Genomic DNA, 125,594 nt, shown 5'->3' on the forward strand with positions numbered 1-125,594 from the left:
TACATAGGGTTGAAAAAAGACCAGAGTCCATCAAGTTCAACCCTTCCAAGTAAACCCAGCACACACATAAAACCTGTTCTGTCATATCTATACACTCACATCCATGTATGTATGTATTGTAAAATTGTACAGCTTTGTGTACCCTTGTAGCGCTTTATAAAAATACGTATGTATGTATTACTTTATTTATTTATATAATATACACAATTACACACAGGGAGGACAAGTGTCATAATAAATACAGTAAATAAGTATAAATACAGAGAGATTAAGTGCCATGTGATATAAGACACAGTAGAAAGGAGGTTCCTGCCCCGTAGAGCTTACAGTCTATGTAAATACATAAACCATATATACCAACATCAATACTAAGTAGTAGATTTTAGTATCACAATAGAGATGTAGAGCAGGGCTATGGTATTGCAGATACTAACCCTTTGCCTACAGCTCATTTAATGATTGTAAAACATGGCAAACACCTTTTAGTTGCCAAAAGAGAATAAACATAAATGTGACTAACTGTAACTGAAATTGAATACATTTTTTATTTTTATGCTATACTTTCAAAAATAAAATTTAAAAAAGTGAAATATTTGATGTGGTACTGCTGCTTTTTATTGATTGAGGAGTTAAATAAGCATGTTGATGTTAGAAAACAACATCCAAAAAGTCCAGAATTCACCCAAACTGTACATGCCATACTGAGTTGAAGACAGTTCTAATAAAAGCATCAAGCATAATAAATAAATAATAACACACAGCAATGTGCATTTTTTGCAATAGGTACTCTACTTCTCTCAGTCAGAGAGCAGTAGCACAAAGACCAATGTAAACAGTGAAATTGACAAAAGGGCTTCTACCACTTGCATTGCAATTTTGCATAGCTCGAATCTTTGGAATTCCTCTTGATAGTGGTAACTTAAGCTAACTAATGATAACTATAGTAAGCTAGTAACACTCATCAGAAAGTACATACCTGGCAAGTTCATCAAAACATAATTAAGTAGTCAAGTGAATTATAGCAATAATTGCAGCACTAGCAGGCACAGTAGTCTATGTCTAAAAAATTGGACATTTGGTTTCAGGAAAATAAGCCGTTCAGATTTTTAAAGAGAAAGTCTAGAACGACTATGAGAACAAACATCCCCAGAAGTACTAAATAGCTTCTTGCTTTGAAGTGATGTAGGTTGGAAGCAGAGATATATCTGGGCAGTTTTTGCTAAATTTGGGAAGATAATTCTATTTCTTTTCCACGATTGAACAGGTTCTTTTGACCGATCAATATTTGGATCTAGATAGAAAGCATTTATTTCCTTTTCACCAGTATTAGTGGGCATCGGTTTTTATTTCCAAACAGTTCCTTCTAAGTATTCCAAATGCCTTTGCACTTTTTTTTGAAGCGATGAACCTTTTTCTCTACCTGATGATTTACCCTGCTAAAGGTGGCCATACATGCTAAGATCTGCTCGGTTCAATAAGCAGATGCGGTCCCCAATGCGGTACACTGAGGGCCTGATTCACTAAAGTGCGATAAAAATGATCGCATGCTTTTTTACGTTAAATAAGTCGCGATAATTAGCGCGCGATTCACCATAGTATTATCGCGTGCGATAAGTCGCCATTTTCGCATGCGGTATTTTACGCGCTAGTTTTAGCGCATGCGTTAATTTCCGCACTGAAAAGAATACGATCGCATGATTCACTATAACTTTTGCGCACTAAATATCTCATGACATGTGTGACTTGGGGCCATTTTGTGTCATTGAGCCTGCAGCCACCAAACTGAGAGGACCATGCCTGGGGTTTCTGATCTGCTTCCAGGGGAGAGGCGCTACATTATCAGCGTGCTCCTGCGTGCAGGATATAATGACCCGCCGCTGGGGGACTTAGGGGTCCACGAGAGGAAGAGGGCAATCCTGGGCGAGCTAAGAGAGGGTTTGCTCGCCGGGTTTGCCCTTGATGTGGACCCCTGCCAGCTCCAGCGTCTGTGGTTCCGACCTGAAGCGCAGGAGCCCAGAACTGGTAGCTGAAATTGCGGAAGGTAATTATTGTACTTTATTATGCTTTTACGGTATACGTTCAGTAAAAGATTTAGCAAGTAATTTGAACTAAAGGTACAAATGTAAGAAATGTCAGGGATGATGAAAGTTACATAGTAACATAGTAAGTTGGGTTGAAAAAAGACATACGTCCATCACGTTCAACCATAATGCCAGTGAGGAACTGAAACGTTGGGCACAATAAACCTCTGAATATTATTTCACATCTTTGTGACTCCTTGTGAAAATCCTGTGTGTGCCGTCACCCCATGCCTGTCTAGATTTTGTTTTGCCACAGGCACCCAGGTATTATTGTTCCTTATGGTGTGCAGCTTCCCAGCACTTCCTATTGTATATATATATATATATATATATATACAGTGGCTTGCAAAAGTATTCGGCCCCCTTGAACTTTTCCACATTTTGTCACATTACAGCCACAAACATGAATCAATTTTATTGGAATTCCACATGAAAGACCAATACAAAGTGGTGTACACGTGAGAAGTGGAACGAAAATCATACATGATTCCAAACATTTTTTACAAATAAATAACTGCAAAGTGGGGTGTGCGTAATTATTCAGCCCCCTTTGGTCTGAGTGCAGTCAGTTGCCCATAGACATTGCCTGATGAGTGCTAATGACTAAATAGAGTGCACCTGTGTGTAATCTAATGTCAGTACAAATACAGCTGCTCTGTGACGGCCTCAGAGGTTGTCTAAGAGAATATTGGGAGCAACAACACCATGAAGTCCAAAGAACGACCAGACAGGTCAGGGATAAGGTTATTGAGAAATTTAAAGCAGGCTTGGGCTACAAAAAGATTTCCAAAGCCTTGAACATCCCACGGAGCACTGTTCCACCGATCATTCAGAAATGGAAGGAGTATGGCACAACTGTAACCCTACCGAGACAAGGCCGTCCACCTAAACTCACAGGCCGAACAAGGAGAGCGCTGATCAGAAATGCAGCCAAGAGGCCCATGGTGACTCCGGGGGAGCTGCAGAGATCTACAGCTCAGGTGGGGGAATCTGTCCAAAGGACAACTATTAGTCGTGCACTGCACAAAGTTGGCCTTTATGGAAGAGTGGCAAGAAGAAAGCCATTGTTAACAGAAAACCATAAGAAGTCCCGTTTGCAGTTTGCCACAAGCCATGTGGGGGACACAGCAAACATGTGGAAGAAGGTGCTCTGGTCAGATGAGACCAAAATGGAACTTTTTGGCCAAAATGCAAAACGCTATGTGTGGCGGAAAACTAACACTGCACATCACTCTGAACACACCATCCCCACTGTCAAATATGGTGGTGGCAGCATTATGCTCTGGGGGGGCTTCTCTTCAGCAGGGACAGGGAAGCTGGTCAGAGTTGATGGGAAGATGGATGGAGCCAAATACAGGGCAATCTTGGAAGAAAACCTCTTGGAGTCTGCAGAAGACTTGAGACTGGGGCGGAGGTTCACCTTCCAGCAGGACAACGACCCTAAACATAAAGCCAGGGCAACAATGGAATGGTTTAAAACAAAACATATCCATGTGTTAGAATGGCCCAGTGAAAGTCCAGATCTAAATCCAATGGAGAATCTGTGGCAAGATCTGAAAACTGCTGTTCACAAAACGCTGTCCATCTAATCTGACTGAGCTGGAGCTGTTTTGCAAAGAAGAATGGGCAAGGATTTCAGTCTGTAGATGTGCAAAGCTGGTAGAGACATACCCTAAAAGCCAGGCAGCTGTAATTGCAGCAAAAGGTGCTTCTACAAAGTATTGACTCAGGGGGCTGAATAATTACACACACCCCACTTTGCAGTTATTTATTTGTAAAAAATGTTTGGAATCATGTATGATTTTCGTTCCACTTCTCACATGTACACCACTTTGTATTGGTCTTTCACGTGGAATTCCAATAAAATTGATTCATGTTTGTGGCTGTAATGTGACAAAATGTGGAAAAGTTCAAGGGGGCCGAATACTTTTGCAAGCCACTGTATATATACACATCTATTTTCAAATACATATGCATAAATAATTTTAAAGCAGGGGGGAAGCAGCAGGGAGCGGCCCATAGTGTGAGTCATTTGGGGAAGGGCCACAAATGTTTTAGGGGGCCCTGGCTAACAATGTCTGTGTGTCCTTTGTATTGATGTGAGGGTTCACAGGGGGAGGGGCCATTGGGGGCGTGGGAGGAGGGGGGCCCAAAAAATGTTGTTGTGAGGGGCCCCGTTATTTATGATGGTGTATGAATGTATATAAATATATATATAATATATTACACAAAATAACATCTTGCAATACTATTTCACAGAACTTCAGCTGGCGCCTCCTCCCCAGGCTCTACCAGCCCAGCAGGCTCTACCGGCCCCCACGGCCCGACCTCCTCCGGCCCCAGAGGCCCGACCTCCTCCGGCCCCAGAGGCCCAGGAACTGGCCCCAGAGGCCCCAGGACCATGAGGCCGAATATGCCCCCGAGGCCCCAGACACCCCCCCTTTTTTCCTCCCCCAGTTTCCCCCCAGGCCCTTGAGTTCTCCCCCCAGGCCCCGGACTCCCCCCAGGCCAAGCGATGGGCGCCAGGTTCTCCTGCGGGACCATACATGCAGGAGGACCTGGCCAACATGAAGGCCGAGCTGGCCCAGCTCCGGGGGGAGATGGATCAACTCCAGAGGGACATGCGAGAACTCAAGGGCAGCAAGCCCTAAGTTTTTTTACCCCCCTTTTTTCTTTTAATAGTAAAATTTTATATTTTTATACTTTGGAACTGAGTAATGTCTCATTATTTTTCCTTCATTGATATGGTATTCTATACTTTCATGTAGTTTCCCCTACACTCTTACATTTATCAGTAACAGCATCAATATGCTATATGGGTTAAATGTTTGCAAATATTCTGCCAACAATTTTGTCTGTAGCCCATTTTGCTGAATAGTAAAACTTGCGTTAATTAGTACGTAGCGTATTTTCTGGCGAGTGTGATAACTGCCAATCCAATGTTTTGTTGCCAGAATAATTGCAATATTATATTTGTCCCCGTTTAATAAAGTGCCCATAACATATTTGCCATTTATTCTGTGTCTAAAATCTCTAACTTAATTTAAGCCACTTTAGCAAACAGACCCCTAAGTATTTGGCTAAATATTCTTAAATGCCCCCCCCCCCCCCATTTTATTATCTCTAGCACTTTTTTTTTTCTTACTTATATTTTTATTGTTTTTTTGGGGTTTTTTTTGCAAATAAACATTTATACAACAACTCTCTAGCACTCTGTGCTCTCCCAGGGCAAAATGTTGCCATTTTTATGCTGCCGATTGTCGCGTGCGTAATGTCGCGACAATTAGCGCATGCGATAAATAGCGTGCATGCGGAAAATACCACGCACGCTATTTATCGCGACAAGGATATCGCATGAAATACCGCAAGTATACTAATAGTGAATCGTGCGAAAAGTCGCCAAAATTAAGAAGCGGTAAAATTTTTAGTGCACGTTATTTCGCACTTAAGTGAATCGGGCCCTGAGTTTACTAATATGGATACTTCTCCAATGTAAGTTGCTCATATGGCAGCTATCAGCACAGGGAGTTAGAAACTTGGAACAACTCTGACACTGTCTGGAGTTTGGACTAGTAGTACCATGAAGTCGGACACAAACAAGTCAAACACAACGTTTAAATAATCATAGCTCAGATGGATGCAAAAGCAGCATTAAAAGCAATGCCACGTATACAAGTAATATGATCATCACTTTGTTTGCAACTTTTTAATTATTATTATACTTAATAATAAAAAAAAGTGCCCAAGATGGCAATGCTGGTGTAACAAACAAAAGCGATGATCATATTACTAGTATTAGTGGCATTGGATTGGGTTACAATTTTGCTTGCATATAATTTTTTATGATCTGTATTAGTTACATATTAAGTTAAGATACGGCAAATACAGATTGTGAACTGCTGAAACCAAAATCTGGTGAGCAGAGAAGTTCCAGCAAGGGCAAGGTAGTATAACTGTAGTTTCAGTAAATGTTCTCATGCTCATGCATTCCTAATTGTATTGGTAAAAATAAAAGCAATTTATGTCAGCATATTTTTTCTACTGACCTTTTCAAAACTTATACCTTGTTTTGTCCTGGCTTTATGTTAATTATATTTGACAAGTCATGCTCATCTGCTGCTCTTATAGGTTTGAGGTGAGATTGGCTTCACTGTTTCGGGTTTCTCTTGAATAGGGCTAATATTGGCCCTAGGGCCAAACGATTGAATTAAACTGGCGGGTATTGGTGCCATCAGACCGAGGGCCGCATCAATGAGCCAATGCGGTTCCCAGTCCAACAGAAAATCAAACCTGCCCAATCGAGATCTGGTCAATTTTAGACCAGATATAGTTCGGATAGGCCCATCGGGGATGGCCATCCACAGGCAGATGACCTGCCAAATCTTAACATTTACATCAGCAAACTAGCATTTCAACATGGATATTCAGCTTTCGTTGTCCAAGCACCCTGTGGCATATTAAAATTGTGTATTATGGAATCACGCGTGTCATGTAGGGCTTCACTAAACTCCAGTTAGTGATAGACTTAGGTATTCTTGCTCTCCTAGATACCCCGGAAGCCTAGCTGGAATGTTGAATTTAGCATGACAAGCTATTTCTGAAACTACTGTGCTATGAGTTACATAGCCAAGGTCAAATGCTGGGTTAGAAAATGTAAGTAATAAAGAGCATAATACTGCACAGTATTCACAGGACAACAGGTATGTCTGAACGTGAGCACATTGGGCTTTTTTATGCAAAATCAGTCTGAAATGCTTGTGTGTTAAAGGATGCACAGTGGGCTCTGCTCAGTTAGCATTTGCACCTATCTTAAGTGCAGTGCAAAAGGCCCTTCTTCCCCTGGCATAGGGTGCACCTTGATTAGGAGATTTAGTGCAAGGCTCCACTCATTTGTCTATACTGTGCAATGGAAGGAGACAATTTTATGTCAAATGCTATGTCAAAATGTCTCTTCAAATTGGTTTTGGTCAAGGTTTGGTTGATTTACTTTTTCTGCAGTTTTACATCCCCCCCTTTATATACCTTATATATGTGTGACTCTAATATTTCTGCATATTACAAAAATTGTACACCTCCAAAACTGATAGATTCTTGCATCTCATTTGAGCTTTAATCAAGAGAATACAATCAAAATGCTGGCGAACCACTCAGTTTCATCTTAGAGGGAAAGAGGAAGTATCACTTTTTTTTGTCATGTAATCAGTAAAGGCTTATAAATCTTGCCTCAGAAACAGCCCCTTCAGTTACAACCACTGAAAAGAAAGCCTGGCTGTACGTATTTGCTTGCACGCTCTATTTGGACATTTTTTGTGTGTAATTCATTTCTAACTGATCCCAACTGAAAAGCTATATTGGCCTAAAACAAGCAGGTAAGAAATATTGTGCTACTTATTTTTAATACTTTGATACTGCTATGTAATTTGTCTATATGATGTGCACTGTGATTTTATCTAATGTTGACTTGCATTTCATCTAATAGGTCACTGTTACTGTTTATCCAATTGGACACAACTACTGGGGGAATTAAAACACGTGATTTTACACAAAAGTGGATCAAAATGTCTATTTGCACCAAAAAATAATCACACCAAATTCACATATTTCTGACACTTAAGTTTCAGAAATTATTTCACCGCCCTCTGCCAAAATGTACGTTTTTGATGTTAACAACTGTTTTTGCCATTTTAACCCCATCTCCTCAAATTTTATATAAGATAAGAAAAAAGTAGGTAAACCCACAATTTTTTGTTTAATGTTGTTCTGACAATTTTTTGTGATTTTAGATGTTTCTGTACATGATAGCAGGCTGGATTTTTACCAAGATATAAGTTGACAGTTTAACCAGATATAAGTTAAATGGTGGATTTATATACAAAAAATAGGGCTCACTGTCTTACATATAAAATAATTTACCACAGGAAGCTAACAGATGGAAGCCTTGTGCATTTTGTGCTAAAAGCAATTTGTAATAGGATCTAAGTACCTTAAGCAGGATATGGGTTAGCTTGTATCCAACATGTTCCTGTAATAAATGCATGGCATTCAATAATATGTAATTTTGCACCTGCATTATATTGTGTACACTTGTCAGCAGGTTTGTGATACTTTGTTTATATAGGGGGAAAAATGATGAATTGCACAGATAAACTACCTTTACCAACATCAGTAAATAGGCCTTACATGTTGCCAGTGTGCCAGTAATTGCTAGGAATTGTAACTCAGAAGGAACCGGAGAGCCAAAAGGTGAAGATGATAAAAAAATGTAATCAAATTTTACAATGTATTCACAGCTTGAATTAATTGAGAACCTGATAAAAAAAATAATATATCTTTACAGTGCAAGGAAAGGGTAACACACTGGGAGTGCCAAAAGTTAGGCACTGGCCCAATGTATTAGGTTAGGAACTGTCTGGTCTAGAACAGATACATTGCACTAACTGGCTACTGATCCTGGCTGAGCCACAGGAAGCTTTGTAGGTTGGGTTCAGCAGTCTGTTTCCTTTGCTGACATCTGAAAATTATCTGGCACCAGCTACAGGTTATCCCCATATTACTGAGCTATTTAAGCCTCTAGTCCTATTTCCTTGTGACTATCTACATTTCAACATGCAGAGTATAGTGAAATTGCACATTTTTACTATTGTATGTATGCCCAACTTAACAGGTCTGCAGAATCCACAAGGGAGCCTTGGAAAATACTAAAAGGATGATGGGTTGGAAGACCAATGCAATTTTATTTTCAAACAGGAGCAGCAGTTCAGGGAAAAACATATTGGCATCCCAGTATAATACCCTATCCTTGCTCTTCAATTTTTATATATTTTTAAGATTAACATAAAAATAGCATTTTTAAGAAAAAAAATGCCATTGTCAATTATCCAGGTTTATTATTAAATGTCACTTTTAACTCACACCCGTTTTTACACGTTATTTTGATGTTAAAAATGTGTTATAATTTATTATAATATGCCCATAGCTCCTTAACAACAACTAAACTTATCCTGTTCCATAGAGAAAAGCTGCTTGTAGCAAAGGTATTGAAACACATTGAAACATGGTGTGTTCTCTACTGTTAGATCAGTGGACCATAGTAAAAATTGCCCCATTGTTTACCATTTTAGATAATGTGAATCTTTATTGCATAGTATTTCTAAAAAGAGCTTAATAAAGCTGTTTCCCTTTTTTTTTTTTCAAAACAAGCAGGTGCCCAAAAAATACACATTTTCTTTTCTGCAGAACCGAAACTACATGGTGGCCATGAGCATAAAAAAGTGATATTTTTAAAACAAGCCTGAAACCATTATGTTTCATCTTCAAACGATTGCTTCTAAGGACACTGTAAAACAAGAATTAAAGACTATTTGAAAGAAATCTCTGGTGCGACTTATAAGCAAAGGGAATTTTTACTGTATGCTGGCATACATTCCTGGTATCCCTCTGTGTAGGCTAGTACATCAAGGGTGGCACCTGTAATTGTTAAAGGAATATTGTCATGAGAAAATAAACCAAATAAAACCACATCAGTTAATAGAGCTTCTTCATCAGAATCCTGCATTGAAATCCATTTTTTAAAAGTGCAAACAGATTTTTTAATATTTAATTTTAATATTTCACATGGGCTTGACATAATCTTCATTTCCCAGGGCGCTAGAGCCATGTGACCTGTGCTCTGATAAACTTCAGTCACACTTTGCTTCTGGGCTGCAAGTTGGAGAGATATCAGCACCCTCAGCAGCCGATCAGCAGAACAATGGGAAGGCAGCAAGATAGCAGCTCCCAGTAGATATCACAATAACACTCAATAGTATGAAATCCGGCTTGGGACTCCTCCAGTTACATGGGAGTAGGAGAAACAATAGGTTATCGGAAAGCAGTTCTAATGTGTAGCGCTGGCTCTTTCTGAAAGCTCAGACTCAGGCCCAATGCACTGAGATGGCTGCCTACACACCAATATTACAGCTACAAAAATACATTTGTTGGTTCAAGAATAAAATTTAAAATGGTAGAGTGAATTATTTGCTATGTAAACAGTGTAATTTAGAAATAAAAGAGCATGCTTCATGAACACTAGGCCACAGTACCCGCACAGTAGGGATTCTAAGGTGATAAAGGTTGCAACAGTGTTTTTTTTATACCTTCACCAAAGCTAAAAGTAGAAATTAAAGGAAAAACTTGTATGTATTTACCTCATTTTTTGCACGCAAAAATATGAAAGCAAAATAAAGAATAATGCGTGACAGCCCTTTACATAAACTCTCTAGCTACTCTTCAACGAACAGATGGGGGCTGATTTACTAACCCACGAATCCGACCCGAATTGGAAAAGTTCCGACTTGAAAACGAACATTTTGCGACTTTTTCGTATGTTTTGCGATTTTTTCGGATTCTGTACGAATTTTTCGTTACCAATACGATTTTTGCGTAAAAACGCGAGTTTTTCGTATCCATTACGAAAGTTGTGTAAAAAGTTGCGCATTTTTCGTAGCGTTAAAACTTACGCGAAAAATGCGCAACTTTTCGCGTAAGTTTTAACGCTACGCAAAATGCGCAACTTTTTACGCAACTTTCGTAATGGATAGGAAAACTCGCGTTTTTACGCAAAAATCGTATTGGTAACGAAAAATTCGTAAAGAATCCGAAAAAATCGCAAAACATACGAAAAAATCGCAAAGTACCGATCATTACGAAAAAAACGCAATCGGACTCCATTCGACCCGTTCGTGGGTAAGTATATCAGCCCCATGGACTGTGAATTGATGTTGCTGAACTTATTTTGTGTTATAACAGGTATGCTCTCAGAGGGATATCTTTATGGAATCCAGCAGTGGTATGAAGATGACACATATCTATTCAGTCATAACAGGACAGCAGATGCATCAAAAGAACTGAGTGCTGTATGCAATATAACTTACTCTTCCACATGTGAGACAAGAAGCAGGAGATTTTTCAGCAAGTTTGCATTCAAAGAAAGGCGTAATCCTACTGTCCACTCAAGGAGAATTACAACAAATACAGAACAGACAAGTGAATTACAGCGAGGAACTGACAACCTGATGCTTGAAAGGGATACATCACCCTCCTTAGCAATAACTGGCTATGAAAACTCAAGCAAAGAAACATATTTGGTTCCATCTTCCTGCAAAGATATGTGTATAGACTATAATGATCTTCACATTGCAGGCGATCAAGTGATGGCTATGAACTCTGAACTCACTGACTTGACTTGCACGCACAGCTTTGATTTTTGTGAAGGTCCATTTTTAGAGTCATCCCAAATACCACCAACTATGGAATCTATAAATGCCACAGCTAATGACATGAAGAAGAAGCCAAGCAAAGGTGACTTTTCTTGCTGGAAAGGAGGCAGCATTAAGGATAAAAGTATTATGCAACATCAACAGCCACTCTCTAACTCTGTGCTTAATGAGTACTTGGAACGCAAAGTTATTGAACTTTACAAGCAATACATAATGGATATGAGCTGCAGCACATCAGCAACTGATATTATGGCTTCAGAACTTATTATGAACAATGTACAGCAGATTAGCATGCAGATTTCGCGGGAGCAAAATATGGAAACCAATAAGGCCAAAGACATGGTCATTAGTTTCTTGATTAGAATAGCAAGTGAGAAGCACTCCAATATTGTCAGCACCCCAAATCTACAAATCTCTTCAGATGAAGCATGAACTTATTAAGCTTATGGGGTTGTACAGTAAATGGATAGAAAACTCAATATAGGGTTATAATTGTAAAAATTACCAGAATGTACAAACCAAAGGGCAAGTAACACAAAAAATGAAAGGGTTCGGTATGTAAACAATGATTAATAAGAATAAAAACATTTAAATACATCAGTTCTCTTTCTCTGCAGTAATATAAAAAGCTGTTTAGCTATGGGGCTGACAATTTCAAGTAGAGATGATATTTGCATAGTAGATAAGTGATAAGCTTCAAGATCAAGACATTGTTTTCTTGTAAAATCCAATATAACCAATAGTGTCTGAAAATAAATACTGAACATAGAGACTTTTAAATACAAAAAAAGATTTACAAGCACCAAAAAGTGTGATATATCCAGCAGCTTTTTAACATCATGGAAAGCCCAATAGGGCAGGAGAAGCATTTGAGAAGACTAATGTGTTACTTACAAAGTAACCGCTTTGGGCAAGAGTTCAGAAAGTACAAGTTACCCAGTATTAAGTGTAAAAAAAAAAAAACTTACATTGAGCGCTCATTACTCTGTTTATGCAATAAAAGTGACATCATAGACCAGAACATAAAACTGTTGCATAATATAGCTTGGTCTGTCTTTGGTGTGTATCTAAAATGCTGTATTGAGGGTTGTCTGAACAGACTACAATTGCCATCATCCTGTCCTGGACTTTTCAACCTTGAAAAAGGTCCCAAAAGGGACCGAAACGTCGGTTGTACATGCAATTATAATACACTAATATTTGTTTGAACCACAAGACCCTTGGTGCTGGTTGTGTTTGATTTGGTATATATATATATATATATATATATACATTAATTACAGTGAGAGACAGCGGGAACATTACCCCATATATACAATGATGCAGTGGGTTTTGACATACTAGACTTCCCCCATGCTCTTGTAAACAGAAGGTTACCTGAAGGCTGGAGAACATTTCAGGCTCAGAATTAAATAGATCAATATACACTCAGAAATCATAATCATTGTTAAAAATGCTCACATGCCTAGTAATAGATATGAGAATAGCAACCAAGCAGAAAAAATAGAGGCAAAAGCTGAGTGGTTCACTATTGGGAAATATGGATTGAATAGGTGAAGTAACACCTATCTGAAAAGACTTGCATTGTGCTGTTCTGGCTATTTTTGAAAGTGCAGGATCATGTCTAATAAACAAAAAAAATACATTTATTGGATTGAGAATAACATTTTAAATGGTAGAATGAATTATTTGCAATGCACACAGTGTAGTATAGTATTAAAACTGCATTATAAAGAACATGACAGTGGTTTTTAATGGGTTTGTGGCTGAGTGAGATAGATATGCAGCTACCTCCAATGAAAAGCAGCTCTGAACATTATATTTTTCATCTTGCTTCAGGACACTGTGCTTTAGCCTACATAGGAAATCTAAGAAAGCTGTGCTGTGCTCGAGTGTGGTGGGCTTTTTCTCTCAGATTCTAAGGCAAGCCCCAAAGTAAGTGAACCAACAAAGATTTTTCAGTGCAGCTTCCTATCAGAGAAGTAAACTCCTAGGTCAAATGGAAAAATTGTGTGCAGCAAAACATAAATCCTGCTAAATGTTGCAGTCACCTTGAATAGTTTTTGCAGGTAGGGTAGGGAATTTTAAATCTTGGAGTAACACCCAGTATCATAAGTGACACAGTAAAGCAGCTGGAGAATGTTGGTAATTTCAGTATTCATAACATGCAATAAATATATCCATTCTATATATACAGTATATACTGATATATTTTTTGTGAATACCTGGATACACATATGTACACCCGTGTATATATACCGGTACATGTATTAGGTTTCTGAATTTCTATTTAAAGTTGGATACAAACTTTAGTATATACACAAGTAATGAATCAATATTATACATAATTTTGAAATACCTCCTGAAGCAACTTTCCAAGCCCAACTAAATATTGAAGTCTATGTTCTCTTTGATACTCAACCCTCTCTTCCCACTTTCCCTAAAAATCTTGATGTTTTCAACATGCTTGCAGTTTTTTCTTCCCATGCTGTCCTCTCAAAACTCTCCAACATGCAGGTTATTTTCTTTTTACACAAATGGAAAGTATGCTGCCATCTGCAACTGGTGTCATCCCTGTAAGACAGCAATATATGTCTAATTATATTGCATTCTGCATAAGATCAAAAGCAAGGATAAGCAAGCAAATAAATAAAGTGTTTAAAATATAAATGCTTATCTATTGTATCTGTTGATAACATAAAATGACAGCAAGCTCAAGAGATTTAAGCATAGCATAGTAAGACAATGTGCAAATACAACGTAAAGAAATAAAAGTGTAGAACCTTATAATGGCCACACAGGGTCAGTATAACAGCATCATACAAGGATAAGACACTTTAAATCACAACATCCCACAGCACACTTAGGGACTGGACCAGGCACATTTGCACCATCCCCTTTATGCATATGTAGTACAGTTACTATAAGAAGGGAAGTAGTGTTCTGCTTTATTGTTGTTGTAGCTCCATTAAACCCCCTCTAAGTTACAGCTAGCCCAGCTGGTTTCATTACTATGGATCAGGCGTGTGACAATCTGATCCCACTCTCTTTTGACTCTTGTTTGAAAGAGTGGTTTAGGGATTCTGATCAATGAATATGAACACACTTGAGTGCTTTCAGGTTCAGCTTCACGTGTTTGCTATTTCACAAATAACCTGTATTTGCTCAGTTACTGGCTTTTCCTGACACTTGGTAGAATCTTCACTTCTGGTCAGGAGCTACATTGCCTAATGTGTTTTTATGGCCCAAGGCTGCAGAAGACCTTAGCTACCAAATGTGCTTTAATAGTAAACAGAAGCCGAACTCACTGTGATGAATTACTCTTTGTGTGCCCATAATGGATAACCTATCCCAAGCCGCACTGCATACAGATAGTACCAGGGGACCCAATGGCATACTGATTTGCACCTTTGAGCACTATGATGTCCGCCGTGGGGGCAGTACATTTTTAATATTGCAACTACCACAAGGGTCTAGAGGGCATTAGCTCTGCTCTAGCACTGGCACAAGCACTATTTATACTGTGCATAGGCTTCCTACCTAACTGAACAATGACTACAGTAGAGTACACTGGTCAGTACATTTCCCCCTCTCTGACCATAATCTAAAGGTGGCCATACACGGGCCGACTATAGCTGCCGATATCGGTCCCTTGGACCGATTCGGCAGCTAATCGGCCCGTATATGGGGAGAGCAGAGCGGCCTGGCCGACCAATATCTGGCCTGAAATTGGCCAGATCTCGATCGGCCAGGTTAGAAAATCTGGTCGGATCGGGGACCGCATCGGCTCGTTGATGCGGTCCCCGATCCGACTGCCCCATTGCCGCCCACATAATCCGATCGTCTGGCCCCAGGGCCAAACGATCGGATTATTATTTTTTTTACCTAAATGGTCCCCGATATCGCCCACCCGTAGGTGGGGATATTGGGGGAAGATACGCTCGCTTGGCAACATCGCCAAGCGAGCGGATCTGCTCGTGTATGGCCACCTTAACTCCCTCTACAAACTCTGCAGCAGGCCTGGACTGGCAATCTGTGGGTTCTGGCAAATGCCAGAGGGGCTGCTGTAAGATGCCGTAGAAAATCACTGTTTAGTGGGTTGATCTCTTTGGGCCTCTGTGTACATAGAATGCCAGGGCCTATTTTGACTCCCAGTCCAATGAGGTCCTCATAGATTCACATACCATGACCTGTAAGCACTAAACATGTCAACTCTATCTTTTTTTACTCAATATTTCTACCATCCCTTGTCCTAATCTGGCTACCTCTATTATAACATGTTCACTTACTGCCCTTAATGAGTTTATCCTGCCAAGACAAAATGCAGCCTAGGGCCACAGAGAACAAAGAAGCTGGATGGATGGTGACAGTAATCCCACAGAAGTACCCTGGGTTGGAGTAGTTTTCAGTGAACCAGAGCACTGCCGTGTGTCGAACATTTAGCACCCATTCCCTCCCTCTCCCCCTCAATGATTGTACTGTAACCCTTATTTTTGCACCAAAGACTAGCTCCCACTTCAGTCATCAGCCTCAGCTGGGCCCTAGTATACATGGATGGAGAGGTGTTGCAGAACTATATCGTTCTGCTTCAGAGCCATAGGAAAGGTAACATCGGTGGTTCAGCAGCTTGATATCACTTCTGCAGTTTACTTGCTACCAGCGATTGCGCGACATATATACCAAATATGTAGAAGGCATTTCCAGCCGCTGAGCCACCCATGGTGCTTAGCTCTTCCTGTCTGCCCCTGTTCCTGTTGGTGGGGAGAACGGGCGGAACGACAGAGAACTGTAGTCCACCGATACTAATAAAAAGGTAACAATATTTATGTAAAAAATAATATATAAGGTTAACATTTTAGGGGACGGTCGAAAGCTGTTACATTATCACCGAGGTTATCCATGTTTCAACTCAATAAAGATTTCACATATTGAACAGTTGTAGTCACTTTACCGAGGTGGGTGACGGGAAATGTAGTTCTCAGTGTAACTTCTCCTCCCAGTGGTGAATGTGTTTAGGATTCATTTCTAATGGGCTGAGCAGCGGTAACACCGAGAGGAATAGGAGTCTCCTCCCGGAGCAGCGTTGAGACCCGCTAGCTGGGCAGCACGGAGCCCCTCCAGGTACAATAAGGCCAACCCTTTTCTGCTCTTATTTACTATATGTAGCGAAAGGTGCAGGTTAAGCTCTACTTACATGATTTGTACCCTATTCCTGGCTCAATGTATACACGGTCATTCCTAGCGTTCGGCATTGTTAGGCTTTCCTTTTATTATACTTTTTGCTATAGCAAAGATTCGTTCTCCTACCAGTTCATTCGTATTTGCCCTGATCAGCCTATATTGCTTTGTATTCCATTGTGACTGGTGGCATTTGTATGGATTTGCAACATCAAACTTTATCTGCTGATGCTCTTATCCTATACAGGGTAGGGGGCTATAGAAATATAACTAGCCACACTGCTTTTCCCTTTATCCACATATACACAGACATACATTTGTGTAATAAACAGTCCAGATCTAAGTCTATATTGCTAAGCAAATGTGGGCCCTATGCCCCCCAACCCTCTAAAAATTGTCAATACTTCTTTACATTAAATGCATCTTTCCACTGACCAGTTAAATGCAATCTGCAGTCAAAAACAATTTTGCACAATAAAAGTGTAATTTTAAGCAACTTTACAATGTCTTTTTAATTACTATATAATGGATAGTTGATCAGAATTCCATTTTCTTTCATTGTACGTAAATGTCTTCTAAGGTAGCTATGCCCTTTTAGAGGATATCAGAGTCCTGTAACAGCCAAGTTCCGTTACTGCCCCAGCCAGCAAAAACTATACATCATAGAGGCATTTTTATTAAGAAGAAGAAAAAATATGTGAAGAATCTGGCGTATTTTTCCACAGCAGAAAGCAACACAATCATCAGCTTGGCATTGGCTTTTATGCCTTATAATTTTTTTCTTAGGTTACATATTTTATATTTCACTCATTTTATTTTTTAGAGGTGTTGTGCTTGGTGGGAATTGTAGTGCCGCAACTGCTGGTTTATCAATAAAGATTTTTTTTCAAGTCATTAGGTAATAACATTCACAATTAACAACCTAATAGTGAATAATGAATTCAATACTTTATCTTTCCTTTATTTTCATTTAAAGCCAAGTGTAGGCTGATGTATAGTTTTTGCCATTAGTGAGAATGTTCTTTGTCTTAAGAACTGGTTAAAACGTTAGAATTTTTTGTTCTTAGAACATGAGTTCAGTGAAACTCATTTAGCTTGGGTACAAGTGTGCTTCTCCCAAATGCATTTAAAATGTTTTCTATTGTCCCTTTTCCACCTTGCTAAAAATTGATTATGTGGCGCTTCTGATGACAGATCTGGTTGGATGCGGTGCATGAGTAGATGCTGGACATAACTGTCCAACTAAATTCTCAGCATGGATTTATCCGACTCCTAATGACTTGCATCCTAGCTGGTTTTACCAGAGCTTAGGATTGTGTTTAAAGACTGCTAGTAATTCTCTAGGAGGAAGATTAGCCCATTACATGCTTAATATCAATATATGCTGGAAATATACATAAGCACTTGAGAGATAGCAACTGCATGCCTGCTATAAACAGTCAATTTGAGAACTTGTATTCATTCAGGGTAACAGAACAAATTAGTTCAGGGTAAATTGGCACAGACACACAAAACATTCAGGCTTTAGAAGGGGGACTTGCAATTCCTATCAGCTGACTTATTGTCATTTTTGCCAAAAGCTGGCAGTTGGCACGTGTTATTAGTAATGACTTGCAGAGTTACAAGCGCATCAGAATGCAAGGGCTGCATTGATAAAATGGTTCCTGGTGATCCCTGCTTTGTGTGTTTTTATGACAGGTATGTGTTCTAGTTTTTAGAAGATCTGCTAACTAATGACAGGACAGAATGTACCATATTGTAGAAGCTGTAGGTATATGTGCCCTGTGTGGTATTAATTTGTTGTGCTTAGTCTTGGGGGCACATTTATCAAAGTACAATTGAGTCCACATACAAAAATTTGTATTTTTTCTAAGTTATAGAATTGTGCGTATTTTCTACAGTTTTTTTTTTGTTAATATGTGTGACTTTTTCCTACTTTGCGACAAAACTTATGTGACAAAATCGTATTTGTCGCAACAAGTACAAAAGGTTCGGATTCATTCAAGCATCGGTATCGTGACTTTTCTTGGGCCAGGTTGGAGCTGCCATTGAGTCCTATAGGAGGCTTCCAAAAACATGCGCAGAAGGATCAAAGTCAGAAAGGTTTTCCCACCGTTTACCATCATTCGGATCGTCAATACGATATTGTGACTATTACGATTTTTTCATAAGCATTTTCGTGACATTTCCGATCATCAGAAATTATTGTATCTGATCTGAATTTTACCCATTTTTGGGATTTGAACTCATACTTTGATGAACCTGCCCCTTGATGTTGTGGTATATATTGGCAGCAATTGTAATTCTGTGCACTGCTCATGGTATTAAGCACAGGGCTTTATTGTACAGGTATGGGACCCATTATCCAGAATGCTTGGGACCTGGGGGTTTCCGGATAAGGGGTCTTTCCGTAATTTAGATCTCTTACCTTAAGTCTACTAAAAAATTATATAAACAGCAATTAAATCCAATAGGATTGTTTTCGCTCCAATAAGGATTCATTATATCTTATTTGGGATCAAGTACAAGGTACTGTTTTATTATTACAGAGAAAAAGGAAACCATTTTTAAAAATGTGAATTATTTGATTACAATGGAGTCTATGGGAGATGGCCTTTCCGTAATTCGGAAATTTCTGGATAATGGGTCCGATACCTGTACACCGAATTCTACACCTCATGCCATATGGATAAGATACAACCAGCACAAATACACTGGGCGCAAGCACTATACAGTGGTGTGAAAAACTATTTGCCCCTTCCTGATTTCTTATTCTTTTGCATGTTTGTCACACAAAATGTTTCTGATCATCAAACACATTTAACTATTAGTCAAAGATAACATAATTGAACACAAAATGCAGTTTTTAAATGAAGGTTTACGGTATTAAGGGAGAAAAAAAACTCCAAATCTACATGGCCCTGTGTGAAAAAGTGATTGCCCCCCTTTTTAAAAAATAACTTAACTGTGGTTTATCACACCTGAGTTCAATTTCTGTAGTCACCCCCAGGCCTGATTACTGCCACACCTGTTTCAATCAAGAAATCACTTAAATAGGAGCTACCTGACACAGAGAAGTAGACCAAAAGCACCTCAAAAGCTAGACATCATGCCAAGATCCAAAGAAATTGAGGAACAAATGAGAACAAAAGTAATTGAGATCTATCAGTCTGGTAAAGGTTATAAAGCCATTTCTAAAGCTTTGGGACTCCAGCGAACCACAGTGAGAGCCATTATCCACAAATGGCAAAAACATGGAACAGTGGTGAACCTTCCCAGGAGTGGCCGGCCGACCAAAATTACCCCAAGAGCGCAGAGACAACTCATCCGAGAGGCCACAAAAGACCCCAGGACAACATCTAAAGAACTGCAGGCCTCACTTGCCTCAATTAAGGTCAGTGTTCACGACTCCACAATAAGAAAGAGACTGGGCAAAAACGGCCTGCATGGCAGATTTCCAAGGCGCAAACCACTTTTAAGCAAAAAGAACATTAAGGCTCGTCTCAATTTTGCTAAAAAACATCTCAATGATTGCCAAGACTTTTGGGAAAATACCTTGTGGACCGACGAGACAAAAGTTGAACTTTTTGGAAGGTGCGTGTCCCATTACATCTGGCGTAAAAGTAACACAGCATTTCAGAAAAAGAACATCATACCAACAGTAAAATATGGTGGTGGTAGTGTGATGGTCTGGGGTTGTTTTGCTGCTTCAGGACCTGGAAGGATTGCTGTGATAGATGGAACCATGAATTCTACTGTCTACCAAAAAATCCTGAAGGAGAATGTCCGGCCATCTGTTCGTCAACTCAAGCTGAAGTGATCTTGGGTGCTGCAGCAGGACAATGACCCAAAACCCACCAGCAAATCCACCTCTGAATGGCTGAAGAAAAACAAAATGAAGACTTTGGAGTGGCCTAGTCAAAGTCCTGACCTGAATCCTATTGAGATGTTGTGGCATGACCTTAAAAAGGCGGTTCATGCTAGAAAACCCTCAAATAAAGCTGAATTACAACAATTCTGCAAAGATGAGTGGGCCAAAATTCCTCCAGAGCGCTGTAAAAGACTTGTTGCAAGTTATCGCAAACGCTTGATTGCAGTTATTGCTGCTAAGGGTGGCCCAACCAGTTATTAGGTTCAGGGGGCAATTACTTTTTCACACAGGGCCATGTAGGTTTGGATTTTTTTTCTCCCTAAATAATAAAAACCCTCATTTAAAAACTGCATTTTGTGTTTACTTGTGTTATCTTTGACTAATAGTTAAATGTGTTTGATCATCAGAAACATTTTGTGTGACAAACATGCAAAAGAATAAGAAATCAGGAAGGGGGCAAATAGTTTTTCACACCACTGTATGTATTGCATCCAATACATTTAAAATTTGTTCTCAGAAACTCTGAGGCTGTGCTTGTCATGGTTACTGTAAAGTTAAAAAGTATGTATATCCGACTGAGACAAATTCACCTTATCTGTTGCTGTGCAGTAGGCTGGAACAAGTATATTTGTTCTGCTACAACATAGCGAGAATCTTGGTAGATCATTATGTGGATGAATCATTATGACAGATCCCTTTGCGTTACTGATCCATTTACTTTTGCTGCCATGAGGCAGGGCTTTAGGGGTCCTTTGGGAACACCACTGTTATAGTCTCCACTACTGAGTAGCTGTAATAAAAACACAGGAAGCACATGTTTAGGTGACTGTTGTGGGCTTGGGTTGTAGCTTTTCTCATTGCTCTGTGTGGAAAGTGACCTGTGGACATTCTAGTCTATATCGGTTCTAAAAACTTCTAAAGAAAATATGTACAAGGAGGTTTATAGGTGTCATTGTGACTTGTCAAATGTCAACTTCTTTAGGTGTGTTTAGTCACTTATACTACATACTTATATTTGAAGATTACACAGATATCAACGGGGATAAAACAATTTCTTGCTGCAGCCCCTAAGACAGATTTTGCTCAGGCGCCCTCTATGGCGCCCGATCAAAATCTTTAAACTGGCCCGATCGGCGAGTCGACCGATATCAGCAGCCTCCTTCGATATCGGTCGACTCACCGACTTGCCATACACGCACCGAATATCATACGAAACAAGGTTTCGTACGATATTGTTTGTGCGTGTATGGCCAGCTTTAGAGTCATAGCTGTGCTCTAATATGATATTCACTTTTAGAGATTCTATCACACTTCTTAGGACAAACCACTTGTGTTTAATCCAAATAGCCAGCATTGTTTTATAGCATAATAGGGATGGTGTGTAGATGTCATCAGCTCTTTTCTACTAGTGCAAAGTACACATTTTGTAGATAACAAGACTCCATAAATATTTATTCTTGATAATGAGATAAATTGATCATGTGGTGCCTCTGATGACAGATCTGCTTACATTTTTTAGAATCTGAAAGTGCTAAATGCTATGAAATGTGTTTGGAGAAGTAGGCTCCATGCAGTAACTACTAGGGACAATTTTTGCAATAAGTTACTGAGACCTCTCTTAGGTAATTGGTCTTATATGATGGTGTACAAAATAGGTTCCAGCAGGGTTACATAAACCCGTTCTTTGCTGTGTCAAGAAATAGAGCAGTAGATGTGTTTCACAATTGTCGCTTTTAATGTTTTCTGTTGCTTTTCCGCTCAGCTGCACTTGACCCTTCCTTAGGGAAAGGTCCTTTTCTTCCAGTAAGGTTGCAACATGGCTGTAGAATAGAGCGTCGTACTTATAAAAAGAGAGTTTCCCTTTTTGTGGGCACTCATTGGCCGATGTGTGCTTGCTCATGCCACTATATCTCTTTCATTTGCAATCAAGTTACAGTTCTTGAATTAATTGCTCTAAATACACATGGATTGTTTTGATACCTGTTTGATCTGCAGTGTAATGTGTAGCTGTCATTGCAATTCTTATTCCTTGAAACATGAGTCTGTTGCACCACTAACCAGGTATCATGAATATGCCTGCTATTACATATCCTAAAAAGTGACTGCAGTAAGCTGTAATCCTGCTGAGGCAAGAGGGTTAGCAGAAGATTTTAAAATTCAGTATATTAGAGCTACAGTTAGAAAAACAACAATTCTGCAATTTCCTAGTATTTACTGGAAGTGTTATTATCCTCCTCTTATTAATGTAGAATGCCATTTTGTAACTTTTTGGCGAGAATTTATTTACAGTGAACAAAGGAGCATGATAGAAACATTGCTTTGCTTATCAGCCAATCTTAACCATAGGGGCATATTTATGAAAAGGTGAAAATACATTTCACAGCTCCCTATTAATTTAAATGGTGATTTTAGTGCCATTATTGCCAAACAATGAAAACAAAGCTAACTCTTTTTTCACCTGCTGATAATTATGCTGTGAAAATTCTATACAAATGTTAAGAGAGTTGAGGTCTTTACCTTCATTAAATCTTTACAATCTATACAAAACAGACCTGACTAACGGATCTAAATAAATATGGAGCTTTCCAGGAGAAGCAGAAAGAAACAAATGATTGTACATTGCAGATATGCTTTTATAAACCATGAGAAGTGATACCTGCCTTTAAAGTACAAAAATCCATTTTTTAAATATTTATGTATGGTTTTACATTGTTTTTATGTATGTGTTGCAGGCTCTTTATCTTGCTTCCTGCTTGAATTAGCAGAAAACATGGGCAGTGGTAAGTAGTGTAATATTTTTACTGTATGTTACTTAAATTGTCAAAATTGATACAGTTGCATTGTTGGCTTGTAAGCAGAGGCAGGTAGCCATGTAAGTAACAAATGATGGTTAAACATTATATATACAAAACCCAGAGAGCACACACCATACATACATACATACATACATACACAAGACTTGTATAACTTAAAATGCTATCCTTATAAATAAATAAATAAAGGATGCTTTGGTCAGCATTCTGGCAAAACTGCACTGTTTTTTTTTGTTTTGTTTTTTTTTTTAAACCCGAGGATATTAGTAGTGGTCTTGGAGCTCCAAAGCACTTGGACCTCAGCCTCATGCCGCCTTGTAGTTATTAGTATATTTTACATTGAGTACATGTATCCCTGTAATCATTTTGAATTAAGCAGTTAAGGTCTGTAAATGAAAACAAGTTTTGTAATGTTTGGAATCAGCTGATTTCTTTTAAGGAGAAGGAAAGGTAAAAACTAAGTAAGCTTTATCAGAAAGGTCTATGTAAATACAGCCATAAGCACTCACAGAAACGCTGCACTGACTTCTCTGTAAAAAGATTAGTTGTGTCTGTTTTCCTGTGACACGCAGCTTTCTGCTTCCTGCTCTCTCCTGCTCCCCCCTCCCTCAAGAATGCTAAGAGCTCATTTAACCCCCTTAGGAATGTGGATCTGAACCAATCAGCAGGAAGCTGACTCATATTCTAACTAACTGAGGATGTTCACTTGGTCCTGGTGTCTGTGCAGGAGCGAGGCATTATGGGAACTTTCTTTACACAGCTCAGCATTTTTTCTTCCTGTTTGGCTTTAGATCTTCTGAACAGGAGAAATATGGGGAGACTTAAGGGCACTATTGAGACAACTGAAGGTATGCCTGCAGCTTGAGATTAACTCTTTACTAGCCTTTCCTTCTCCTTTAAGCTTCAGATCAGTTTGGCTCACCTTATTCTTTGCGGTGCTTCAAAAGTAATAGTGTTTTAAACTGAAATGTATATCTAAGGGAAGCCCAGCATCTTCCTTGTTTATTTCAAGGGGAAGATGAATAATACATGAGGCTGACCTTGCATGTCTCTGCTTTTACTAAGCCTCTTTCGTCAAGGGAGAGCTATATTTCTTATTAAATCGCACACCAACATTTCTCTCCTGTTTTGCTGGCTTAAAATATCCCACACGTGATGTAGATAAATTCTCAATGTGTGTAAAGGTATAACTTTTGTTTGTAACTGAGATAATGGCTACATATTGGTAGATTTTGTTATAGCCTTTAGGGAAAGCTTTCATGTGGGTTACATGTGGCAGGGATGGTGCTGATACTGCCCTATCTAAGAAACATGTTTAATAGGAACAGGTCTGGGCTGGGATTCAGAATAGGCCCTGCCTTTTGAAGTACCCAGAGGCCCAAACAGCTCCATACCAGCCAACTAAATAATGACTGTCTATGGCATCTTACAGCAGTCTCTCTGGCATTTGCCAGAATCCACAGATTGCCAGTCCGGGCCTGAATGGTAATAAAATAAAAGAATAAATATATAACATTTCTGCAGAGCAATTTGATACATTGAAGTGAAAGTATAGCAGGCATGTAGACACTAGGTTTTATGAGCAGAAAGAATGTTGAGTTCATAGTTTCTCTTTCAAGTACCATACTCTGGGTACATGTGAATCTGTGAAACAATATCACTATTATCTCCATAAAGCCTTTAGTTTCAGCTACTCGGAAAGAACCATATTAAATTACCATATTTTTATTGCTGTCCTTGGTAACTTCGGTCCTACCTTGGGAACCCTAATATTTTATTAAACTACTGTTTTTGCAGGCTTTACATGTAATGTTTTTATTCAGCCCTGTTTCAATAACACATAAATATAAACTCAAAAGTGAGTCATAATAACATAACTAAATGAGAAAGTCAAAAATATTTTGTGCCTGCTTCTTATCTAGCCAGTTAACTCATCATAGGGATTTTTTGTTAGTGTATCTGCACTAAACAGATCATAGATAGTAGCAACTGAATTGTACAACGAAATGTGTTAACACAAAAATTGTTGATTTGGTAGATCAGGCATCTGGGGTGATCAAAGCAAAATTGATGGGCTGAAATGAAAAGCTGGTTTGATTTTGCAGGTATATCATGACATCATCCAAGCTGAAAATCCTGGTTACAACTCTGTAGTACGATTCATTTCAGCCCAATGGTTGGTAGCTTTGCTGCGCTGGGCTCTTAGTGCCCTGGCTGGAATCAACTCTATCTTCAAGAAGATTATATGTTATACCCATGTCTTTGTAGGTTTCCTCTTTGTATTGTATGGATTCCTCCCACACTTCAAAAACATACTAGCAGGTCAATCCTGACTAAACTGACCATTGTGTGTATGAATGTGTTAGGGACAGTGAGCTCATCTGGAGCAGGGTCTGATGTATAATCTCTATAAAGCGCCACAAACAATATCTGTCTTATATAAATGAAAAATAATAATAATCCAACCAGTTGGATTGGTTAGATTTAGCCATCCTCGTTGCTTGTTCTAATGACTAGCAGATATCTGCCCATTTGTTTTTTGCTTCAATATGAAGTGTAATGATTCTCCCTTTTACTGTTTACTGACCAAAAACAAAAACTGGCAAATTTATCCATGATGACCATGCCACTTCCTTTAAGTTGTAGCTATCAAAATGAGTTAGGCAGGTATTAGGGCTCTGGCACACGGGGAGATTAGTCACCCGCGACAAATCTCCCATGTCTCGGGCGACTAATCTCCCCGGATTGCCATCCCACCAGTGAAAATGTAAATCACCGGTGGGATGGCATACGCGGCGGCGCGATTTGACTGAAATCGCGCAAGTTGCCTCGAGAGGAAACGTATGCCACAGGCAGTCGCGGGCGACTATCTCCCCGTGTGCCGGAGCCCTTAAAGGGACCAGGGGCTACATGAGGTACAAAGTGACTAGGCTATCTTAATCACCATCGCCAGATTTCACCTCTTAATCACCTCCATTTGTTTTATTGCTAATGAATACAGTTTTCTGGGTTCTCTTAAAATGCCTCATGACATGTGAAATACCATTCCCCGTAGAGATGTGTGGATAATGTGAATTTTACAAAACCCACAACTGAAAAATCTTTTCCAATTTAAATAATTATTAAAAGAATAGAGAATTAAAGGGCAGAACGGGGTAGCACTGTGACCACATTAACCCTAATATAGGCTCAGTGGTACAGTTGAATTTAGAAGCTTACATGATATGCATGCAGTGTACTAAAGCTTGCTGTGTGGTTTCTGACATAAACTGTGCTTTAAAATGATAATTAGTCACACAACATAGCCTTAATTGCTTTCTGCCAGTGTTTATGACCCTTTTACAGTCCAGGCAGCATGTTTAGTTATCTAAATGGGATCAGATTTTAATCACTGTGTTTAAACCAAGATTGTATGTTTTAATGAGTGAGAGTACATGACACGTCTTTGGATATCAGTATCACATTTTAATCCAATGATCTAATACTAACATTAAGATTGAAATTGTAGGATTAAAGTCCTAAAAAAAAAAAATCTGAAGACAACAGTCGTACGAAGATTATGTAAAACATTTGTAGGGCACCCATGGATATGCATACACATGTACCAATATTATCGTTATCTGAGTGAAATGTTTTATTTGTCGGGCTATCGACTAAATGGGCGATCGCCATGGTACAGAAATTGTCAGAACTATAATTCGGAGCCCACATACAGTATGAAAAATGAACAAAATTTGTTCGTAAACAATGCCACACCAAAGTCTCAGTTAGTTTGTTCAAGTCTTACAGCCTGTTTAATTAAAGGAACAGTTCAAAGTAAAAATGAAACTGGGTAAAATGGATAGATGGTGCAAAATAAAAAATATTTCTAATTAGTTAGTCAAAAATGTAATCTGTAAAGGCTGGAGTGGGCAGATGTCAAACATAATAGCCAGAACATTACTTCCTGCTTTCAGTTCTCTAACCTCTTAGTTAGTCAGTGACTTTAGGAGGGGCCACATGGGACATAACTGTTCAATTAGTTTGTGAGCACACAGGTCAGATTCAAATAAAAACTAACTGAACAGTTAGGGCTCTGGCACACGGGGAGATTAGTCGCCCGCGACAAAACTCCCTGTTCGCGGGCGACTAATCTCCCCGAGTTGCCTTCACCTGCCATCCCACCGGCAAACATGTAAGTCGCCGGTGGGATGGCACACGCGGCGGCGCGATTTCGGCAAATCGACGAAAAAGCCTCGCGAGGCAACTTCGCCGGTTTGCCGAAATCTCGCCGCCGCATGTGCCATCCCACTGGCGACTTACATGTTCGCCAGTGGGATGGCAGGTGATGGCAACTCGGGGAGATTAGTCGCCTGCGAATAGGGAGATTTGTCGCGGGCGACTAATCTCCCCATTTGCCAGAGCCCTTATGTCCCATATGTTCCCTGCTCAAGTCACTGATTGCTTACTGACTCCTAACAGCTTAGAGCTCTTAAGGAGGAAGTAGTTTTCTTGCTATTATGTTAGATATCTGCCCACTCCAGCCTTTACAGATTACATTTTTTGCCTAACTAACTCTACTGAAAACATTTTTTTATTTTGCACAGTCTGTTTATTTTACCCAGTTTCATATTTACACTGAACTGTTCCTTAAGGGCAAGCAGTCCACCATTTTTTTATGACAACTTGACAGGCAAAATATAGGATACCAACCAAGAGCTCCATTACCTTATAAAGGAACAAAGTCACAGGTTTAGTGCTTTTGTACCACACAACAAATACAACACACAGACAAGAACCATAAAGGTGACTTCTGATTAGGGATGCACTGAATCCAGTATTTGGTTCAAGAATTGAAGAAGCCACTCGTATAAGTGTTTAAATGTTTTCAAGAAAACTCAAAGTCCGGTTTCTTTAGACTTAAAGGACACATTAACCCCAAAAATAATTGTTTGCCTAATAAAAGAAAATATAATTCTACTCAACTTTCCTATATCAATTTATTACAAATTATTAGTGCTTTAAAAGTTATTTGTAAATGTAATTGCTATAGAAAGCAGCATTTGCTGAACTCCTGGATGTATATTGCAAAGTTGCTTACGACTACCTTTTCTTTTATTAGGCAAAAAATTATTTTTGGGGTTGACATGTCTTTTGAGAACTGGGTGCAACATTTTTTTTTTTTTTAGTTTAGTTAGCAAATACAATGCATCCTATTGTCAGTTAACTTACTAAAAGACAATGCTCTTGGTCAATGAAGAGATATCGTCAGCTTGCCTTCATGATATGTCCTAGCTATAGGCCTGCTGGTGAGATCAAGCATGTGCAACTTACTGTCCAATGCTTGTTACTGGACTACAGCACCCACCATCCTAAAAACCACCAAGTCTTTCCAGGGGTGCTATAACTGGAAAACATCTAGAGTATCACATTTTGCTCATCATTGACTTATGTATTCTGGTTACCTCCTTTATTGTAGTTAAGTTGTCAGAGATGGAATCTGATGTTAAGATCTCCTCGTTTGGCGAGGTCGCCAAGCAAGCAGATCTTCTCCCGATATCCCCATCTATGGGTGAGCGATATCGGCTGAACTTAGGCTAATTTGGTTGTTTGGCCCTGGCCAGATGTCGATTGGGTAGGCCCATTGTTTGTGCCCCTTCACGGGCCTATAAGCTGCCGAATTGGTCTAAGGGACCGATATCGGCAGCTCCAATCGGCCCGTGTATGGCCACCTTTAGGGTAATGACAGACAGGATGTTTTGTCTACTGTACATTATTTGTATCTTTATGCAGCTAATACCAGGTTTTTGGCTCAACTAAGAGTCTGCAACCCAAAGGTTAACTGAACACAGATGTGCATACAATTCGAACCTTTAAAAAAACATGCCTAAAACAAATTAATCATCACTGTGCATATGCGGTATGTATCTAAACTTATGAAACCAGTTGCTTTCCAGCCTTTGTTGAACCACATCCCTCAATACCCATGGGAACATTTGCAGTCCTCTTTTCATTGCAAGTGCAAAATGGGAAACTCTCTTTACCTCGCAACCTTTTGTGGTGCTGAAATAACTTATATACATTCTTCAATACATTCAAAATGCAGAAGAGCAATTAAAAAAGGGTAGTGGAAAATGCAGTTTTGTGGCCAGTTTGTGCATGAAGCCGACATGTCTGGCTTGTTAAACAGGTGAACAGGTTTTTCTGAGGAAAGGGAATTGCCTGCTTTTACAGAATAAAACATCTAAAAGCATATCATTTATATAAACAGTGCTGATTTTCTGCCTTGTAAAATATGCACCTTGGATTTTACTAAACATGATTCTGGTGGGTAATTGTTATACCGGCCAAAGGATGCAGGCTGTTAGAGACAGCACAGTTCTCTGGGACTGAAGAATGCTGGCACGCAAATGACTGTATCGGTCACAGCAGATGTCATCTGATAGACCCTGGAGACCTGTCTACCTGAGAAAATGTGATTCACAGGCTAGAGATCTAGAGATCTGGAAAGAAAAGCACGTGCAAGCTCTGAATAGTGGTGTTATACTGAGCTTTTGTAAAGCTTCTAGCGTGTGGCAGGAAAATAGGGACTTAAAGCACACCTAAACACTACAACTCCCAGATAGCTGACCCAAACAGATTTGCTGACTTTCCTGGATCCTGCTAGCCAGATCTGCTCAGTGGCGATATGTGAGTGTTTTGCTCCCAGAGCACACCTTTTGTATTTTTCTTACTCTATTAAGGATTTAGTATTGCAATAGATTGCATATGAAACAATTCCTGACAGTAACTGCTTTCTGGAGGTGCCACGGTGAATCAGGTAGGGCTACGACCAGGTTTAGGGGAAAAGCATTTCATTTAAAAACTATACCTTCAAAATGCATAATTAACTAACAGTTTCTATTATATATTAATTTGCCTATTAAAAAATCTTACCAAACTGAAATAAACTGATTGGCTGATGTGACCTAATATGTATGTGTGCCGTTTGTTTGTATCCATCATGAATTGTATGATCCCAGGGGTCAACGCTTAGTACTTAAAAAGGCAATTTTCTTTTAAAGGGAAAAACCCTAATTTTGTAGGCAATTATGAATAATTTACAGTTCTGGTTTCCCTTTGGGCTAAGCATTAATCCTATCTGTAACAATGGCCCCTTTATTGGAGCTCCCTATAGACCATTTCACTTCTCTGTCTGAGTTGAAATGAAGAGTGGGCCTAACGGTCCCTGACAGTAGGAGGGGGTGAGCCAATCACAGCCCTGCAGTCACACAAGCACAGGCTTCAGTTCCCTATCAGGTCAGCCTAGCTGCTGATTGGTTCCTATCCTACAGTGCAGTGTATTGAGGGCTGCCGGCTCCCCAGCTCATCCAGAGAATTCAGCCAGCAGCAAGTGAAACGGATGGGCGGGGCTAGTGGGTTTTGGGGCGAATTTCTCAATAAATCAGTCCAAAACACAACTTTTTTAGCATAATCCTTCTATATCTAGAGGAGTATAATTCCCTGGGACATTGTTAATTTTTATAGGATATGTCTCCTTTAAGGATTACCCTGTGGAAATGGTTTTAGATGTATGGTTTTACATATGGGCTATTTGTGACAAATATTTATAGATACCTTCATTGTTCAGGGTTATAGTTTTCCTTTACCCTTGCCTTCTCAGGCGGTGGAATGCATAAAAAAGCCACTTCCATGTCACCACTTCCTTGTTCACCTTCAATGTCCAAATCTTTTTAAACCACCAACAGTGCTCTCAGTGTGTTAGAAAATCCATTTTCCATGAAAAAACTAAAAAAGCCACAGTAAAAGCTACTTTTAATACCTGTTAAATCAGTCCTCCTTCTGTCTCTCTGATCAGTTTTCTGAAGGGATGGGAGTGGCCTATTTTGAACCTGACACACTGAGAACTTCTGATGCTTACATCATGTCCAGTTTTTACTTTTTTACTATTGGACCAATTCATTGGTTGCTTGTGCAGTCTAAAGGTCCCCATACACGGTAAGATCCGCTCGCTTGGCGAGATCGCCAAGCGAGCGGATCTTCCCCCAATATCCACACCTACGGGTGGGCGATATCGGGGAGCTTGAAGTAAAAAAAAATAAATAATCCGATCGTTTGGGACCGATATCGGCAGCTTCTATCGGCTTAACCGGTTGCATAAATTGAAAGGCCATTGGTTAATTTCTCTCTGGAAATGACATAGGCAAACAGACTTAGCATATCACAAATCTAACATACAGTTATGTTAGATTTGCAGCACTGTCACAGGCACAGGAAGCAATGTCAGAGTGACCGGTGACACATCCAATAGGTGTTAAGACTGCTGCTAGTACTATGGGTGACATCATATAAAGAAGTAGAAAAGCAACTGTAGTGTTTATAGGGGTCAATGACTTCCCAGCACAGGGTCTGAGCAGAAGTGAAGAATCAGCAGGGGGATGATTCTGTGTGAATATCTCTTCAGCTACACATTTTTTGTTAACTATGTGCATGGGAAAGATTGCTCTATTAAAACTGTTAGATTTGTGAACATACAAAAGTGAACAACCCCTTTAACCACTGAACATAGATAAAGATGGCCATACACACACCAATATAATCTTTGTTCGATTTTTGGACAGTGTGCAGGCTTCTTATTACAGGTATCGGACCCCTTATCCGGAAACCCATTATCCAGAAAGCTCCGAATTACGGAAAGCCTTGTTTCCCATAGACTCCATTATAATCAAATAATTAGGATTTTTAAAATTGAATTCCTTTTTCTCTGTAATAATAAAACAGTACCTTGTATTTGATCCTAACTAAGATATATTAATCCTTATTGGATGCAAAACAATCCTATAGGATATAATTAATGTTTTATTGTTTTTTTAGTAGACTTAAGGTATGAAGATCCAGATTACGGAAAGACCCCTTATCCGGAATACCCTTGGTCCCGAGCATTCTGGATAACGGGTCCTATACCTGTATTGTCCCGATTTTCATACCATGGCGATCAGCCATTTAGTCAATGAGACAGTTTAGAACATTTTGGTTGGATATAATCTGTGCATGTATTGTGTATCTGACAGTGTCCTTGGGAGAGCTACAATGCAATTCCAGTGCAAGTCATTTTTGTGCGATTGGTGTCTGCCAACTATTTCATGTTAAGAACATCCTCCAACTTGTTATTTTCAGGGCTTTATCCTACAGTTTCAGTCTGAATGTTAATGTTAGATCATTGCATTTAAAGGCATGATCGATATCTGAGCATTCATTGGAAGAAGACTAAAATATGAACGTATGTGGACACCTTAGGACGCTGCATGTTGTACTTCGCCATTTCAACATCATGGAAATATCTGTGTAGGGCAGAACAGGCCCTATTAACATTCATGCCACTGAAGCATAGCAGGGGTAGGTAAAATATCTACTGTCATTTTAGTAGCACCTTTAGCTTATGGTTTTAGTGCTCCCAGTGCAATCAGCCATGTAAGGCTACATGTATGCGCGTAATGAGTGTGTGCCCCAGCAAAAATGCCTCTGCCGTTAAACTTTCTGTATAAACACATTTTCTGGTATCAATGTGATAGCTTGGTGTGAATGTGTTATAATCTCTGTAAACCAGAACCCCTGTATTTTGGTGCACTGCAAAACATATGCATGGCATATGGTTGGGTGAATTGATACACCTGGTGCAGATTTTGCTGATAGATTACATGATATGGAGCCTGTTAGGGATCAGGTATGTTTTATAATGGTGTTATTAATGAAAAATCTGGAAAGCTATTGTTATATTCCTTCCTACATTACTTTTCTAAAAATCTGTTTATAAACTGTATTATTCTGCCTTGGATTTGGATTTGGAAGCACAGAGGAATCTCTATAAAGGAACTGACAAACTGACATGGATGTGGAGAGCAGGTTTGTCCTCCAAATGTGTCCTTAGTATTTCCTGAATTAGCAGATGCGTAATGTGATGCTATCTGAAACAGCCCAGCTCAAGAAATGGAAAATAACACTTCTAGAAACCACAATATCAAGGGCATTAGCTCACAGATGGGAATACACAAATCTTTCCTAAACAAAGAATCCGAAGCGAAATGCAGTAAAGGAAACCTAATGCTAAAATGTTGGTAACGGCTTTTCCCAAGATGTACATGTTTTGTTTACTCTGGTTTTCCCATTTAAATAGTAGAGGATAGGTTATGTAGAAAGGGGTTGTCCTAAAATAAACATTTTTGAAAGAGAGCAGTTCTAGTTATAGTCCTATATTCTTCTCTTTAAAAAGAAATCATGGTCTGGATGTTGGAGGCATGAAACATTTTCTTTTAGAATCATATTCTGAAGAAAATAAATGACTGTTTCAAATGGTATCTATAGTTCTTCATTTTGGTGATGATTTTTACTATGATTTTGCTTTAGGACAACGTTATCCAAGTCTGTTGTTAGCCCTTATTTGTGTAAAGCTAGCCATACATTTAAAGCTCAGCTTATTTGGTGAGGTATTTTTCCCCAATACGACCACCAATGGAATTTGGTTGGGTGGGCCCATCACATCACTCAATACATGAGCCAGTAAGATCCCAACTTTGTTCAGAAGGACCGGGTCAGCAGTTTTGTTGACCAGTGTATAGCCACCCTTTAGTTATAAGATTTTTTACATTATTTAATTTTAAGTAGTAAGCAATAGTAATGTCAAATCTTAAATGGCTAAATGCGTCTTTCTGCTCCAAAATATAAAGTTAAAGAAATTCTGGAAACAAGGCCCAGGATTGATCCTAAGATTTCCATTCATATGAAGTACGGTTGGTCTACCACTGGCAAGGCCCTATGCTGTGATGGGCCCCAGCATATATGAATGTACATAAATAGTCCCAACCCTTACTTCCAAAAACAGTAGAATGTTGTTGCTTTTTCCACTCAGTAGCTCTTAAAGAGCAAGGAAAGGCTTCTACTATAGCACCTAATATGTTGTAGAGCCCCCTTTCCTGTAGCAGATCGCCAACTTTTATTTTTTAAAATAATACTTATTTCTCCCCAAAATTTCCTTTTAACTTCCTTGTAACTTCACAGTATCACGCCCACCATCTTGGATTTCTAAACACCCGCGCTCGCACCCCCCCCTGCACCAAACACTGGCAATATCCCCCCCACACACCTGTGCTCGCACTCCCCCTAGCCTGCCCGCTCGCTTGCTACCCGGTACCCACTCGCCTGTTCTGCTTGCCTGCTTCTGAATGAATGAAAATCAGCAGCGCATGGGCCGCCTACATTGTCCCGGTCACACAGTCCCTGCAGGAGCGATGCATTATGGGAATCCTCTTTACCCAGCTCAGGGTTTTTTCTGCCTGTTTGGCTTTAGGTCTTCTGAAGAGGTGAAATATGGGGACTATTGAGACAGCTGAAGGTATGCCTGCATTTTGAGATTAACTCTTTACTAGCCTTTCCTTCTCCTTTAAACAAGCTGTGTCTCAGACATCTGGTGAACAAGGGTATCATACAAACTTGTTGTAAAATCTTTAGTTTGCCAGTATAATGCTCTAAGGGGCTGGAATTTCAAAGTGGGCTTTTTTTTTTTTAAAAATGGGAAGCAGTGCTGTGCTTAAATGCATACCATTGCCTTAGCAGCCCAGCTACAGGAAGGTAAAAACAACTAACTCAGATGTCACTTAAAATAGTGTTTGGCATTTTATGAAGAACAATAATGTTTTCACATCGTGCCATCGTGCCTGGCAGTACTTGGGGGGAAAAAAGGTCCCTTTAACCATCTGTTGCCTGCCAATTATGCTGCAGAATGTTGCACCAGCTCATTTGCTTCTGATTTTGTTGCCTGTTAGTCTTCTAAACCTGTCACAGAGATGTTCCTGTTTCTCTAATGGATGCTGCTGTGCAGTGCTATTAATGTGACTGACACCCCCAATTATGAGAATTGAAAACACATGACCTTTAGAAGTCACATTTCCTGTAAATGTTCTGTTCTGCTATATTTTTTTGGACTGATCTGAGTACCTGTAGCTATTGTGTGAAAATGCTATAGCTTATAGTTAAGCAACAGTTGGAGGACTCGTGGAAAGCTCTGGGACTCATTTACAAACACAGTGCAGTAACTCAAAAAACAGGACCAAAACATCGGATTCTTTTAAAACAATATGTCTAAAATAAACTTATGACGATTTTAACCCTTTAAGTGCCAAGGGACGTAGATTCTACGTCCCAGGTACCAAGGGACCAAAGTGCCATGGGACGTAGAATCTACGTCCAATGGCACTGTCGGGTTTACAAGCGCTGCGCTCGCTTTTAAAGCAGCGCAGCGCTTGTAAACCCCTCAGATCCCCCTAGGCAACGAGCAGAGTAAGACATACTCACCGATCCGGTCCCCCAGCCGCACCGATCGGTCGCTCCAGCCAATGACAGCAGTGGGCACGCGTTGATGACGTGTCCACTGCTGTCCCTTTAAATAGCGCCGCCTACTGTCGGCTCCCTCACTCCTGCTGCGCACGTTGGACAAGATGGAGCTCCCCTGCTGCCTTCCTGCTGGATTGATCGCCCCTGATCGCCTCTGATCGCCTGCCTGCCTTGGGTAAGCTGAACTACAACTCTCTACCACTGTTTATTTTGCTTATTTCTATCTCAACTGTCTAAAAATTTTTTTTTTTTTTTTTTCAATTTTTTCTTCTATCTTTGTCATTATTACACTTTTGTACACATACACACTTATTTACAACTTTCCCAAGCACACACAGACACTTACACACACACTTACACTTACACTTTTTTTTTTTTTTTTCTTTCTTTCTTTTCTTTTCTTTCTTTCTTTGCTTTCTCTGGCAGTCTTTTTTTTTTTACTAAAACTTTATTTCTGATCTTGCTCTATAATTATCTGATTTATTTGGTTGCATTTTAGTGTTTTTTTGGCATTTTCATAATTGATTTCTGTTTTTGAATTATTCTATTGCACTGTAACTTTTTTATTGCTATTGGGTGCTGAATTTGCAGTGACGTTGGTGGATCCAGGGCTCTGACCACCGATTTCATTGCAATTATTGTTCTTCTGTTGGTTTAGGTGGTTTTATTGGATTTTACTGATTTTATGGTGTTTTATCTTTGCATTGTTCTTTGTGTGTTTAGTGCCCCCAAAAAGGTTGCTTTTGCAGTGACATTGGTGGATCCAGGGCTCTTACCGATTTCATTGCAACTATTGTTCTTTGATTGCTTTTAGTGGTTTTATTCCATTTTAACTTCATTTGATTTCAGTTGTTCTAGAAAGGTCCAGAGGTGCTAAGATTGTTCTGGTAGTTTCTATTGCCAAGGGTTAGGCTGATGCCACACATGGCGTAGGGCTGATTTTTTCAGCAAGTGGAAAAACGCTTGCCAAAAATTCAGCCCTACGCTTGCTACTTGTGCCTGCACCCGAATGAATGGGATACGCTCGGGTGCAGGCACATGTAGCCGATATACGCATGAAAACGCGAGACTTTGCATTCTCACGCGTTTTCATGCGTATATCGGCTACATGTGCCTGCACCCGAGCGTATCCCATTCATTCGGGTGCAGGCAAAAAAAAAGGGGTGCATAGAGTGCAGCCCCAATATTATGCATTTTCAGGTTTGGTGGCCATGTACTTATGCGCAACCAGACATAGGTATCGTTTTATTCAGGGGAACTTGCAGATTGATGGTTAGTAAGTTTTTGGTAGTTGCCATGGAGATTTTGGGGAGAAATCTAGGTTTTTTTATCTGGTTTTTCCTTGATTTCTGACCAAAATCTAGGGTTGTATCTGGTTTTTCCTTGATTTCTGACCAAAGCGCTGACTTCTGCAAGGGACTGCGGCCACAATTTTCCATGTAGAAAGAGAAGAATGGTGTCTCTGAATAGCTGAAGGTGTGCACTTTTCGTAAATATATAGATTGTGGGGGTTATCTCACAGGTAGGGGGGGTTAACACTGAAAAACTGCAGGTAGTGCACATAGAGCGCAGCCTCCAAAATTTCAACTGAAATTGCCCTTATGCATTGCCCCTGTTTTGGGGCATTTGGTGGCCACGTCTTTACGTGCACCCATACATATGGGGTATCGTTTTATTCAGGGGAACTTGCAAATTGAGGTTTAGTAAGTTTTTGGTAGTTGCCATGGAGATTTTGGGGAGAAATCTAGGTTTTTTATCTGGTTTTTCCTTGATTTCTGACCAAAGCGCTGACTTCTGCAAGGGACTGCGGCCACAATTTTTCATGTAGAAAGAGAAGAATGGTGTCTCTGAATAGCTGAAGGTGTGCACTTTTCAGAAATATATAGTTTGCGGGGGTTATTTCACAGGTATGGGGGTGTTTAGACTAAATAACTGCAGGTAGAGCACATAGAGCACAGCCCCCCCTTATGCATTGCCCCGGTTTGGGGGCATTTGGTGGCCACGTCTTTATGTGTACCCATACATATGGGGTATCGTTTTATTCAGGGGAACTTGCAGATTGAGGTTTAGTAAGTTTTTGGTAGTTGCCATGGAGATTTTGGGGAGAAATCTAGGTTTGTATCTGGTTTTTCCTTGATTTCTGACCAAAATCTAGGGTTGTATCTGGTTTTTCCTTGATTTCTGACCAAAGCGCTGACTTCTGCAAGGCACTGCGGCCACAATTTTCCATGTAGAAAGAGGAGAGTGGCGTCTCTGAATAGCTGAAGGTGTGCACTTTTCAGAAATATATAGTTTGCAGGGGTTATTTCACAGGTATGGGGGTGTTTAGACTAAATAACTGCAGGTAGAGCACAGCCCCCCCCTTATGCATTGCCCCTGTTTGGGGGCATTTGGTGGCCACGTCTTTATGTGTACCCATACATATGGGGTATCGTTTTATTCAGGGGAACTTGCAGATTGAGGTTTAGTAAGTTTTTGGTAGTTGCCATGGAGATTTTGGGGAGAAATCTAGGTTTTTATCTGGTTTTTCCTTGATTTCTGACCAAAATCTAGGGTTGTATCTGGTTTTTCCTTGATTTCTGACCAAAGCGCTGACTTCTGCAAGGCACTGCGGCCACAATTTTCCATGTAGAAAGAGGAGAGTGGCGTCTCTGAATAGCTGAAGGTGTGCACTTTTCAGAAATATATAGTTTGCAGGGGTTATTTCACAGGTATGGGGGTGTTTAGACTAAATAACTGCAGGTAGAGCACAGCCCCCCCCTTATGCATTGCCCCTGTTTGGGGGCATTTGGTGGCCACGTCTTTATGTGTACCCATACATATGGGGTATCGTTTTATTCAGGGGAACTTGCAGATTGAGGTTTAGTAAGTTTTTGGTAGTTGCCATGGAGATTTTGGGGAGAAATCTAGGTTTTTATCTGGTTTTTCCTTGATTTCTGACCAAAATCTAGGGTTGTATCTGGTTTTTCCTTGATTTCTGACCAAAGCGCTGACTTCTGCAAGGCACTGCGGCCACAATTTTCCATGTAGAAAGAGGAGAGTGGCGTCTCTGAATAGCTGAAGGTGTGCACTTTTCAGAAATATATAGTTTGCGGGGGTTATTTCACAGGTATGGGGGTGTTTAGACTAAATAACTGCAGATAGAGCACAGCCCCCCCTTATGCATTGCCCCTGTTTCGGGGCATTTGGTGGCCACGTCTTTATGTGTACCCATACATATGGGGTATCGTTTTATTCAGGGGAACTTGCAGATTGAGGTTTAGTAAGTTTTTGGTAGTTGCCATGGAGATTTGGGGGAGAAATCTAGGTTTTTATCTGGTTTTTCCTTGATTTCTAACCAAAGCGCTGACTTCTGCAAGGGACTGCGGCCACAATTTTCCATGTAGAAAGAGAAGAATGGTGTCTCTGAATAGCTGAAGGTGTGCACTTTTCGTAAATATATAGATTGTGGGGGTTATCTCACAGGTAGGGGGGGTTATCACTGAAAAACTGCAGGTAGTGCACATAGAGCGCAGCCTCCAAAATTTCAACTGAAATTGCCCTTATGCATTGCCCCTGTTTTGGGGCATTTGGTGGCCACGTCTTTATGTGCACCCATACATATAGGGTATCGTTTTATTCAGTGGAACTTGCAGATTGATGGTTAGTAAGTTTTTGGTAGTTGCCATGGAGATTTTGGGGAGAAATCTAGGTTTGTGTCTAGTTTTTCCTTGATTTCTGACCAAAGCGCTAACTTCTGCAAGGGACTGCGGCCACAATTTTCCATGTAGAAAGAGAAGAGTGGTGTCTCTGAATAGCTGAAGGTGTGCACTTTTCGGAAATATATAGATTGTGGGGGTTTTCTCACAGGTAGGGGGGGTTATCAATGAAAAACTGCAGGTAGTGCACATAGAGCGCAGCCCCCAAAATTTCAACTGAAATTGCCCTTATGCATTGCCCCTGTTTTGGGGCATTTGGTGGCCACGTCTTTATGTGCACCCATACATATGGGGTATCGTTTTATTCAGGGGAACTTGCAGATCGATGTTTAGTAAGTTTTTGGTAGTTGCCATGGAGATTTTGGGGAGAAATCTAGGTTTTTTATCTGGTTTTTCCTTGATTTCTGACCAAAGCGCTTACTTCTGCAAGGGACTGCGGCCACAATTTTCCATGTAGAAAGAGAAGAGTGGTGTCTCTGAATAGCTGAAGGTGTGCACTTTTCAGAAATATATAGTTTGTGGGGGTTATTTCACAGGTAGGGGGGGTTAACACTGAAAAACTGCAGGAAGTGCACATAGAGCGCAGCCCCCACATTTTTAGCTGTAATTGCCCTTGTGCATTGCCCCTGCTTTGGAGTGTTTGGTGCCCATGTCTTTATGTGCACCCATACATATGGGGCATCATTTTATTCAGGAGGAGTTTGTCTTTCAAATATGCCTTTGTTAGAAAATTTTTATGAGATTTTTTTTTGTCAAATCCACATTTGATCATGCGTCCAAGTTTACGTTTTAGAAAAAAAAAAAAATGTCATAAAAAGTTCCAAATTTCACAATGCACTGACAAAAGGTATTTGGCTTTTGAGTGAAAACTACATTGCACCTAGAAACCTGAAGGTCTGTAGTTTCTAAAGATACCAAACATGAGGGGATATTTTAGATTTACATATAAGTTATGCTGCATTAACTGTTACAAGCGCTTTTCTGCTTTGTTCTGGTGTGATATTGTACTAAGTATTGCTTTAGTTTGGGGGTTACTTCTGGACAGGAACTGTGGGGTACCACCACATATTTGGTATCGTTGGAATTGGGAGTATTAGGGCTTTTACAAACAATAAAAAAAAGTGAGTAAAATTAACTTTTCTATGGAAAAAAACCTCAAAATATACAGAAATTTTTCATAATTTTATTTTTTTTTTACATATTTCACCCAAAATACACATCATATCTCCAGAAAAGTTATAAAATTTGGTATGTATGTCGAAGCCCAATTAGTGACGAAAAAAACGATATATAATTTCCCTAGTTTCGTGGAGGTTTTCCTACCAAAAAACATTGTTAAAGTGAATGAGTACAAAATGCTTAAAAAACGTCTGGCACTGGGGGGAACCGAAATGACGAATTCGGCTGGCACTTAAAGTGTTAAAGGGTGTGTCGGTCACAGAATATTTATTGCTGAATACTTAAAATTTGGCTGTGCACCCCGCAAGGTTACAAGCTTTGGAGTGCAGACACTATGGGGCTGATTTACTAACCCACGAATCCGACCCGAATTGGAAAAGTTCCGACTTGAAAACGAATATTTTGCGACTTTTTCGTATGTTTTGCGATTTTTTCGGATTCTGTACGAATTTTTCGGATCCAATACGATTTTTGCGTAAAAACGCGAGTTTTTCGTATCCATTACGAAAGTTGCGTAAAAAGTTGCGCATTTTGCGTAGCGTTAAAACTTACGCGAAAAGTTGCGCATTTTTCGTAGCGTTAAAACTTAACGCTACGAAAAATGCGCAACTTTTCGCGTAAGTTTTAACGCTACGCAAAATGCGCAACTTTTTACGCAACTTTCGTAATGGATAGGAAAACTCGCGTTTTTACGCAAAAATCGTATTGGATCCGAAAAATTCGTAAAGAATCCGAAAAAATGGCAAAACATACGAAAAAATCGCAAAGTACCGATCATTACGAAAAAAACGCAATCGGACTCCATTCGACCCGTTCGTGGGTAAGTAAATCAGCCCCTATGAGTTTGCACCATTTCATTTACAGAACATGCCTACAACTTTAAAGATGTATTTCTTTTATTGTGAAGCAAACAACAAATAGGACAAAATAATGGAAAACTTCAGTGTGCATAACTGTTCACCCCCCCCCTAAAGTCAGTACTTTATAGAGCCACCTTTTGTGGCAATTACAGCTGCAAGTCGCTTTAGATATGTCTCTATGAGCTTGCCACATCTTGCCACTGGGATTTTTGCCCATTCCTCAAGGCAAAGCTGCTCCAGCTCCTTCATGGTTTTCGCTTGTGAACAGCAATCTTCAAGTCTGACCCAGATTCTCAATTAGATGGAGGTCTGGACTTTGACTAGGTCATTCAAACACATTTATATGTTTCCCCTTAAACCACTCAAGTGTTACTTTAACAGTATGCTTTGGGTCATGCTGGAAGGTGAACCTCCATCCCAGTCTCAAATCACAGGCAGACGGACACAGGTTTTGCTCAAGAATATCCCTGTATTTAGCACCATCCATCTTTCCTTCGACTTGGGCCAGTTTCCCAGCCTGTCTCTTTGTTTTCCTGTGCCGGTGTCTGTGTAGCTCTCTCCTCTCTCCCGTCTCCTGCTCCCCCCTCCCTCAAGAATGCTAAGAACTCCCTCCCCCCTTCCCCCTTAGGAATGTGTGTTCTGAGCCAATCAGCAGGAAGCTTCCTCATAGTCTTACAAACTGAGCATGTACACGGGTCTTGGTCGCGGTGCAGGAGCGAGGCACTATGGGAATTTTCTTTACAAAGCTCAGGTTTTTTTTTCCTATGAGGCTTCTGATCATCTGAACGGGAGAAATATGGGGACACTTAAGGGCACTATTGAGAGAACTGAAGGTATGCCTGCAGCTTGAGATTAATTCTTTATTAGCCTTTCCTTCTCCTTTAACAACTTTCATGTTATTAAAGACCTGCTTAAAGTGCACCTAGCACCCTCTAATTGTTTCAATTATCAATGATCTAAGCGCGCGAGTGATACAGGAAGGAGGAAGCGCTGCAGGTACCCCGGGCTGGTGCTGTTCTCTCTGAACAGGGGCACCAGCCCAGGGTAAAAGGTAGGCGATTCAAGTCACTTGGGGGTGCCTAACATTTTGGCACCCGCAAGTGACTTTGCCTTTCCTTCTCCTTTAAGGCAGTGCTGTCCAACGTCTATGGTACCGTGAGCCGGAATTTTTCTGGCCTACATGGTGGAGGCTGATAATGGAAGACAGTTTTGACAACTCTCCCTTTTAAATGTATCCACTTTAAACCATACTATCACAAGAGCTTTGAGACCATACCCACATTAATGGTGGTAGCGCAGCAAAAACCCGAATGCTTGGTGCTCACTGCAGGGATATCACCCTTTCTTTCATATGTGAAAGAGCTTGTGTTATATTAAGTCATACCCCCAGCAAATAATTACAGTGGCTAACAAACTCCCACCACAAACCCCCCATTCACTTGCCACAGGCAGCATAGGGCAGAAAAGGGCAAGGGCATTATGCCAGTTGAACAGCATTGGTTTAAGCTCCATGGTCCATAAAACCCCTGGTCCCAAGCTTTTCAAATAATAGATCTTATGCCTGTATTTTTATCATTGATGTGTCCACACCAGTTAAACCAATCTGTATCCTGGCTGCAGTTCTCTCCCCAACCGAAATTCATCACTTGTCCCACTGTATAATGGGAAATCTAAAAAATTTTTTAAGATGCGTTTTATCTACAGATAAAACTTTTGAATGTGAATTCATTGTTCACAAAGGCAAGAGAATGGATTGTTGTGTGAGCTCCTGTCAAAGGGAATATTGTCCCTAGTGGTGTGTGCGCGCATATCTAATTGTTTGTCTATTTGACCACTGAAAGGAAACAATGAGTCTTTTAAATATGACTTTTGCCCCCCTTATTCTATTTGTTGTGTAGGGCCAAGTGTTTTATTAGGACACCAGTTCTGTTTCCATCTTCATATTTTATCAGCCTGGAGCAAGATCTGATGTGCAGGCTTATGACCTGTTTCTTTATGCTGTTTATGTGTGGCAGATGCTACAAAGTCAGGAAACGGCTGACTCTGCAGCTTTTCCCTTCTTTGTCTCCAGCTGAACTCTCTGTGTCATATAAACCAATGTTTACTACAGAAACGGACCATTGTTTTTACGCAGGAATAGCCTAGGGCTGTGTTGTTTTACTCACCCAAATTCCAGTACCAGTTTTTTAAAACTGTAATAAATGTGAGGCACCCCTTTACAATTCTAGTTTAAATGCTGGAGTGTAGGCAGCAGCAATGAAAAAAAGATGTGCTTTGGTCAGAATGCTGTAGCCAGTGACTGCTACATGCTCTACACTTATTTATAACAATACCTTCCCTAGGAGACAGTACCAAAGAATGTCATATTGATATATTGTCTCATGGGGGCAGATTTACTAAAATTCTAACTTTACTCATTTTTTATTTTAATATTTGAATAAACTCCTTTTCACAAACGTCTTGTATTTCCTAAAAATTCTGAACTGAAAAAGTCTACGTGGAAATAGTTGCACAAATTGCCACATGAACACTGCGACTTTTTTGAATTGTTGCACTTAAAACAGCGTAAAAAAATCTAAAACATCTAAAGTTTTGACACAAAATAAGGATCCTCCAAGGAATGGAAGGGACATCTGCCAGCGTCTTGTACATACATCTGCCAGCGTCTTGTACATACATCTGCCAGCGTCTTGACATCGACATGATCTCTGCAAGCGACATGATCTCTGCAAGTTTTAGCTGGCAAATTATCAAATTCGGATTTTTAGCCATTTTGACGTAAAGTAAATCTCAGAAAAGTTGCAATTTTTTCTCCCTGTGAATTTTTGTGCTTAAAAAATCTGTTGGTTAGTAAATAGCCCCCTTAGTGTAATAAAACTAAGAAAGGGACATGTCCCTTAAACATTGTATATGACTTAATAAATGCATTGCTTTGCACTACCTTGTTGTGTTGGACATCTGTTTTTTACACTGTGTTTAAAGGGGTGTAGATCCCCGCAACAGAACACCAAGCTTCGTAAATCAGTAACCTGGATGTGCTGTGACCTGACCTTTTATGAACTATTATGCCTATTGTCTTATAGGACAATGGGACACAGAGTGCTTCTGGTTGTTTTTTGCCTAATCGTTTAATAGTTCCACAGGATGGGAAGAAAATGTCCGAAATTTGTTTCATTGGCAATCATGTGACCCACAAGTGCAACTTTGTTTCCAGGTGATTGCCACTGGAATTATAGGAGTTTTTGGGTGGCCTGTGGATCTTTTAAACACACGTGTGACAACATGCCCAGAATTATGCTGCATTACACTGCAGTTAAAGGGAATGTTCGCCGTTATTTACAATTATAAAAAAATAAAGAGATGGTCTAAATATTATTTGCAATTTGGCTTCATTTTAAAAAAAATGGATCACTTTGTATATATCTAGCTGCAAAGGTAGTGCTGTATCAATTCTCTTCACTCTGCCAGCCGAGGCACTTACACCACTGGCAACACTTGCTATTTCACACGCCCCTTCTCTTGCCGTTTCTGCTTGTCATTGATCCAGTTGGCTGAATTGCGTCAGCCAGTCATATCAAGGAAATTCAAATGAATGGCGCATGTGCTGTAGCATTCAGTGTTGCACTTCCTCCGTTCTACTGGTTATGACTGGACCTTACTTAGCCGGGGTGTTGGCATTCCTCTCATCCGGGCAGAGACCTAATGATCTAGGCAGCAGGTACATATTTTGAAAACAAACCATTTTTCAAAAAAATATCATTTATACCATATCTCTTAATTTTTTAAAACTGTAGTAAATGTGAGCCACCCCTTAACAATTCTAATTTAAATGCTGGAGTGTAGGCAGCAGCAATGAAGAAAGATGTGCTTCGGTCAGCATTCTGTAGCCAGTGACTGCTACATGCTCTACTCTGATTTATAACAATACCTTCCCTAGGAGACAGTAGGATATTTGCCCCTGAATGGTGGGTATCTCTTCCTTGGGGTACTCCATGGCAGTGGATTAAAGAGGTAGTTTACCTTTAAGCTAACGTTTAGAATTCTATTCTCGGAAACTTTAGGGCACGGCTAATTTCCTGCTAACAAAATAGTCACAACAAAGGGGGATTGGTAATCTAATGATCTACTTCACAAGGAACAGTCACAGAGTGCCTTAGTTTGCCCTGTTAAGCTCAAAAAGAGATTAGAGAGGAAGATTTTTTTTGTGATTAAGCAATAGGAAAAAAGTATGTTTATCATAAGCCCTATTCATTATTCCCCTTTAAATAAACATACAACATAGCAGACAAGGTTAAAAAACCTGCATAGATATAGATAAATGACTCTTGTGCTAACCCACATAATGACATAATGCTGGGCAAAATGCCTGGCAACACTAAAAGACTCCATGGCAAAGGCAGTGAAAGCTAAGATCTAATCGGCAAATTCCCTAGCTGCATTTTAACACTTTAGGTAGAATTTGTAGTACTGACATAATATTAATTTGCAGACAGTGAATTCTACATCTGTCACCTTTTCATCTATGCTGCTGACTACAGTTGGCCTGGATAGAATAAAAGGCATTGGCATTTAAAATACTGAAACCCAGTATTAAGCATCAGTTTACAGGTTATTCCATAATAGAAATGAATGTGTTTTGTGTCCCTTCCAGATTTGCTACAATAGGGGTGAAGTCACTTTCTTCTTATGACAGGAAGCTATAATTGTTGTATGGTTATACATGTACAGGCTGGTTATCATGGAGACAAAAAGGACAGTAAAGTGCACAAATATATAAATAGAAGGGAGGGGGGTGAGAAAAGCAAAAGTGTTTATTGTATTCCAGGTACCATGCATTACACAAGGAGCTAAGCTAACAATGAGATAGTAACAAAGGTGTTAGGTATTAGGTATTATTTTGTCTGACACTTTATCCTCAGCTCTCTCTTTTTTTTTTAATTTTCTGGCAATATTTTTCTGGTTTCCTATCTGTCGTTAAGTTATTTTTAGCCATGGAATTTCCTCTGTTGAGCTCATAGGGCCTCATCGCGTGGGAGTAGCTTCTCCGTAATGGAATGCTCAAACTGACCCATGCAAGAAGGCCTTTGAGCCATTGTCCAATACAGTTAGTGTCAGCTTTTGTACGGATATAGCATGCTGTTATTGCAGTCTGCTCTTCACTAAACATGTTTTATTATTAGCGAAATAGAATGTTGGCAGAGGGGATGCCACTGTTAACAGTAACCCATATTATAGTACCTTATGCTGTCTATATTTATATGCTTCAGTTTCCTGGACCAAGAGACTAGAAATGGTTGTTCAACAGATTCATTTCTTTTTCATTTTAAACAGTTCTTATTTTTGTTTTTTGTATTTTCCCCTCTGCACTCTCTCCTGGCGAATATAATGTGCTGGTGCAAATTTATACTCAGACTTGCATAGTCCTTGGGGCACCGATGCATGCTTAAAATATTTCACAATGCATGTCCATAGTAACCTAAAAAAGTCTGGTAAAACATTGTATTCTTTTGTGCCTATATTATAACCCAGTAAAAGGAGAAATATGTTCTGTTTGCTCCCCCTAGTGGCTGAGCCGAGACACCAAAATGCAGTCTAGATACCAGCAAAGAACAGAGAGCAGCCTGCTAGGTTTTTTCAATATTACCGGATTATATGAAAAATCAGAAACACTTTCAGGAAATCTAGCCAACAGGCCTTTCCCTGAGGTGGGCCTTTGTCTAGACTAGAGGAAATAGGCTCAGCATGTTATAGAAAAATACGAAGTTGATATGCTTGGTATCATCTCCAGATTATTGTCAACTTGTCTACATATAGAAGGGCAAATGATCACTGATGCAGATTATTTGTTGCTGTATATATGTGCTTGTGTATAAATGGAGAATCAGCCAAAATAAATACGATTAACATATGCCTGCACAAAAATAACAGTCAACGGCATCAAAAAAACATAACATTCTATAAATATTTTGTTGTGGTAGCAATGCATGTGTGACCTTTCCCAACGGGTCTGCAATGTGCCTCAATTTATCGGTTATCTTTTATGAAACCTTTCCGTGAAAAATGACTAAAATAGAAATTCTTAATATTTATAATATTAATATATTCTTAAAATTGTAATAAGTTGTATTTATACCACACTAGTAAATTTGTGTTTTTGATTTGCTTCCAGTTTTCCTGACAGAAGATAAAGCCAACTCAGTCTTAAAACGATCTCCTAGAGCAAACAGTTTTTTCGAGGAGATTAAACAAGGGAACATTGAGCGAGAATGCAAAGAAGAATTGTGCACTTATGAAGAAGCAAGAGAAGCCTTTGAAAATGATGAGAAAACTGTAAGTATACAAGTATCTGTAAAGTGTGCTAGCATAATTATGTTGGAGCTATAAAAATACCATGAAATAAATAGTATTACAGTGCTGCAGCTTATTCTACATTCCGAAGGGCTAACTAATCAATCATACTTTTTGTTGAGTGCATATAGCTATTACAAACCTGGATATACTAAGACTAAGAAAATTAAATATTAATTGCAAATGCAGCCATTTTTAACTTTTTAAAGGACAAGGTAAGATAAAAGTTAATGTACTGAAATGAGTGAAAGGCCATTAGTAGTTATAGTAATTGTGCTCGCCTGCAATCATATTCAGCCCTTTCCAGCTTGCTCCAGGAAATGCTGGTCTTTTAAATAAATTAATGTCTCCAGACCTCTATTCCCCCACCCTTCCCCCATTTTACTACTTCCCAGAACTGCTTTCATAGTTTAGTGAAGCTGGGCATCAAAATCCTCTAGGGCAACCTCTAAAGGGCCACCATTCAAATCAACTTGGTTAACCTAGATATAGTTAGAAGCCATTTCATGAGACCCATTAGCTTTAAGGGCAAAGAATGTGAGCTGTAAACTCTTATTCCGTCATTTTTTCTTTTAGTTACTATGTAGTTTAGATGGAAGATACTATTGGCTACTATTTGTTAAACTAAAAGGCTGCACCCTTGCCTTTACTTTGACCGTAGCTTTGACCGTACTTAGTGTTGCTATCTGAATCCTTGCTCTCTAATGCAGATTTCAAGTGGGGCAAAAGAATTCAGACAATTATTTTTCATGTTGGAAAAATCTGTAAACTGCACAAGGATCTACCAATGAATTGATATTGTAGTAGGATTAAGCCATAATTGGAAGCTATACTCAGAACTGCCAGACTCCTGAAGGAAACTAGAAGAATGGAAAAGTGTTTTGGAAGGAGAAGGGTATATTGAGAAGGGATGTACACAGAATGAGAACTAGAGGAGGGTAGAGAACAGACAATGCATTGTATATTCAGTACATGGGAACCATTGTGTTGCTGAACACTGACACCATACATTAAACTAGCAAGTTCCTTTCCCTTGTAGTAACGTGTTCAGTACCAGTCCAGTTGTTTTCTGACTTAAACCAGCACCACAGGCAGAAGAAGTTATAAAAGAAGGTACATGTATTGTAACATTGCAATGAATGGTAAAACCATTGTTTCAGAATCTGTTTGAAAAATAACATACTGGTACAGAAACAGACTGACAATACACTGGATATAAAAAGTCTAATAAAAAAAAAAAGATACATCCTGCCACAATGGCAAAGGCTTAGTTATAGATTTAGACCCAGACTTGAACAGTATCCTCATTCATATTAGCAGTGTTAGGCTTGGATGGCCAGTACGGTAGTGCATCAGCTTCCTAGCCAGTAGTTCTTTGGTCTGCTCCCAAAAGCAGACACCATCTTCATATAGTTTAAAATTGCTTATCTTCGGCAGTTTTGAAATGGCTTGTATGTTGTGTCCTTTCAATCAACATGGAAAATACATTAGTATGTTAAAAACAGAGGTGTCGGAGGTACCATAAACTGAGGAGTCAGTCAAAGGATTTATGTACAGACTCCACAGCCCTGGATTAAAGGATAAGGAAAGGCTAATGAAGAGTTAATTCTCAAGCTGCAGGCATACCATCAGTTCTCTCAATAGTGCCCTTAAGTCTCCCCATATTTCTTCTGTTCAGATGGTCAGAAGCCTCATAGGAAAAAAAACCCTGAGCTCTGTAAAGAAAGTTCCCATAATGCCTTGCTCCTGCACCGAGACCAAGACCCGTGTACATGTTCACTGTGTAAGACTATGAGTCAGCTTCCTGCTGATTGGCTCAGATCCACATTCCTAAGGGGGGGTTGAGTTCTTAGCATTCTTGAGGGAGGGGGAGCAGGAGAGAGCTGCGCGTCTCTGGCACAGGAAAACAGAGACAACAAATCTTTTGACAGAGGACTCATTGCAGCATTTCTGTGAGTGCTCATTGCTGTATTTTCATAGACCTTTCTGATAAAGCTTACTTAGTTTTTACCTTTCCTTCTCCTTTAAGGTCTGGGCTCTGGCTGGGCCATTGCAGAACATCCTCCTTTGGTGAAGCCATTGCTCTGCTGCTTTAGATGTATGCTTTGGGTTGTTGTAATGCTGAAAAAGTGAAGTTCAGCTTCAGTTTCCTAGAAGTTGCTTGAAGGTTTTGTGACAAAACAGACTGATACTATTCATGATTCCATCCACCTTGACTAAAGCACACCAGTTTCAGCTGATGAAAAGTAGCCCTAAAGATTGATGTCTTCACCATTCTTCACTGTGGGTATGGTGTTCTTGTGATGATGTGCTGTTATTTTTGTGCCAAACATACCTTTTTGTGAGTTAAGGCTTGCTACCCCGCCTCAAAGTCTTGACATATGAAGAATAAGACTGTTGTTACATGTAGGGAGCAACCGTGTTTGCCAAGAAAACCTGCAGCTCCTTTAATGTTGCCGTAGACCTCGGGGTATTTTCCCTGACCTGTTTTCTCTTTGTCTTCTCATCAGTCTTGGAGGGATAGCCTCCTTTGGTAAGGTCACTGTTGAGCCATATTTTTTTTTTGTTCCCCTGTCCTGATTGATACCTTTGAATGATGAGACCAAGAGAAATAATTCTACAGGAACAGCCAAACTTTATATGAGCTCAATCAGGGCCACTTTATTTGATGTTAGGTGTATACTAACTACTATTTGAGATGAGGCTGAATGTGATTGGTTGATTCTGAATGCAGCCACATCCTTGATTATTATAGGGTGTGCACAGTAATGCAACCAGGTTTTTACCTTTTTGCAGTCTCCTTGAAAGTTATAACATTTCTTCCTTAAAAAAATAATGAATTACACATTTCCTTGAAATTAGCACATTGAGTTTATTTACTAAAAAATGAAAGTAAATACTAAACAAGTTGGGTGTATATTTTACTACACATCTTGTTTGCATTTCAGTTATGTAAATGCACCTATGTTCAAATCTGGTTTAGAGACAGGTCATACCATGAGTCACTTATCCTACTGATAAGATCCTACTCTCTCCAGCTCATTAATATCCTTCTTAAGGAGTGCAGTTTTGGGCTCCAGTCCTTAAGAAGGATATTAAAGGCACAGTAACACCAAAAAATGAAAGTGTATAAAAGTAATTACTATATAATGTAATGCTGCCCTGTACTGGTACAACTGGTGTGTTTTCCTTAGAAAGACTACTATAGTTTATATAATAAAGCTTCTGTGTAGCCACGGGGGCAGCCATTTATAGGAGAAAAGGCACAGGTTACTTAAGGATGCTGCCGCTTTGCTGCCGCTGCCGCTTTGCAGAGCGATTTGCCAAATTGGAAAACTGGGCAGCAAACTGGAAAATGAGGTTCAATGTTGATAAGTGCAAAGTTATGCACTTTGGTAGAAATAATATAAAAGCGAACTATCTACTGAATGGTAGTGTGTTGGGGGTTTCCTTAATGGAGAAGGATCTAGGGGTTTTTGTTGATAACAAGTTGTCTAATTCCAGGCAGTGTCATTCTGTGGCTCCTAAAGCAAATAAAGTGCTGTCTTGTATAAAAAAGGGCATTGACTCAAGGGATGAGAACATAATTTTGCCTCTTTATAGGTCCCTGGTAAGGCCTCACCTTGAGTATGCAGTGCAGTTTTGGGCTCCAGTCCTTAAGAAGGATATTAATGAGCTGGAGAGAGTGCAGAGACGTGCAACTAAACTGGAAAAGGGGATGGAAGATTTAAGCTATGAGGTTAGACTGTCGAGGTTGGGGTGTTTTCTCTGGAAAAGAGGCGCTTGCGAGGGGACATGATTACTCTGTACAAGTACATTAGAGGGGATTATAGGCAGTTGGGGGATGTTCTTTTTTCCCATAAAAACCCCTTTAGATTAGAGGGACAGAGCTTTCATTTGAAGCAGCGTAGGTGGTTTTTCACGGTGAGGGCAGTGAGGTTGTGGAATGCCCTTCCTAGTGATGTGGTAATGGCAGATTCTGTTAATGCCTTTAAGAGGGGCATGGATGAGTTCTTGATCAATCAGAATATCCAAGGCTATTGTGATACTAATATCTACAGTTAGTATTACTGGTTGTATATATAGTTTATGTATGTGAGTGTATAGATTGGTAGGCGTGGGTTGTGTGTGCTGGGTTTACTTGGATGGGTTGAACTTGATGGACTCTGGTCTTTTTTCAACCCTATGTAACTATGTAAGAGTTTACCACAGACTTGAGCACAGACACTCACCTGTCAACGCATCATTTTTGGTAGAATAAACCATTTGTAGCACACTGCTGTATTCAAACCATCTGATGCATACATTTAGTAAAACTAACATTCTAACATTAATGGCAATATTTGTATATTCTTATTATATTCAGATAATTTCCAGGTGTGTTAATAAGCTGGATTCTGTTACGTTGTTTCAGGATCTGTGAGTGCCTGCCATATGTATTTGACTTTGTTTTAGGAGTCAAAAGCAGCAGACCAAGAATTAATTTAATATTGTAAAATTGCTGAGAATTACATTTTCTTCTATTTTTCAGAAAAGGTTTCTGGGTACAGAGAAAAAAGGCCCAAATATTAAAAAAATATGAGAGTGAACTCTAGGACTCCAGAGTGTGTACTTGAATATGGATTGGATTGTGTGGCACACTAGGCTTTTTGTCCAAAAACAAAAAAAAAGAACATGGAAAGAAGTCCTTTCCATGTGTGCACTGCCAATGCCAATAACAGTAAGTGGATTGGAAAATGTCTAGTGTGCCAGTAGTCTTAGAAAGAAGCAATGGGCTGCCAGTTGTAGTCTTACATTTTTTGGAAGATTTGAAATCATGGTGTGTCAGTTCCCCAATTTGAAATGTACTTTTAATAGCTGTATCTTTTATAATATGAAGACTGAACTATGTATGATATATTTTTTTAATGTTCCTGAAGTCACATGTTTGAATCTTGATCTCTGTGCTGAAAGGCAGCTAAGAAACCAAAAGAGCCGTCCGAATGGCTTTTTGTAAACCTGCTGCCAACTCTGAATGAACTTTCTTCCACGACCTTGTCAGGGCAGAGACTGAATTACTGTTAGATCACAGGAATTGTTTGGCTTACAGTGCAGCATTAATATCTATAGAAATCACAAGGACACAGCAATGCTTTATTACAGTCAAAATGGCTTTTATCAGACATTAAGATGCTTTTACAATGCTTTGATAGCAAATGGGCAAACGTACCAACAAGATCTGCCAGTATAAAATAGATTATTGCATATCTTCTCAAGACATGTTCATGGGCCAACAAGCTGAGGTTTCCATTACAAAATGTGGCACAAACTAGACATGTATACTACAATACTTTGCATTGTTGCTTTGTGATAAACCTTCATTGTTCTTAGCTGGGTTGACAGCTACCTCAGTAGTCTGCCCAACAATAACCTGCCTTGGTACCATTGGGGTCATTTGTAAACACTGCGCAAATTTGCAGCCAGGCAAGAAGATAAGCTCACTTATTGGTTGCTATGAGTTACTGCCCAGGTGCAAATTTGCCCAGTGTTTATAAATAAGCCCCCATGACTTCTTATGTATGTATTTTGTATTTGTTTCCTCTAATTGTGTTTTAATTTTCCTGTCTAGAATGAATTCTGGAAAGAATACACTCAAGGACAACAAGGAGATCTGAATGCAGGAAACAACTGGTACCCGTTTTACCTTGCTTTTCCTCTGATCATCGTGTTTTTCATCATCCTTTTAGTCATTTTACTTGTGTGGAAATGCGTATTCAAAAAGAAGGCACGCAGACAGACTGCTTATGCTCCTCGCGGGATTCGAGAAAATGCTACAGAAGTGGCGATTGACCCCGATGGATTTGGTATTTCACCTCAACATGGCACTGTTCTATACCCCATGGAAGTTGCATTTGATAGGGGCAGGCTCCACAGTGGATACGAATATGATGTGCATTCTGACACACTTTCAGCTGGGCTATCGAACTGCGATCCTCCCCCCTCTTACGAGGAAGCCACAGGGGAGCGAGGTGTCCGAGTAAATGAACCCCCACCAAATCCCACAGATCCGCCGCCTGAGTATGATGAAATAGTCACCTCAGCTGCAGCTAACACAGTACCTCACGGAGCTACCAGCACTAAATAACACAAACTGAAGGATTGCTATGTATATTGTTTTGTAATTCTTTTTATTGCAGATGAAATATTTTAAGCACAACGTTGAAGCTGCATAGCCTTTGCCTTTGGACAACTTTCACCTCTTGACTTTTCCACCTTCTTTACAGTAACACTCCCACTTTCATGACTATAACTGAATTGTGAATTCTTTGCACAAGAAAACTATTAGCTCTGTCTGGGCTTTATGGAATTGTATTATAAGGAGACATTTATCTATACATACTTACCTGAGGCTGAGAAAACTTAGCTTAGTTACACCAGCAAATTTACTGGGTAACTTTCCCTTGATTCTTTGCAATAACTCTACCATTTTTAGATGGTGCTGACATGCTGACATAACACTATAACCACTATTAACCAGTGTGCATTTTGAATGAAGACGTAATAAAGTATGTATTTTTTTTCTTAATTGTAATATGTGCCTAATTTCTCATATCATCTAAGAATGTCAACAATGCCATGAAATTGAAATGAGTAATAAGCAATACACTGTTTTCTCTATGATTGAACTGAATAAAGACATACTTGAAATGTTCTATCTTATTTAAGATTCAGCTGGTTGCCTGCTCTTGCCTTCATGCATATAAATACATGGTTGTGCTCCTGTAATCATTTGTATCTAGCATGTACTAAAGAACATTTCTCCACTTCTCCAACCTTCTCATGCAATCCGTATGCGTATCTGTTCATTAAGGTACTATAGCAGTGCTATAATTTAATAAGCTGTGCTGAGCTAATCAGTTCCATTTAAACTAGTACCGGTAACTGATTAGATTTTAGGCGTATTTGCATTAAGGGTGATGACAGACAGGGAAATTTCTCACCTTAGGTTCAGTCTGTGCTACCGATAGAGTTTATATTTTGTTAAGTGACCTATTAAAGAATGTTGCCAAACTGGAAGATATGTATCAGTAAATATTGCCCTTTTACATCCTTTCCCTAGAGTAACAGGAAGTAGTGGGGAAGCAAAAGGCAGAATTCTGTCCATTAAGTGGCTGATGGGGCCTAGCATGTATGTGTGCCTTGGCTTGTTTGTGTGCACTGTTATCCTATAATCCCAGAGGCGGCACTTAATTCTTAAAATGGCAATTGTGAAAATGAAAATATGCATTTCATCCCATGGAAATACAGAACTTTTTGTACTTGTTATAATAACCAAACGCACTCCTGCATGAAGAGAGAAAGACCCCTTAAGGGGTGTGGCACACGGGGAGATTAGTCACCCGCGACAAATCTCCCTTGTCGCGGGCAACTAATCTCCCCGAAATGCAATGATTTACATTTTAGCCGGTGGGATGGCATTTCTGGGGAGATTAGTCGCCCGTGACAAGGGAGATTTGTCTCGGGCGACTATGAATAAGCAAAATACACACATTACACAATTATAGTACTTAAGGCTGAAAATATATCCTAAATCAAACATGTTATGATGAACTGAAATATATAAAATGGAGAAAATTTAAAAAACATAATTCTTTTTATTATTTGTGAAATAGCATAATGTGATGAATACTTATTTTGTGTTTTAAAATTCACACATACATTCATCCATACAGTAAAAATAAAGAATGGGAGGACATTAATAATAATATTTTACTTTTTTTAGTAGGGTTATTTATATAATTCTTTATAGAAAGGTCCCAAAATGAAGGAGAAATCAAGGTCTTGAGGTAGCACAGGACTGAGGACATTGTTCCCAAAAGCAGGACTGTCCTTCCTAAAGCAGGATATCTGGCCACCCTATTCCTCTGCTCCCTTATCACCTTCTGCTATTCAGGTTGCTGATCACCCAGTATTTAAGGTCAATAAGACTGATCAGCTCAGAGGCTCCAAAAGGACATCAGACATTACCACTACCTGCAGTGCTTATTAGCTTTGCCTTAGGAGCCAGTGTGACATCTCACATCCAGGAAGGGTTTATATAAATCCTCTTAACATGGCATGCAACATTCCTTTTTCCTATTTGGCTGCTTTGAGTATTAGCTTAAGCAAATAGTTTGTTTTCCAAGGACCTAGAGGACCAGTCACCGAAATGTATGAACTTATATTTATACACTTGCAACATTGACCTAAATAATATATTTTTCTAGCTTCGCTTAGGCTCAATTAGATCATAAAAATAATGTTTGTCCAGATTTGCTTTTTTAAGCTGCTGTTTTTTAAAAAACGCCAGCTTCACGGTTTGTTAGTATTTACTGTAGCATCTATAATGGGAATTTGTGTCTTTTGTTACAGATCTGAAGAATATCTGCACTTAACAGCACAGACATCAGTAAATCAAGCTAAAACGGCTTTGCTTGTAATTATCTACTCTGAACACTAGATGGGATGTTTTAGTCTCACCTAGATGTCAGTGTCAGCACTATAAAGTAAATAATAAATTACTCAAGGGAATATCCTAAATAGTCCTGTCCATTGTTATTTATATAGCACAAGTAGCACAGGGCTAATGCCCACAATAATAGAAATGAAAACTTGTAAATTGTATATTAATAATGCTTTATTTGTTACTTTCATTTAATTGTACCGCTCCCAATGAAAAATGCAGAAAGTAGCAAGCAATAAATCAGCTGTGCATTGAAGAAAGCAAAAACAACTCTACTAATCTAATTTTACATACATAAATTCAGTAAAGGATTAGACATATACCCTGCAAATACAAACAATTATACATGTTTAGGAGATTTCCATTAACAATAGCACTAGTAACTATTGGTATGGTTGCAAACAAGTAAAATTGTCTCAAGAATAGGAGCGGTTATGTCCCTTCCTGGGAAGGTTGATGAGGTGGAACTCTTTATAAATTCATTTTGCATATACAGCCTTAAAGGGGAACGCCATAAGTAAACATAATTTCAAGCAACTTTGCAATATACATGCGTGGTTTATAATGTATATATATATACTATTTTGCTGGTTCACTATGGATAAATAGAACATGGGGTTGGTTAGCATGGTTGCCTTGAGAAAGGTCCCAATGTGGACCGAAACGTAATGTTGGCTGTTCATGTGTTTTTAATACACGATCCAAATCCCATAATTCCCTGCACGCATGATGTCAACAAGGAAGAAACAAAACCTTTACCGGGGCCAATATTTACTAAATTCTATTTCTCATAGAATGATCTGTGTTCTCCTAATGTGTATACTCTAATTGAAAAAATTATAAGGTGCTATACAGTGATTCCCAAACAGTGGCTTGCGAGCAACATGCTTACCAACCAGTCCATGGGATGTTGCTCCGAGTGGCCTCAAAGCAGGTGCTTATTTTTTAATTTTTGGCTTGAGGGCAAGTCACACATGCGTATACTGTCACCTATTGGTGAGAGAGAGGGAAATCACATTGACAAATATGCAAATTATGCAAACTGGAATTTCTTAATTTTTTTGTATTACTTAAGTTTGTATTTTTCACTGTCCTTGATAAAAGTCCCAGGAGGGACCGAAACGTTGGAACGCGCGGTGAATGAATAAATAGAAGAATTGTGAAATGGTGTGCTGGTCCTGTTTATAGGTATTTACATATTTTGACTTCAGCACCCATCTGTTAAACTGGTTTAGAATGCAGACATGTAATATAATATATATTATCTTGAAGTTAGCTAGCACTCATGTTAAACAGTAAAACTGTGCACAATGCACACTTTGGGGCACATTTACTAACCCACGAACGGGCCGAATGCGTCTGATTGCGTTTTTTTCGCAATGATCGGTATTTTGCGATTTTTTCGGAAATTATCGCGACTTTTTCGTTACCAATACGATTTGCGTGAAAAAACGCGAGTTTTTCGTAGCCATTCCGAAAGTTGCGCAAAATCTTGCGATTTTTTCGTAGCGTTAAAACTTGCGCGAAACGTCGCACCTTTTTCGTAGCATTAAAACTTAAAAGGCGCGACTTTTTGCGCAAGTTTTAACGCTACGAAAAAATCGCCAGATTTTGCGCAACTTTCGGAATGGCTACGAAAAACTCGCGTTTTTTCGCGCAAGTCGTAATGGCTACGAAAAACTCGCGTTTTTTCTCGCAAATCGTATTGGTAACGAAAAATTTGCAAAAAATACGAAAAAGTCGCAAAATGTCGGAATTTTTCCAATTCGAATTCGTGTCTTAGTAAATCAGCCCCTTTGTGTGCGTGTTAGTAACGATTCTTTGTTGTGTTGTATCAACTGATTTTGTAGTTACTTTGTAAAAGTAACTTTGTCTATTTTGACATGACTGAGATTTTATGCAGTATGAATCATACATGTAGTTACTGTGTTTCTATTCTATGTGGTATTGATTGTTCCTTTTTATTTTATAGTTCTTTAGTTCTCTTTGCGTTTCTTCTTTCTTTACTGTGAACACACTCCCTCCACTTTCCAACTACACAGGGTTTATCTGTTAATGTTTGTTGTAGATTTGTCACTTTGAGAAGGGCTAGATTGCTAACCAAAATGTTAGTCCATTTTCAATAAACACCTTTTGATCTTCATAAGACCTGTGAGCGCTATCCCATTTTTACTTATGGGAGGGTAGACACTCATGTAAAAGAAAAATACTTCACCTGGGTGCAGTCTGGAAATATGTATACACCAGGGGTCCCCAACCTTTCTTACTCGTGAGCCACAGTGAAATGTAAAAAGACTTGGAGAGCAACACAAGCACCATAAAAGTTCATGGAGGTGCCAAATAAGGGCTAAGATTGGCTATTAGGTAGCCTCTATGCACACTATCAGCTTACAGGAGGCTTTATTTGGTAGTAAATCTTGTTTCTATTCAACCAAAACTTGCCATCAATTCAGGAATTCAAAAATAACTACCTGGTTTGGGGCACTGAGAGCAACATCCAAGGGGTTGGTGAGCAACATGTTGCCCACGAGCCACTGGTTGCGGATCACTGGTATAACCATCGGAAAAGTCTTGCACTCCTCAGGACTTATAATATCCACAGCAAATTTTATTGAAGGAGACTGACATTTCGGCCCCACCAGTCTCCTTCAAGAAAATTTGCTGTGAATATTATAAGTCCTTAAGAAAGGTCCTGTTGATGACCGAAACGTTGGATTGTTTTTGTACAATGTGTTTACAATAAACTTGTGATAATTCTTACAGGGTGTGCCAGCCGTGAAGTATTTTCCATGAATAATTAAATTTGGCTGTGCACCCCGCGATATACATACTTTTTGCATGAGAGTGCAGACACTCCAAGGACTAATATATATATTATATATATATACACAACAACAAGAGATGACATTAAGACATTCTGTGCAAGCTACCAAAAAATGTCCTCCCCTTTAAGCAAAACAGGAATCTGTCATCCCCGCTGGGCAGTCCTACACTTACTTTTATCTGATATACATTTAACAAAGGGACTAACAACCCCAAATGGTTGCCCTTTTATTGGCCTATTGGGATCACCTGACTGTAGCTGGGAAGGGTGTGGGCTACAACATGGAGCTGGCCACTGCTCCTGTATAAACTATAGTAAAACAGGGAAAGTTGTGCTCAACCACTAAATTTTAAACCATTAGGTGGGGGTGCAATGAGGTTATGACCACAAAATACATATAGCTAACAACAAGAAATCCTCTGCACTCACCCATTAACAATATACAGTGGCTTGCAAAAGTATTCGGCCCCCTTGAACTTTTCCACATTTTGTCACATTACAGCCACAAACATGAATCAATTTTATTGGAATTCCACGCGAAAGACCAATACAAAGTGGTGTACACGTGAGCAGTGGAACGAAAATCATACATGATTCCAAACATTTTTTACAAATAAATAACTGCAAAGTGGGGTGTGCGTAATTATTCAGCCCCCTTTGGTCTGAGTGCAGTCAGTTGCCCATAGACATTGCCTGATGAGTGCTAATGACTAAATAGAGTGCACCTGTGTGTAATCTAATGTCAGTACAAATACAGCTGCTCTGTGACGGCCTCAGAGGTTGTCTAAGAGAATATTGGGAGCAACAACACCATGAAGTCCAAAGAACACACCAGACAGGTCAGGGATAAAGTTATTGAGAAATTTAAACAGGCTTAGGCTACAAAAAGATTTCCAAAGCCTTGAACATCCCACGGAGCACTGTTCAAGCGATCATTCAGAAATGGAAGGAGTATGGCACAACTGTAAACCTACCAAGACAAGGCCGTCCACCTAAACTCACAGGCCGAACAAGGAGAGCGGTGACCAGAAATGCAGCCAAGAGGCCCATGGTGACTCTGGGGGAGCTGCAGAGATCTACAGCTCAGGTGGGGGAATCTGTCCATAGGACAACTATTAGTCGTGCACTGCACAAAGTTGGCCTTTATGGAAGAGTGGCAAGAAGAAAGCCATTGTTAACAGAAAACCATAAGAAGTCCCGTTTGCAGTTTGCCACAAGCCATGTGGGGGACACAGCAAACATGTGGAAGAAGGTGCTCTGGTCAGATGAGAACAAAATGGAACTTTTTGGCCAAATTCAAAACGCTATGTGTGGCGGAAAACTAACACTGCACATCACTCTAAACACACCATCCCCACTGTCAAATATGGTGGTGGCAGCATCATGCTCTGGGGGTGCTTCTCTTCAGCAGGGACAGGGAAGCTGGTCAGAGTTGATGGGAAGATGGATGGAGCCAAATACAGGGCAATCTTGGAAGAAAACCTCTTGGAGTCTGCAAAAGACTTGAGACTGGGGCGGAGGTTCACCTTCCAGCAGGACAATGACCCTAAACATAAAGCCAGGGCAACAATGGAATGGTTTAAAACAAAACATATCCATGTGTTAGAATGGCCCAGTCAAAGTCCAGATCTAAATCCAATCGAGAATCTGTGGCAAGATCTGAAAACTGCTGTTCACAAACGCTGTCCATCTAATCTGACTGAGCTGGAGCTGTTTTGCAAAGAAGAATGGCAAGGATTTCAGTCTGTAGATGGGCAAAGCTGGTAGAGACATACCCTAAAAGACTGGCAGCTGTAATTGCAGCAAAAGGTGGTTCTACAAAGTATTGACTCAGGGGGCTGAATAATTACGCACACCCCACTTTGCAGTTATTTATTTGTAAAAAATGTTTGGAATCATGTATGATTTTCGTTCCACTTCTCACGTGTACAGCACTTTGTATTGGTCTTTCACGTGGAATTCCAATAAAATTGATTCATGTTTGTGGCTGTAATGTGACAAAATGTGAAAAAGTTCAAGGGGGCCGAATACTTTTGCAAGCCACTGTATATAGGAAATTAAGACATTCTGTGCATTAAGCTACCAAGAAATGCCCTCCCCTTTAAGCAAAACAGGGATTGTTTATCCATATATTGCAATATACTTCAAGCTGGCAAGTCATCCCCTTTGGCCAGTTCTACACTTACTTATTTCATTCATTAAGAATTCTACTGCTTCATAATACATTTAACAAAGGGACTGAGTTTTACCTGCAACTTACTTGCTTTCAAGGTTAACACCCCCAAATGGTTGCTCTTTTATTGGCTCCACTGGGATCACCTGACTGTAGCTGGAAAGGGTGGGAGCTTCAACATGGAGCTGGCCACTGCTCCTGTATAAACTATAGCCAAAAAGGGAAAGTTGTGCTCACCACTAAATTTTAAACCATTAGGTGGGGGTGCAATAAAGCTGTGACCACAAAATTCATATAGACAACAGACATTGAAAATAGGTCTGAAGCTGTGTTTGTCTAGGAGTGGCAATGGATGATGCACAAATTAATTATATGATAAAATCTATATCCTTTTTGCATTTTGGTATATAAGACATTATAAAATGAAATTGCTATTTGAAATCTCAAAAAAAGCATAAACAAACTTTCTTGCAAATTAAAGTATTAAGTTATTTTGTACAGTAACTACAGTAAGTAAGCTTATGGGAAACAGGGAGCAAATAAAAGAACATTACATTAGCCTGCTCATTATATTCCTGCTCAGAATAGTTAGCTGACGTCTGCCATCACAATACAGATGTATTTATGGGGAATATTGGTTTACCTATGGTTGTATATTCTCAGCACTATCATTTTCATTCCTTAAATTACCACCTGACTCTGTGAGTGATTGTGATTTAAAAAGAACTCTTGGGTTCATTAAGCAAGGAAGCAGGACTTGAGGTTTATTGTAATTGTAATACTGTCAGTGTCTTGCAGCTTTCTTGATGAAATGTAATTCTGGACATGCCTGAATATGTTTCCTCTGATTCAGTCATCATCATTTAGTTTGCAGTTTCTCACATACGAGAGTCAGTTAGTAATTTGATTACTCATATGCTGATTTTAATGCAGTCATGGTTGGATTCTGGGAAGAGAAGGAAAGATGAATGCCCTTGTGTGGTTTTTATGTATTTAGCTAAAATGGACATTTTGCTGTACAGTTGTTGCTTTTGGAAGCAAATATTTTGCAGTAAAGAAGGCTACCACGTTTCACTGTAGTGTTACGCAATTTCATAGAACTATTTCATACAACTGATTTTCAGTAAATTCAAAAGAAATATAATATTCTCTGCGAACAAATATCTCATGTATTTTATTGAAGAATTATAAGAAAATAAACTGAATGTACGCCCTTCCTATTATAGTATATTCCCCATTGACCTGGACAGTAATCCCTAACCAGTGAGGTGGCCTTTCTGATGCCGTCTCCCCTCCAACCCTGCACATAGCACTTAGCTAGTGCAGAAAGCACAATTGTGCTGACTGAAAATCTGAATTTCGGCTCTTTAAGTTACCAGGAGCAACTTTTTGCTACAAACCAATAAGATGTTTGCTTTAAAACAAGTGGCCGATAAATGCTACCTGCTGATTGGTTGCTATAGGTTACTGCACCTGGGCAAATTTAGTGCATTTTATTATATAACTCCCCATATCCCATTAATATTAAAACCACATGAAGCTGTGGATCAAAATGTCATAACAGAAAGTATTTTATTGTGTGTGCTGTCCTTCAAATTCAAATGGTCAGAAAGGGTAAGTCAAAGAATTTTTTCTTTTAAATTAAATTCATAGCGAACATTCCAGCCTGTAATCAAGGTTACAGAATCACTGCTAAAAGGTTATTGGAATAAAATCTATAGAAATGTGTGTGTTAAGTACATATTTTTATATTACTTTGTAAGAAAATCATTTTTTTTCATAAACTGCCGAGTAACATCTTGGAAAAAAATGTTCTCCATTAATTTGTGTAAACTAGCCAAAATCTTCATCTTTTATTTACAAAAATAATCAAAATCAGCCTCCTGCCCTTACGGAGTAATCGTTTGATTTCTGCATTTCGGCTACTGAACGTCAAGGGGATGATGGAAAGAAAGGATGCCTAAACAAAGCACTCTTATTCAAAAAGAGTGAATGAGACCACATCTGCCATAGAAGTCTCAGATGCTAGCTCTGAAAAAAGATAAAAGAGCAGAAGAGGTTAATATTTTCTTAATGATTGTTTTACCTCTACTTAAATTGCTTGGCTTCTGTTAAAGGGAAACCATACCTTTAAAATAATTATCATAATAAGTCACCTATTAAAGAGTCTTTCCAAACTGGTAATGTCAGGCGATCCGCACGTCTAGGCGGAAGCCAAACGATCTGCACATGCACATTAATTCGTATGCGCCTGTGCGTATCTGTGCGCGCACGCGTTGACGCGGTCAGAACAACGTGTGCGTGCTCCGGCGCATGCGCATTACGGACGCATGCGCATTACATTTAAATAGACGCTGTGGCCTACAGTCCAGTGCGAGGTGATACTGTCAGGCTTACCAGATATTTGGGACACAGGGAAAGATGACTGAAGCACTCCCCTACGCTTCCCACTGAGTACTCAGGTCCTGGATATGCAGACAGGGTGAGCTCAGATGAGGAATAGCAGAGGTGCTAGTAACTGATGCACAGGTCTCTGCGTAATGTGGAAGACAGGTACTGGGATCAGGCAAAAGCGAAGTCACAAAGGCAGGCCAAAGGTCAGGACAGGCAGCAAACAGGAGTAACGAAGAACAAGGCCGAAGTCAGAGCAGAAGCAGGGGTCAAACCAGAATCAGGAACAGGAACCGCTTAGTGTCAATCAGTAAAGACGATCACCTTGCACTGGACTGTAGGCCACGGCGTCTATTTAAACGCAATGCGCATGCGTCCGTTTGCCTGTGAAAATGCGCCGAAGCATTCACATGTTGATGTGACCACGTCAACGTGTGCACGCAGATACGCACAGGTGCACGCGAATTAACACGCATGCACAGATCGGGTGGCTTCCGCCGAGACACACAGATTGCCTGACAGGTAAAAATATATAACATGATTTGCAGTAAATATTGCCCTTTTACATCTTTCTCATGATCCACCATTTTGTGATGGGCTGTGTGCTCCCTCAGAGATCACATGACCAGAAATAATGCAGCTCTAACTGTAACAGGAAGTAGTGTGGGAGTAAAAGGCAGAACTCTGTCCTTTAATTGACTGATATGGCCAAGCATGTATGTGTGCCCTTGGTTTGTTTGTGTGAACCATGAATAAAAGAAGTCAGGGGATGGCCTTCCAATGGCACATACTACTAGAAAAGTATATATGTATAAATATGCTTTATTTATATGAAGCGGTGATTCACATATAGGCTGATTATGGGATATATATTTATAGAGGTCTTTAATGTTCAGGGGTATATGGTTTCCCAGTAAGGAAAAAGCACCAAACCAAAGCGGATATATATGCAGGGTTTCCTGTGGTTAATGCCAAAAGAGCATTGGCAGGATTGGAGTGTAAACAATTCTGGCTGAATAAAGTGTATGTGTGTGTGTTTTTTTTGGGGGGGGGCACCCTTTAAGGTTCAAGAATATAGTCTAAAATATACCCTATTTTTTACGCAACTCAAAGTCCTTGTGAAAACAAAGTCTCTTGTGTTAAAAGCTGTATAAGCTACACGTTTTTTTATACAACTTTACTAGCTGCTCTTGTTTCTACACAAGATTTTCAGTTTACTTAGCTTTTCTATACAACCTTTCAGTTTGTGTGTATCTCATATTGAACTGACCTGCAGGCTTGGATAACAGGAATAAAATAGCGTCTCCTATACCAGCTGCATGCTTGTGCACATACAGTAAAGCTGGCCTACGGGTGGGCGATATCGGGGAGGCATGTAGGCAAATTCGATCGTTTGGCCCCAGGAATTCTGGCAGTCAGTTCGGGGACCGCATCAACGAGCCAATGCGGTCCCCGATCCGACTGGATTTTCTAACCTGGCCAACCGATATTTGGCCAATTTCAGGCCAGATATCGGTCGGCCAGGCCCCTTGGTTCTGCCCCTACACGGGCCGATAAGCTGCCAAATCGGTCCAAGGGACCGATATCGGCAGCAATAATCGGCCCGTGTATGGGGACCTTAATTGTCATCTTCAGAACACAAACTTGTGAATGTTCCTTAAAGTGGACCTGCCACCTAGACATAAAAAGCTGTATAATAAAAGTCCTTTTCTAATTAAACATGAACCCCAAACTAATTTTTTTATTAACACATCTATACCCATAATACAAGCATTTAAATATCCCAGCCTTAGGCATAGAGGTGGGGCAGACAGTTACTTTAACTTTTAATTCAGAACTTTTTAGATGTTGCTGCACTCCTCACATTCCCCCTCCCTCCTCACCATGTCATTTTGTGACCAGTACATAGGCATGAGCATCAGGTCCCCCATACTGGCACAGAAACAAGATTTTGGCAGGATGCAAAGCTTGCCTTAATAACAGTCTCCACAAAATGGCACCTGCCTGCTAAAGAAATAATTTATATAGTGTAAATGACGTTTATTTTGCTTGACAAACACAATAGAAAAGATTTTAAAATTATTTCTTAGGGTGACAGGTCCCCTTTAAAGGAACAGTAACACCAAAAAATGAAAGTGTATAAAAGTAATAAGAATAAAATATACTGCTGCCCTGCACTGGTACAACTGGTGTGTTTGCCTCAGAAATTGATATAAACAAAGCTGCTGTTTAGCCACTGGGGCAGCCATTCAAAGGAGAAAAGGCACAGGCACATAGGTGATAACAGATAAACACTATTGTATTCTAGAGAGGTCTTCTGTTATCTGCTTTGTAACCTGTGCCTTTTCTCCTTTTTTCCAGCTTGAATGGCTGCCCCCATGGCTACACAGCAGCTTATTATATAAACTATAGTAGTGTTCCTGTAGCAAACACACAACTTTTACCAGTGCAGGGAAACAGTACATTATATTTTAATTACTTTAAAAAAACTTTCATTTTTTGGTGTTTAAGAAGCAGTTAGTGACCCCCATCCATTTGCAGCACACTGACATTAGATCAGATTTTGCACATAGTTTATAGTAATAGGGGGTAATGAGTTTTTTGCAGATTTTGTGTGCTAGTAGAAAGTAGAAATCACCAGTCTATAACAAATTGAATTCACGGCATAAGCACATTTCATTGGGCTCCACATATACATTGTGACCGTGTGTGTATAGGGTAGCAGAGACCTGCAGTAACTTTACATGGGTATGGGGCATTAAAGGAGACTTATTTATAATGGCCACAAGTAGTGATATAGTCTAGGGATATTTACTTGGAGGCCTGAAAGAATTAAAGGAAAAAAACTGAAGTTGTCAGTTATTAGGACCCATCTGTTAAATTAAAAAATGAAGTTATGTTCTTAAAATTGAGGGAAGCTAGTTGGCTACCCATTTCTGCCCATGTGGATTATTTGATATGTGAGTAAATGCCACATTGTAATAAAGGAGAAGGAAAGGTACAATCAATGGGGGGGGGGGGTTGGGGGGTGCCAAAATGTTAGGCAGTGAGTGTAATCACTTGACTGATACCCTGTGCTGGTGCTCCTGTAAGCAGAAAATTGCACCAGCCCGGGGAACCTACGAGTGAGCAATCCTCTTACTTCCTGCTTTCTTTGTGATCCTGGGCCAAAGCATGTGCAGTAGAGTGAAAAACAGTTTGGCATCCCCCCAATAATTGTACCTTTCCTTCTCCTTTAATGCAATAAGTCCTAAGTCAACAGAATTGGATATGCAGAAGGTTGGTATGCCAGGGGACAGCAAACTGGGTGAGGAGAAGGTTGGTGGAGAAAAGAAGAAGGTGAGTAGAGTGTGACACAGTAAAGGAACACACTGTATGGGGGCACCACCTGGAACAAGAAAGGTTATTTTTACCTTCACTGGCAGCCAAACATAGCATTGGGACCAGAGGGACATCCATTATGATACACTAATTTGATGTTTCTATTTACTGTGTGCCCTAAACCCTTTTAAGAGGTTGGTTTTCCCATTGCAACTTATTTCACACTATTGAGGACATATTGGCTCACTTACCATTCTATTGCACTCGCCTAAAGGCATCACAGTGTGCTTTCTTTTGACAGAAGTTAACTTCCCAACATGCACTGGAGTTGCTACACAAGGTAAGAGGGCCTTAAAATGGATCTTAAAACTGTAGTAGCAATTTTCCTCTGCATCGTGACTGGTCACACATTTCCAGATCAGCACCCAATAATATATTAAAGAGGTTATGTAAACATATAATATGATATCCCCATTAAGTCTCCTATAGTAACCAGATATTTCCTTTAGTTATAAACCTGCAGTAGGCTAATAAAAGCTAACTGCTGATTTCTACATCAAAACTTTGACCTTGTTGCTATATAACCATTTGATTTTGCCATATAAGCTGATACACAATATTAAAATAAGTTGATTGTAAAAACAGAGAACATTTTCTGTAAAAACTGAGAAAATTCATATTTTATGAAGTACTGGGTAAATGTTAGGATCATGGATCTTTCTTCTTGGATTCATATATTAATAATGCAGCTCTTAACTCAGCATGAAACAGCAATATTTTGCTGAATCCACCCTCTTGTACATTATTTTCTTCAGACTGTTTTCCATAGAAGGGTGCACATGTATATATATATATATATATATGTGTGTGTGTGTCACCAAGCTCTGTAAACATTCATCTATACACAGGGTGAGTATATATTGTCTGGTGTTAAATTTACATCTGTTTTGCTATTTTCACCTGCTCATTACATCACAGAAATTGATTGTTTCCGTGGCAACCTATATTGTTTCACCACAAGTGTGAATGATGCCAGGGGAACCACTTGATTAGTGATATAGCTACAATGCAAAAACAAAAAAAACAAAAAAAGGGAAAAGCGCAGATCCAAGGGACTGTTAAGATATATTTATTCTATTCCACATTTGTTGTGTGGTCAATACAGGAAAATATTCCAAATCAAAGACATTTTTATCATTTAATTTGTAGTTGCTTAAAGCTGGGACTGTATGAAGGTTTGTTTGTATAATCTAAATAGCACACAAGGGGATAAGTGCCTCTTTAATGAGGACCTTTACTACAACCACTTAGCCCTCAGTACTGACAGCTTTTATTGCATTAACTCCTTGACCCACTGCATAACGGCAATATGGGCTGATCTTGAGTTAAATGTTTAAAATAGTATGATTCTAATGAGATGAGATGGCCCATCAGAACAGCTCTTCAAGAGCCTGAAAGATTTCCAGGAAACAAATTACTCTGGCAAAAAGTGCATTAACTGCCCAAAGAACTCTTCAATATAACCCTTGAGCAACACCAGTTTACTGGGCCAATGAGCCAATTACCTTTTTTATGGAACCTTGAAGGATTCATTCTTTCAGGGCTAGCTCATTAGTAATTCCAAAAAGACACTTAACATAACCTTATCTGATAAACTGGAGATTTAATAATTAAGGCAGTGGGTGAAGAAGTGATCAAAATGCTCTGTGTCTGGCCTTTAGGAAATGGGAGGTATTTGCAGGCAGCAGTTTTCAACATTTTTTCTACAAAGGTCTCACTTGTAAACAATGAGCAAAAAGTTTAGGAGACTCACCAGACTTTAAAGCAGGATACACACATGGATCTAGCCTTACAGGTTGATAAAAGCCCTGCAGGATAGTAACACCTTCGGGGCAGCTTTTATAATTATAATTGGGGTCTGTAAGTCCAGAGATTCAATATTAATATATATTCCACAGACAGAGGTTCTGCAACTGTTGTAACTTAGTTCTGATTTACTCATTAACCAATATAACCACTTAAGCAGTGTCAGACCCACCACCCAGAGCAGGGGGTCCTGTAGGCAATCATGCTTCTGCAAGAAGGGTTCTGTGTCCAGGTAAAGTGTACAAAGGCAAGAATAAATTAGAAATCAGTTCTCTGGTACCAAACTCCAGTAACCCAGCTGGGTCCCATTAGAGATGGCCTGGGAGCATCTACAAAACTAGGAAAGATCATTTAGCTAATAAGTGTTGTGGCTTGATGCCACATGAGAGCGGTTCTTCTGTGACAGCTATCGCAACAATCCAGAGGGTCCTGCTAACTCCCACCTCCTGCTTATTTGTGCAGCGCTCCTCCTTGCTTTACTCATTCCCTGCCACCCTACTGGCTACAACACTGCTCCTGCTCTCCCAGCGCCAGAAATAAGGTGCCTTCCTCTCCTCACTAATATTCCAACTCCAGCCACCTCTGCCCAGCACCCAAGTCACTCTGTGGCACCGAATCCAGCGTGCGTCTTCATTGCCTCCAGGCGACTATCGCACCAGCCGACTGATGGAGAGCAAACGCTGCTTTGCCAATCGCTTCTCGGACTATAAGGGCAGCCTTCTGTCCGGCCAGGGCAGCGAAGCGTCGGTACCGCTCATCCTCAGCACCTTGGAGAGCGTCCTACAGAAGCTGCCGGCACAGGGCGGTGAGGAAGGCGGGCTGTATGGGGGGCTGGCCGGGGTGGCTTACATGCTCTACCACGTCTCCCAGTGCCACCTGTTCAGCTCTGGCAGGGACACCTACCTGCGTAAGGCCACCGCTCTCATCGAGTCCTGCACAGCGTATTATGACCGGGAGCAGGACAGGGAGACTCGGGCATCCTTTCTTTTGGGGGGAGTAGGGGTATATGCCGTGGCCGCTCTGATCTATGAAGCTAGGGGGCTACAGGCGGACTCCAACCGGGCTCTGGACAAATTCAAGGAGATTGGAGAGATCTGTACCCCGCTCGGCTTCCTGGAGTGCGGCTCGGACGAGCTGTTTGTGGGCAGGAGCGGGTACCTGTGCGCAGCCCTGGTGCTAAAGCAAAAGCTCCAGGTGGAGGTAAGAGACCTGCTCCCTGGATCTTCTATTGTTGGAGAATGGAGTTGAATAGCACGCAATGTAGCTAATATTATCACATGCAAATTACTATCATTGTTCATTGAAAGGCAAATCTGAAGTCCAACCTGGGTCAGAGGATGGACCCTCCAATAGGGGCATCTCTACAATATTGTTATTTCAATTATAATACTCTGAATATTCAATTTCAGTACTAATGAAGTGGTTACACACCTTATGCAGTATCTCCTGTAGCCCAGTGCTAGTAGAAGTATGCCAGCTGCCTATAATACAGTTAGGGATGCAGTAAATCCAGGATTGGCTCTTGGATTTGGTTGGCCCCTAGCACTTTTTGCAGAATTTAAACTTGGCCAAATCCTAAGTGTTCAGATGAATTAAACAGATGACTGAATCCAACAACATTTTGTTCACAATTGATGCAATTGTTTTTATATTTCTCATATTTGAATAGGCAAACTAGGGTTAGGATTAGGCTAAATCTTGTGATGAGGACTCAATTTTTATCCAAATCCAAAAAATAATGAATTTGGTGCATCCCTAAATACAATGTAAGCAAAAAATCTTACCACATACATTTTGGGGGTACGCTGCTAAAAACGTTGTGTGTACCTGGACATGGCAAAATAAAGTCAAGGCATATTCCTTGTATCTTGTAATATTCATGGTTTTGGTCACCATTTGTGTTTACTAAGCTTCAGAACAATCACAATGCTTTGTTTGACAATTACAGTCATCTGTAATCCTCCCTGAAAGAGGCAACATTTGGTATATCCTTCATCTACTCAAGTCTTATATCTCTCTTCTTCTCATGCCTCCTCCGCACGAAATAAAATGATAATATGTGTACATGCATCACTTTATACCTTATAAAGATGTGTTCTGTGATCCCATAGACTGCATGCAAATGCCATAATGCATCTGAGGGATGTAGAAAGGTGCTACATGTTGCATTTAAGAACATCTGGCTGATCAAGTATAACTTGTTCTTTGTATTAAGTCTGAGCTGTTTAGTTACTCACCTCTCCAGCAAATGTAATTCAGATAATATGTATGGGTTAGAGCAGGTCTTTTGATGAACAGTGTGGAAAGGCCAAAGACAACAATGTGGTTATTAAGCAACATATATGTTATGCTATTATCATAAATATATTGTAGTAAATACAATATTTACTATTTACAGTAGGAAAATCAAAAGTCAGTTTCAAATTCAGTATCATTATAAAGGCATTAATAGTGCAGACTTGTGCCTTTCTGGCCATTGAAGTCATTGGTGACTTGGTGTACCCCCATACCCAACTGTTGTGTGGCCTGATATTCAAGACATCATTACATTTCCTGTCAGTCAACTTCATCCCGTCTGTTCACTGAAGCTGTCACTTGATCACTGAAAATGCCGAGCTCCCATATAATGCATGGCAGGATTTGTAACCTTCCCTTTCCAGGCAGCGGTTATACTAACATGACTGCAGCTGCACAAAAGGACAGGAAAAGATTAGATAGGAGAATTTTTATATTTCATAGTAATACATTTGTGAGTGCAGTGGTGTATTGTTCTTCAAACTGTGATATTCTAAATTATAACTTGCGTTATTATAATTGTTTTGAAAACTCTAAGTTGTCCATTATATAAGAATATATGGATTGGAGCAGACAGATTTGAAGGCAAGTGTATATTTTTAAGAGCTAAAGGGGCGTCTTTTATTAAGGAATAAATATGTGAAACAATTCAAAAAGAAAGTTAGAATAGAAGAAGTTGGACCCTGGGTCCTGTAATTCATCAATCTATATTTATGGTATAAAGTGCAACTTACTGTGATTTATAAGGGTAATGAACATTCGTATGCGTTTTCAGTATGCAACAGTTGGATATAGGGGTAGCTAACTTGTGCTTTTATATATTGTAGTTGAAGGACTTATTCCTTCTCATATTTTTATAATGTACAGTAGTTAATCTTTAGCTGTATATCCCATGGACTATGGGCATTGTCCTATAAAATTGTTTTCTGGATATCAGTACAAGGATCTTAGCAGATGAATAAATAAATAGCACAAACTCAGTTTTTGCTCCTTCACTGATTTATCAGAATCATGACAGTGCCACAATGTCACTATTCTGTCCATGCCACAACTCTGGTTCTGTGTGAGCTTTTAGCCATAGCTTTACCTGTACTGAAGTTTGGGCACTGTACTTAGAGCCATCATATAACTGGAACAATGCCGCAGAATGGAATTGGAAAGTTCTGGAACTGGAACCACTAAGGTTTGCAAATTTGTGGCATTAATGCTCTAGCACTTCTGTCCAGGCTCTGTCATGGTAAATGACCTCTTCTGTGTTCCATACTGTTCTACACTTCTGATGGAACAAGGGCCAATGGATACATTAATTGTTTGTCAGATTTGGCCATTCTCACAGATGGCCAAATAGCATTAGTTCCTGTGTCTGAACTTCCAAATATATACATATGGCCCCTTTACCAAAGCGCAATTATTGTCAATTTTTCTTAATTCAAGTGCCACTTGAAGGTTCTGCCCTTGGGCCCAGCTTTAGCTCTCAAAATGAATGCAGATAACAGGACAATATCAGTTTATCAATCATTTATTCATTTCCAAGAAAACCTAGAATGGCAAAAACATATTCACCTCATATCCAACCCTAGCTGGACCTTTAGGTGTATCTAGGAAAGCAAATCACCATTCTCCCAAATTCCCACCTTAATTGGCCTTTAGGCTGAGCCCCCACTACTGCTCTAACTCCCCGAAACCTACAATTTGGGAACCACTGCTACTAAGCATATTTATATACTCATTCTCTTCATGCTTCAGAGCCATCAATTAATCATGGGGCCAGGAAGCAAGACTCTGAATTAGCTAGACTTTAGGTATGTATTTGGCTATATTGTATAAACCAATATAATCAATAATCAGATTTTCTTCAATGTATAAAAGCTACAAAAATCTCTATGCTAAGTGTTTGCTGTTTTGCTACTTGTTGCTGATAAATGCATTCACAGTTATGCTTAATTTGATAGTCATTATGTGCAAGTCCCATAACCCTCAGACATTATTAAGAGTATTGGGAGTAGCTCCTCTCAGCAGTAGGGCCGTGTTCAACAGAATTTCTCTGGCAAGCATAATGTACAAAATGACTTTTTTATGTGCTTTTGTATGAATGTAGAACATAAGAGATCTTTCACATATTATTACATGCTTTTCAGTGAGTTCTTTTTGTCAGAGCTGATTTGGTGAAATATTGGTTTGGATAAAAGAAATGGTGAATGCAGCTTAATGCTGCCTCTACCTCCACTCTTCTTAAATTATGTTATATTCCAACCCTGCCTCTTCGTTCTCCATTTTGTTCCATTCAGACTCATCATTCAGTCTGTCTCATTTATTCCCCCTCCCAACCTGTTTCTTTATGTCACATGTGAGCCATTTGCCTATGCTAACACTGTTTCTGTGTCACAAAATGACCATTATGGTCCAGGGCTGTCCATCTTGGAACCCACAAACTAGAAGTCTGTCAAGTTGCTCTGAGAACTTCTTTGTTATAGTGAAAGTATTTTAATATAGTCAACAGAGCAGCATAATAACAAAAGCAAAATGTGATACCATTATTATCTAATTAATCATGTATATATCATATGTTTCCTTTTGTGCTTCCTGCTGATAAGTTGCTGTGAAAAATTATTACTCACCAAAGATATCATACTGTTGGCCTTACACACTGACAAAGATGACAATTATTGTTGTCAATCATTATTACCATGTGCTTACATATGCTAGTGTGTAATTTATATTAACACCTATTTTTATAGTAAATCACCAGCCTATTCCACTCACTATACAATAAAAGGGTACATACTTCAAATACTGATCCACACTTGTGGTTATAAACAAGCATTATAGTGTATGGCCAGCTTTAGTAAATTAAAATGAAAACCAGAAAAAACAAAGTAAGGAAAAACCATCATTTATTTACACTGGCTCTTTGTAAGAAATTCTGCCATTAGTGTTAAATATGAAGTTAGTGAACTGCCCTTCCATTGTAATATTTAATGTCATATATATTCTTATAGCCATTAACGTTCAAATAACTTTCTATTAACTAATCCTGCTGCTAAATAGGCTTTATCTATCGTATATCATCTATTAAACAGAAGAACCATCTGCCTGTTTGTAATGGCTATTGTGAGGCAAGCAGTACGGCACCTCCCACTCAGTGTAATGTAGATCAGCAGAGAAGGAATGCTCTGTCAACATAATAAGCTGTACCCTCATTCTTCACTGTCTATTTAATGGAGGAATAAATGAAAATAGAGCCAGCCATTTATTAATGGCCATAAAAAATGTACTGTAATTAACACATCATATGTTTTTCCGGTTGATTTGTGTATGAACATGCATGGTCAATCATCTCTTGGGCTGTAATTCAGTCATATTTAATTTGTGATAAACTATCACAGCCTTCAGCTATTAACCAAAGCAAAATTGATTATCGCAAATGATATTGGCTTGAGGAGTTTTACTTGATGATGTGCTGCAAATTTGGCAAACAACATACTCAAGAAATTGCAAATCTGTCCTTTCAGTTCCCATTAGATCTGTGTCCTGCCACAGATACTGTTATTTAACATCTTTGCTGCTGGCGATGCATTCAGCACATAAAATAAGAAAGATATGACAATGCTCTGGAAAGTTTAGCTCTGAAAAAGAAGTAGGGTACAAAAAGTTGTCCGAGAATACATTTACAAAATAATTGGTTTATAGTTGCCTTGTTTGGGGAAGGGTCTCTCCTTTGCCCCCAGAGAAGGAGGGATACCAATTAATTACATCCTGTGGATATCATTTAATAATGTACAAAATAGTCCATGGCGTGCTCACCATTTGCACCAAAAAAATCTGGGTGCTAGTACCAAAAAATGCACTGGAACAAGGACAGCACTTGAATTTATAGAATTGTGAGCAAAATGTAAATGCAAAAATAGAAAGGTTTATTACTCGACGTTTCAGTCTCACACAGAAACCTTCATCTGGAGTGAAAAACAAACCTTTGTATTTAATAATATAATAGTAATTAATTAATAATTTAATAATATACCATATTGCTCCATTGTCTCTTTCAGATAGTCTCAACCTGTCTAATCTATTGTTGTTCTATGCTTTGGCTTGACTGTCTCTTTTGGAGCAATTACAGTAGCTTCCTGAATTAAGATGTAGATCCATATGCCATGGAGCACATACTCTAGGGGGCACATTTACTAATCCATGAACGTCCGAAAAGCGTCCGAATGCGTTTTTTTCGTAATGATCGGTATTTTGCGATTTTTTCGTAAATTGTTGCGACTTTTTTTCGTAGCCATTATGACTTGCTCGTAAATTGTCGCGACTTTTTCGTAGCCGTCGCGCCGAGTGCGAAAGTTTCGGATTCATTCAAGCTTCAGTATCGTGACTTTCCTTGGGCCAGGTTGGAGCTGCAGAGTGCCATTGAGTCCTATGGGAGGCTTCCAAAATCATGCAAAGTCTGAAAGGTTTGCCTGCCGTTTACGAGCGCTCAATACGAAATGTCACAACAATATACGAGCAAGTCGTAACGGCTTCAAAAAAGTCACGACAATTTACGAAAAAGTCGTGACGGCGACGAAAAAAATCGCAAAAAATACGAAAAAGTCGCAAAATGTTCGTTTCCAATCCGATTTTTTCCCATTCGGGATTCGGATTCGTGGATTAGTAAATCAGCCCCTAAGAATCATATAGACTCCTACATTTATATTATAAAATGTGGTGCCACTGCTGCAGCAGCTTAAAATTGATTACATTTATACGCATGAAACACAATCCCCATGTTCTTACATATTAACTAACTAAAACTGGTGACCTTTAGGATGAAATAAATCTATAAATCAGCTTGGAACAGTCTACTGCAACTGAAAGTGAATGCAAAGATCTGATTGGTTGCTGTGATAACCATGCTGGTGCAATATAACACACATAAATAGGCACCATAGAGTAACCATAGCAGCAATGTAATAATTGGGAAGTTTGCTCTAGGTCTAGTAAGCGGTAGCACCCAATCAAGTAAACTGCTTACTTGGTTGCTGTGTATGAGTACTGCATTACCCCACAGAGCTGTAATGTTTTTAGTTGCCATCTAGAGTCAAATTAAAACCCTTTCCTTGCCAGATGCCATTCTTTCTAAAAACTCCTAAACTAGAAGTGTAGAAACGCTGACCTGCGGGATATCCCTTCCATAGAATTTAACAGCAGCACTGTACCCTTAGAAAAGATGTTCATATTATCTTAAAGCAGATTATGCATGACCACTATATCGCCACATTGACATAGTAATTCATCCAGAAGGAATGATGTGTCAAGCACAGCATATGTTCACAGGGTCTAACTGTTCAGTCCTTTCCATAGCATTCCAAATGACACCCTGACCAACAGAATTATTTCTCAGTTAGAAGGTTCCTACATTTTCACTTTTTGAATTTTGGAAGCATAAAGACCATGTATACCGCCAAACAGAGACGCCTATAGGCACTCCGCATTAGGCTACCAAATAACCAATCACAGACCTTGTTCGGTACCACCCATGAACTTTTTTCATACTTGCGTTGAAAATAGTTGTACACTATTTTTATTAAGATGCTTACAAATATTGTCAAGTCCAACACAGCAGAACATTTGTTGTTGGAAATGTCATTGTGTGAGACATTAGGATTAGGAACAAGTGAGCTGTGTATGTAGGTGCAACACACAAAGGAAGCCTTAAATTTAGCACCTCCTCAAGGCAGAGATTAACTCCAAGGCTGCTGACATCCTTGTACCCTTTTCTTTGCACCTTGCACCTAATAGATCAAAGAGGATGCAGCCCAAATTTTGGAGCTAATAGGAAGGAACTTGTGTAGACACAGGAATAGCAATTTGAAAGATAAAATTTTGCTTCCATTTTTGCAATTTTTCTTGTATCTTCCAATAGTAAATCTTTCCTGATGGGTTTTCTTAAATTGTATCTAGTATTAACATCCAATTTGTAATTCATATAAAAAGGTATGCTTTTTACCCTTGGTAAAAGTGCACTTTTACAGTTAGAATTGCAAAATTGTAGAAATGCTGGCTTAGCAGAGTGAAATCTTGCAAGGTGACTTTCAAGGTCAGACGACAGCTGAAAGAATTAGCATATTGGTAACTACAGTATGTCTTTTATTCTGTAGGAAAATGGGGCTTTTCTGTATCGCACCTTACACATATGCATGACCTGTATTTTTCTGATTATCAAAGACCAACCCTAGATTCATATCAATTACCTCTGTAACTTACAGTGGGTTTCTCTAATTTGTGTCCCCTAAGCATTTTCTCTAATGGTTGCATGCAGTACTTTTTTTTGTATGTATGGACACTTTACCTAAATGTCATTTTTTTAATGCACCGTCTTATAAAAACATATAATGTAACTATTGCTTCAGCTACAGACTCAAGTCATAATTTGCTAAATAAATTGTAGATTCTGAATTATGCAGAAGAGACGTGAATCTATATCTCTAAGCATGTTCCTACTCTTTGCCTCTTCTATCAAAATGCCACTATATTGTGAAAATTAAAACCAGTAAGACTATTAGGTACCATAACATTTCTGAATTAGCCTCAATTTATCCACCCCAAACTTCTGGCAACATATGTGAGCTGTTCTAAGGGAATAAAGGATCTAATCAGAAGCTATGATTTGGCAGAATGCATATGCAGACAACGGGATATCCTCCAACACTGCTTAGGGGCATGATAATAAATTGTATTAACCTTCACTGATAATGGGTAAGATCTGTTCTGGGGACACCACCCCAATATTAGAACAATAGCCTCTAATTTGTGTCTCCTAATAAAAACAATCCAAGGCTTGGTGAGGTATAAGGTGTATAAGGTATAACCTGAACAGGAGAAGGTCATGCTACATGGCAGGATGAGACAAGGCAGCGTTTGGCAGATTCCCCCTCACCACCTTTGATTTGAGTGACCATAAACTGTTAAGTAAGCATACCACAGGAAGCTGCAAACTTAGGCAATAACAAGAATAACCATTAAGAATATTCTATTTGGTTTTACCTACAGAAGTAAAACTCAACATATACATTAACTGAAGCCCTCTTGTATCACATATTGCAGGCTTCTTGTTTGTGTGTGTTACTTTGAGAGCTTCCCAAGAATCCCTAATAAATGACCCAGTTATTCTGAAGAACCTTGTCTCTGAGTTTTGTTCTATAACAAGGTACTTTGGGTTACAAAGTAACCAATGGGGGTGATTTATCAAAGCTTGAATGAAATTTTTTGCCGTGAATCAATTTTTCACTAAAACTCATGCATTAGAATTATGGTTTAAAAAACCGGAATATTCAATATTTATTGAGTGCAGAAATACTTGAATGTAAAAATTCTAAAACATCTAAAAGCTTGTGAGTTCATGTAGAAGACAATGGGACGTAAACCCCAGCCAACTACAATTATTCAAGTCTGCTCTAAGTCACTCAATTAAAGCAAATTTAAAGCAGCTAGCCTTAATAAGCCTTTGCTCACCATTTGATAAAATTTGTCCAGGTGCCTTGCCCTGGAACCGTTGCTCAGGGGGAATTTTTTTTTCACTTTTTTAAAAAAAAAGACATAAATCACAGTTTTTCATGGTCACTCACCACACTGATCCAATGGTCTAGGTGCAGCACCCCAGACCCGTAGCAAGAGGAGACACATTGGTAGAAAAATATAGAGGTCCATTTAAACTTGGATTTTTCGAGTTTTAACGTTACTTTTGGCTCAAGAAGTTTGTGATTTTTTAATACAGCATTATCTTTATATTGTTAGTATTTTATCATAGTATTGTTGTATTTTATAATACAACAATACTACAAGTTCATTCAAATTTATACCATGTCAAATATATACGAGTTTCAAGGTCAGAAAAAAAACGACTTTTAGTAAATCAGACCCCAAAATACACCCCCCAGTCCGACCCTGCGCGTATTTATTCATGTAGTTTAACATGATACCAATTCACAATATGCACAACATTTTGGGGAGGTGTGTAACCCAATATTTTTCTGAACTACACAAAATAAATACACACTTTTTGATTTGCAAGTCGATACACTCATTATTTTTCCATTTGTATTCCTATATTGATAATGATTCCTATAATGATAATGATACTAATTAAAATAATAATTGTTGAAATATTATAAATAAAGAGTTATAGGAGTATATATAAGTTGCTTTTTTGGTGGAGGTACACCAAATGAATAGGAATTGGGTTAAGCTCCAGAAATAGAACAGCAATATCAAAGCCTGAGCTTCCAGTCTCAATAAAGTACAACACTTGTGGGTCATTTACCATTTGGATTACAAGCACAAGTATTTGTTTTCTCTAGAAGCTCTGCAGAATGCACTAAACATTTTAAAAATTGATATAAATTCCAGTTCACTCCAGGTTTCCCCTGCACTCCAATGTCAAAGTACATTTAGAACAGAATGTCAACTGCTTGTGTATAGAGCATTTAAAATATCTGCTTGTAATGCAGGGTTGTATTCTTCTGTTTTTAAAATATTCTGTAGGAGTACAATTGACAGATCATCTATATATATATATATATATACCTGTATATATAAGAAATTATCTTCCATTGGGAGAATAACAGGTGAATACACTTTTCCCAGCTTATGCAACAGATATTAGAAATGTCTCACAAGAAGGCAAAGAAGTACATGTACAACTGTCTATGCAAAATGGCCCTTTTGCAAAAGGCTAATTGTTCCAGAAAAAAAGGTCACCTTCACCAAAAATCTATATGATTATTTAGGACTTGTGGATCAATAGCTTTTCTGTAATCTAAATTTCTTTACTTTGACATATAATCACAAAAGAGATGATCTATCACTACCTGATCTATCACTGTAATGTATTTACAAAGCTTTCTGGCTATTGCATTGTTTCGAGTGTAGAAGAGGACAGAGAGCAGGGAAGAAAATTACTTTCCTAATATTTAAGAGCATTAATGAATTACTTTATATATGTTACCAAGCCTATGGAAAATCTCAGTGTGGCGACTTAATCCACATATTCAACACTGCTTTTGAACAAATCATTTCCAATCTTGTGAGCATCAGAAATTCAGAAAAGGAAATCTGTGATTTAAATGTAGAATAGAAAACAAAATGGAATGTGTATTTTGCTTGTAGCGGACAAGTACTGTAGGTTAATCAAGTGATAGCAGAGTTACCTATTGAACAGAAGTGCTTAGAAGGCACTGTACACAGGGGCGGGCTGAGCCGACCGGGCACCCTAGGCAACCCGGTCGGCCACCTTGGCCCTGCACCTGCGCTATCCCATTGTGCACCCCCCCTTCCCGTGTGCTTTGGCGCACATTCATAGTTCACGCAGGGCGGGGGGTGCGATGCGAAGCAATAGTTCATTGCCACCACCGTGTAATGGGGAGCACAGACTAATTGGTCGCGGGTGCGTTAAAAAAGGCATGGTCGTGTCAAAAAAGGGCAGATGACAAAAAAAAAAAAAAAAAAGACGCGGGTGACAAAAAAGACGTGGGCAAAAAAAAAATCATGTGACAATTGCGTTTTGCGAATTTTTTTGCCGTTTCGTGAATTTTATGGCAAAGTGAAACGGGACAGAGTCGCTCATCACTAATAGCAATTAATTTTACAAATATTTTTAAAACCATGGAAAATTAGTCTTTTTTAACTTTCCTTTTTTTTTTTAATCATTTTAAATTATATTAATGTTAAATCATTTTAAACTATGTTAATGTTATTTGTACAGGTATAGGATACATTATCTGGAAACCTGTTATCAAGAAAGCTTTAAATTGCTGAAAGCAATTTGCTGATCTCCCATAGACTTCATTTTAATCAAATAATTTACATTTTTAAAAATGATTTTAACAGAACCTTGTGCTCAATCCAAACAAAGATATTAATATCCCTTACTGGAGGCAAAAACTAATTTTCTTTAGCAAACATAAGGTATGGAGATCCAAATTATGTAAAGACCCCTTATCCGGAGAAACCCAGGTCCCAAGCATTCTGGATAATAGGTCCTTTACCTGTATATGTAATTGCTATTAAAAGTAGTGTCTGTTTGTCCCTTTCTTGTCCTGATTACATACACCAATTAAATGATGTAGGTTTGGTCATCACAGAACATGCAAAGCATTGTGGGAATTGCAGTCTTGATTCTAGTAGAGTTGCTAGATGGTCAGGGTGGACAATTGGGCCAATGACAAAGGACAGGTAATTTGCTTTCAGCAATTCTGTATGCAAGCAACTGTATTTTTTAAATTAATATAGAATGGAAGGTTGCTAGGAATTTAATTGTTTGAATTCCTCCCTTTAATCTTGCCCCATGTATATAGAAATGGAATGCTAACAGTTCTTCTTGTCCCCAGGGATTCTATTCTTATTGCAAGTCTTACACATGACAGACATTCAGAATTATTCACTGGCAGATTACATTTGTTATCCTGTGGCTTTGCCCAAGCAAAACATCTTTAGAGAAAAAGGAATGATTCATCCAATGCCACGAGACGGGAAAGTGTATTGAACTGAACATAAAGGCAGTGCGCAACTGTAGGTAGAATGTTCACGTTGATACTGTCAGCGAAAAAAAAAAAAACAAAGCAGTCTGAAAGGACACAATAATTGCATTTCTCATAAATATCACAAACATTTAGCAACTCCTACAACATTTAATTGGCATTTTAATTTGATAAGTGGATTTCTGGCAATAGAAGAGCTGAGCTGAGCGTCAAGGTCATTGTAATCCCTACGAAAGGCAGAATAAGTCTGCACAGTGGGAATTTATTCATAGGCTGAATGAACATTTTTTTTCTGTTGCTTCTTTATGTCTATTTGTGGTAACAGTGGGAAACCTGCCTCTCCCATCCCCATTCATGATTCACCAGTCAGTTCAGACTGGGCAATAACAGCCCATTCATTAGATATCACTATATCACTATTCATTGAATATCAAAATGAAGCATTAGAATGCGCATTAAAAATTATGTATGCAGTATATCCTTATATGCATTGCAGGCTTGGAATCTTGGAATTAAATACCCCCTATAACCCCATTCGCTATATAAATGCATTTATAAGAATCCTGTGATTTCTTCTTTCCATGTATTCTCCCTCCCACCCTCACTTTATAAAGCCAAGCAAGTGTTCAATTAGTCAAGTTACACCTCATTACTTGGCTCACTACTTTAAAAGGGTTGTCCACCTTTCAGTTAGCTTTTAGTATGATGTAGAGAGTAGTAGTCTGGCACAATTTGCAATTGATCTTCATTTTTCATTATTTGTAGTTTTTTTTTACTTATTTCATTTTTTGTTCAGCATCTTTCCAGTTTGGAGTTTTAGCAGCTATTTGAGCCAAATTACCTTAGCAACCAGGAAGTGGTTTGAATGACAGACTGATATATGTACAGACGAGGACCCAAGTTGAAAAATAAGGTATAAAAAGGAACAATAAAAATAAAATTGCAGTGACCCCCATTTGAAAGGTAGAAAGAGTCAGAAGAAGACGGCAAATAAATTAAAACAATATAAATAAGTAAGACTAATTGAACAGTTGTTTAGAATTGGCCATTCTGTAATATACTTAACTTTAAGTTAACTTAAAGGTAAACCACCCCTTTTAAGGGATCTGACCTAAACCATATTACGCAAGGAAATGTATCTGCCTATAAACTTCAATAAACTGGGGGGTCAGTGACCCCCATTTAAAAAGCTAGAAAGAGTCAGAAGAAGAAGGCAAATAAGTAAAAAAAACTATAAATAATTAAGACTAATTGAAAAGTTGCTTAGAATTGGCCAACTTAAAGGGAAACCACCCCTTTAAAGGGATCTGACCTAAACCAGAATATGCAAGGAAATATATCTGCCCATAAACTTCAATAAACTGGGGGTCATTAACCCAATTTAAAAAGCTAAAAGAGTAAGATAAAATCCTTATTGAAGGCAAAATTATTCTGTTAGGTTTAAATTATTTTTTACTAGGCTTCAGGTATGGTGATAAGATCCCTTATCTGGGAAACCCCAGGTCCAGAGTATTCTGGATAACAAATCCCATATACTACCTCTACTTAAAAAATACATGGCAAGTGTCTATTGCATGTAATGATGCAAAAAACTTTCCACTACAGAAGTATTATGCCAGCTCCCACTCATATGACTACAAGTGGAAAAAGGACAACAGTGACATATTCTGTGTTTTGGGCAATTAAAATTTGTTGTTTTGAAAATAAATCTTACCTGGGCACTTAGTAGAGCTCTATCCACCCTTGTAGCTTAGTTTCCTCCATGCTAAAAGAACTGACTTGATTCTGCCCTGTCCTATTGTTCCCCACATGGGATGTGCCTTCCAAGCTGAAGCATGCCTGAAGCGTCCCACAGTCCAATGTTCAGGAGCACTGTTGCTATGAGGCTCTGTGAGTTTTTGTAGCCAGAAATTCTGTATTTTACCAACCAAGATCTACACTTAGGGGCTGATTTACTAATCCGAATTGGAAAAATTCCGATTGGAAAACGAACAATTTGCGACTTTTTCGTAATTTTTGCGATTTTCTCGGCGTCTTTACGATTTGCGCGAAAAAACGCGAGTTTTTCGTAGCCATTACGACTTGCGCGAAGAAACGCGAGTTTTTCGTAGCCATTCCGAAAGTTGCGCAAAATCTTGCGATTTTTTTCTTAGCGGTAAAACTTGCGCGAAAAGTTGCGCCTTTTCCGTAGCGTTAAAACTTAAAAGGCGCGATGTTTCGTGCAAGTTTTAACACTACGAAAAAATCGCGACTTTTCGCGCAAGTTTTAACGCTACGAAAAATCGCAAGATTTTGCGCAACTTTCGGAATGGCTACGAAAAACTTGCGTTTTTTCGCACAAATCGTATTGGTAACGAAAAAGTCGTGAAAATTTTCCGAAAAAATCGCAAAATACCGATCATTACGAAAAAAACGCAATCGGACGCATTCTGCCAGTTTGTGGGTTAGTAAATGTGCCCCTTAGGGGCAGATTTATTAAAGTGTTAAATTGTAGCTTACCATAGAAAGATTCCCCCACTCTGTATTTATTTCTATGGGACTTTAAGAGGTATATTTATCAAAATGGGGAACTTTCACCCATTGATAAATACACCTCTAAAAGTCCCATAAGAATGAAAAGAGAGAGGGGAAATTTACTGTGGGGAGCTCTAAATTCACACTTTGAGAAATCTGCCCCTAAGTGTAGATCTTGATTGGCACCTATGCTAATATGTACTCCTACCTGGGGAGCGCACAAAAATAGTATCTCAGAATTCTTAGCACATATTTTGTTAGAATTGTGTAAAAAATAGAATGTTGTACACATAGCCTACATCAAGACTACAATTTTAAATAGCAGAATGAATTATTTGCAAAATACACAGTGTAATTTAGTAATACAAACCACACCATAAGAATCCCTTTAAATATAGGAGCTGAAACATTGACTGGAGTGGCTCCATTATAATTTCTGCACTTAGTTTCCTGTTTTTCAAGTTGTGAAGGGAAAATAATGAACCTGATCTTTGTACTCTTTTGGCTAACTTCTTATTTTACTGGTAAAAATGTACTTTCTGTGTGATTACATGCCCATTACTCCATCACTCAAATGATGGAGATGTATGTTGCATGCAGAAAGCAATGTGATAATCTGGTAGTTTAATGTGAAAGACATGATAAAGATCAGCTCTTGTTAATTTGTGAAACCAAAAAAGACATAAAATGAAGATATCCTAATTCATTGTAACAAGCCCCTTTCCTACAAATAGAGACTAGCAGAGCTGTAGCACTACTATAATCTATACAATGGGTGCAAGAGTCTATAAAAGTAACAAAATCAGATTTTCTCTAAATGTATCTGTTTGTCAATTGCAACAGTTATGGTTTGTTTATTGGTTCAAAATGCTTATTGATCAGTGTTGTTTTCTCAATGTGTCTTTGCAGGGGTGATCACTGCCACCTTGTGGAAAAGTTAAAAAAAATAAATAGTAGCCTTGTTGCGAACTGGATTAATATTAGCTGTTTTCTTTAGTACCAAGCCTCACAAAGTCAGGAACCAAGAAATCAAAATAGCAAATTTAGACACATTTTAGTTTGCAAATAAATTTATCTTGCAAACAAAGTCCTATATTCGAACACTGAGCCCAGGTCCTTGGCGTCTATTTATTCCCATGTGATGACAGTGGCTGCTGCCATTTTCCTTGTAAACTCTGTTGCTCTGTATGCTCCTTGGGGGAAGCCATGTTTTAGAGCTCATGTCTATGTTTCTATTTCATTTCTAGTAACCAAACAAGTAAAACAAATCCTTTATGCAGAGATTCTAGATATACACATGGCAATCACTCATAAGACAAAGCAGGACCATTTACCATTTATCTGAGCAGTTCTTTCACATTTATCACACTTAATATAGCTGTTGCCGATGTACCAATCAGAGTGAAAGTGAATGAAAGTTATATATGTGGCATTTTCCCTGCAGCAGTGAAAAAGCCTCTCAGTAGGAACTTTATATATTCCACTTTTTTGGACTTGATAAGGGATGGACCAGTAGTAGAAAGTGATATGATAACTCCCATGCACATGCAGTTTGAATAATACAAAGCAGAAATATTCTGTGTCTATAATAATCTTTAAACCCCCCCAAAAATTGGCCGTCATTTCCCCTTAATTTAAAACTCCCAGTAAAGTGTAACTTTCCTTGTTAGATATTAAAATAATTAATTTAAATAGAATATATGACTACACTATGAGAATAGGATAATACCAGGAGAATTACATCTTATTATAAGGCAGTTATATTTCTATGATGTGATATATTTAGCTGTTATTTGGCTTGGAGCTGGTAGTAGGCATTCCCTTGGTGAATGTTCTGTAGAGATAACAAGCCCGCAGGCAGATACACTCAGTGATAACACTTTGTTTAACTCTTCTCTGCTGCATGCCTAGAATGGAAGCAACAAACTTGGCAAGGTTCATACAATTACATTTCAGGCTGCGGACTCAGGATCAAACACCAGGAAATAAACTTGGATTACAAATAACTGTATAACAATCATTCCAAGGGCCTTAATGCTTTCATGGTTGTATTCATATCCAAACATCCTGCCTTGTTTCTGAATTGTTTAGCCATGTACTGCTGTGACATGGAATAGCTGCCTGATGTTGTTTAGTGGCAAATATATAATTTTTATGGAATGCGATTCTAAGCCTACTTTATGAATTGTGGTTATAGCATTTGATTTTCTAGTACAGATACTATTTAATACAAGGTGTAAACAAAGTTTAAACAAGTTGTAAACAAAAAAACAATTTGCATGGATAAAAACAAAATAATAACAGACATTTGTATTTTACAAAGTAATATACTTCATTGTACATTTTACAGGTGTGTGACCTCTTATGTGTATGTGACCTGTTTTACAGAATGTTTCATAATGTTTTGCCATTTTCCAGATAAGGGATTTTTCTTTCATTTGGATATCCATACCTAGAGTCTAAAATCAATCTCTATGTTTTTTACTCACATTGCACAGTTTTTTTACCCATGATTCCAGTGTAAGTGCACCTACAAGGGGGAGAGGTCTCTGATGCTACTGAGACTGATGCATCAAAATTGAAGAAGCTGCACTTGTGATAATGATCGGACATACTGTAACTGTGCAGAAAATTTGTGTGTGTGGTTGGTATTACTTCTGGAGTTCAGCGTAAGGGTGACATGTGTGCCCTATTCTTTTTGCCTTAATTGTCCTGCAGCAATTGACACAGGCCACTATAGAGCACTGGAGCTTCCTGCTTGTTTGGAAATGGAGGTAGCTCTGGGGAACCCCTGCTTTAATAGGTGCAAACTTCAGAACAGGAGGCAGGAGGAAGGCAACTATACAAGTGCAAGGAATGCATGCTGATGCAAGTACCTGTAATGAATGGGAGTTTTCATAAAACTAAAACTTAATATAGTCATTACTAAATGAATACTAAATACTTTTTTTTGTGGGTTTGCAATACCAATATTAAATATGCAAAGGAAATATTGTTGTCATTGCACATAAATATCTGTTAGCTCTCTCTCTTTTGTTGGGAATTAGCCATTTTCCTGTCACCATACCACATTCCCACATTTTCTTCAGGTCCTCCTTAGATTCAGTGCTTGCAGTAAGTGAATGCAGTAAGTATTCAATATAAGTTATATATATAAAGTATAAGTAAGTATACAGTGAATGCAGTAAGCATTCAATGACTCCCCAGCCCCTGCAGGGGACCCCTGGTGTAGAAACCAAGACTGCACTCTTTTAACAAAAGGGCTGAATTTCCAGTAAGTGGGCATTACTGTCTGAAATAAGAGATTGCAAAAGAAAAAGCTTGCTTGCCTTAAGTAACATGTATCTTTAACATAACCTCAATAACCCCCCCTCACTGTGGAGCTGGTAGAACTTGCTGATGTTAACAAATGTTTGTTGTAAGCAAATGTTTGTTTGCTACTATAACTTGTATGTGCAACTGAGCAAGGCTGGTTAGGCCAAAACATTTAGTTCTTAAATTGCTGAAATAAAAACACTATTGACTATGGTAAGTCATCAACTACTTTGTGTGCTCTCTGGGCAAAATTTCTTCAATACATCACAGTTGGACAGTTCAATGTTCCTTTAAATAACTGATGTGGAACCTTAATTTGCAGCTTAAAGCTCAACATCAGATTTCTGGTAACTTGATCTTTTGTTTACTTGTAAAATCACAGCCGTACACTGACAGGATCATCTGCATCTCAGTTTAACATCACCCTTCTGATAGGCTTCTAGGCATGAAAATCACATTAGCACAAGAAGTACTCTTTGCTGAATAAACAATAGTTACAACTTAAATAAAATGATATACTGTCATAGAAATATTACATAACCTTATGGGGGGCTAAAGCACTGGTTCAGCATAAGTTGTTTTTCAGGTATAAAGCTATTGTGCAGCTTCTCATGATCAAAAGCCCTAGAGCCCCTGTACCCAGGAGTTTCATTCCAAGTTTAATATACCGTTCACACACAGTTTGGTCAATTTATCAGGAGCCACTGGTATGTTTTTGGGAGTATGGAAGGTAACTGTGTAACTGGAGGAAACCCATGCAAACATGGTAGAAAATACACATTTTTAGACTGTATCATTTCTGGAGTGGAACACCTAGGACCCCAGAGCTGCAAAACAGCAAGATAACCACTTGGCCATCATATATACAGAGACACACTGAACTTTTTCATGGAAGTAAAATGTCTAACTTAGTTGTGCACTGAATATCCAGCATATGACACATTGGGGGCCCTATTATATCAAAGTGTCATAGAAAGAGGTCTAGTAACCAGAGGTGGGTGTGGACCATATGTAGGTCCCATGTTACCAGTTGGATGCTTTAGGTATATCTTATTAAGGGTATATATTACAGATTATAGGTTACAATCATACATACATATGATTTGCTATTTTTTATGAATGACAATATCTTCCTTTACAGGTATTGACTCCAGTGCAGATTAGATCAATCTGCCAAGCCATCCTGGAATCTGGAAAGCATTATTCAAAGAAAAAAAGAAAACTGTTTCCACTTATGTACTCTTATTATGGAACAGAATACTTGGGTGAGCTAAAATGAGCATGCAAAGCATAGGTTTTCTTTGTGACTCTGATCATTTGCTTAAGGTACACTCCAATATAGCTACTCTCTGTCTATCTGTCCCTCTATCAGTCCACCTATCAATCATCTTTCCATATTTCTTATAATTTCTCTGTCTAAAACACATATTAAAGGCTGAATGTACATTAATTTTCCTTTTTTTTTTTAATGTTTTTAGAAAGCGATTACCAGTTCCTCTTATAGTATTTTCTAAGCAGCCATTATCTATTTGGCAGGTTTCTCATGAGCTTCCATAATCCTGTCTGAAGGGCCCCTATCATGTCATATCAACTTTGCATAAACCATTAAGGAGATATTTGGTAATATTATCTAATTGTACATGATGGCATTGGAGTCACAGACATCCATATTTATGGTAGAATTCATATGGGAAACCAAAACACCAGAAAGCAGCATGGCAAAAGCTACAGTTGAGATTCTACAATGATAACAATTAAATATTTTCCTACAAAACTTTCCTTATCAAATCTGACTGGCCATAAGTTAAAAGATCCTCTCAGTTGGTGATCAGATCACTACAGCGAGGATACTGCTCTGTCGTGGTCAGTACCATATCAACGATGTGGTTCTTGCTCCAATGGGATTTTTAAACCTCCTTGATCAATATGTGGCCAATTTTCATTTATATATAGATTTAAATGCTGTATGTATTTGACAATTTTTTGTTTATGGTCTAGAAATAAATTATAGACTAAAAGATATTACTATTTGTCTTTATTGTGCCCCAATTTTTTCAATCTGGTTTTGTAGGTGCAGCACACGGGCTATCATCTGTTTTGCAAATGCTTCTGACCTATCAGGACTATCTCCAACCTGCAGACCGGGACCTTGTTTGGGAGAGTGTGGACTTTCTGGTAAACCAGGAGCAGAACTGTAACTGGCCCCCTGAATTAGGGGGAGTGATAGAACGGGAAAATGAACTGGTACATTGGTGCCATGGTGCCCCAGGTTAGAACATGTTCATATACAAAGTGATATACTAAGTGCCATCCTTATAACTTAGCTTGTGCCTGTGCAATAATCTGGAGAATTTATGACAACAATATGAAATTTAGGGAAAAAAAACAATATCACTTCCAACTGATTCTGCTAAAACCAAACAAAAACAATAGAGTAATTAAACCAGCAGTAGCAAGCAATAACAGCCAATCACATTTCTTAGACACTCTTACTTGAGATGGGCAGTCATAGCTAACTGTAAAATTTCCCTCCCCATTATGCCACTTAAGGGGGTATGTAAGGAGTACTTGCCATAACAGAAGAAGTCATTGGGGCTGATTTACTAATCCACAAATCCGAATCCTAATGGGAAAAATTCAGATTGGAAAACGAACATTTTGTGACTTTTTTGTATTTTTTCTGATTTTTTCGCCGCCGTTACGACTTTTTTGTAAATTATTGCGACTTTTTCGTAACCATTATGACTTGCGCAATTGTCGCAACTTTTTCGCAGCCGTTACGATTTGCTTGTATATTGTCGCGACTTTTCGTATTGAGCGCTCGTAAACGGCGGGCAAACCTTTCAGACTTTGCATGATTTTGGAAGCCTCCCATAGGACTCCAACCTGGCCCAAGGAAAGTCTCCCATAGGGCTCAATGGCACTCTGCAGCTCCAATCTGGCCCAAGGAAAGTCACAATACTGAAGCTTGAATGAATCCGAAACTTTCGTACTTGGCGCAACGGCTACGGAAAAGTCGCGACAATTCACGCAAATTGTAATGGCTACGAAAAAGTCGTGACAATTTACGAAAAAGATCGCAAAATACCGTATAATAATAATGGTGATAATAGGATATATTTACATATAGTTCCTAGAGCTCTGCCTAGATTTTTTGCAAAGAAAGATGTAACAATGAAGCCCCCAGTGGAATTGCCCTTGGACTTGGCACATAATTGTATCACCAGCTTTTTAGATATAGGCAGTGCAGCTCATCACATACAGCTAAAGAGTTAATAAGATGCTTGTTAGCAGTTTTCTTGGCGTTCAGATCAGATGCTCTTGCTCAGGCTGTCAGTGTTCTAAACATTCTCTGTTGTGCTGCTGAACTTTAACAACTCTACTAATAAGCTGGTACATGAGAAAGAGCTCATTTTCTGTTTGATGGGTCATGCCTGTTTTGCACAAAAAGGATGTTTCCAGGCAGAAGTTGTATCACTTTCAGATGTCACCTCATTCAGCTTTGCTGCTGAAGCCTATTGGCTCTAATTCTAGCTTCTCAGTATAGAGTTTGATTATTTTTGATTTGATTTGATTATTGGGAAACAATGTGTGTACTGGACATATTTAAAATGAGAGCAGTCTAAATGCAGGCCCCATTTTTTAACTGAAACGTTACAGGGTCACTATATATTAAACTGCCTATAGAAATTATAAATATAAAGTAAAGTATAAAGGACAAACCTGCTGAAATGCTCTGGGTATTGTAAGTCACAAAGTTTGCACTAACCAATAGCAACCAGTCAGCTGTTTGCTTTCAGTTACCTGCTGATTAATTCATTGATATGAGTTATTAGCCCTGAAGCAAACTTTTTGACTTGCATTACCTTTCCCTAAAGTTTGCAAACAGGAGAAAGGAGGCTCATAGGCGTATAAAATGGTGGGTTCTCCGGTATGTGTGACATTTTGTGCACCTTGTTACAATAACAAATAAATCATAGCTACAAAACTCAATTGTGAAGTACATATATGCATAAATAAGGACCATTGTCATTTGCATATTAACATTATTAATGATTTACAACCCTAATGGTAGCTCAGTCCTAGTTTTGGTGATATATAATATGTTGAGGAAATAATAATTTTAGCATATTCACTTTAATCATTCATTCGTTTCAGAGTTAATGGCCTCCATTTTATTACTGTTTCAGGCATTGCATATCTGTTTGCCAAAGCATACCTGCTTACCCGGAAACCTTGCTATCTGGACACATGCATCAGATGTGGAGAGCTAACTTGGCAAAAGGGACTGCTAAAGAAAGGCCCAGGAATTTGCCATGGAGTTGCAGGCAGTGCCTATGTGTTTCTTTTGCTATATAGACTCACAGGCCACTCCAAGTACATTTACAGAGCACAAAGGTCAGTGATGTTGAAAAGTTATATTTATCTACATTATATAAATGCTATACCATATGTTGTATTTCTAACAATATCTACACCCTACTCTTCTGTACTGTACAGCTACAATTGTGGTTTGTGTCACAATGTGATAATACCAACACAGTATGCAGGTCCCTTGGCATTTGGTTTAGAATGCCATCAACTCTAAATGATATATATATGTATTTATATAATTATATAAATGGGTCCTTGAGTGGTATGAAAGAGTTGCTTAGTCAAGAGTTCATTGCTTAAGGTCACTTTTAATTATTTGTCCTTAAAAGTAAAAGATGTTGGTGCTAGATAACCACAAGTTAATTGTATGTATGTATACATTATAAAGCACTGCAATGATATGCAGTGCTGTACACAATTACAATGTATAAAATACACACAGGCATGAAAAGTATTATAATAAAGACAATAACTATATATAAATACACAGAGATAAAGTGCCATGTGATAGGAGAGACAGAAGGAAGGAGGTCCCTGCTCCGTAGAGTTTACAAACAGTCTAAAGGTGGCCATACACGCACCGATATTATCGTACGAAACCTCGTTTCGTACGATAATCGGTGCGTGTATGGCATGTCAGCGAGCCGACCGATATCGCAGGAAGCTGCTGAAATCGGTCGGCTCGCCGATCGGCCAAGTTAGAAAATTTTGATCGGGCGCCATAGAAGGCGCCTGACCAAAATTCTCCCTTCAGAGCTGAATCGGCAGAAGGAGGTAGAAATCCTATTGTTTCTACCTCCTTACCTGCCGATTCAGCCCTGAATGGTGTGTGGCGGATCTGACGATGTTTCGTGCGACCGACGGTCGTACGAAACATCGTGAGATCGCCACGTGTATGGCCAGCTTAAGTGGATGAATAACATACAGACAAAAATTGAAGGGAAAAAGTTTACAGAGGTTTGGGCATTGTCCCTTATGTGCCAGGACTAGACTTGACTTAAAAATGTTCTAGTACTCCAAAAGGTTGAATCTGACTTTTTTCTTGAAGAGATTGAGATTGGGATGGAATTCCAGAGATAAGGAGCAGCAAGATAGAAAGGTTTAAGATGAGAGGTGGCAATGGAAGCTGTAAAAAGACGGTGGCTCTGAGAGTAGTGGAGGAGACAGCCAGGAACATAAGTGTCAGATAAGTGAAAAAATGAGTGAAGATCAGAGGACTGAACCGCTTTGAATGTAAGCAGAAGGTTATCCTTTGTTTAACAGGCAGCCATGCTAAAGATTGTACTTGGTGTTAAACAGGTTTCAGCAGAGGCCCCTAGCAGCAGAGTTTAAGATGGATTGCAGGGGAGAGAGGTCGGAGTCTGGTTAGTTGGAGATTGCAGTATTCTAAAGGGGATGAATTAGTATTTTAGTTAATTGTGAATGAAAGTGATGGATTTTGGCAATATTGTGGAGGAAAAATGGCAGGTTTTGGCAGTGGTATTAATATGATTAGAGAAGAAGTGGGACTGGTCAAAGATGACCCCCAGACAGGGGGGTGCTGAATTAACAGGGTTAGTGGTCATGCCATCAATAATAATGGTGAAAGAAGGAGGAGGGCTTACAATATATATTTTGACACAGGTCTAAGTGATTAAAAACAAATTTCTTAAAGCAGATATGTCCTAAAAAGTCAATACCAATTGCTTACAGTGGGTATTTCATAATGGCTCTGGAGTCAACAATTACTTACATACAATAAGTAGTACATACGAGTCCTAGACAGCTACCAGCATATTTCTTACTGTAGCTATTACAGCTATTAAATGTGCTTGAACCATAAATTGCTTAGAGTAGTTTTTACATAAGGGTCCTAGAGTCAACAATAAATTCCTTACAGTAGTTGTTTTATAAAGGTTCTAGAGCCATCGAATAATTGCTTACACGTAGTTATTACATGTGGGTCCTAGAGCAGTGGTTCTCAACCTTCCTAATGCCACGACCCTTTAATACAGTTCCTCATGTTTTGGTGACCCCCAACCATAAAATTATTCCAGAGACCATCGGAAATATGTGTTTTCCGATGGTCTTAGGCGACTCCAAAGGGGTCCTGACCCACAGGTTGAGAACCGCTGTCCTAGAGCAGTGATCCCCAACCAGTGGCTCGTGAGCAACACGTTGCTCGCCAACCCTTTGGATGTTGCTTCCAGTGGCCTCAAAGCAGTGGCTTATTTTTGAATTTCTGGATAGGAGACAAGCTTTGATTGCATAAAAACCCATTGCAATTGTCAAACAGAGCCTTCTGTAGGCTTCCAGTCAACATAGAGACTATCTAATAGGCAATAATATCTCTCTTTGGCACCTCCAGCTACTTTTTCCATGCTTGTGTTGCTCTCTAACACTTTTTCCATTTGAATGTGGCTCACGGGTATAAAAGGTTGGGGATCCCTGTTCTAGAGGGTCAACACAACAATAAATTCCTCAGTTCTGTGCTACTTATAGAGTTAACAGTGAATTGTTTAATTAGCATCCAGTAGATGTTCTATAAGTCTGAAATAATTAACAAATCCCCTATGTTTGCTTTTTAGGTTTGCTGAGTTCCTATTCTCGGATGAATTCAAAGCTGGATCTTGTACCATCGAAAACATTTACAGTCTCTATGAAGGCCTTTCCGGAACCGTGTGTTTTCTGGTTGATCTCCTGCAGCCTAATGATGCAGAGTTTCCACTATTCAGTGTGTTTGTCTAGAGAGTCCTAGTACACTGTACTGTCAGTTATTCTCTGTTCTAATCTATCCAAGTGTAATGGGCATGTTCATGCAGGAAATGCAACTCAATTAGAGGACTGTCATTCTGCCCCATGATTGAATAACTTGCAAGTAGCTGATTGGTCACACACTGTTGTCATGCCTCTGCCCTTGACAATTTTTTATTAAGTACATGGTGCATTGCAGAGTGAACACAACAGGTGCTATTTACCTACAGTATGTGAGTGTTATTGGAAGAGCAGTTAAAAAGCCAGATATTTAACTCATCTAGTGAACACAATTTCTTGCAAAAGGTTTCCATATTTTGAATGAATGATAGGTAATAAAATATATTTATCATTTAACCACAGCCTAATTTGCATATTCCAGTTTGAGATACATAAAAAAATTACATCGTCTGTGAACAACTTTCGTTGTGCAGAGCTTTAAAGTCATCCAATTATGAGGGTTTCGCCAAACCAAATTCAAATTCTGCAAGAACCAAATTTAGCCGAACCAAATTCTGGAATCAGTGCATCCCTAATTAAGGCACTTGCCTGATTAAGTTTATATATTTGATGGAAGACTGGATAACAAATAGGAATTGAATGGATTCATAAACTTTTTTTCATTTACTTATTAATCTTGGATTCTTAGATTAAATAGTAGGTGAGGTTTTAAAACAAATGTCCTTATTTCAACCCTTTTGTCCAGATACAACATGCATAACTCCCATGTCTCATGCACCAGTTATGGCTCAGCATTTCCCAATACCTTGAGAAATATGTTCTTGTGATTAAAACTGTTTTTGAACCTCTTCTGTAGTGCCTCAATACTAAAATTCTGTGAAAAACACAAGTGCATTGTGGGAAAACCATAACAAATGGTTCCAGTATTAATACTTTGCACCTAGATAACTCTAACTAAATAAGGTCCTGTACACCTTGAGCTGGCAACTTTCTGATTCTCATCATTCATGGTAAGAGAGACCATTAATTTTAAATGGTCAAAGAAAGTGCATTACTATTTACAGCACAGCACATTACTGCAGATCAATCTAAGTCTTGGTAGATTAATCTGTTTTTCTTGGTGATTTTGGAACATTCTAGAGATATGGATAGCTAATTCATGTTTAAAAATAAGTTTAAATTAGTTTAAGTAGTGCTGTAATCCATGTCTTTGTTAAGATATTGTCTAAGATTTAGACTTAGATAATGATAATTAGATAATGATAATAGAATAATGATGAGCGAATCTGTCCTGTTTCGCCATAAAACTTGTGAAACAACAAGAAAAATCCCTGAATCGATTTTTTGCCCAACTTTTTTGACGCTCATCAATAATAATTCATAGAGTTCTGGGCAGGCAGTAGGCCTTATATTTAATAATATTTAATAATAGGATCTACAGGTTTAATTTTCTTATCATTGTGCAAAAGTTGTGCTGCCTTGGCATTTTATATATTTATGAGAATTACAGTTTTCTTTGCCATCAAACTACAGTTGAATCCCCTACAGAAGCCTACGAATGTGATACAGGCTGTATAGGATATATATATATATATATATATATACAGTATATTGTTTTTTGCCATAATAACTCAAATACCTGAAATTTGAGTGCTTTTTAGAGAGATCAGTAGACTTCTGTCAGAAATGCTGCAGCAGGCTGTGAGTTCTGTAACATGCACTATAAAATTCTAGCAAATTACTGTGAATGAACATAATTTTTTGCATATTTTATAGAAGTTTAAACCATGTTATTGTTGCGCAGCATATTCAAGCTGAAAAAAAATGACACAGTTGTTGGTTTATCAAGCCACAAGTCACTAGCATTCTTCCTTGAAATTGGCATATCTGGCTAGCCTTAACAAGTATTGCCATAACCATTATACAGGGAATAAAAAGACCACTTGCCTTTAATCTAGCGTCACCTTCAAATTGCTAATGTTTGCAGATAATCTTTTATACTAAATAATATAATCATCTTGCAATGTCAAAACAGTGGATCTTTTTCATTGCTCTGGGACATTATTTGTGGTGTGTTTGTGTGATTTAAGGCAACTTGTTTGTTAATGTTAAGTTAAAATAAAATAATTAGTAAAGTAAAAGCGGTAATTTACGTCTGCAAGAGCAGAGTGCAATCGTCATGTTTTTTCCCACAATGTGGTGTTTTTTTCCTGAATTTTAGCATCATTGTGGTTGCAAGGGTGTGTTGCATCTGACACAGTTGCTCTGCAATTTTGAAGTGGCTTGGACCTTTGATTAAACATACCTAATAAACCGTGTTTGAATTAGGGAAAAAAAAGTGAAGAGTTATGTGTGTGTAAAAATACCCCCCACAGTTACAAGCCACACCAATTGGTATTGTAAGCCTTGGTATTGGTATTGTAAGCCTTGGTGTTTGTATTGTAAGCCTTGGTATTGGTATTGTAAGCCTTGGTATTGTAAGCCTTGCCCGCCAACACTTTCTGGTTTTACCCACTGTAAAGTAAAACCATTTTGAAAATGTAGGGACACCAATATAAAAATTGAGCATATGACTTTTCTCTTCATCTTTGCCACAGTCTCCCTGTTTGTCTTGGACTTAACACTTTTCTCCAGATATAATGGCCATAACACTGGGCTTTAGCACTATTCTAAAAATATATATGTTTCAGGTTTTTTCTCTACTCCCAAGGCCAGCGGCCCTTATCTTTCATCAGGAGCATATTGTCTCCTGATGAAGAAGGAGATTATGAAATATTGTTTATTTGTTTGGTCATAGTTTCACCTTTGGAAACATGAGCAAACTAAATGGACCTAATAAATTAAGAAAGAATCCTTAAACTTTAACTAATGCTCTAAAGAGATACATACAAAATATTAAACTGGCTGGGAAACAATGCCCCCTCAGTGAAAATATGGCAGACCCTCATTAATACAGCCCTACCTTCTATTAGACTTACATATGAAGCTCGTGGGTGCCCCGCTAAATTCGAAAAAATCTGGTCCCCATGGCTGGAGCTAAACCCCGGTATACCTGAAGGAATATGTGGTTCCAAGGCTATTAACTTCCACACTTCGAATGGAGGGTTATGTCAACCCGCACTAATGTCTTCAGTATGGTAATTGCTGTGTGTCTGCTCTAGTGTACCCACCGTACTGTATGCCTCCTCTTTGTTAAATTTCTGTATAATACCGTACACACCAGTACATGTATCTTGGACTTGTGCCTAAATGCTGTGTATTTCCGCTGCTCCCCCTTTCCCCCCCCCTCCTTCCATGTTACTAAAACAATAAAAATGATACTTAAAAAAAAAAAAAAAAGAGATACATACAATGTGACAAAGATACTTACAATCTGATAGTGGATAACCTCATGCCTCTACATGTTCTACTGGTTGCTAATTAGAAACCAACAAACTATAATATTTCAGTCAAAAAAAACGAGGAACCATTCTACCTGTTCATCATCTTGTCTACAATTGATTTTGTGCAGACATATTGGAACTAAACTGTTTCTGATAATCTTTTTGTATAATGCACTTTATTTTCAATAAAATCAGTTGTTTTGTTATAGTGCTTAAAATGTGGCCTACAGAACTGATTTGTACGAATTCATTTTCTAGTACTGTATGTGTATAAATATACAAAATTTACTGTGTGTATAGATGGGTGTGTGTGTTTTTTTGCCTCGGTGCAACAGGGTGCATTTAATAAGCTTAAACGCCTTTTAGCTATATTGTAACCTACAGTTCTCTGTGTCTTATTACAGCAAACGGTTAGTAGATAAATGTCCCTATTTTAGCTTGTGATTGCTAGCATACAGAATAGAGATTACCTTTTTGTGATAATTTATTTTGTTACATTACTAAATCTTTTCTTTTCTATTTGTTGCTGTTCCTCTAAAAAAAAATGTAAACCAATGTTGTATTTGCCTTAGCAGGTCATTATATCACTGTGACAAACCACTGCTTGTTCTTAATCTCACTGCTCTGTTTAATAATTGCAGTTTCAATAAAAGATTTGAACAGTTTGTGGCAGATAATATTGTTTTTTCTCATATAACAATTATTTATTAAGATGGTAAGTGGAGCAGTGTGTCTGAATTCTTAATTTAGTGTATATGAATGTGGCTCCATTCCTAAGTGCCAGAAATGACTTGCGATGTACTTAAGATCTGGTGCCAATAAAGTTGGGCATAAATGTTCATATTTGGTTCATATTTTGTCAGTATTAGCATGCATGGCACAGCAGAGTGCAGTTTCACAGGCCTAGTTTGAGATCATCTCCATTTGGCCACTGCTCAAATAGCACAGTGTATGATTATTTTCATTTTTTTTGCATTTTTAATACAATTGTGGAAAACAAGGGGAGAAGGGGGGGGGGTTCTTGGTATGTGCTTAACTCTTTATTTTGCCCTCTTATATATTCTTATTGAGTCAGTACTTGCATATACAATTTTTTCATATTTATAACGTAAGTCCAGTTCTCCAATGATTTGTGAAATAGATGGAATTTCCATTGATTTCCATCTCCGGGCAATTAGTTGACGAGTTGCATAGATCATATGGGAAATAATAGTATGATAAGGTTTAAGAATGCTTGGAGGTATTAGTCCCAATACTACTAGGGTTAGTGTAATAGACATCTTTAGATCCTAGTTGTTGTTTATAAAGTGTTCCAGTTTTCCCCATAAGGCAAATAGCATTGGGCAACTCCACCAAATATGTAAGGGGTCTCCTTTCACATGACAACCTCTCCAACAGAAGCTAGGTAGATTTTTGTAAATCCGGCTGAGTTTATCTGGAGTTAAGTACCAGTCGTAGAGGATTTTCCTGGATTTTTCTAGATGAGTGATACATTTTCAGAGAGTGGCTGGAGTAAGGAAGATTCTCATTACGATTCTGTTAAGTTGATATTTAGTCTTTTTCCCCATTTCTGTATCAGAGGTATGCTCTTTAAAGTGGTGATGGTAATTGTGTTTTATACCAAAGAGAAATTCCACCCTTTGATAAGGTGGTTAACCATTTTTCCATCACGATGGGTTTTCTTAGTGGTAGTGAGTTGCATGACATCATAAGGTGCTTTATTTGTAGATGTTGATAAAACGTTGAATTCGGGAGCTGTAGAGCTTGTTGTAGATCTCCCAAAGGTTGTAGATGACCATTTTTGGTTATGAAATGGATTAGAGTGTATCGGTAGTTCCTCCACTGAGTCAGTTTAAAGTTTGGGATAAGAAGTTCAAACGTCACATTAGGTTTAAGTGGAGATATAGAGGGAGAGGAATGGTGGGCACGTTTATGATGTTGACATATTTGTAGTGAGTGTATAATTGTAGGGGAGACCTTTATTTGGTTAATATAGTGAAGCAGAGAAGGAGTGCCTATTATTTGCGGAAGTAGTAGTGGAGTCACAAAATTTTGTTTGATTTGGAGCCATCGTTTGTCCATGTCTAAAACATTATTACCTGATTTATCAAGCTAAAACCCCCAAAAATATTATACATAATGTGAGTCATTAACTCACTTTTTATCAGCTGTTTTAAATTAGTTACAAGCTTATTTTTTAGATACAAAGTTTCTGAAACAATGCAGGGTATAATAATAATTATAATAATACATTTTAGCCACCTTTATTCAATATACCCCTATATTTTTACCCAGCATATAAAAGCCAGGACCCATCAGGTAAGTTTTCGGAGGTGGGCCTGTGATTATAAAGGTTGATCAGCAGCAGAGAAGGAAGTACATTGCAGGTAAATTTGTAATACTGGTGTCAGACCTAACCAGCTAGGCTGATTAAATACCAGCCAGGTGGCAACTCTACTGCTTGTGCTCTCTGAACGTTATTGGGCTTATTTACTAAAGAAGGACAAATTCACCATTCTTTTCTTTTCTCTTATTCACACAACACAGCAGCGATTCGCAGAATGATGAAATAACCCTGTTTGGAAATGGGCATGGGAGGGGCTGGGGATAGAATTGCCAACTTTTCTGAGGGGGCATCCTTCGCATGTTTTTGTCTTTTTTCCCTAATAATAACATTGGCATCATTTTTACCCGACAGGTGGGTAAAATACCAACAAGGTGGCAACCATAGATAGGAAAGGTAAATAACCCCATATCCCCCTGGCTAGTATTCTTATCAGTTGGATTGCACAATAGATCAGAATTCTGCAAAAAACTAAATAAAACTTTGAGAGCATTAGCATGGAAAATTCTTATATTACTTGGCATGTGTGGCCATCATTAGTGCAATGTTGAAATCTGTTCTTTGTGATCAATGGAATTGCAAATACAACATCTGCATGTTGCCTCTGAAGGGACCTTGGCAATATGAGTGGGGTAAATAGAGACCAGGCCTGGACTGGCAATCTGTGAAATGTTGGCAAATGCCAGAGATGATGTTGGAAGATGCCACAGACAGTCACTATTTAGTGGGTTGGTGGGGGCTGTTTGGGCCTCTGTGAACTTTGAAATGCCAGGGTCTATTTTGAATCCCAGTCCAGACCTAATAGAGAAAGAGGCACAGTACCGAGCAAGCAGAGAAGGACTGCAGCCAACACCTGCCCTTTGATTTCCTTCCATGTTTATAATTAGGCCCCACCCAGCAGCCTCAGCACTGAGAGGAACCCCAGTGGCAGCAGCAGCAGCAGTACCAGCGCAGCCTGGCTCCTGGATGTTAGGGGCTGAGATAGACAGAGAGTGTGAGGTGGGGGAGGGAAGCCAGCGATGGGTGGATAAGCAGAGTCCCTTCTCCCTGCAGCTGACAGATATGCAGTTGTGGCTCTCCCAGCTAGGGCTGCTGCTTACTTTCTAACACTGGGATATCTGATCGTGTCAGGCCACTATGAAATTCCCTGGCTCAGTTCTAATATCTGTAGCCTTGTTTGTGGCAGAGACAGTGACAGCCCTCTATTTGAGCAGCACATACAGCTCAGCTGGGGATAGGATTTGGCAGGACCTGACCCTCTTCTTCTGCCTCCTGCCATGTGTGCTGGTGCAGATGAGCCTCATCTTTATCCACCGGGACTTGAGCAGGGACAGACCGTTGGTGCTGCTGCTGCACCTTCTGCTGCTGGGACCCCTAGTCAGGTGAGGAGCGGGGCACACAGCGGGGTGGATCCAGCTTGATCCACTGCCCATATAGCTTGTTATTGCGTGCTGGGTTACCACTCCCTAATCATGTATTCACTCTCAGCATATAGCTCGACACTTGCTCTAGTACCCCTGAGGGACACCACTGAATGGAAGTCAGGGACATTACATGGTTAATCCAATAACTGACAACAAAGGGGCAGAGGTCTCTCCAAATGACCCTGGGTCACCTATTGAGCTGGTGTTATCATTCACTGGAACAGCCCCAAACACCATCTGCAATATAAATCAGCAGCATCATGCTTCCCTGTACTGTACACATTGTGTAAATCTTGTACAAAACACCAGAAATGTGACTACAGTGCAAGTGGAAATCTTACATTAAGATCTTAGTTACCAGCCATCAAAACTGAGGCTGCACACAATCCGAACATGACCTGCAAAATCAGGCTTTCTACAAGAAAAAGGAATTTAGATGAAAATGTATATGCCTGCATTTGTATGTATAGTTACAGCTTTTTGGTGTGTGGTAAAACGTATTAGTTTAAGGTTACATTAAATTTCACATACAGGCAATGGTTGAATTTGGGCAGCACTAGGTGGGATGCCATCCCGCACTGCTTTGTTTGTTTTGTTTCACTTTGCCCAATGACATGGCTACATTGCTGGGGGGGAGTTACAATCACAGTGCTATTATGTGCTAAGGGTTGGTGGGAGTCATAGTACTATTATACACTGGGATTGCTGGGGGACACAGTGCTTTCGTTTCTTGGAATTGCCTAGAATTACAGTGCTATAACATGTGTTGGGTTGCTGGGAGTTGCAAGTCACAGTGCCATTATACTGTATATCTGAAGTTTCTGGAAGTTGCAGTACTGCTATAAGGCAGAGGGTGCTGGGGGCAACAGTGCCATTATATGCTGGAGATTGCTGGAGTTCCAGGGACTCATGTAACTACAATGGGCAAATTTACACATGGGCAATAATAACCCATAGAAACAATGCACTCAGTCTTCCATCCACACTAGTGCTTACCACTTGTGCTGGCTTTTGTAAATAAGCCCCAATATAATCTGTAGTGTACTTAATGAAAGTTTTTGTTCTAAATATGATCCATTAACAATTGTGTACAGGTTTTCTTTTTTGTTGACCCCCTTCCTTGTATGTTTGCGTAAGAAAGGACTGTAAGTTTTAGAGCGGTTCAGTGGGGAGCATAACAGAAGGCTCTTCCTTCCTGTTTCCATTACCCAGTGGTGCTGTTGGTGTAATTTAGTAAATAAGAGCACATGCTTTAGAAGTTGACTGTTGTTACTCATGTATAGTCAGCCTCTGTTAGTAGTTGTAGTTACCTGTCACACTGGCATTTTACAGAGAAGTAGCAACATAGCACAGTCAGGAAGGAAGAGCCTTTGGTTGAGTGAGTACTGCTAGATAAACCAATGCTGGCCTCAGTCTGTGCAGCATGACTTATTCACTTTATGGCCAACAGTTCTCCCCCTTAAAATGTTCCCAGACCAACACCAGTAATTTCTTATCCCCTCAAAAGTGCAGGAAGAGAAGTTCACCACATAAATCACTTTCAAAAAGTGCAGAGTTTTTAAATTGATTATACAGGTATAGGACCCGTTATCCAGAATTCTCGGGACCAAGGGTATTCCTGATAAGGGGTCTTCCATAATTTGGATCTCCATACCTTAAGTCTACTAAAGAATAAATAAAACATTAATTAAACCCTATGGGATTGTTTTGCATTCAATAAGGATTATTTATATCTTAGTTGGGATCAATTACAAGATACTGTTTTATTACTACAGAGAAAAAGGAAATCAGTTTTTACATTCTACAGAACATATTTTGCACTGTAAAGAAATGCATTTTGAAATATGCTTTAATATGATGCCAACATATTTCAGAGCACTTTAATGAGAATTGTTCACATCAGACCCTGCCAAGTCCCTATCACATTCACATATAGTGGGGCCAATATTATCAGGAGCCAGTTGTTTTTGAGTGTGGGGAGGAAACTGCATTACCCAGGGGAAGCCCAGGCAAGCACAATACATGATCTACTTATCAAATGTTTTCCCTGAATTACGTCACTGCAGCACAAACAGAGACAAATTTAAAGGGGTTCTCCACCCAGTAATTCAATTTTGCATAGTGAAAGTAAATGCAAAGTGTGCAAATTTCCAATATACTTGAATTACACATTTTCGTTGGCCTTAAGGTTATTTGTAAATGTAATTTCTATGAAAAGCAATACCCATTTTTCTGTTTGCACTCATTAAAAGGCCTGGAGGAGATCTGACTTTGGTTGCACTGAATTAAAAGTCAAACATAAGAGAATGAAAAACATCTGGATTTTGCAAAGTATAAAAGCATTAGAAATTGGTAATGAATGTATATTGGAAAATTGCTTTCATTATGAAAATAATAATAATAATAATAATAATTTCTATATCTGTATGTCAGATTCTGCTGAAATATTTTTTAAACACTGTGAGAGATGATGGAGCTATATAAATAATAATAATGCTGAATATTATAAGATTTCTCATTTCTCTTAAACAAGTTGATACCCCACATTTACAGTATGTAGCCTCTGGAGATCCAAAAATCTAGATTGTAGTTATGTATCTTCCCTTTTCGCTCAGCAGTGCTAGTACTAGGGTAACCCCATAATGTAATATATATTTGGAAATGCAAGACCCTAAAGAAAAATAAAATGAGGATATATGCCACTGTATTTAAGCAAACCATACATTTTTGCTTAATTTGGGGGTTTTCATACAACCTGCAGAAACTGAGTAAAAGTTTTAATTAAGCATGGCTCCTGCCACTGCTTTAAGTTAGCTAAGGCAAAAAGCTCTACCATTGAATGTCTAACATCTGCTTAAAAAATTCTGCAATATACACAGAAATTCAAAGTATGACAAATGTATATTGATTAAACTAGGTAGATTTGCACTCTTAAAGGAGAAGGAAAGGCTAATAAAGAGTTAATCTCAAGCTGCAGGCATACCTTCAGTTGTCTCAATAGTGCCCTTAAATCTCCCCATACTTCACCCCTTCAGAAGATCAGAAGCCAAACAGGAAAAAAAAACGCTGAGCAGGGTAGAGAAGATTCCCATAATGCAACGCTCCTACCCAGACTTGGCGACTGGCAGCAGGAGCGTCTGGTTGCCATGGCGACGGCACAGACAGGAGAGCGAGAAGCGAGTGTAGGAGGATGAGTGGTGAACTCTGCAAAACTCTGCAAAACTCGGGGGGTTTGTGACAGGTGAGCGGTGAACGGGGGGTGGTGGCAGCGGCTATACAAAACTCTGCAAAACTCGGGGGGGGGTTTGGCAGTTGAGTGGTGAATGGGAGGGTGGCGGCTATACAAAACTCTGCAAAACTCGGGGGGGGGGGTTGTGGCAGGTGAGCGGAGAACGGGGGGGTGGCAGCTATACAAAATTCTGCAAAACTCGGGGGGGTTTGTGGCAGGTGTGGGGAGCGGCGGATGGTTTGTGGAAGTAGCGGGGAGGGGGGGTTTGTGAGCAGGTTGGGGGGTCAGAGGGGGGCTGGCTTGTGCTTTTCAGCAATAGCCCATACAGACACGCTGGACAAGATGGCGGCGCCGTTCACTGAAACAAGTATGTAAGTTCTAGTATGTGTATCTCTGTAAATCTTTCATTAGGCAAGCCAGGAATATAGCGTTTTTACACAGCAATAGTAGTACTATTTAATAGTGTGCTTAATAGATTTTGACTTTCCTTCTCCTTTAACTACCAAATTGCAAAAAAAAACCAAAAAAGAACAATCGCTGCACATTTTTATGCGTACAAGCTATTGTACTGATGAAAGATTTAATACCATTAGTATGCGTTATTTAGGTGCATACAGAGATTGCATTTGGACGGGGGTCTCCTGGGCCTAAATTTTCATCAGTTGTCATCCTTCAAACTGGTGCCTTCCACTACCCATCTCAATACCCCACGGACACCTGTTTCTAGGGAAACTCTGGGCTACTGTATTCTTTCAGGCATATGCAGCAGTATACTCCAGACATCTGTGTGCATGAATAGCAAATACTTCTGTAATTTACCATTGATTGAATGTCCAATGTTTACCACAAATACTATTCATGTGCTAAAATCTTTGATACCAATCTTTAAACGGCTTGGCATTCTGAAGTACAACCTCTTTTTAGTTACTGCCACATTTTTTCTGGATGTGCTGGAAACATTGTAGGATTTTTTTTTTGTTTGTAGCTTTAAGCACAGTATATTTAGAATTCAATTTAGAATAAATGCTGTAACCTTCTAAAACCTCCATGTGAATGAATGTGTTTAACTTGAAGTGGTCTACTTTGGAGCAAATTCCAAGTGTTCTTGTGATTACAGGTCTTTATTGTGTGCCCTCACATTATGTTCAGCCTCTTAAATATTTTATTTCATACAATTATTACATCTCTGCAGGAGGTTTTCAGCCTTTTCACTCAGAGATGCACTGTTGCTATGCAATATTTGCTGACCCATACTTAATTTTACCTCTAAAGGACTTGCTAGTGCACAGAATGAAAAAACATTATGAGTGTAGCACATAACCATCAAAAATAGGAAAACATGACTGTAAGCTAGCAAGGGTTTCTTTAAGTTTTTGCTTGAAATAAAAGCTGTAACCATGCCCATTTATTAGAGTTTGTTTCTCTTTGGAGATTCTCAGGTCATGTTTGTAGAGAAACCTCAAGTTTTGGAAGTTAACTATGTCTAGGAGAAAAATTTACTAGACTAGAAGACTTGGTAGACTAGTTGATTCTTTTTTTATGAATGAAAATCTTTTACAGCTCTATACTTGCTACACTTGATAGACAAGTAAAAGGGACCGTTATTTAGGACAACATTCATCTAGTTCTGACCACTTGGCCATTTGTTTAATATTTCATTCTCATTCTCTATTTTATTGTATACAATGAGCAAGCAAAAATGCTTATTGCACTCTATTACAAAAAACCCAACTGCTGCACATTAATACAGGATTTCTCAATCTCTACTTGGGCAACACACTCGAGCAACAGTAATAGTCCTTATTATAAATTACCAGTTGGTGTGGAATATTTCATATTTTACCTATTTCAAAATTGCAGCAATCCTATTTTGCAGAAAATGGATGTTTTTCAGTACGTTTCTATTTTGACCATCTTAGACCAAACAAGCCTATTTATAAAGAATTTCACTTTACAGGTGTATTGAAGCATTCTACATCTATTTTAAAGCTGGAAAAGTTGAAGAGCCTTATGTCAGCATCACCAAAAAGAAGCAGATGCCCAAGGGAGGCTGCTCTGATGAAGTTGAGAAAGAAATGGGTCAAGCTGAAGGAAAACTGTTCACACACAGATCTGCACTGAGCCGAGCCTCAGTCATTCAAGCTTTCCTTGGATCAGCACCTCAGCTGACACTTCAGCTCTACATAAGTGTACTGGAGCAGGAGATCCCAGTACCTCGATGTAAGCCAGATTTTATTTTTGGCATCTATTCTAGAGTTTCAAACATGTAAAAATAATATAGGTACAGTAGGGGACCTGTTATCCAGAATGCTCTGGCCCAGGGTTTTCTGCATAGGGGTCTTTCTGTAACTCTTATCACTCTACTTTAAGGCAACTAAAAATCATTTAAATGTTAAATATACCCAATGCTATCGTTTTTCCTTCCTGGGTAACAGGTTTCTGGATAACGGATCCCATACCTGTATAGATATTATAGAAACACTAAGTGCTAACATATTTGAAACATACAGGAAGTTTAAAAAGAAAAGTAATTGCAGATATTGTTACCCTTATCTGCGGGGCCAGAGGCTTGCTGGAGTTTGGAATGTTATGCTAAAATGTATTGCAATATGTTTAAGTTTAACTCTCATCTCCTCTGCTGCTTGAGATCCAGTTGGAATGGAGAGGGAAGCCACAAGCTGCTCCCAATACCAGCAAATTCAGTCTTGAAGTATATTTTGCCAGGTTTAGTGGTGGGTTATATTGGCAAGGCATATAGTATCATATATAACATATATGTATTGTATATAGTTGCATATATTTTTTCATACTGAATAGAAGGGATACTATTGCTATATGGAAAAAGGAGGATGGATATAAGAAAATAGAAAGGAAAATATGGTGGCAGATAAGCTAACAGTAGGGGCCTGTATAAAGGCCAGGTATTAAAAAAAAAACTTCAGAATTAGTACTATAAGTATATACTTCCCCAGAAAGATTAAAAAAAAAAGAGGAGCACAGTTAACAGGAGGATATTTGTATTGTGGCATGTCCTTCATAGCTTATTCACTTGTGGTATATTCATAACTTGTATCCACTAGGCAAATGCACTTGAAAACTGCCATGTGTGCTAGCAGCTCTGTATTAATAATGTATACTCTGACTGCACAGCTCTAGATTTTAGGCACTTTGCTAGAACACTTGATCGATATTCCTGAATGAAAGCAATGCTTTTAGCACCCTTTGACAAGGTAAATCTTGTGTGCACTTGATAAAATTCACAGTTTTCTCATAGGTATGAGGCCATCTACGTCAATGTTGACTGATATGTTAAGCTACTGCTTAGAACTCTGTACAGCGCACTGTTGCCAGATGCAGATAATGCTAGGTTAAGAAGCTATCTGAGTAGATCATTAAACTCACATGAAAGTTCATCATTTATCTTAGCAAGAAAAGCTCAATGTATAAATGTTGCTTCCTAAAGTCATACCTGGATACTTGTCAACAATAACATGTCTTTTATGGAATCAGCATACATAGCTATCTGAAATGTTTGTGGTTGTTTTTTTTTCCTTTGGCTTCTATAAAACTGGGTTTTCAGTAATAAGGACCCTCTTCTTCCTGGTTACTTGCCAGAGTGTTGCCAGAAGTATTAAGCGCTTCTGGACATATGTATAAATATGTAACAAAGAGTATAAAAATGATTAAAAGTTCAATTCATTCATAAGCATGTTCATAAAGTCTTTACTGAAATTAATTAATCTTAAATTATCCCATGTTGGGCATTGCCACCTTTTCTGCTACTCCCTGGCAGGAAAAGTATCTAAAGGCAAACTTAGATAAAGGGGCATGCTTCCATTGTGTAAAACTGTGAAGGTAATTCATTCAAATCAAATTAATTCTTAATACACTTATAATTAACTCCAGACATTTTGGGAATGATGCTATAATTATGGTATACATGGTGTGGAACCCTGATGGTATGTGTGCGCAATATGGACCTTAATTCTGCTTGTTCTGCTTGTGCATCACTTGTGTTTTCCTGCTTTTCCACTTTTGGAGCCCCATATATCACTTAATAGTAATTTACCCCCTATCCCTTTGTTCAAGCCCAGAAATTGCCTTACTGGCCTGATAGTGAGAGGGTCATTGATGGTGGTGCTGTTCCCACTGAATCAGGATTTCCAGCTAATGTATTATAAACCAAGTAACCAAGGTGATCTGCACATGATCTGTGACATCAATAAAGATTAGGTTGTGTATGCAATAGCTTTGGAGTGGAGCGCTGCGCATGTTACATTTTGAAGGCGCAAGAGATAAGGAACGATTAGGGATAGGTTTGATGTCACCCATGTTTTGGGTATTAGGGAAAGAATTAGTCAAAGTTTTTGTCTTGGAGATAGGAGAAAAATGGCACAAAGTACCAGTCACCTAAAAAAAACTTCAAAAAAATTTAAATGTGGCATAAACTTCAAGGGATAGTGATTAGATCCACTTAAGACATTTGCAATCCCTTGTGAATTTGAGTTAACTTATCCTAGGACATGGTTGTTCACATTACAGTAAGATCCCTTATGTGGAGATCACAGGTCTCAATAATAATTGTAGTATTTCTTGATTCTCATTTGCATTCTCGATAATAAATGTAGTAAATAAAAAACACTATTTTTGTACAGCAACTAAAAAAACACCTGGGCAAGGATTTCCTACAATGCTTGGAGTTAAGCTCTAACACACAACAGGTAATATTTCTATGAAGTTATGGATTTTTTTAAAAACCGCCCATTAACTAAATATCTTTTTCTTTTATTCTCAGGTATATTTATGATAATATGTCTTCTGTCTATTGTCTATGGAGCCATGAGATGCAACATCTTGGCCTTTAAAATCAAGTATGATGACTACGATATAAAAGTAAAACCTGTAGCCTATCTTTGCATATTTCTGTGGAGAAGTTTCGAGATCGCTACCAGAGTCATTGTTCTAGTACTATTCAGCTCAGTTCTAAAAATCTGGACTCTCCCTGTGGTGCTGCTGAATTTCCTGATTTTCTTTTTCTACCCATGGATTCTCTTTTGGCAGAGTAAATCCCCCTTTCCAGAAAACATAGAGAAGGCCTTATCAAGGGTTGGCACAGCCATTGTTCTCTGCTTTCTTACCTTTCTGTATGCTGGAATTAACATGTTCTGTTGGTCTGCTGTCCAGCTTAAAATTAACGACCCGGACTTAATCAACAAGTCACAAAACTGGTACCGCATGGCAGTATATTACATTCTGAGGTTAATTGAAAATGCCTGCCTTCTTCTTTTTTGGTACATTTTTAAAACAGATATATATATGTATGTTTGTGCTCCATTGTTGGTTGTACAGTTGCTAATTGGTTACTGCATTGCGGTTCTATTCATGCTTGTATTCTATCAGTTCTGCCATCCATGCAAGAAGCTTTTTACATCAAGTATCTCTGATGGTTTGCTGTCTTGCTTCAAGTTCCTGTGTTATCTATGCATACCTTCGCAAGCCCCAACAAAGATGGATAAGTGTAGTGCCAAGCTCTCAGAAAGCTCCGAAAACAATGAGATACCAACCACAAAAGCTACTGACTCTCACAATGGAAATGTATAACAGAGAGAGCTTTACAGCTATGATTCAAACCTTCATGTAAAGCCAAAACTTTTCCATATGTATGTGGAAAAAGTAAAGTATTCATTCTGCTGGATATAACCCGTGTAAAGAACTTTGTTCTCTCTGCACACATTATGCATTATTGCTAATGTGATGGGTTCATTATTGGGTGGCTCTTACCTATGCAGAATATGGCTTTGCCATCTTCATTAGGATCATACAAGCATATAGCTGATTTTTGGAGAGTAAAAAAAAAAGATATGCTGGAGAAAGCAGTTAGACTGATTAGATTATAAGTTTGCACAGTTTTTATATAAGGTTTAAATGCAAAGGCAGGCACCAACTTAATGGGGTACAATTTAGGAGAGAGTGTTGTGGTTCGAAATGTAACTAATTCACCCATCACTAGATAGAGTTAAAGGGAGAAGATATTTGGCAGGTTTAAATGGCATAAAGGGTAAGAATAAGGCCCCTATGCACTATAAATGGAAATTTTATGTTACAAGCCTAAACAGTGGATGTTTTCCAATACTGAATATACCATTTATCTATTCTAACATTAGCAAAATAGAGTAAAGCATGCTGTTCCATAGATCTTTTTCTTTCAGTATCAATACCTCTCAAAATATGTACAAAAAATAGTAAAAAAGTTTGTCCTGGTCCAGTTACCCCTAGCTACCAGTAATGTGATAAGAACAAATATTAGGAAACCTCTGGTTGCTGTGGGCTGCTAAATTAGGCTTTTGCCCATGTTACTACATTATCCAGAAATAGTTGCTGGACGTACACACAAAGTTGTAATATATGTTTCCACTACCTACACATTTATATATATATTATTTAGATTATTTATATGGAATATACTTATATATATTTACTTGAAATAATAACTAATAGGGGCTTATAGTGAAATAATTTAGTAAGTGTATATTATTACAGAGGCACCATTCCATCATTTCCTAGTTTGTCCAGCAGATTTACCTAGAGGACAAATATTAAGAGCTAAATATATAGAAATATCCCATATGCTTTTTATTGCCAAAGAGTTTAATGGCCCACACTGCAGTTTTAAGTTTTACTTAAGCAGCCATTATTGGTAGGCTGGCAACAAGGTCCTTACACCTGCTTAGGCTGCTATTGTGTTTGTAGTCCAGTCAAAAGAAGCCACAAGGGACTATGGCCAAAGGGTTATAATGTATAATGGGGTTGTGATGGCCAATCTTTGAATCAGGGGCAGTTCCATGGTTATGGTCTATAGATACAAGTGTTTGCCAGAGGTAGGTATTACCCAAGCCATATTTTGGTGGAAAACGTGAGGGTGTAGTGGCTCTTAATATAATTTTCCTTCTATACGCAACTACAGTTTGCAGTCATGTCATCAGTTTACAAACTATGGGCCTTATTCACTAAAGTGCGATAAAAATTATCGCACGCTTTTTTGCGTTAAAAAACGCAAAATAATTTGCGCACGATTCACCATAGTATTATCGCGTGCGAAAAATCGCCATTTTCGCATGGGTTATTTCTCGCACTAGTTTTACCGCATGCATTAATTTCCGCGCTGCAAAGAATACAATCGCATGATTCACTATAACTTTTGCGCGCTAAATATCGCATTCGGCAATGCGAAAATTAACAGGCAGGCGAAAAATTATACAAAAGTACAGTAAATGATTTTTTGCAATAAAATATGGACTTACAGTGTTATTTATTCAAGTATGTGTTTCCCCTAGAGTGACGCAGCCGCCAGTTTGCAGCGAAATGTTCATTTTTAATACAGTAATTTTCTGCAAGTATTGGCGTGTATGGCTAACATGGCGTGCGTTCATTTGCGCGACTATTTATATTTGGCTACAAGTGATGAAATGCTTCGCCAGGCATGGATTTGCAGCAAATTTTTGGACGTGCGTTGAATTTTTTCGCGGCGGATTTTTTCATGCGTTTCGCAAAACAATCTGCCAATGGCAAAACGCATGAAAAAATTCGCCACGCAAAAATTCACCGCACATACAAAAACTTATACAAGCGTCAAAAAATAATAGTCACAGCAACAATTTTTTTGCCCGCACAACATTTTTGCCGTTTCGTGGATCTTTCGAAAGATTTGCTAATTTTTCACTAAAGATAACCAGAACACATTTGCTCATCACTAGTGGCTACTATTTATAAGCATCTACTATTTATATGATACCATTTATATGCTACCATTTATATGTGGCTAATATTTATATACACCATTTATATGCGGCGACAATTTTTATACACTATTTCTAAGCTACCATTCATATGCGGCGACTATTCGCGGGCGTAATTTAGCACATGTACCAGCAAATACCGCATTGAAATAGTCTTCGTGAGTTAAATAACGCATGCAATATCGCGCGTAAAAAAACCCGAGTATGCTTATAGTGAATCGTGCGAAAAATCGTCAAAATTAAGCCGCGGTAAAAATTTTAGCGCACAATAAAAATAGCGCACGTTTTATCGCCCTTTAGTGAATCAGGCCCTATGTCTCATTCATCACAGCCACAGCCTAAACTCACAAGTGGGTGGATGTTCTTGCTAGTCCTAACCAATCATATGATAGTAAAGTGCAATAATCATTTGTGTGGCCATATAAATAGCTTTTATCTTAAACTGGTGTAGCATGTTAGACCAAAGACTTTCTTTTAAAGTTCCAGATATTTAAAGCTCCCAGACTATGGGGCTAAAGGCATGTTAGGGTCAGATTTTAGGGGAAATATTTTTTATATTTTCCTGATAGTAGGGCAAGTACTAACTGAGTTATAATGAGGAAAGCAGATATCTGGTTGGTTGCAGTGAATAGAGCAGCAATGGCCAAATATGCCCAGTGGTACTACTAAGAGGCAACTTAATAGGAACCACAAATGCAACAAAGTGAATGTTCTATTTATTGAGAAATGTAAATTGTTTTTTATTTATTACTCTAATTATTAACTGTTTACGGTTTTTTACATTATCTGCTTAATGTATTAAATAAAAACTTTTCACTGAACAATGGTGCAACTTAGTTATATTTACATAAGCAACTAGGTCAGTTTTAAAACAAAAGACTTCAAAACGAAAAAAGAAGAGTTGACAAATTAAATCATATTCAGTTGAATAAAGATTATGATATCTAATCGAATATTGCTCTGATCCAGTTCTGGTTACTTGTGCTTGTAAATGGGGCTTTGCATATAATATTATTCTGGATAAAATCTTCAATGTTTAAGGGCTCTGACACACGGGGAGATTAGTCGCCCGCGACAAAACTCCCTGAAACTTTCCCGAAATCGCGCCGCCGCGTGTGCCATCCTGCCGGCGACTTACATGTTCACCGGTGGGATGGCGGGTCATGGCAACTCGGGGAGATTAGTCGCCTGCGAACAGGGAGTTTTGTCGCGGGCGACTAATCTCCCCGTGTGTCAGAGCCCTAAGGGTGAAGACACATGGAGCTACTAGTAGCAGCTACTTGTAGTGGCTAAAATAGACAATGGTGATCAGTTAGTGATAACAGTCTCTGCATGTCAGCAGAGGCAATTCTCAGTATTGTCTGTGTTAGGGTATTTCTTTGGCGTTTAATAGCCTTGATAAAGTACCGTATTTTTCGCCGTATAAGACGCACTTTTTCTTGCACAAAACTGGGGGGGAAAAGTTGGTGCGTCTTATACGACAAATACCGCGCCAATGCCACCCCCCCCCCCGTGCGTCGCCTGAGCAAGCGCACAAGTTGCACGGGTAGTGCGTGCACACGAAGTGCCTAATGAGCCTTGTGGTACACAGAGCACGTCCAGCGTGCAGCCCAAATACAGAGCCGCGGCACATGTCACTGCTCTGTTCTGCATCACTGTCACTGGGAGACAGCAGCGCCAGTGTCCTGAAGCTCCCTCCTTTCATTATTAAAGAGCCAGTCGCCGGAGAAATCATTCAGGGGGCTTATATATTTGGACCTCTGGAAGGGGGGTAATGTAAATAGCTGGTACACGGGGGGGGGATGTATGCAAGTCCACATGGTGACAGGGTGTGGGTGTTTCTCCATTGAAGCAGCTTTTTTTTGCATGGGGCATCGTGGGAACCGAGTTCAATGGAAGGGCTTGTAAAGGTACTGTTTAATGCTTGATGTAGCTTTCTCCTGATTAATGCCATCACTGCTTCCCATAGTAGAGTTGTTGTCTTGCTTTTGCTGAAGGAGAGCTGCATTATGGGATTTTTTTTTTGTCCAAGTCAGTGTTTTTTTTCTAAACAGTGGTGTTTGAAAAGATTAAAATATTTTACTACAGTATTTGGTTCAGAATCTTTTTTTTCTAGATTTTCCTCCTTTAAAATTGGCGTCTTATACAGCGAAAAATACGGTAGCTGCTACTAGTAGCTCTGTGTGTCTTCACCCTAAAAGTATAATTAATGACCTCCCGGCATTACTGGCTGGAGTTCAGGTACATTAAGTGGCCAGCTCAGGCGGTAGCTAGGGACCACAGAAAGGAGATTGCCTAAGCGAGAGGGTCTTCTGGCGTGAGTACCGGGGAGAGCCCTAAGAGAGGGTCTTCTGATAGGAGTATCAGCAATTCCAGTCTCCTGGTCAATTCCTCAAAAAAGTGGATCCTCAACTGCCTGGTAAGCAACCACCCCCAGGGGGGCAAGGTCCTGGGAGTTGCAGGGAGTTTCCCAGGGAGGGGTGTTACAGTTCAACCTGTCCCTACCCTGGGTGGAGGCACGCCAGCATATAGTGTACCTGCTCCCCCATATAAGCGGGGGCACAGGACTCCTGTAGCACCACACGCAGGTAAATGCGTGTTATAAGTCATGCAGTAGCCAAAAGAGGGCTACATATACATCAGCATTCCTAACAGCATTTGAGAGGTAATGCAGTTAAGAAAGGGAAATGTTAGGTTTATTGAAGAAAAAAAATAGAAAACTATGAATTTTAGGGAAAGTGAAATGTTATTATAATCTGTCTCTTTCATCTTTGTATAAACAAACACACCTCACAGATGCACCTTGCGTACTACTAGTAGATTATGTGGAATATAGACATCATCGTGTTGGATTTGGAATCTTAATCCAATAAATCTTGTGCAAATAAAAATTGAATTTCACTTTCCGCTTATATCCTAAAATCTGGCTTTACTGAAGTCATTCAGTGGAATGCTGATTTTAACTTACTTGAACAAATTGTACTTGAGAAATTACACACTTGCAATTCTGCACAGATCCCGAATGATATAGCTGTATCCTAACAAAGTGCTTTATATTTAAACAAACAAATGAATCATTATATCAAACACTGTGAATGCTAAATTGTTCCACCTGATTTTTGTTTGAAGCCTGCAAGGAATAGATTGATATTACACATGCTCCTTTCTCAGTAGACTGGGTGCTACGATACATTACAATGAGATAGGTGAATAACACCCCTGCACATGTGTCCCTACATCTGTCATCTTTTACACTCTGATGCCATGTTTCATTATGTACACCTTGTGCTCAAAGTGTTTGTAAGGCCTTAAACTGCATATTCAGCTGGTATAGTTTTGGTTGCCTTTTCTGTTTATGATGATGCCTTTGTCTAGACCTCTGATGCTCTGTCTCAAATATTTGCCTCCTATTTGAAGATGCTCTTTTGCTAGCAGTACAGGTTTTTGAATATGACAGTATTTAACCAAAATGACCTGACCCTGGCTTATGCTGACATCATACTTTTTGTTACTTTTTTGGGGAGAGGAACCATATATTCCTAAATCAGTATTTTAAATAAGAAATTCAGACTAGTTATTATGCTCTTATAATCAATTCAAATTTGCTGACACTATAGTGTTCGTTTATTATGAGTAAGTGGGTAAGTGTTGGTGTGCTTTGCTCTGTGCACTGGATTCAAAATCTGGCTCAAGTCATAAAGAACTCTCAGCTGCAAGGGGACCTTACATTTATTTCTTGCTGGATACAGATAGGGTCCCAACACTTCACCACTGGGCACAACTCAGGGATGGCAAGCTGTATTGTGTAAAAAAAAAAATAGCATGATGATGAGTGCCAGTTCTTTGTTCTTTTTCCCTTGTCACCTGTACCACCACCAAGCTCCATAATTAGCACATTGGATTTTAAAAGTTTTAATGCCAAAATCTCTAGACCCCTTTATGGTCTTTCTTGAAAGAAATAGCTCCTATTTATTTATAATGTCTATAAATAAGATTATTTCTAATTTGTATTCATTTATTTTAGTTTATTGTGAGAGAAAGTCTAATGCAGAAATCTGCTAATTACAATAATCTCAGATGTTACAGATAATTGGAAATGCACGATCAATGCAACAGCTCAGTGTGTAGGGGCCGTTAAGAATAATACAGAGAAACTAATAACTCCTTTTTATTTATAATGTCTATAAAAAAAAGTTTATTTCTAATTTGTATTCATTTATTTTTAGGTTATTGTGAGAGGACATCTAATGCAGAAATCTGCTAATTACAATAATCTCAGTTGTTACAGATTATTGGAAATGCATGTTCAATGGAACAGCTCAGTGCATAGATGCCTCTAAGCATAAAACAGAGACTATCATAAGAGAGGAACTGGGAAGCTGTTCAGAGAAACTGTAACAAATAGGCCCAGAAGGATGCACTGATAATACTTGGAATTGGGTGCTATTGGTAATGTTGGTAAAATGACAGTTGGTTATAATAGATTCTGTCACTCTGCACATGCCCAGATAGGCCACCAGATTAGGATAACTGGGACAAATGAGACTGTGGGATACTAGCACTCAAAAATGTTTATTTTTACCAGAAAATTGTAGTTAATATTTAGTATTACTGGAAAATGTTGATTTGTTTAAAACATAAAAAAGGATATTGTAGGCTGAGTTACCATTAACTGATACATTTTACTCAGTAACACATTTTTCACAGGTTTATTTTCTGAGCTGGATCAGTTTGTTCCAGCACAGAAAACAATTGTACAGATCCTTTTACCTTTCATGCAGTACACTTTGGGGGTGTAATTATTCGGATGTGTATTAGTGTATAGAGATTGTAAGAAGTAGAATAGATTATTTTATGTAAACTGATATTTATAGTTCTGTCACTAGGTGGCACACTTAGGTAGGGAAAGTCTCCAGGAAAAGTTACATAATGTAGAGAGCAGGGCACCACTTCCTCTTTGGCTGATGAGAAGGAGAAATAAATGATGCCAGGGAGCCCAAGGCCTTCCACGTCAGAAAGGTACCAAAGAGAGTAAGCAGTTAGGTTAGGAAGTGATAGGTTAGATTTCTTGGTCTCACTGTAGGTGGGGAGTTAGTGGTAGGATAGTTAGACGAGCAGTTAAGGCTTCAATGAGGAGTGAGGAAGGGACCAGTTTCCCTCGCCCTGATAGGGACCCAGAGAAAGAGGGGCTAGGATAAGTAGGCCTTAGTGTCTCTAACGCAAGGTTGACCCCTATGCAAAAAGTCTATGGGGGGAATGTAATAAGAGTCGTTAATGGAAAAAATTATATGCAGTGTGAAAATATATGCCTCTGTGCAAACTTATTTGCCTTTTCGAATGCGGAAACTGTTTAGCGACCACTTTTGACAGTAGAAGAAAGTTTTATTGTTTGCAAAAGTGTGCAGTGTATGTAATAAAACTTCTTAATGAAAAAGATGTTAAGTTTGCTCCAAAAGATTACACCCACCTTTAAGCATGTCTAAAGGAGAACTAAACCCTAAAAATTAATATGGATAGAAATGCCATATTTTATAAAATAAACTAACTGCACAAGCTTAAAGTTTCACTATCTCTATAGTAGCAATGATATAGGTCTTTACAGTTGTCACAGGAGCTCCCCATCTTGGATTCTTGGAACTGTCCGGGACAGTGCACATGCTCAGTGGGCTCTAAACAGCTGTTGAGAAGCTGAGCTTAGGGGTCGTTGCAAATTATCAAGAAGAAAATGAGGTTTGTATGTCATGTAAGCTGATTCTACAGGGTTAATTATTCAATTCTTATGCAATTGCCCTGGTTTCAGATCAGTCATGTAATATGAATATGAGTGAATCACTAATCAGCATTTTAATGTTACATTTATATTCTATATACACAGTATATTGTGCAACGGTCCCTAAACTCAGAAGCTGTGAGCAGCACAGGGCGTGTGCAGGGAATCAGCAGAAAAGAAGATTGGGAGCTACTGGGGCATCTTTGGATTTACAAATTTCCCTGATAAGAGCTGTAGTTGCCTTGGGCTGGTACAGAAGCCCAAAACATAATGTACAACATTTCTATCCTACTTTTTTTTAGTTAGGCTTTTAAAAAGTTCACAATGCACTGTGCATTAAAATTCACAATGCAATAACAGTCTAATGAACAATAATAGATTGTAAAATGTGAATTTTTATTCTTATTTCTGTGCATTTTTTCTGTTTACATTATTTTATTAATACATCCATAACCATTATAAAGGCATTTAAAAATCCCACTTGTCAATCATATATAATACCTGCCTTAAGCAGAGAGGCAGGGCAGACAATTACTTTCACTTTCCATTCAGTGCTTACTTTACTCCTCCCTCCTCACCATCTAACTGTGTAGCTAGTGCATGGGCATCTGGTCCCCCATTATTGTGCATACATTGGGTGATGCAAAGCTTGCCTTAATTAATAGTGTTCACAAAATGGCACCTGCCTGCTTGCTGTGATTGTGTAATTCCAAGGCTGAAGGAAACAAGATTTATATTACTTATATAGTGTAAGTGAAGTTTATTGTGCTTGTCAAACACAATAGAACATCATTTTGAATGATTTGTTAGGGTGACAGATTCCCTTTAATGGTTGGGGAATTTGTGTGGCAACAGCCATTGAAGAAGTTGTACTGGTGACTGTGAAGTGTTCCTGAGTTCATTTGGAACACTGTGTGAACCTCCAGTTTATTCACTTCTCAGTATTTACTACAAGCCCCCTTTCTTGTGGCGGTGGTGTTACCAGGCCGTACCTTACAAGCTGCTGCTGGGATGCACTAAAATTCCCCATTCCATGTGTAGCAACTTCTAAATGCAAACAGGGGGAGCTATGATATAGAAAGTAACTTGCAACACAGCTTTATTATTCTAGTCCCACTGTTTGCATTTAGAAGTTTGTAACTGGAAGTGCATAAAGAAAGGTAATTTTACTAGAATAATGACTAATCCTAGTCATTAGACATCACATATTCTTGCTGCTAACTTTTCTAAAGATATCAGAACATAACCCATCATCTGAATTTTGCCCCAAATATAATTTTTGCAGCAAGTGTAACATCAGATATTCCGTAATATATGAACACCTTGTGGATTACTAGAGTACTGGGTTAGAACCCCCATTAAATAAGTATCTGTAAGAGCGAACAATAAATCAGCTTCTAGCTGTTTGTATTGGACATTGCTGTATCACACTACATTTTCAGGTGGTGCCCTTTTATAAGTGTAACTTAAAAAAATGCATTGTGTGTATAAGTAGCCTTAAGTCACCCCCTATAACATAAAGAAAAACAGACATTTTAGTGGAATAGCTAGTCTCCTAAAGGGCGTGGTCCACTGTGCATAACAGCAGGGTCTGCTTCCTCTATAGTTAAGCCACTGCCCAATATACTTCCTTGTTCAACAACAGTTAAATGAATTGGACTTGTGCTGGACATACCTTTTGCCTGCAAATATATGTTTTTTTGTTTGGTTCTTGAGAGGTAGCTAATTAGGTTACCAGTGCACAGATAAAGAGAAGTCTATCAGAAGCTATGCAGTGCAGTATTCTGAAATCTAGTACTCTAAGTCAGTCGGTCATTGCTAATATAGTACATAGTTTTAATTGCATTCTAACACAGAGGTTAGGCTGAGAGTGCTTAAAGTAGCAGAAAGCCCACCACTACATTGTATTGTAAAATCTAACTGAATTCCAGTAGATGGTGCTGTTAGCTTTTTTATTTTTTTTTTTAAAGTACAGATATGAAAGCATAGTGAGTGTCCTGCCATCAAGAGCTATGAACAGACGAATATGGAACAACATGTAAAATGGTGCTTCCCAGCTTCTTTCTCCAAGTCCTCACCTGCTTGCCTAATTTACCATGCATAATTCTTTTATAGGGGGTTACAGGATTAAGCTGGCCATACACGCTCTGATGATATTGTACGAAACCTCGTTTCATACGGTATTCAGTGCGTCTATGGTGACTCGACAAGGCGACTGGTAATGCAAAAGGCTGCGGATATCGGTCAGCTCGTTGATCAGGTGGGTTAAAAAACTTTGATCAGGCGCCATTGAAGGCGCCCAAGCAAAATTAACTTTCAGGGCTGAATCGTCAGAAGGAGGTAGAATTTCTGTTGTTTCTACCTCCATATCTGATGATTCTGCCTTGAACTTCAGTGGTTTCAAATAGAAATGATCTTTTGTGCGACCATCAAGATCGAAGTTGCTACATGTATGGCCACCTTTAGGGTTACAAACACTTTAGATACTTTGATGATAATTTACATATTGTCTCTACAGAGAAAGTTTGTGCCATTTTAGTGCAGGTGAAGTGGAGGGTGGAGCGGCTGACACATCACTGTTTTATGCCCAGTGCTCCATACTTTTTGCCATACTCTCTTTCTCCCCCAATTTCACATTCTTTGCATATCTCTAGTTTCTAAGGCTTTAACATTTGCATCCTGACTTACTGACAAAGTTATAGAAATAATGTATCTGAACTGAAAGTGGATGCAGACTGAAATGACCTAAATAACAAAATGTTTTTACAGAATATCAAGGAAATGAAGCAAATAGAAAATTTAATCTAGTGTGTCCAGCTCCAGAGAAGCGCACTACATTTCTCCTGCCCTTGTGCAAGAGAGTTTACTCGTGCCCTACCCATTCCTTACAGATTTATACAGTAGCATATAATTATATCTTGACACAGAAACTGCGCTCCTTCATCCCATTGTCTTTTAAAGGAAAAAGCTTTATCAGAAAGGTCTATGTAAATACTTAGTGCAGCAGTTGCTATAAGCACTCACAGAACTGCTGCATTAAGTCCTCTATCAAAAGAAACACCACATCTTTTTCCTTTTAAGCTGTATACATGATCTTCTGTGTTAGACTTCTTGCTCTCAGAAAAATCCTTTGTGGTATAGCACAAGTCTGCTCAGTTTGCTCCTCTCTTCTCCTCCACCTCTCATCTCTTCTTTCTCCCCTCCCATCTCTTGTCACGGTCGGCACCCTAAACCAGAACAGATGCCAAGTTCCCTTGTCTCGGCTCGGCTTCACCAGTGTTGTGACCGCCTTTGGCTTCGGGAGGAGCCCTCAGCTACTCAGATGCCACCTGGACTTAACGAGGGGAACGAGGCAGGAGTTCTGGCAAGCAAAGGGGCACGACTGTAGATAAAGTCAGTTAGGCCGAAGATCACGGTACAAATAGGGTTAAACAAGGTCGTCGTCAGGCAGGCTAGGTCGGGGCGGGCAGCAATCAAGGATAGTCAGACAGGCAAGGGTCAAACCGGAATAATCAATACAGCAGGATGAGACGAAATCGTAGTCGAAGTACAAGCCGAGGTCAGATATGGATAATCAGAATAGTCAGGAGCAAGCCGGGTCAAAAACACAGGAAGGCAACAAGCAGGATACAGGAACAAAATACACAAGGCTCAGAAAGGCACCAGGAATGAAATCCTATCACGGGCAATCAATCTAATACAAATGGCCCTTTAAATATTTTGAATTTCGCGCCTTTGCGCGCTGACGTCATGACGTCAGCGCGCATGCGCCTTTAAGACGCGGAAGTGCGCGCGCGCGCGCCCCTAGGAAAGAGCCGGCACAGGGAGCAGACGGCGCGGCGGGCGTCCCCGCCGTGCCGGTAAGGCATTTTTCTTTACATCTCTGCTGTGTAATCTAAACTTAGAGCTGTTCCAGGAGCAGTGTGCTGGCAGGGAAATGAAGTCAGACCAAGCTAAAATGGCAGCTGCAATCTTAAACAAACAGAGGGAGCTTCTATAGCTGTTTACTTGGTAAAGCTTTCTTCATCTATTTTGACCCTTTGTCTATTTACATTATGAATATAAATTTTGTATAGAAAGACACAGGATTCTGGCACACGTGCCCAAGGGCTAAAATCAAAACTTTATTTTATACCAATTAAAACCAATGAATGTTAAACCTACAGAAATAAAAGAAAGCAGAATGTTTAAAAAAGAAAATTATTTACAAGCCTTAATACCTTCCAATCGTTCTACTGGGCTGTTAATAACAGAACAAGAGTTATAACATTGTTACCAGCTGTCTTTAAACTTAACTATTTCTGCGACCACCAACCATAGTGTAACTGTTTCCAGAGAATGTAACAGTTTTACTTGTATCGCAACTGTTACCACTGGATGCTCAATCCGTTTAGGTGTATCTAGTCTTGTTGATGTCACCATATGAGAGGGAGAATAATCCACAGTAGGGTGGGTTAATAGCAGTCCTATTTTGATACAAGTAAAACTGTAAAACTGATTTATCCTTGAAACATGTCCGGAAAGGTACTTCATCTACTTGTTTAAACCTATGGAGAATAAACTTTGTGCACTGTACTTAATGATACTGGAAAGCATAAAGGATTGTATTGAAGTTTTGTAGCTGGCAACAGAAAAACATTGGCAGGTCCAGGACTAAATATACCAGTTAAACATGTCTCTTCCTGGCAGTGAAAAGTACAGAAATTTCCCCAGTCATAAAAAAATGTACACAAACCTCCATTTAAAAAGCAATTGAGATCTCCCTATATAGGCCTATAACTAAACCTACAGTATCTGAAAGGCAAAAGACCAAGATCTCATTGATGGGTCCCTACTGCTCAAAGAAATTTGTAACAGATAAAACTTAAATAAAATAAATATACCAACAGAGATCCCTTAGAAATATATGATCCAAAAGAAAACTAAAGAAAAAATATATAGGAAAATTAAATAAAAGGTTCTGATCATAACTGACTCAGCTTCCAGTTTCAGCCATACCTAAGCTGCCCTTTTCTCCGTGGAAGTGCTGTCCAGCTGTTGTTCTGTTGCCCCCCATCTGTCTGGCTGCTGTGACTGCTTACCTGTAAGATTTAAATAGTATCAATACTGAGATTAACTGGCTCCTGCATTGTTCACACCTCAGACTGTATGAAAAGTGCTGACATTTTGTCACTGTATGTAGTACAATTCAAACCGTTGGAGTGGTCATTATCAGTAACTTACATAGACATGATAGGTTTCCCTTTCTCCTTCCCTACTCTGCCTGCCCAGTTGTACCCTACCTGTGTGTGCCATACCGTACACTATCTGTGCATGCAAGACTCTGCCCGTCCTATGCTGCCTGTGTGTGCCATACTCTGCCTGCCCTATGCTGTCTATATGTCCCATACTTTGCCTGCCATATGCTGCCTGTGTGTGCCATACTCTACCTGCCCTAAGCTGCCTGTATGTGACATACTCTGCCTGCCCTACGCTGCCTGTATGAACCATACTTTGCCTGACCTATGCTATCTGTGTGTGCCATACTCTGCCTGCCCTATGCTGCCTGTATGCACCATACTTTGCCTGCCATACGCTGCCTTTGTGTGCCATACTCTGCCTGTACTATGCTGCCTGTGTGTACCATACTCTGCCTGCCCTATGCTGCCTGTGTGTGCCATACTCTGCCTGCCCTACTTTACCTGTGTGCCATACTCTGCCTGCCCTATGCTGCCTGTTGGAAATAGTTGTTAGGGGGGGTCCCTAAGTTGTTTTATTATGTGCTGGGGGTTGCAGTGCTATCTACATAGGAGAAGGAATCATATGGATTTAAGGGCGTGACTTAATATGACATATTTTGACTTAAGCGTGGTGGGTAATATCCCTGCAGTTAGCACCATTTATTTTTTGGTGCTGCCACCATTAATGTGGGTATGGCCTTAAAAGCTCTTGTGATAACATGGTTGTGACTTGTAGTAGGTGTGGTTAAGAGGGGAGTGGTCAACACTGGCTTCCATTATGAGCCCTCCACCATGTAGAACAGAAAAATTCAAGCCCTTAGCACCATAGAAGTTGGACAGATCACTCACTATGGGATAGGCTAGCCACAACTGCCTTATCATCTACCACAGGGTTCCTATTGTGTGTAATCACATTCCAAGAAGTCAGAAGAGGACAAACCATCCAGGGGTGTAGCAGGGTGTCATCGGGGTTGTGGCCATCAAAATGGGAAATAAATAATAGAAACAATATCCTAGGTTTTCTTATTACCCGTAGTAAGAGATATTATTAATCTTTACCAGTGTAAGCTGGCATGATTTCAGCATGGGTTTATTGGGCTGTAATGATTTTTTACTGCAGGCAATGATAGATTGCTATTAGATATCAAATACTTTCAGCTAATTTGCTTCATTCGAAGTGAACTTATCAGCTAATTCTGTTAACTGTCACTGCTTGTTTTCTCCTTATCACTTCCCTTGCTTCCGTGGATTTTTGTTGATGTCAATCAAGTGTTTTGGATGAAATGTCTGCCAGTGTTGGTCGAGGCAAGTCACAAGGTTTGTACAATAATGTCCTGCCAAATTAAAGGTGACATCAGCCTTTAATCTCCAGGGTCTCTCAAGTTTTTCACCTTACAGGAGAACTAAACCCTAATAATGAATATGACTAGAAATGCATATTTTATATACTGGATTTACTGCACCAGTCAAAAGGTTCAGCATCTCTATAGTAGTAATGATCCAGTACTTCAAAGTTGTCATTGGGGGGAGGTCAACATGCTGGAATCATTTAGATGTGACACTCACATGCTAAGTGTGCTTTGGGCAGCTATTGAGAAGCTAAGCTTATGTGTCATAGCAAATCATTATGCAGAAAATTAGGTTTGCCTTTAAAAGAAGCTAATGTAACAGGGCTGATTATTAAATTCGGATGCTAATTGCACTGCTTTCTGAGCTGCCATGTAATAATTGTATCTCTGTATTAATTCATTGTATTAATTAATTGTACAGCTGTATTAATTACTGATCAGCCCTATATTGTGACATTTATATCTACTGTATATATACAGTATATTGTGAGTGGGTCCCTAAGCTCAGTAACTGACAGCAGCACAGAGCAAGTGCAGGGAATCAGCAGAACCCAAGATGGGGAGCTACTGGGGGCAAAAAGGGGAAAGTTTTGGTGTAGATGGCCAGATTAAATATATTTCAAAACAATCCCTGTTTTGTTTAAAGGGAAGGGTATTTCCTAGTAG

At 39.0% G+C, this 125,594-nt stretch overlaps 4 protein-coding genes across 6 annotated transcripts; all 4 read left to right on the top strand.

Moving 5' to 3' along the window:
- Window positions 1-7,348: 7,348 nt before the first annotated feature.
- cxorf21 (chromosome X open reading frame 21) lies at window positions 7,349-11,935 on the top strand. Its single transcript, XM_031897002.1, has 2 exons — window positions 7,349-7,450; window positions 10,869-11,935. Exon 2 carries the CDS (start codon window positions 10,871-10,873, stop codon window positions 11,768-11,770), a length of 900 nt encoding a protein of 299 aa, XP_031752862.1. The 5' UTR covers window positions 7,349-7,450; window positions 10,869-10,870; the 3' UTR covers window positions 11,771-11,935.
- A 4,376-nt stretch (window positions 11,936-16,311) lies between these two features.
- prrg1 (proline rich Gla (G-carboxyglutamic acid) 1) lies at window positions 16,312-54,350 on the top strand. Of its 3 annotated transcripts, none has more exons than XM_012957065.3 (5): window positions 16,312-16,459; window positions 23,120-23,167; window positions 23,992-24,048; window positions 47,473-47,633; window positions 53,260-54,350. In XM_012957065.3, the coding sequence occupies exons 2-5, from the start codon at window positions 23,158-23,160 to the stop codon at window positions 53,773-53,775; spliced, it is 744 nt and encodes a 247-aa protein (XP_012812519.1). In that variant the 5' UTR covers window positions 16,312-16,459; window positions 23,120-23,157; the 3' UTR covers window positions 53,776-54,350. The 3 variants fall into 3 exon arrangements, with proteins under 3 accessions (XP_012812519.1, XP_017946777.1, NP_001017345.1); XM_018091288.2 differs by lacking the exon at window positions 23,992-24,048 and adding an exon at window positions 32,412-32,575 and having other exon boundaries at window positions 16,313-16,459; NM_001017345.2 differs by lacking the exon at window positions 23,992-24,048 and having other exon boundaries at window positions 16,432-16,459; window positions 53,260-54,216.
- A 14,858-nt stretch (window positions 54,351-69,208) lies between these two features.
- lancl3 (LanC like 3) lies at window positions 69,209-98,462 on the top strand. Its single transcript, XM_002937661.5, has 5 exons — window positions 69,209-69,908; window positions 88,488-88,611; window positions 89,418-89,615; window positions 91,537-91,744; window positions 94,288-98,462. Exons 1-5 carry the CDS (start codon window positions 69,375-69,377, stop codon window positions 94,445-94,447), a joined length of 1,224 nt encoding a protein of 407 aa, XP_002937707.1. The 5' UTR covers window positions 69,209-69,374; the 3' UTR covers window positions 94,448-98,462.
- Window positions 98,463-101,194: 2,732 nt separating this feature from the next.
- On the top strand, window positions 101,195-112,096 carry xk (X-linked Kx blood group). The gene is given in 3 exon segments (NM_001012289.1): window positions 101,195-101,523; window positions 106,752-107,014; window positions 109,590-112,096. Coding segments are annotated over 3 exon segments (1,314 nt in total). The 5' UTR covers window positions 101,195-101,278; the 3' UTR covers window positions 110,396-112,096.
- The last annotated feature ends 13,498 nt before the right edge of the window (window positions 112,097-125,594 follow it).

Source organism: Xenopus tropicalis, chromosome 2 (genome assembly GCF_000004195.4).
Source record: "Xenopus tropicalis strain Nigerian chromosome 2, UCB_Xtro_10.0, whole genome shotgun sequence".
NCBI lineage: Eukaryota > Metazoa > Chordata > Amphibia > Anura > Pipidae > Xenopus > Xenopus tropicalis.

Excerpts from the sequence above, each read along its gene's own strand:
- lancl3 (XM_002937661.5), top strand. The coding sequence starts at position 69,375 with ATGGAGAGCAAACGCTGCTTTGCCAATCGCTTCTCGGACTATAAGGGC. Across the intron at positions 88,612-89,417 it reads TTATGGAACAGAATACTTGG|GTGCAGCACACGGGCTATCA; the intron begins GTGAGCTAAAAT and ends CTGGTTTTGTAG. Across the intron at positions 91,745-94,287 it reads TACATTTACAGAGCACAAAG|GTTTGCTGAGTTCCTATTCT; the intron begins GTCAGTGATGTT and ends TTTGCTTTTTAG.
- cxorf21 (XM_031897002.1), top strand. The coding sequence starts at position 10,871 with ATGCTCTCAGAGGGATATCTTTATGGAATCCAGCAGTGGTATGAAGAT.
- prrg1 (XM_018091288.2), top strand. The coding sequence starts at position 32,485 with ATGTTGTACTTCGCCATTTCAACATCATGGAAATATCTGTGTAGGGCA. Across the intron at positions 32,576-47,472 it reads GCCACTGAAGCATAGCAGGG|TTTTCCTGACAGAAGATAAA; the intron begins GTAGGTAAAATA and ends ATTTGCTTCCAG. Across the intron at positions 47,634-53,259 it reads TTGAAAATGATGAGAAAACT|AATGAATTCTGGAAAGAATA; the intron begins GTAAGTATACAA and ends TTTCCTGTCTAG.